At 35.8% G+C, this 144,179-nt stretch overlaps 3 protein-coding genes across 6 annotated transcripts in view; 2 read left to right on the top strand and 1 right to left on the bottom strand.

Moving 5' to 3' along the window:
• The window catches only part of LOC125646964 (Bardet-Biedl syndrome 2 protein homolog), a 42,546-nt gene extending 25,920 nt beyond the window's left edge, over window positions 1-16,626 (top strand). Inside the window, exons 17-22 of the mRNA XM_056141015.1 lie at window positions 509-635; window positions 2,006-2,134; window positions 3,424-3,561; window positions 5,446-5,558; window positions 7,928-8,076; window positions 15,227-16,626. Of these exons, the coding sequence (XP_055996990.1) occupies window positions 509-635; window positions 2,006-2,134; window positions 3,424-3,561; window positions 5,446-5,558; window positions 7,928-8,076; window positions 15,227-15,327 (757 nt within the window). The 3' untranslated portion in view covers window positions 15,328-16,626. The remainder of the gene's footprint in view (window positions 1-508; window positions 636-2,005; window positions 2,135-3,423; window positions 3,562-5,445; window positions 5,559-7,927; window positions 8,077-15,226) is intronic.
• A 14,113-nt stretch (window positions 16,627-30,739) lies between these two features.
• On the top strand, window positions 30,740-131,077 carry LOC125683912 (low-density lipoprotein receptor-related protein 4-like). 4 transcript variants are annotated; one of them, XM_056141012.1, is made up of 44 exons: window positions 30,740-31,051; window positions 38,891-39,043; window positions 42,734-42,847; window positions 44,862-44,984; window positions 46,607-46,726; window positions 48,483-48,608; window positions 50,191-50,313; window positions 52,028-52,144; window positions 56,599-56,724; window positions 60,197-60,391; window positions 64,608-64,800; window positions 66,476-66,726; window positions 68,394-68,534; window positions 71,149-71,259; window positions 75,746-75,871; window positions 76,563-76,820; window positions 79,430-79,660; window positions 80,453-80,612; window positions 84,057-84,274; window positions 85,438-85,614; window positions 90,433-90,558; window positions 92,601-92,818; window positions 95,184-95,371; window positions 97,663-97,864; window positions 100,773-100,962; window positions 104,345-104,476; window positions 107,274-107,411; window positions 111,326-111,584; window positions 114,450-114,612; window positions 117,523-117,745; window positions 117,866-118,000; window positions 119,989-120,166; window positions 120,788-120,873; window positions 121,186-121,212; window positions 123,750-123,855; window positions 123,957-124,051; window positions 124,739-124,887; window positions 125,684-125,828; window positions 126,553-126,666; window positions 126,833-126,887; window positions 126,975-127,042; window positions 127,309-127,405; window positions 127,498-127,657; window positions 129,592-131,077. In XM_056141012.1, exons 1-44 carry the CDS (start codon window positions 31,006-31,008, stop codon window positions 129,796-129,798), a joined length of 6,570 nt encoding a protein of 2,189 aa, XP_055996987.1. In that variant the 5' UTR covers window positions 30,740-31,005; the 3' UTR covers window positions 129,799-131,077. The 4 variants fall into 4 exon arrangements, with proteins under 4 accessions (XP_055996987.1, XP_055996988.1, XP_055996986.1 ...); XM_056141013.1 differs by lacking the exon at window positions 121,186-121,212 and having other exon boundaries at window positions 120,788-120,900; window positions 126,562-126,666; XM_056141011.1 differs by lacking the exon at window positions 121,186-121,212 and having other exon boundaries at window positions 120,788-120,900.
• A 5,538-nt stretch (window positions 131,078-136,615) lies between these two features.
• Window positions 136,616-142,150, bottom strand: LOC125646960 (N,N'-diacetylchitobiase-like). Its single transcript, XM_048873626.2, has 8 exons — window positions 141,706-142,150; window positions 141,190-141,608; window positions 138,531-139,265; window positions 138,207-138,450; window positions 137,428-137,707; window positions 137,216-137,317; window positions 136,937-136,985; window positions 136,616-136,838 (listed from the first exon to the last, which is right to left on the bottom strand). Exons 1-8 carry the CDS (start codon window positions 142,148-142,150, stop codon window positions 136,704-136,706), a joined length of 2,409 nt encoding a protein of 802 aa, XP_048729583.2. The 3' UTR covers window positions 136,616-136,703.
• Window positions 142,151-144,179: the final 2,029 nt, after the last annotated feature.

Here is a 144,179-nt window from a genome sequence, read left to right as displayed (position 1 = left end):
ACTGATTTATTTAACCATAAAAATTCTCCCAAGAAGTTACCCATTCTCATGTACCTGTATTAAATGACGGCCTGTCGGAAGTGTTCTAAGTTACCCATTCTCATGTACCTGTATTAAATGACGACCTGTCGGAAGTGTTCTAAGTTACCCATTCTCATGTACCTGTATTAAATGACGACCTGTCGGAAGTGTTCTAAGTTACCCATTCTCGTGTACCTGTATCAAATGACGACCTGTCGGAAGTGTTCAAGGAGCAGGATTTTTACCAAAAAAAGTTTTTGATTTCATGTAATTTTACCTTTATTTAATCATTGCACATTTTCGATGAACATGATTTCTTCAACGATGCTCTTCTGAAAGCTCTCATTCATAAATATAGAACAGTTGAAAATCAGTAAGATCATCCACAGAAGAAGTTAATGATGAGAACAGTAGAATCACTGCAAGAAATGTTAGATTCTTCTGATTATAATTACCATGAACAATTTTCCAACTATTACTTTTTCAGCATGCAATACCATGTATTTGAATTGACAAGACAACTACCAAGATTCTCTATGTATGCACCATGTCGAAAGGACTGTCCAGAACCCAAAAGTAGCTGCACGTTTCAAGTCAATGAAAGAATGCAAAGGGTATGCTTGTAAAATTCAGAGAAACTATAAATATCTGTAGGTTCACAAAGGGCCTTATTTAGCCCTTTTGAGTTTTCAAAAAATTGGCATGATTATGATTAAAATTTTATGATCATTTGAAATGGGATTTTCTCGCTGCATGGTTTCTGTTGGATATTTTAAAGTCATTAAGTACATAATAGCTCATTTTTCAGATTTTCATCAAAAATAGCCAAAAACGTTTGCCATTTTTAAATATTTTGAATAGAGCTCAAGTGATCTAGATAGTGTGGGTGGGGGTTGGACTTTATATGTGTATAATGTATCATGACTGTAGTTGTCTGGTGTTTAATACTTGTATGTGCATAATGTATCATGACTAGTTGTGTGGTGTTTAATACCGGAACCACTAGGTAATTGCATGTGAATAATTTAAGAATGATTTCATTTATTCATTCTTAATAGTCAGGGTTTATTTGGTTTCATCTTTCCATATTTGTATATACACGTAGATGGCCATTCACTTTGAAGATATATTTAATGTGAGCCATATAGATGGGAAGACGTCTTCTAGAGCTTCATTAATTCATATTGTCCTGTTTTACATTTCAGGAATTGCTCTGTTGATTTGTGTATATTTTATAATAAGCTGAGATGATATTCTTAAGCCTTTATCGTATATCTAATAATTACATGGTCGTGACCATCTGTGAAAACCGCCATTATTGATAAAGATGCTTCGTTGCTGTTGTCAAACGTGCAACCACTTATGTTGTTAAGGGAGTCGCTCCAATTCCCAACGTTTAAGCGACAGATCTCATCCGAGACGGACTTGTTTTAGCTGTCAGTAAGCTATCCTCCATATAAATCACTCTCAATCCCAGGGAGATTGTGAGTGTGGGAGATTGTCAGTTTGGGCTGAAGAATTTCCCATTTTGTCTTAAAATAGCACATTGTTTTCATCGTAAATATCATTTTTATGCTACTAAAATCGTAATAATATTTGATCAAAACTTATACCTTGTCTTATTTACTTGAAATTCACTTGCTACCAGAGTTTTATAACTAGATTCAATACCAGAATCGTATGCTACTCGCTACCATAGTCAGAGATTTGTTTACCTTGACGACCACATTAAAACTGGTCATTGGTAGAAATTTCATTGATTCTATACTTGACATACATGCTTTTGGATCATGAGGATGTTTATTCAAATTCTCTGTGATATAGATGTGTCATGTAGCATCTTGGAGTTAAGAAATGCTGGAAAGATTATTCACCAGGAAGTATGAAACCTTTTCTTTTTAATTTTGCTAGGCAACCGCTTACATTATTGACACAGCAATGTATGCCTAAATTGCACCCTTGGCATTTTGATGCTGTATTGCAGGTACTGTTGTGGATCAACCAAAGCTTTCTCCTGCAAGATGACATTGATGCTGATGGCAGTCTAAATGTGGCTTTTATGTCTCTGAGAGGATCTGGACCATTGTTTCTAAAAATGGAAGCTCAGGGATTGGTAAGACATTCTGAATATTTACTAACCATATCGATCTCATACATGCTACTACTGTATCAGACAGGGAGGGGATGAACTCTATTGGTAATCATGAAGACACAACAGAATGCAGACGCAGAGCAGACTTTGTGTCTGTTTTCTGCGTCTGCTGGACATGGAGTAGACACAAAAAGCAGAAGCAGCAGATTCACTCTGTTGTGTAATGCAAGAAGTGGGAAGCAGAATTAAATCAGTCTATATGGGCAGTGTTGACTTCACTCTGGGATGTTTCATAGGAAGATACTGCATCATATCCTATAGTAATTCTTTCTCTCTGGTCAGCTGCAAAAAATAGAGGAAAATAATCTATCCAATCAATTCTTCTTCTCCGAAAGTTGTAATCAGGATCAACCACAATGGTTTTCAACATAAATCTTTTATATTTTATACAAAAAAACCTATAGATTTTGGGGTCCATCAATCTTTGACTATGCAATGCTTTCATTGTGACTCGATAAGTTGAAAAGTTTTCAGCATATGCTTTTCATATTTTATACAAAGATAGTTGATTAAAGAAAGACATTTATGATTTTGTTGTAACAAGAGATCAAGGTCACTGCAGACCTTCCAATACAAGTTTGATACACCTTCATTGTGACGCATTATTTTGAAAAGTTTTCAACATACAGCATCATATTCCACATTGAGGTCGTGCTTTATTATAAGAAAATACCACTAGATTATGGGCTTCTGTCCATCTACCTATCTGTTTGTCAGTACTTTTGTAGTGACTCGATATCTTCAACAGATTTTAAATTTAATACCAAGGTAGTTGATCATCAAAGGAAGACACCTATATACTATTTGGTCATAAGGTCAAGGTTACAAAAGACCTTCTGACTTAATGTTTATTTTACTTAGAGCTTTCATGTACTTGATCCTGCAGTTGAATATGGAAATACCAAATTTGGAAAAGAACATAATTGCTCCTCTCTGTCATTGCCAACATTAAGGAATTCTGTGTCATTAACATGACTACTTGTAATTAAGACTCTTGGTTATGAGTTTCAAATTATTGGTGTTGTGAAATACTAACTTCCTTACCATAATAGACTCAAGTGATTGAATGTGGCATATGATAGGATATTCTTGTGATCTGGCTCCCTTAGATTAGGAACATTGCATTATGTGCACCTATTTTGTGGTGCCCTATTTTTGATAGGTTACAAGTTGCCACCATATTTTGGACAGAGCTCAAACATTCAAATTAGATCTTCCATCCTTAAATTCATGGTATGAATTAATTGCAGATGACAATAAAGACAGATGATATGGATTTGGCAGGTGACATCATTCAAGCACTTTGTCAGTTTTTGAATTTTGATGACTTACAAGTTGCAGCTGATTTCCCAGAGGAAATGGAGAAACTACGACAAATCCTGGTCAAAGTGAGTCCTTACTAGTTTTCAATTTGATTCATGTGCTGTTTATATTTGTTGACCTAATGCAATCTTCTTTTTAGCTCACCTGAGCTGAAAGCTCAAGTGAGCTTTTCTGACTGCCTGTTGTCCGTTGTCTATCCATCTGTAAACTTCTTACATTTTCGACTTCTCCAGAACCACCTTGCCAATTTCAATCAAACTTAGCTAAAAGCATCCTTGGATGAAGGGCTTTCAAGTTTGTTCAAATAAAGGGCCATGCCCCCTTCAAAGGAAATGATCACAAAAATGCATAAATAGGGTGGGGACATTTAAAAATCTTCTTCTCAAGAACCGCTGGGCCAGAAGAGTTTACATGAAAGCTTCCTGACATAGTGCAAATTCAAGTTTGTTAAAACCATGACCCCTGGGGCTAGGTTGGGACCACAATAGGGGATCCAAGTTTTGCATACAAATATTTTGGGAAAATCTTTAAAAATCTTCTTCTCAAGAACCACAGGGCCAGGAAAGTTCAAATTTACATGGAAGCTTCCAGACATAGTGCAGACTCAAGTTTGTAAAACGCATGGCCCTTGGCTGTAGGTTGGGGCCAAAATGTGGATCAAAGTAATACATGCAAATATAATGGGGAAATCTTTAAATATAGGCCAAGGTGACTGTGGTGAGTGATGTGGCCCATGAGCCTCTTGTTTCATTTGAACATATTGAATTTCTCAAATACTGCTGAGCTAATTTTTACCGAAATTGCCACATAGTCTCTATGGGATAAGAGGACCATTACTGTGTTGTTAGGTCACCTGAGTCGCCCAGGTGATGGTAGTGTTTCAGATGATCTGTTGGTATTAAACTCAGTTTACCTGTTGCAGTCTGTTTCTGTTTGTATACATGTTGGTGTGCATTATGCATTAACATTTTCAACTTTGCAGAAACTACTGGGTATTGTGTAAATTTTTACCACTATAGTACATTCCCTGAAATGTTCTTCTTTCCCACTTGAATGGTGAGTGAACGGTAAATGAATGCAGAGCAAACGGTGTGTGAATGCTGAACTTGGTGAACGATTGGTGAATGCTGAACAGTGAGCAAAAATCTTTAATTATATAGTTGCTCTCTCTAAAGGAATTATTGCTCTCTTCAAATGAATTAAAGATATCATTAATTCAATTGAAGAGAGCAATAATTGAATTAATGCGCGCATTAAATCAATTATTGCTCTCATCAAATGAATTAATGCACGCATCAATTCAATTATTGCTCTCATCAATGGATTTAATGCGCGCATTATATCAATTATTGCTCTCTTCCATTGAATTGTAGCGCACATCAATTCAGTTGTTGATATCATTAATTCATTTAAAGAGATCATTAATTCAATTAAAGCGCGCATCAATTCAGCTGAAGAATTAATGCTATCATTAATTCAATTAATGCGTGCAATAATTCAGAATTGAAGATATCATTAATTATTTGAAGATATCTTTAATTCAATTGTTGTGCGAATCAAATGAATTGATGATATCTTTAAATAATTGAAGATATCTTCAATTATTTGAGTTTATGTTAATTTGTTAATTTGGGGCTCCATAGTGGAAAGACGAAAAAGTAAAATTACACAAAAGAAATAGTGAGTGTATGTATACCCGTGCTAGTAGGGTATGGAATATATAGCAAGAAACAAACAGAATTAGCATTATAAATAAACTTTAGCCACGGAGTGGTCTCACAAGGCATAATATATATATGCACCAATGTACTTGACATTTCAAAAAATGTGAATGGGGACCAAATAACGAGACGTACCGATTGCCAACAGGGTTTGTTATATGTTAGAATGAAAAATATCAGTTAGGTCAAGGGTAGCTTATTTGAATGGCATTCAAATGTATTTATAAGGTTGACGAGTATCATGCAGTAAGGCAGAAACTAACAGCTGAAATGGCAGACCACTCCAATTTGATAAGAAGCATGGTTGTGAGGGCAGAAGATGCTAGACTTATGGGTGACATGTAAGTATGCTCGAACACCATCTTCTCATTGCCATGATTGCATGCTGAGCTTGGTAACATCGAACAGCAAATATCAAATTTCATTATCATTTTTATTTAAAACTGTCAATATACAGTTTTCAGTCAATTGTGGCCAGCATTTGTTTTTCACTTGTACATGTATATCAATTTTCTTCAACGTTGGATTGGTGCACATATTCATTGAATATTTATACTGCAGCGAAACTTCTTAATACCATCCTCCTTAACCCCCCCCCCCCCCCCCCAAAATAGTTCAATTCTTAAAATCTTGGAAAAAGCCTTCATAATGTATTATTTGTTTGGAAATTCTCGTGGTAAAGGCTTATGCACATCTTGAAACCTGACGGTGGCCATTTAAAAACATTCCTGTTAACAAATATCAGAATTACTCCCTCACAAAACAGTTGGTGATCATGGAAGAATAAGCCACACATTTAAACACCTATGAGTGGAGGTGTTAATTATTAACCATGAGGGCCTTGCTGCTGTTTGTTTATCACTTTCATGAAATGAATGAGGACAGGTATATTTAATATGTGTTGAAATCATTTTCTTACATGAATATTCATGATTCATAAATGCACATAGATCTTGAAAGTTTCAAAAAGAATTTCAATGCAACTGTCACTCTATAAGACTGGAAAATAGTGTCAGCATCATTCAACAACAGGCACCAGAGTATGAAAGGTATCTTATGCTGATAGGGTTTGTTATAGGTTTTGTAAAGATATAGCAAGGAGAATTTGAGCAACTTAGGATATAAAAGTAAAGTGTCTACCACATGTTTACAGTTTTATGTGTGCCGAGAAGATTGTCAAATAACCTCACCCTATTTTTGCATTTTTGTGATTATCTCCCATTTGAAGGGGGTATGGCCCTTCATTTGAATAAAGATTAATCTCCTTCACTTAAGGATGATTTGTATCAAGTTTGATTGAAATTGGTCTAGTGGTTCTGGAGAAGAAAATTTTCCTGTATGTCAGCATGTAAAACTTTAATCCTTAAATGTGGCCCCACCCTACCCTCGGGGTCCATGATCTGAACAAATTTGAATGTCATCAGCAATATTCAATATATATCAGCAGAGCGCCATCTAAGGTGTGTATGAGCATAAATACTCATTAAATTTTACCAAATACACATTGAAGTTGAAAATCAGGCATTCAATTACGTGTTAGCAGATGTAACAGGAAATATGTTTTACACTCCCAAAGCAATGCATACTTCTGATAAAATAATATAAGTATAAATTATCTATTCAGTTAGTTCAGCGCTTGATCTTGTATGAAATAATTACTGTGAAAAACGTTTAGATGACAATTTTGAATTTTGGAAGAAAAAATCTTGCTTGGACTTCTTCCATAGATTACTAAAATTCCTTATAGGAGTCATGATTCTGATCACTGTTCATTATCTTCACCTTTTCATAAAGAGATAGAATGCGGTTGAAAGCATAAAAAAATGTGTATTGTCAATCTTAGACGATCTTATCACAAGGGTGTTCTAGCTGCCAACATCCTGCAGGACTTCCACGCTTTCACATCACCACATTATTGTTTACTTTTGTACTTCATATTGGGACATCACATGATCATGAATAATTTGAAATGGGATGTTCACTATCCAACTCAGAGATTTATACATAATTAAATGGGAAATTCGCGTGATTACTTTTTAATCTGATCGAGTTAAATTGCAAAATTTACCTAAGGAGCATAACTTATTTAGCTTGATGTAAAACATGACTTATTTCCTTCTCTCCCTGTGGAGAAAAGGACCGTGAACAATTCCTCTCCAATCTGTCCTTCATGATATAAAACACTTTTGTTATTCATAGGGTATATACTATCCACTTTAAAAAAGAAATAATGTAGATCTTTGTACTAGAATGCAAAAAATTATATCCTCTTGCAATTTAAACTTCCAGATATTTTTTTCTTTAAAATTTTCAATTCATTTCAAGCATTTTGTATGCAGGTGACCAATAAGGCCTGTGGGCCTCTTGTTATATCTGTAAAATTTGTCTTGACTTTGTAAATATTTGGTGATTCATTAAAATTTATTCAACTTGTGTAAATATTTGTTCCAAGTTGTTTGTAAATATCACTCATTGAGAATTTATTAGCTCAAGAGAGCTTTTCTATCAAAAGTGGTCTGGCTTTTATTTTCTGTCTGTCTGGATCAAATGCAACCAATCTTACCACAAAGCTGTGAACCTTTGGTTATTGTGAAAACATCCATGAATAGTGTTGATTCCTAACTGTCATTCAGGTGAGCACTATGTGGCCCATGGGCCTCTTGTACTTTTGAATGATATAATATTGACCATAGAATATTTCTTTGAATAGGAAAAATATGAGGAAAGGTTACATGGAGCTGTATAACATGAACAGGGATCTAATTAATGGCTACAAAATCCGCTGTGGAAATCATCAGGAGTTATTAGCATGTCTTAAACAGCTTAATCAAGTGATCCAGAGGGCAGGCAGACTAAGAGGTAATGTGCAACAGTACACCTTAGACAGGTTCTCGGGTATTAAGGGAAGTTTTATAGCTGACAACACTGTTCTTCTGTACCACCAGGTTGGGCTATGTCTGTTACTAAGACTGTTACTGTTACAGTGGAACCCCGTTATTACGTTTTCCATTTTGTCACGATAAAATAACGTAATACCGGGGGCAACGTAATAAACGTTCCCAGTGAAATCCGTTAAAAATATCGTTTGGAAATTGTATATCGTCCGTTGGTACTCCGTGAAGGGGTGTGTGAATATATCTTTACTGTTTCTTTGTTTAAAAGACTATGATACTTTGTTTTATTTACATCTTATCTTTAATGTCCGTAATTTTTCATGTTCTTATCTCTTTTCTTTATTTCTGGTGTAGGATTCATAAGGATGTTTTGATAAACGTTGCTTTTCTGCATTCGTTTGGACCGCCATTTTGTTCAACTTTGAAACAATGCGTTCATGTAAATTTCTCTCAATAACTCGTTCCGGTTCGTATTCAACACTCGTATTAAAAAATAACAAAACATCGTTTTTATTAAGTTCGCTGATTACACAATACACAACGCAATAAAAAAAAAATCCCCATCCAAAAAACAAAACTATTGACACAAAACGCACACGATACCCAACACTTACACACTTTTCTCACCAACAATAAACACAGAGAACAATTGAAGAGCAATCCACATAAAAAAATATAATGATGCACGAAGATTTCATTTACAACGCTAAATGATGGCACTAAAATCACGTGCGCATCAAGGGATTTTAGAATATTCACAGAGGTAAATGCCGTGCACGAATCGGCCGATAACACAGGACAGTTTGATTTGTGTATGTATGGACGAGATTTACGAACAACCAAGCTGCATGTCCAAACAACGGACAATTTTTTAATTGAACACCTTTAGTCACCTATGTCCAAGAAGTTACCCAAGCGGTTTTAACATTGCTACCATAAATCTTGTCTTTCATGTTTGGTACCAAAGCTGTCCGTAAATAGAGTTTTAATAGCGAAGGTAATCACACTATGCTGAACACGCAGGTAGTTGAGAAATTATTTCTTTGATTATCAAAATATGAAAAATGAAGTTTATTTCATAGAGTACAATTTCTAAATAAACATTATTTAATTGTTTATCACTGGCTTCGATACGGGGTATTCACCTGTATTGATGTCGCTAGATCTATCGAAGCGTAATCAGTCAAGCGTCTCTAATCCCCAAACAGACCAGGAAATTTGCGTGGTGACTGCCTCAGGCAGTCAAGGTGTGAATGGCTTATTATTTTGAGAATCACTATTGAATAATTAGGGGTTTATTACGTTTTCGTGGGAATTTTTACAATGTAATACCGAGTCCCGGCATCTTAGGACAACGTAATAACGAGGTCTATTTTATATAGGTTTGTTAAGAAATGGTTTTGTGCTTTGAAATTCCAACGTAATATGCGGACTAACGTATTAAAGTGGGAACGTAATAACGGGGTTCCACTGTACTAGATTTTGATTTTCAGTAAATAGTTTCATTTCTACTCCTCTAGCACAGCTATAAACAATGACAAAGTTTTTCAGTGTTAAAGTGGTTGTAGACTGGGAGATCTACTGGCACCATGTGTTTTCAGCGTTAAAGTGGTTGTAGACTGGGAGATCTACTGGCACCATATGTTTTCAGTGTTAAAGTGGTTGTAGACTGGGAGATCTACTGGCACCATATGTTTTCCAACAGTTGATTAATTGGTTATTTTACCCAAGAAACATGTGGATATAAATTGGTGGAAGAGAAAGCAAACTAGAGAAGAATGCAGATGATTTTTTTATTAGGTCACCTGAGTTTACTCAGGTGACCTATTACAATTGGTTTTTGTCCGTCATCGTCTGTCGTGTGTCGTTAACAACTGAACATTTTTAACTTCTTCTTAATAACTACTAGTCCAATTCTTTTCAAATTTTGTATGAAACATCATTGGGACAAGGGGACATAAATTGTAAATTTCAGTACTCCAGCACCCCTGGGACCCTAGGGGTGGGGCAAAAACTGACCAAAATTGACCAATTTTCAAAAATCTTCTCAAGAACCACACACATGTAAGAAAAACTAAATGCATAGTGATGTAGAGCAGGAAGACCTCTACCAAAATTGTAAATTTCATGATCCTCGGGGTAGGGGTTCTGACCCCAGGGCGGGGCCAAACTTGTTATATAGTGTTTATGTGTAAAACACTTAAATTACATCTTCTTTAATGCTATTGATACTAAATTGAAAGTAAATAGATATTTAGGAAGAACGGGTAGTCCTTTACCAAAATTGTAAATTTGATTGTTCCAGGGGTAGGGGTTTTGGTATCGGTGGGGCCAAAATGGCCATTTATTAAATGTGTGAACAATAAACATTTTTAACTTCTTGACAACTTCTCAAATTTGGTATGAAACATATTTGGAACAAAGGGAACATAAATCGTAAATTTCAGGATTCCTGCACCCCTAGGGCCTATGAGGCAGGGCAAAAACTGCCCCAAAATGACAAATTTTCAAAAATCTTCTTCTCAATGACCACACACATGTAAGAAAAACTAAATGCATAGTGATTTAGAGCAGGAAGGCCACTACCAATATTGTAAATTTCATGATCCCCAGGGTAGAGGTTCTGACCCCAAGGCGGGGCCGAACTTGTTATATAGTGTTTATGTGTAAAATACTTAAATAACATTTTCTTTAGTGCTTTTGATACTAAATTGAAACTAAATGAATAGAGCAGGTAGTCTTTTACCAAAATTGTAAATTTGATTTTCCCCATAGTAAGGGCTTTGACCCCAGGGTGGGGCCAAACTTAGTATATATAGTATTTATGTGCAAGTTTGCTGATACTGTATAAAATCTAAGTGCATACTTAGAAATAGTAGAAAAGGATGTACAAAAAATGGTGAATTTCATAACCCAGGGTTATGACTTTAGGATGAGTCCAAATTAGTCATATATTTTGATGTTTTAATACACCTATTATTTAAAGCCTTTCATCAGTGTATGCACTTTTGAGGGCAGTGAAGTTTTTTAAGAACACATCTTGTTTTATACTGTTGCTGAGCATTAGAATTTATCTTAGATATTCAGAACAGGAATTTTTTCTAGATTTCATAGCCCATGGAAGTAGTGATACTTTTTCACTAGTATTCAGGTGACCGATAAGGCCTGTGGGCCTCTTGTTAATCTTATATAGAAATGGAAAAAATCATTTAAAAGGATTGAAATGGGCAAAATGGAAATGAAGAAGCATGACAACATTGATTGCTTACCATCTTCAATCTGAAAAATTAAATCATTTATCAAAGAAAAAGATGTGAAAAACTAAAAAAAAAAAAGTTTGTGAATGTAACAGATGACATATATTCTTGATATTAGAAATTTTTTTGATTAGAATAATTGGAATGGTCACACTAAATGGATGGAGAGAGAGAGATAATTTATTTGCAACCAAAAATGAAAACTTACTTTTAAAATTGTGTAAATAATGTACATACAATTAATTTCCTCTGGAGTAAATACTTAAGGTTAAAGGGGCATGGACATAATTTGAGCTGAAAATTTTTGAATTTTATTTTTCTATTTTTAATGTTTAGAATATTTAAATAAGGTAATTCTAATGGTCAGCAAAAAATTTGAATGTCAGTTGTCAAGGTACATGGGATATACAGAGCTCACAATTCTTTGTTATGTAAACAAGGCTTGTGCCATGTTTTTGTTTACATAGGTTAAATATAGTAGTAAAAGTTTCGTTTAAAGCTGATTTTTTTCAATCTACAAGTTAATTCTGAACACAATTAAATAGTTTCTAGTGTTTGGCACATCTCATTTTGTTTTAAACATGCTATTTTCTATCAAGCAATCTATATGTAAACAAAAACATGGCACAAGCCTTGTTTACATAACAAGGAATTGTGAGTGCTGTATTTATCTCACTTGTAACTCAACAACTGATATCGAAATTTGAGATGACCATTAAAAATGCTTTAGGTAAGCTTGTAAAAAAAAAAATTAAAAATAGTAAAATAAAATTTGAAAATGTTCAGCCCAAATCATGTCTACACCCCTTTAAATGTATATGGTTTATTATTGTACTTATATAATCAAGATTGTGATATATATTTATATAAATTACTTATGCATGCGTGAATAATGATTTTGAATACTTGTTTAATATGTTTAATGATGTAAATGGTGTGGAGGGTAGATCTACTATATCGTTTTGGTATTTCTTGTCATTCAGCTATTCAAATACATGTAGGTGATATGACCTCTTCCAATAAGTTATTGTGTATTTGAAATGATAAGTTGATATCACTTATCGAAGTACATGTAGGTGATATCACTTATCTAAATAACTTAGTGATATTACCTATTCGAATAGGTGATAACGCCTATTCGAAATGAATGGGTGATATCTACAATCAAAAGCTTATTCAGATAAGTGATATACATGTATGACTTTTATGAATATGTATGTAGGTATCAATATCACTTATTTGAAGAAATGAATAGGTGATATGCAAAATTAAAAGCTGAATAGGTGATGTCAGGATTAACTTCAAATGCTAATTTTTGTTAGCATTTTTCTTTCAGAAAACAGAGTGCAACTTTGGACAAACATAGTATTAGATGAAAAGTTTGTCCCAGTGTGTGCACGATGTTTTCTGAAATACAAACTAACTTGGAAGTCTAAAACAGTTTAGATATCAAAATTGTAAGAAAACATAATATTCTTTATGACATAATATTGCTCATTTTCATTAAATTCAGAATACAAACTGAATTGTTAAGATTCATGCACAGAACACATTAAGATTTGAAACAAATATACAAGTGCATACAAGTGTCAGTTTTGGTGAACAAATCATGATAATCATATAGTTCTTTGTGATTTAATTGTTACCATTCAACTATTCAAATAGGTGATATGTTCAAACATTCTTTTCAGATATATATTGAGTAATCTTTCCAATACCAGCAACTTAAAGTTTGTCCAAATAAAGATGACATACATGTACAAGCATTCTTAATAGTATGAACCGCTGTTACTCCAAACTTAATAGTATGAACCGCTGTTACTCCGAACTTAATAGTATGAACCGCTGTTACTCCGAGCTTAATAGTATGAACCGCTGTTACTCCGAGCTTAATAGTATGAACCGCTGTTACTCCGAGCTTAATAGTATGAACCGCTGTTACTCCGAGCTTAATAGTATGAACCGCTGTTACTCCGAACTTAATAGTATGAACCGGTTACTCCGAGCTTAATAGTATGAACCGCTGTTACTCCGAGCTTAATAGTATGAACCGCTGTTACTCCGAGCTTAATAGTATGAACCGCTGTTACTCCGAGCTTAATAGTATGAACCGCTGTTACTCCGAACTTAATAGTATGAACCGGTTACTCCGAGCTTAATAGTATGAACCGCTGTTACTCCGAGCTTAATAGTATGAACCGCTGTTACTCCGAGCTTAATAGTATGAACCGCTGTTACTCCGAGCTTAATAGTATGAACCGCTGTTACTCCGAACTTAATAGTATGAACCGCTGTTACTCCGAGCTTAATAGTATGAACCGCTGTTACTCCGAGCTTAATAGTATGAACCGCTGTTACTCCGAGCTTAATAGTATGAACCGCTGTTACTCCGAGCTTAATAGTATGAACCGCTGTTACTCCGAACTTAATAGTATGAACCGGTTACTCCGAGCTTAATAGTATGAACCGCTGTTACTCCGAGCTTAATAGTATGAACCGCTGTTACTCCGAGCTTAATAGTATGAACCGCTGTTACTCCGAGCTTAATAGTATGAACCGCTGTTACCTCTGTTATCGCAATTCACCTTTGAATTAGAACGCTTTACCCGATATAGTATTGCGTTGTGTGACGACACAATTGAAGGAGACGATTGAACAATTTGAATGACATGTTTGATGTAATACAATAAGAGTTTTCATTGGCTGATTACAGCCCGCCCACTTTCTCGAGCGGATTCAGTGTAGCTGGAGAACTGTACATACATAGCTCTCTCTAAAAAGATCCACCTCTTATAAAAACCTTCGATTTACGGGTCACAAAAAGCTGCGGACGGTTGAGGCCTGAAATCGGTGTATTTTTGTGTTGCTGTCTCATAAACTCAATATAAAAAAATCTTCACATATTTTCCTACTATATACTTGCGTCCAAACATACCTTCAAATATTCATTAAAGCCACACACCACCCGAAAACTCGCAGCTTCAAATTATTTCGTTTGTTGACGTAGCCATGTTAGGTAGCCGGTCAATTCGAACTCTTGCTATTGGTATCTATTCATAAAATCGGTTGTAAGTTATGTATTCGCTCTTCATTTATTATCAACACGAATAATTAATAGAAATTAAAACATTTTTGTACCAGTTTTTGTAATTAGGTAAAATAAGCTCTAGATGAACGAAAATGCTACATAAGCCCATTAGATGGAGATCGGCCAGCGCGGCCACTCATGACTAATGAAAGCCGCACTGCCGTGAGTTTAGCTTTTTGAATAATTATCATTTAATAGGACTGGGGTGGTATATTATTTAAACAATTTAGCTAAAATATTTGTGGGGAATTAGTACACATCTAGACGCTATTGTGCCAATATGGAAATGAACCGGGATTCGAAATGACTGGCTACCTAACATGGCTACGTCTACGAACGAAATCATCAAAAGCTGTGATCGAGTTTTTGGGTCGTATGGGGCTTTAATAAATATTTGAAGGTATGTTTGGACACAAGTATAGTAGGAAAATATGTTAGGAATTTTTTTATATTAAATTTATGAGACAACAACACAAGAATACAACTTTTTCTCTTTCTTTCTTTGAAGTTTTTTTCCATCTAGCATCTGGCCGTCATATGTTTTCAAATGCTGACTACTCCCGTATAAGACAATTTGGGCGGACTTATACATATGGACCAATGAGAGTTTCTGTTGCATTTCGCAATTGTATTACAAACAGATTCAATTGTGTCGTCACACAACGCAATACTATATCGGCCAAAGCGTTCTAATTCAAAGGTGAATTGCGATAAGCTTTGGTGATGCAGATGAGCATTGTAAGCTATTTTTGTTGTTTTACTCTTTTCAGTTGGGAAATTCAAAACGCAAGTTGTGTCAGCATGCAGAGCTGCAATCAAGACCAATAATGTCAGTGCTTTGTTTAAAATCATCAAGACAGGGGCATCATAGAGGTCATCATAGAGGTCATAGAGGTCAGTCAAAGCTGAAAGCCAAATCATCAAGACAGGGGCATCATAGAGGCCAATCACATTGGATAATGGACAAGGAATCAAAGCTGAAAGCCAAATGCAAAATTGTCAAACACTATCTGAACTACTTGCGCACAATTTTGATTACCGGGTAGATTAGATTTTAGTGATTGGTCCCTCTGTCATATTTTGTGTCCACTTAAGGAAAATACCCCAAGTAAGCCCCTCCATATATTGTAAGCAACAGATGTATAGCCTGTTCCTGAAAATATAAGGAAGCCATCTCTCTATGCTTATATTAGGATGGGACATATTTTGATTAAGTGATGTTTGAACTCTTATATGCTTTCTTACATGTACATGAATTGTAACTTGCTTTTACTTTTTTCATAGAAGACTACAGATCATAACAGGAACGTAGCATTGTTTTTTGAGGGTTTTTTTGGGGGGTGGGTGGGGGGGATCTATCATAACAGGAATGTAGCATCATTTTTCGAAGAAGTTTTCTTTTGGGGGGGGGGTGGGGGGCAGATGAATAAGAAGTTGTCTTCATATTCTCTGAAGATTCTTCACAAGGAAAAATTAAAAGGAAAGGATACAAAAATACCGAAATTGGATACTTCTGCCCAAACATCAAAATCCTAAAATGGGGAGCAGGTGTCCTTCCGTACACCGGTACATAGGTTCAATTGACTTCATTTCATTTGCTAGAGTTGTGTATTTTATGTGAGCATCTTTTTTATTTATAAATCTGCCAGTTATGGTACTGACTTTAAAACACTGTGTGCGATATAATCAACAATTTTAATGTACATATACATTCATTGTGTTAGTTATTGGTTCTTGTGTACAATAGGTATAGAACAGATATATGTTGCGTTACTGCTGCTGTTCAAAGTTATGAAGTGTTGGCAAGAAGAGGAAATATTTTAAAACAGCACAGTGAAGATAGGTGTTATAAACTCTGGTATGTTTCTCCTTTGATATGATAAACATTATTATCTTGCACCGAATCATGAACCGGAAGTGGTCATTTGACCAGTGACCGTCGTACAATGACTTGAACGGTTTCATTCCATTTGATCAATGAATGGTTGAATTTAAGGTCTCCAGAAATGGTTTCCAGTATTTTGCGCTGTTTATTACTTTTATTCTCAACGTTCTCTTGTCTGAATTTCGGTAACGCGAGTGTGTCCTTTGACCAAAATGAATTGATATACATCAATGAAATTGTCACCATATCAATAAGAAATGATTGAAGTAAAGGCTTCATGAAATATTTCTGCTTTTCTTGTTATTTTGTCATATTCACAGTAGCAAATCATGTGACTTTGACATGATCATTTGAAGAATTTTCTCGGAAACAAATCTATACTAAAATGGTAATTCTAGTACAATAAAATAAATATCATTTTAGTATAGATTTGCTCCTGGGAAAATTCTCTCTCTCATTTTCAATTTTTAATGCAGGAAGCCCAATACTTCTTTTTATAATACATGTACTCCCATTGAAGACGGGACGTATTATGGTATGGCGGCGTCTGTCTCTCCGGACCTTGTGGGTAGGGTACAGACCGAACCGTAAGCTCCAAGATTTTACAACTTGGTACATTTGATGATGAGATGGAGATGTTTATTATTTTTCAAGGTCAGGGTGTAGTGTCATATAATAGGTAAACCTTGTAGGCAGAATACAAATTGAATCATTGGGGTTAGGACTGTCAAGTTCAGTACACATACTCCTCATGTCAAAAGGAGGAAGACTTTTGTTTTTTGAATGTCAAGGTCATAGTATCACTTAGTAGGAAAACCTGGACGGCAGGATGCAAACCGAACCGTAAGATCCAGGATATTACAACTTGGTAAATTTGATCACCATGGTGAGATGGAGATGCTTATTATTTAACGTCAAGGTTGCAATATCACTTTGTAGGCAGTATACAGACCAAACTGTTGAGTTTAGGACCGTCAAATGTTGTACACATACACCTCATGCCAAATGTAGGATTCCTATTGTTTCTCAACATCGTAGAAGCAGGATACAGACTGAACCGACCATCAAACTTTGTACACATACATGTATACCTTATGCCAAGTGAAAATATGTTATAAAGAAAGTATGTCACACCCTCATAATTGCTGATGCGTGTATAATCTGAACAAGTGGATTAAGTCTATTGACCAGAGAGCGAAAGAGGAGAGAGAGAGCACCCCCATAGTGGATATTTTTTCAATGGGGCAACCAAGTGATATAGATGGGGAAAAAATGACGAGATAGAAGCCTGAGGATTATTGTGCAATAGGCTAGACTACCCTAGTAGTTTTCAAGCATATATAACCTCAAAACCTCCACATCCAAGAGGTATCGGTTTCTATAGTTTTAGTATCGTGCTGAACATGTTGAGTGTGGATTAACATCATTTACATGAAAGATACACATACATACCCACTCACAAACACAACGATTAAAAGGAATCTGCAAGACTTTCTGCACGTCTGTCACAAAATCTTGTGAAAGCTTCTCTCCCTATATGGCTTAGACTTGAAAGACTTGAAGTGTACAAAGCTTCATTGCCGTATGTAGGTGTGCGTATTGTCGGGACGGGAGGATCCAATTATTTTCCTAAAAGTTATAGTGGATCTAAGAGGGGTGGAGGATGTAAAATAGCTTGTGAACACTTCTCCTATATGACTTATATGATAGATTTGAAACTTTGTACAATGCTTCATTGTCATTTGTAGATGTGCATATTGTCAGGATAGGAGGATCCAATTATTTTCCTAAAAGTTATAGTGGATCTAAGAGGGGTGGGGGATGTAAAATAGCTTGTGAACACCTCTCTTCCTATAGAGCTTATCTGATAGATTTGAAACTTTTTACAATACTTCAATGCTATTTGCAGATACATGAAAAGGTAGATCCAATTGTAACCTTTAAAGTCTGACAGGCAGAGGGTGTAAAATAGTTTGCTTATTGGAGTTCATAATGTCCATGTTCCTGTTCATGCTTTCTCCTCCATAACATGCAGTACATTGAGGTGTGGAGGTTTCACTTGGAGCACTTCCAATTTGGGGAGACATTTGTTTTACATAAAAACAATCTCTGGCCTGTGTTACCTTCTGTTAGTAAAATCTTGTCTACAAAACAATGATTAAACCATACATAGCATAACATATTCGGAAAGCTTGAAACACATGCTACAATTTTTATTATGGTCGTATTTAGGTACAGGCAAGTGTCACAGGGCTATTTCTTCATGAAAGTAATGCATTTTACAAGTTGAAAACAAGCCTCCTCATGTATCTTTGCTCCCATCTTCACACTAGAGCTCCAGGCACTTCGGTCAAGAGCTAGGTCTTCCCATTTGTCAGGTTTGATGTGGAAGAGCTTGGTGGATACTTTCAGGGAGTCTTTGTACCGCCTTTTTCTGACCACCTTTGGAGCGTGAGCCATTTTCTAGCTCCCCGTACAAGAGCTATTTCAGGATGCGGGTGTCATCCATTCTTCGAACATGACCAGCCCAGTGGAGTTGGCCTGACCGCAGAATGGTGTCAATGCTGTACATGTTAGCACAACTTAGAACTTCAGTATCTGGGATCTTGTCCTGTAATCTGATGCCCAAAATTTTCTGTAGGCATACAGTGTGGAAGTGGTTGAGTTTCTTAGTGTGTCTCTGGTATAACGTCCAGGTCCGACTTGGTTTTCTGTAGAACTGCTCTGTACACGCTGAGCATTGTCGCTTATACTTGATGTAGATGTTCTGCTCAGTGTAAGGGCTGTTTGGTGCTGGTTGGAATATGACCTCAATTTTCTTAGAGCTTATCGTCAAACCAAATTTGTCACAAGCATCTGTAAACCTATTCAGGCTTTGTTGTATGTCAAGCTCTGTTGAGGCTTTAAGGACGCAATCATCTGCAAAGAGAAGGTCTTGAAGTGAACCTTGGTCTTGGCTTTCAGGAGCTGCAGGTTGAAGACTCCCCCATCCGTGCGGTACCTGATGTCAATGCCTGGGTCACTCTCAGAGAAGGCATCTGCCAGCATAGCAGTGAACATCATGCTGAACAGCGTTGGGGCTAAAATGCAACCTTGCTTGACACCATTTGTGACCTCAAAGGGTGAAGATTGATTGCCATCATCGAGAACATGGGCCTGCATGCATCATGGAATTGACATACCATCATAATGAACCTTTGGTGGACAGCCAAATTTCTCCATGATTAACCATAAACCAGTCATGTTGACGGTATCAAATGCTTTCGTGAGGTCTTCAAATGTTGTGTGGCATTTCGTTTGCAGTTGTTTGGCAACAAAAATGATGTCCACTTTTCCACGACCTTGGCGGAATCCACACTGACTTTCAGGTCGGAGACGAAAGTGGGGAAGGGGTCTGTTCAACCGTATACGTGCAAGGATCTTTCCAGCGATGGATAGGAGTGAAATTCTTATGTGGTTGTCGCAGGACTTTATGTTTCCTTTATGCTTGTAGAGGTGAACTATTGAAGCATCCTTTAGGTTCTGTGGTAAGGTTTCCTTTGCCCATACTGACTGGAAAAGTTCGACCAGTTTCTGAATCGTCAGTGGACCTGCGGATTTATAGATCTCGGCTGGAATGGCATTCACCCCAGGAGCTTTGCCAGTTGACATTTGCTTTATAGCCTTTTCTGTCTCTGTAGCAGTAGGAGGGTCATCAAGTATTGTGTCAGTTGGGGTCTGAGGTAGGTGAATGATTCTCTCACTGCTAATTGACGATGGCCTGTTTAGAACTGATTCGAAGTGCTATGCCCATCTATCAAGAATGCCAAACTTGTCTGTGATAAGTTTGGTTCCATCAGCAGAGAGCAGTGGTGATGTACCAGCAAGCTGAGGTCCATACAGTATTCTGATAGCTTGATAGAAGCGTTTAGAATTGTGGGTGTCGGCGTAGCCCTGGATTCATCGGCCTTTTGACTGAACCATCTGTCCTTCATATGCCTTGATTCAGTCTGGACAGTCTGGTTTACTTGGTGCAAACCAGCTGTGTTGGCTGGAGTGTTGTTTGAGAGGTTTAGTTTTAAGAGCCTGTTTTCTCTTCAAGCAGCTCGTCTATTGCCTCAATGTTTTCATCAAACCAGGCATGGTATGCGTACGTTTTATGACCTAGTATGTCACTGCATATCAAGTGTACAGTGTTCCCGAAATCCGCCCAGTCCTACTCAATGTTGCCAGAGTTCAAGGACAACGACCCATGTTTCCTATCCAACTCCATAGCGACTTGTTGCTTGACGTTGACATTATTCAGCTTGTCAATATTCAGACACTTAGGTGGTTTCTTCCCCCATAGTTATTTCGGATTTCAAACATTTCGGTTGAGCATCACTGAAGAGACATTATTTGTCGAAATGCACATCTGGTGCATCAAAATTGGTACCGTATAAGTTTTACATTATGACCCCTGGGTCGAGGCCTCTGCTGGTGGACTGTTAGTCCCCGAGGGTCTCTACAGCCCAGTAGCTAAGCACTTCGTTACTAGCTTGAAAATACGGATGTATATTTAATTACTGTTATAAAATTTAGAAATTCATTTCAAAATTAAGGATTATCTCCCTCATGCATAGCTCTTATCCTTGGACGAATTTGGCTCCACTTGTTTGGCACGCCGTTTTTGGATATATTTAGCTCTAAAACTTCATAGTTATTTCGGATTTCAAACATTTCGGTTGAGCATCACTGAAGAGACATTATTTGTCGAAATGCGCATCTGGTGCATCAAAATTGGTACCGTATAAGTTTTACACTGTGGACACTAGGTGGTTGAATATGAAAGTTGAGCTTGCATATGATGAGGCGGTAGTTCGTCCAGCAGTCTGCTCCACACATTGACTTCGTCACTCGCATATCATTGCGGTCTCTAGTTCTGGTCGATGAGGTGCCAGTGTTTTTAGCGAGGGTGCATCCAGATGGTTTTATTTCTGGTTGGCAGCTGGAAGAATGTGTTTGCGACATTACGGCGGTGCTGGGCAGACAATATGAGGAGGAGTAGACCATTGCTGTTACATGATCCAACACCGTCTTCCCAATAACCTCACCCCACGTTTCTACATCCGACCCGACCTGGGCATTAAAATCCCCGAAAACCATTAGTTTGTCTTGTTGGGGTGTGGAAGCAATGATAGTGTCGAGTTCCTCATAAAACTTGTCCTTAATGTCATCAGGGTTTGTCATGGTAGGGGCATAGCAACTAACAATGATAGCATTTCTCTTTCCCTTCAGTTGAAGATTAAGCATCATGAGGCGATCGTTGACCCGTTTGAGTAGGCTAGTTAGTTTGCCTATTAGGTCGTTTTTGATTGCGAAGCCAACTCCCGACTCGCGGCGGTCATCCTTCCCACGCCCAGTCCCATGGGGACTGGATTCATCTATAGCCGTCTCGACTACGTCCTGTCCCTAGGTCAAGGTGAATTCAGATGAGATTGAAGTTGGTGGCGTGCGACCCTTCTTCACTTAATCAAAGTCATCAGCGCAAGTCATATTTCATCTCGCACATAATCCATCACATCACCACAAACACTCAAAGTCCTGTGGCGATTGGCAAACGACCAAAACAGCAGGTGTGAATACACTGGAACCTGCAGTTGTGGCCATACACGCAAGCGGCTCAAGACACTGATCGTCGGCTCTTTGACCGAGACAGCAAAGGCCTCCGGCAACATCTAGAGTGACTGACGATACCAAATATAGATTATACAGAATATACGTGTATTACAATTTTTAAAATCATGTCAGAGAGAAAGTACGATTGTGTACGTTGCCGATGGTGATTCTCTGATCTAGTATATGTACTAAATAAAGTGCGCTTAAAATGTTACTGATCTGTAATCAACTAGCACTACGTGTGAAATCATGCTAGAAACTATACTATGTAAAAAGGGAATAGTATTTATATATTAATTACAGTACATGCTCGGTACAAAGGGACCTGCAGGATAACCACGCTACGACATGCAGGTATTTTGTAGAGGACTTTTGGAGAACCCATACCCAGGAGAACTCGTACCCAGAATTTTGGGAACGAATTCTCCAAGAGAACTCGTACCTCGTCTTCTGGAGAAAAACATTGCCATTTTATCATATGAATTTGGATACAAGTTTTCCTGGAAATAAAAACTGTCAATTTTATCATATAAATTTGGGTACGAGTTCTCCAGAAGAAAACCTTTGTCAATTTTAACATAAATTTGGGTACGAGTTCTCCAGAAGAAAACCTTTGTCAATTTTAACATAAATTTGGGTACGAGTTCTCCCGGAGAGAAAAAAAACTTTGTCATTTGACCAAATAGAAATATGGGTACATGTACGAGTTCTCTTGGAGAAAAACGTCAACTTCATTATAAAAATTTGGGTACGCGTTCTCCAGAAAAACTTTGTCATTTCTGTCATAAAAATCTGGGTACGAGTTCTCCAAGAGAAAAAATCTTTGTCACTTTTATCATTTGGGTACAAGTTTTCCTGGACATAAAAATCTGGGTACGAGTTCTCCTGGAGAAAAACGTTGCCATTCTATTTATCATATAACTTCATTTACGTGTTGTTCCGGAGAAAAAAACGTCATTTTACCAAATAGAAATGTGGATGCGAGTTCTCCTGGAGAAAAACGTTAATTTCAGTATAAAATTTTTGGTACGAGTTCTCCAGGAGAAAAACTTTGTCATTTCTGTCATAAAAATCTGGGTAAGAGTTCTCCCGCAGAAAAACGTTGCCATTTTATCATATAAATTTGAGTCAAACTTTTTCTGGAGATAAAAACTTCAAATGTAATTTCTGTCATAAAAATCTGGATACGAGCTCTCCCGATGAAAAAAAAACTTAGTCATTTTATCAAAAAGATTCTCCTGGATAAAAACTCTGTCATTATATACACTAGTAATCGAAATTTTGATACGAGTTCATCTCATTCAAAATTGTATCATTTTTAGGTATTGAATTCTGGGTACAATCTCTGCAATAGACCTAACACCCAAATTCATATGATAAAATGAAGACGTTTTTTTTTTTTAACAGGAGAACTCATATCCAGATTTTTATGATAAAAAATGACAGTTCTTATCTCCAGGAAAACTTATACCTAAATTTATATGTTAAAATGGAAAAATTTTCTCCTGGAGAACTCGTACCCAGAATTTTATACTGAAATAACGACGATGGAGAAGCTGAAATTATCCCGTTTGTCAAAAAGTTGAGTTGTTTGTCGATAATATCTACTTGTAATAAAATATCTAAGTATGAAACAGAAGTCGACGACTCTGTGGTGTCTTTTATTTCGAGTTCATGTGGATATATCAAATCGACATATGAATGAAAAACAGCATTTTTAATAGATGAAAGGTGAATTCAAAATAGATAGTTGGACAAACATGGACCTCTGGATACATCTGGGGTGGGAGCAGGTGCCTAGGAGGAGTGAGTATCCCCTGTCGACCGGTCACACCCGCCGTGAGCCCTATATCTTGATCAGGTAAACGGAATTATCCATAGTCAAAATCAGTATATCCCACGAACGGTCTAACAATCGGTAAACACGTCAGATTACATTTGACCCGTTGATAGGTTGTATTGGCAAACTAGATTGTTATAACGACCATAGAATTTGCGAAATGCTGATTTTAAACAAGACTGTTGAAACCCCTGTACAATCGACTTGTTTGTAAGTAGCTTGCCTCGATTTGAAAACTGACCATACGCAGAACAAGCTCTTGCGTATCGAATCAGTTCAGAGATATCAACACCATATGCTGGTGATTATGGAATATTGCTACATAGATATGGGAAGTTGACGATGGAGAAGCTGAAATAATTCCGTTTGTCATAAAGTTGGAGTTGTTAGTTTGCCGTTAATATCTACTTTCAATAAAATATCTATGAAGCCGAAGCGGACGACTATGTGGTGTCTTATATTTCGAGCTCGCAGGGATATATCGAATGAACATATGAATGAAAGTTCTTATTGTTAATAGATAAAACGTCGTCGATATATCTAATTGTCGAATTGAAGGCCACAGCAAGAAATTTTTTCTTCTCACATAGAAGTTTCTGAATAAATTCTGTTTCATATGAATATAAAACAGGTCAGCTAACAAAGGAGCACAATTCGTGCCCATGGGAATTCCAACAAACTGTTGGAAGACCTGATCACCAAAGACCACGAAGATTTTGTCAATGAGGAACTGTAACATATTTCTTATTTCAACTTTTTATGTTGTTGATCTGAGAAAAGTTTTGCGATTTCAAGTTTACTTTTTAAAGGTTCTTTAGAGTTTTTCAGAATCAACACTTGATTTACATCACTTCTAGTATATGTAGTCGCAAAGTACGTTTGAAGTTTCTCCTTCACAGCTGTTAATATTTTCATGAGGAGCAAAGAGTGGGGTTTGGTAGAGCACTTAATGGATCCATTGATGTATATTTGTTTTTAATAGTTTTTATGTGGTTTAGGATTCCAGTATAGGTACGGTAACTCATATTCATTCGACCCACCGACTGGGATACCAAATATGCCTAAAACTGAAGCATGGTTTTGAAGAATTTCGTCTTTTGAAAGGGCAGTTGTAGTATAGGTTCAATTACCAAAAGTGGAGTTAATGCCAAGTTCGTTTAAAATACATTTGTAATAATAAGCCTTACAAACAAAGACAATGTTGTTACAAGCTTTGTCAGCTGAAACCAAAACATATTCCACATCTAACCTATCTAATTCTTTTATCACTTCTGGTTTATTAAACACAGAAGGTTAGATGGTACGTACTGTTGTTTTGATATGTCTAATGCGGGATTTTGATATTCCTCTTATACTTTTAATCCATTCTGACAATGTATCAAGTTCTTCTTTTTCATATTTAGCCCATCGTCTGACATAATCCTCGACAGAATTCATAATAGAGATGAAGTTTTGTCGCCAATTGAAAGACCGATAATACGTCGTCGATATATCTAAATGTCGCATTGAAGGTCACAGCAAGAGAATTTTTTCTCACGTAGAAGTTTTTGAATAAATTCTGCTTCATATGAATATAAAAACAGGTCGTCTAACAAAGAAGCACAATTGGTGCCCATGGGAATTCTAACAGAATGTTGGAAGACCTGATCACCAAAGATCACGAAGATATTGTCAATGGGGAACTCCAACATATTTTTGATTTCAACTTCAGAGTACTTCTGCGTGGAATCAGAGTGGTGTTTAGCAAAGTAAGTTTTTGGATGACTAATCACTAGATATGAATATCTCCGTTTTCCATTTTTGTTGAAGAAGCAACTGTCTATGATGTCAAACAGTCTAGTTTTTTAATTTATCGTTAGGAATGGTCGTGTATAGTGTTCAAAAGGTCGTACGTTTTGATGTTGTTGATTTGAGGAAAGCTTTGCGATTTCAAGTTTACTAAACTTCTTTAGAATCTACATTTGATTTACACCACTTCTGACATATGTAGTGGCACAGTACGTTTGAAGTTTCTCCTTCATAGCTGTTGATATTTTCGTGAGGAGCAAAGATAGAGGCTTGGTAGAACACTTACTGGATCCAGCAAATCTAATGCAGCAAGTGGCCCATCAGCTATTCAATGTAGAGAAAAGTTCTCTCCGAAAAGAGCATATCGGAAATACATTTCTGACTGTAAAAAAAACCCCAGGAAACAGGAGACCCAAGCCGTTTCTTTATGAAAATGAGATAGAATTAATTTTGGAAGGAGACACAGCTTTCAAACCTTTATACCTTAGAAGTTCACTTGAATTAGATGTCAGCCATATCTCTGAAGAGGAGAGCAACTGGGAAAAAAGTTCAGATGGCAGTGCAAGTTCAACTGATAATACAAGTTCGGCAGCGACAGTGGGTTACGACACCAAGAATTCTACAAATTCAAGAAAGAAAAAAAAGGTGAACACTTAGAGCGGTATCACGTGACAAACAGTTTCTTGATACATTGAAGGAAATGCAAAATTAGAATAATGAGCTTCTGAAGCAGCTTATTGACCGCTTGGAATAATTTTGATACAGGTTATAGTTGGAACATGAGTACACTTTGAAGTTATGTACTAGATAAGTAAGGACTATGTTTGTACATTTATGTTCACAGGACCCCTTAACAGTAACTGATGGCAAGAAATAATCACTTGAAAAATATTTTATCTGTTGACAGCAGTATATGAATATGATAAAGTGACAGAAACTTCTTGTAATGTTTAATAAGTATTTCATTTCATTGATCAATTTGTTTTGGAAAAGCAGATAAGCACATAATTATTCATTACTTTTCAATTGATGGTTTAAGTGGTCATTGTAAACTAGTTTTGTTTCATAAGATTTTAAAAGTTTTGGTTCTTAAGTTCTACAGTTGATCCGTCATCTGCTACCTCAGCTGTATACTACGAATTTAGTGTCCATCTCGAGTGAATGTACCATCTTGACAAACTTCATTTTCATTCACATCTGTAACATCAAACGCATCCTTTTCTATCACACATAAATTATGCAAAACACATGCCGAGAGCACAGAATATACAAGCACATTCATATGACATGAATCAAAACGCAACTATCTTCTGAATCTGCATTTTAGCATTCTAAATGCACGTTCGATTACTTGTCTACGTTGGCTGTGGACACGATTGAAACGTCTCTTTTCTTTGTTTAGGTTTCCACAATCTCGGAATGGTGTTACATAAGCCATTCCAAAAGTGGAAAGGCAGAGTCCCCTAATAAGCAATAACCGTTAGGATTTTGTCATGGTTTTGAAACAGATCTGAAGACCTCAACACAGTTGCATCATGTGTACTTCCTGGATTTTCAGTCCATACATAGGTAAACTCCAGGTTTGCATTGCAGCATGCTAAAAGAACAATGGAATAGAACTTTTCCGATTGAAGTCAGCATGAGATTGTTCTTTTGGAGTTTTTATTTGTAATATTCTGAAATTTCGACTTCTCTCCAAAATGTTGCCATGTTTCATTTATTTCTATCAGAGTCTCTGGCCATTTCATCACCTCTGGTATAATTTCGAGCAGAGCTGAAGAAACCCGTTTGATACTAGCATGAAAGCTTCCCTTAGATTTTCCAAATCTATCGACCATTGAGCAACTTTCCAAGTTACCTATATACCAAAGGAACATGGGTACCTCTTTTTCTAGATTAGGTCGGGGGCAGTTGATCTAGAATATGCATCAACCTGTGAGAGTCTTACACATGTAGATTGTAAAGTTGTCCTAGTAAGGCGAAAATGCATCTTGAAGTCATCAACAGAGTACTGTAGAACATGCAATGATCTCATAGTAATGATGGATTCTTGTTATACAGTCTGAGCTTTGTCTCATTTGGTTTGTTATTAGAAATTACCTGGAAGAGCGCAGGTGATAAAATGACAAGTATACAGTGTTCATGAAACGTTTTGGTGATGCATGATTAATGCAGCAATACTAAACTGTCTATTGTCAGACATTTTAACAAATATATTGCCAGTGTTACCATTGTTACAATTGGTCTACCATCGGTAGATTTAATACCATTTGTATGCCAAAATCCGTTTAGGGTTTAAAAGTAACTGTTAATGTTTTTATGAACTAACGTTCAAAGATTTTTTAAATCAATGTACAAGAAATTGATATGAGAGTTGAACTTGTGAAAAATTGAAAGAAAAAGAAGATTCATCATATTGAAGCAATTCCGCTTTTATTGTGTGTACCTTTTCGGTCCATCGGTTCAAAGTATACTGTGTACAATGAAAACAACATACTTTATTCATTTACTTTGTACTTCATAAACTGTATTTATTTTTGGCAAAGAACCCTATGAAATTTAATGTATTCTGGAGACTCGGGCATGGTATGCAGTTAGTCTTAGCCTTTAACCTCTCTGATCATCATTAAGGGCTCAGGTAGTATTAGCATGTCAAAGGGGGAAAAAAAGAAGATCGCGATCACGATGCACATAAAAGGTGAAAAAACTTCGATTATATGATAATCGGTTTTTTGTTTGTTTTTTTTTTTTTTTTTTTTTTTTTTTATAACCTTTTAGCTACAAGTTGTCGAATGAAAAAGAAATATTATGTGGTGTTAAGATGTTAATCTACTAGTTTATAGGCAATACAAAATCCTTTTGTGGTTTTTACATGTTGGGCTGGGCAGATCAACTTTAAACAGCTGTACTGTTAAATTTTGTTACCTGAAAAGTTTAAAATTAAAGAAACCTAGACTTTCTATAACAACATAAGATTGTTATAAAGTTTTATAACAATAAATTTAGCAGTATGATTTAGCTCCCCCATCTTAGTACAGCTACAAAAGAAACCTGATTTTTAGGATATTTAATATAGTCACACATAAATACTCATGCCGAAAAAATGAAATGAAGAAGCATGATTAATGAATGCTGTATTTGTAATCAGAGTAAGTCAAATTATACGCAAGAATGAATATTGCCAATCTCTGTTAAGGTTTCCAAATCCACAGACCTTATATTTCAAACAATATTTATATAAGTATCAACATTGATTAAGATGTGATATATCAACAGTACTACATAGTAATACCTACTTAAAGTATATTTCACTTAGATTGTCTTTACTAGCCAAAGTATATTTAAGAACAAAAGACAACTTACTTTGAAATGTCATAAATGATGAAAATCCATTATATACATTGTAGAAATATTGAGTGTATTGATTGTATCTTGCTTAACGTCTCGCTCGAGAATTTTTCACTCATATGGAGACGTCACCAAGACCGGTGAAGGGCTTCAAATTTAGGCCTATGCTCCGCGCTTACGGCCATTGAGCAGTGAGGTTTCTTTAGCGTGCCACACCTACTGTGACACAGGTCATCCGTATTCAAGGTCATATTCGAGGACCCGTGACATTTACACCTGATGCCGAGCGTTTGGCGATGGAACTGTCACTACCTGTTTTTTACGACTTAGGTCTGTCGCGGCCGGGATTCGAATCCCGGCCTTCCGCATGCGGGGCGAACGCTCTAACCTCTCGATCACCGCGGCGGTTTCAGTGTAAAATAATATGGAATTTTAGAATCATTCACTAGCGCAACCCCCCCCCCCCCAACCCCCCAACTCCCCCCCCCCCCAAAAAAAAACCCCCAAACAAACAATACAAAAACTGTTGGCGGAATGTGGTTGCAAATATGAACTGAAGTCAATACTACAAAAAAGTGATTGTCAAGAGTTAGATAGTCCCAGAAATGATAAAAGGTGGGTTTTTTCTTACTCTCATGCATAACCTAAATTCTCCTTCACAACTTTTGGATCACTTGCAAAAGCGACGTCATTTTCATCGTATATTTGCTAAATAATACACAAATCAAAGTCCAAATTTTGCTGCAAAGGTCGCAAATATTGCGAACTAATGGTGCGCATTGACACTTATGTTTAAAATGAAATAAACACAAATTCCTGTCGGTAAATACGATTCTCTGGCAGCGTTTTCGCTCTACCGACCCTCGCTTCAGAATAAAAATCGTCGCTAATCGATCACCCTTGCATTTTATAAGAGTGTAAAGCAATAGAAAATAGAATTACTCATCGAATCACATTCTTACATTTTAATTAAAAACTCAACAATTGCTTGTATCGAGACATGTGAAATTTGGGTATCGATTGCATAACCGGAAATCGATCTCTTTTGATTTCTATAAATAATCTCTTGTTATGCAATTGATCGATTAGCAGGCGTGCCTTTGCCTTTACTTGCATACGTTCTAGAAACTCTACTGGTTAAGGTAACGAATAGCTGCAGAACTGTATGTCTCTGAGAAAATATTGAGACAGATCAAAGAGCTACAGATCCACCCCTTATAAAAACCGTCGATTTACGGCGCACAAAAAATGCGCATGGTTGAGGTGTCATATCGTTGTATTCTTGTATTGCCGTCACATGATATCCAAAAATTTCTTAACATATTTTCCTACTATACTTGTGTCCAAATATACCTTCAAATATTCATTAAAGACCCATATACCGTTACGACCCGAAAACCAACAACTTCAAATTATTTCGTTTGTTGACGTAACAATCAGGGCTTGAATTAAATGCAAAGTCTACATAATAATAGTAATAAATATAAAAATAATACATCCGCCACAACACAAATCGTGGATACATATTAAACCAATACACTGATTCGCTGTACATTTAAGAATTCATGTCAGCTTTAAGTTTAACGCCAAATACGACAAAATCAATGACTGTATGTCCTCTTTTTGTCTTGTCGTCTTTGTGTTATTATGGGGCGAAAAGTCGCTAATTATCGTTTTATCATCTTTTCATTTTGTCGTTTTTTCGCCTCAAAATAACGAAAAGACGACAAAATGTAAATTGGCACAAATTAGCCACCATTAAACTGATAACATTAAAAAAAAAATACATTTAAAGGTGTCCCTATACCCAAGACAGTACTTTTTTCGGCCGTTACAATAACGTATGTGTGTATTTTCTCAGGCATATTACATTGCAAGGAAATGTTTTGTCGGCATGAAAGAAAAGAAGAGATTCCGGAATTCTTCGAGTTTCTGTCGACTTCCATTTCGATTTTTCTTTTAATAGTTACAAATACGCGATTTAGTAAACAACAGCAAAGTTGGACGGAGTAGCTATTGAGGTAGAATGATGTGACTGACGAGGAATTAAAATGAAGATTTTGACCGCAGCGCTTGCCCTGTGTGTCTTTATCACTGGTAAGATGATGCATGAAACAAAAACAAAACTTTCCATTTAATATTAAACAGTATTAAACGTCACGGCGTACGGCGCGGCATCTCCACAATAGATAAGACGTAGAGTTTATCACTGTGTATGTGAATAGATAAAGGACAGAATATAGTGCTGTATTTGTCAGTTGGTCATTATAATATTAAAAACTTTTCATCGTAGACTAGCACCTACCACAGCAGAACGACCGTCTATTACAAAGAATGTTACGTTATTAGCTTAGCCTTATAGGTCTTGGGGGGCCCTTTAAATATTTTGCCTATGCCAGCTATAGTGGAATGAAGATGGATAAGGGGGTCCACCTTTTCCTCCATCCCCACCCATCCTCTTTTTCCTTCTTCCTATCCTTTCTCTCTTGCAATATCCCTCATTTCTTCCTCTTTGTAATGTAGTGTATGCTTCCCTTTTTGCCCCCCCCCCCTTTTTTTTTTACCTGTTTACTGCCACATAGCTCTAGATTTTGGCCTTAACTTAAAATAGACAGGAGTGAATTTGCAAGCAAAAATTACCCCTGTATTTTTATATTTATAAAATTGTCCTTTTTAAAAAATAGTTTTATAATAAAAAAAACTATGACCAACTATTGCAAATTGGGTGATTTTTTTTTTTAAAACTAAGCTGTAACTGACAATAAATGAATTGAAAAATAAAAGAACAAATCATGATAGCATATTTATTATTAAACATGTGAAAGTTCAAACCAATATGTTTATACATAATTATGCACTCCTTGTAAACATGACATGTTGACTTAGTACCAATGCACTTTGCATTACATTCAATCATATGTACTTGTACTACGTGCCTATTACTATTATTATGTGTCATTGCATATATTGTTATTATTTTCTTCCTGTGTGTATTTCTGACTGTTTTGCATTATGATACACGGTGGTACTTGCATATATTACATCAAGTAATGTCTCGTGTTATGTACATTGTCTAAGCTCATACTACTAGTATTACTGTATATTATGTGTGATCCATATGAAACCATATTGCACATATGCACTCATTATAAACATGACATGTTGCTCTAGTACCAATGCACCGTCCCGTGGTATCTTTTGCATTACAGTGGAGTTAATCAATGTACTTTACTACCTTTACTATTATTACATGTAGAGTTGTTATGTACATGTATATATATAGACATCTATCTATCTATCTATATATATATATATATATATATATATATATATATTTTCCCCTATGTGTATTTCTGACTGTTTTGCATTAGGATACACGGTGGTACTTACATATAATGCAAATAAGTATTATCATGTTCAAATGTCTCATGTATGAACATTGCTCATACTAATAGTGCATATTTTACTCTTGTTTTTCTTTTTATCGTCATTGCACATTGAAATGTTAACAATCATGTATGCTGTATGCCCGAGAGGGCCCTAATTTGGAAATAAATCATATTCTATTCTATTCTATTATTGAATATGAGCTGTTCCTAGCAAAAAGGGCCCTTAAGTATATTAGTTCTAAAGTGTGAACTATATAGATGACATGATCCTCAAAACATTAGAGCAATGTTGATTGTCGTTAAAATATATTACAGTAAATCAAAGATGACAACTAACTCATGATTGGTAATCATGACCTTTTTCTTTACAAGTATGCAAAAATGACGTCACATTTTTTCATTATGACGTTTTTTGAAAAACATTTTTGGATAAGATAAGGGTCCTTTTTGCTAGGAACGGTTCAATTATGATATATGATTTCATAGAATCAGAGTAAATCTGAAGCAATGAACCCATCAAATCAACAAAAAATATCGATTCATGAATCATTGTCATCCTGTCAGTATTCCTGCTCATAGTCTCTAATGTGCATTGACCTCGGAGGTCACCAGTTTGGAAAAATGTGAAAGAGAGGTGCACGTATCAGATTTGTAAACAATTTGATATGCCAGTGTATAGCAAATTCATTGATAAAATTTCATTTGAGTGGCAAATTTGCGTAATTTAATTACGTAATTTAATTACTTTCTTACACTTATAATTCTTAAAGTCATTTATGACACTATGTAATATTTCAAAACAAAGTGTGTAGTTACTCACATCAGTCTTCATCTTTGTATGACATCAGTCTCAGCAACCCGATTATGTTTGACAATCATCATCGTGCACATACGGTGCAATGATGGTTTATACGAAATGCTCATTGTAGGTATGCTCTCAAACAATATTCTCTTGTTTATTTTGCTGAATTTTTTGTTAGATCTTGGAAAGTTATACTGATACTAAGTGTCAATTGGTGCATAATTGTATAGTTGAAAAATACCGTCAGTTACAGCTTGTATTGCTTTAAAGATGTCATTACTTTTGAACCATAAATGAAAAAATGAATATCTCTTGTCATTTTAAAGTAATTCCACCCTCCTGTGATGTCATCAGATTTTGCAAAATCAATGATTTATTTAGATTTATGCACGATAGGAACATAAATTTTGTTGGAGTCTTTTCCGATAGTTATTGTAAAAATCCTTGTTAAAAATGAACTATTTCAAAAGTTTAAATTATAGATGAATAATCAATGATAAGTGTAAAAAATATTGAATCCAAGGGCAATAACTCTGTTTTCATTGATTTCTTTATCAAGTCTATTATGCGGTATATTTCCTTTATATTTTACAGACATTTTGTATATTTTTGTGAAGATACAGTTTCATGAAATTGTTATGAATGCATTGATATCGTTATAACCAGTTTTTACGAAATTTTGATAACGTTGTTTAAGGAAAATTGCAATTTTCTGACGGTGATATATGATTCTGTTTATGTATGTCTTGCATCTTAAAAAGTGTGATGACCTATATATTTTATTTGATAATTTGTTAGTTTTAAATCTAATTAATGGAAATAAATACACTTTTTAAACTTGTATCAGATAAAACTGCGAGTATGGAGTTACCTTAAACTTCATCGCCAGGCTGGTTAGCTCTGCAAGGGCATAGGAGAAGGGAGGCAGCTTTGGCATATGCCCCCCTTTACTTTTCAAAGTGGGTAGGGAAACATCTGTGTTTGTGCCCCCCTTTTCGAATACAAATGTGATATCAGACTTTATGCAATTATCATTAAAACTGAACTTAACGAAGGTCCATTTTGTTATCATTAAGTTGCTATTTTTAAGGTTTATAAATTTCCTTCATCTTATTTTCCACAATTAAGACTATGGATTAAGTGTTCTTTTTGAATGACTTTTCAGTGTATCTGGTTTTTCACAAACATACAACTGAGTGCAAAGACAAAAAAAAAATGATTTCTGTGTTTGACCGTTTACTGCAGCATTATTTTGGTCATTCAATTCAAGTACTACATTTTGAAATATGATAATTAAGTACGTATCAAACTATGTCATTGAATTGATATTGTATACTTTGGCCATCCCTATAGGTTTTACATTCCTTAAATACAATAGTATACCTGCTAGCTGCAGAACTGTAGCTCTCTGAGAAAATTGGGACAGATCTGTCCAAATATTTTCTCAGAGGAGCTACAGTTCTGCAGCTACATACTTGCTAGATTAGAAGTAGTTTCTTGACTTATGCCTCTTGATTCCATGGGGAACAAAGAGCCATAACAATGCCTGTCCCCCCCCCCCAACAGATTTGGTTTTGTGTAATCCTCTTCAGCTCGGCCCATGTTATGCCGGCAGACTCTGCCTCTGTTGATGCACTGGTTTTCTGAAGGCTCAGCTTGCATCTTAGGCTCTACTAGCGAGGATTCCTTGTTGTTATATGAAGATGTCGTTCTGGTTTCTGTAACAGGCTAATTTTTAAGTGAGTGGATCATTAGCCCACTTCACAAGCTCCAACCTGCAGGACCAGGGTGCATTGTTATACCCCCCGCAACAAAATTGGGGGTGGGTGGGGGTATACTGGAATCGGGTTGTCCGTCCATCCGTCCGTCTGTAGATGCAATGGTTTCCGGTCTCTAAAGCATTATCCTTTCCACCTTCAGTCACCATATCATACATATAGACTACCCATGGGACGGAGATGTTCCCTATTGAATTTGGGGTCAAAAGGTCAAGTGCACTGGACATGAAAGTGGTAGTACATGTAGTATAAGACAAGTGTCCTATATCTTATTAACCTGTTCACCTGCCATCCAAAGGGGTGTGTTACATATCCTTCAACAAAGGTCCTTCTTCAAAGCCAAGATCATAATAAAATGCACAATGAATTTCATCTCTTATCCATTTCTCCCTAGAGAAGAGACTACCCAAGGTTTTGTCATGTCCTTTCTTCTTTACACTCAGGAAAGAGGTAGTTTATACCTATTAACAATACCCTTTGGGAGATAGAAAACTAACTAAAGAAAGATCCCAATGTGGAGCTGTGCATATTGCTGTCCAATGTTTTTTAAAGGAGTTGTGGCCCTTGGACTTAATTTTTAGGTCACCTGAGTAAACTCAGGTGACCTATTGCAATTGGTTGTCGTCGATCGTGCGACATGCGTCATGCTTTAACAATTGAACAATTTTTAACTTCTTCTTGATAAGGTCAATTCAACTTTTTTAATTGATAGATTATCATCCCCGCCCTCCCCTCAAAAATTGGCCCGCCCTGATTGTTTTTCTTTTTCGAAACTTGCGATTTCTGGAATATTTTCATGTCCGACTACGGTATTTACACTTCTTGTTTACATTTCCGGTATAGCAACGTGAAAAGCCACGTGAAGAAAATAGATCTATATGGTTTTCTTAATTTCTCGCATTCTTACAGGTGTAAATCTTGAAGAAGTTAGGTTTATTTCTGTTTGAAATTAAAACTTAACCTGGAATTCGTCTGTGAAAATAGCATAGATTGATATCCACCTGGCATTAAATGATGCGCATCTGTTGAAAAAAAATCGTTTGTCTTTAATATTTTTCTCAGAAAATAAAAAATAAAATCCTCCCACCCGCCCCATACTTTTTGCTGACCCTGGATGATAATCTACTAATTAAGTTGAATTGGCCTATAACTACCAATCCAATTCTTTTCATATTTGACATGAAGCATCTTTGGGACAAGGGGTAAAATTGTAAATTTCAGGATTCCTGCACCCCTTGGGTTTGGGGGCGGGTAAAAACTTCCCAAAATTGACCAATTTTCAAAAATCTTCTTCTTTCCTACAACCGCACATTCGTAAGAAAAACTAAATGCCTAGTGATGTAGAGCAGGAAGGCCTCCACCAAAATTGTAAAGGACTAAGTTCGTTTGGTATCATATTTGGTCCCCTGGTTTATTAAAAAATAAAGTACATATTGAATCAAACTTCTACTTTGCAAAATACTGACGGAAATACACTGTCTCAAAATTAAAACAAAACTTTGAAAATGTGTCACATTTCCACTACATTGACTTAGTCAAAATACATACGGAACACAAGTTTCCGGAAAATTTCATAAAATTTAACGACTTTTGAAGATATTTGAATAGGTCCACATAATATCACCACTTTAAAATTTTCATACATAAAACATTTATGTGTAAGCATTTCACATACAAAAAATTACGATGGTGATATTGTGCGGACCATATCTAATTCTCCTTTAACGTTCATATTTAGGCGTTTTTACAGCATGCAAATACACGTCATGTTTATGGATGTTGTTATATATGTGTTGTTACATAAGTTAACCTATATTTTGTTTACAAAAGAAAATACTCACGTAACACCGCAGGGTAGGGGTTTTGACCTCGGGGCGAGGCCAGACTTACTATAAAGTGTTTATGTGTAAAACACTTAAATAACATCTTCTTTAGTGTTATTGATACTAAATTGAAACTAAATGGATATTAGAAAGAGCAGGTAGTCCTTTACCAAAAATTGTAAATTTGATGATTCCCGGGGTAGAGGTTCTGATCCCAGGATGGGGCCAAACTTACTATATAGTTTTTATATGTATAACATTTAGATAACATCTTCTTTAGTGTTATTGATACTAAACTGAAAGTAAATGGATATTTAGAAAGAGCAGGTAGTCCTTTACCAAAATTGTAAATTTGATGATCCCCGGGTTAGGGGTTCTGACCCCAGGGTGGGGCCAAACTTAGTATACAGTATTTATCTGTAAGTTTGCTGATACTGTATAGAATCTAAATGCATTCATAGGAATAGCAGAAAAGGATGTACAAAAAATGGTAATTTTACACATCTTGTTTTATACTGTACATGTTGCTGAACATTAGAATTTAGCTTAGATATTCATTCATTCATTCTTTCTTTATTTCCTCCCATGGGAGATTGCATAAGGCCTGTGGGCTTCTTGTTTCTATTCAAAATACTTTGTCTTTGCAACTTCTCCTATACTCTTTGGGGGAATTTGATGAAACTTGGTACAAAGAAAGATCACAATGTGGAGGTGTGCATACTGCAAAGGGAATGCTGTCCATTTTTTTTTTAAAAAGGAGTTAAAGCTATTGGACTTGGTTTTTTTTTTTTTTCTATTCAAAATACTTTGTCTTCACAACTCCTCCTAAATCCTTTGGGGGATTTTGATGAAATTTGGTACAAAGAAAGATCACAATGTGGAGATGTGCATATTACAGGGGGAATACTGTCCCACTATTTTTGAAGGAGTTACAACCCTTGGACTTAGATTTATATAATGCAAAATACATTGTTATTGCAACTCCGACAAAAATCCTTTCTTACTTGTTCAAATTGTGTGTGGGCGTATCATGTACGGGTTTAGCAGTGCCCTATTTTTAGTTATGTGATGGATGTTAGTCATGGGTAGATAATTTCAGCCAATGAAATTGCTTATGGTACAGTGTTCAATTGTGTGTCTCAGGTGGTAATTTTCTAACTGCATGCCTTTCGAGCAGTTAACAGAAGTTTTTCTTAAAGAATGAAAATCTACATAATTATAACTTAATCTCAATAATATATTATGCCCAGTTTTCAGATTTTTTTGGTTTCCAAAATTCGAGGGATTTCATCTGTTTTTCCACTGGGCTTGATATATTACCGGTCATGATATTTTAGTCAAATTTTTTTAGCTTTGTGAAGTAGAATTTTGTATAATGTAGGTACTATGAATTTTGTATAATGTAGGTACTATCATTGTTTGAAAGATATGCATTATAATTGAGTCTGATAATATTGATGAATAGTTAGTGTCAAATAACTATATATATATATATATATGTATATATATATATATATATATATATATATATATATATATATGAAAATCAAATGCCAGGGATTTATCTACATGTAGGTTCTTTTTACTACTAAAGGGTACCTTTCCCCCTTTGACAACAAAGGAATATTTCCCCTTGCACAGGTAAAAATGTCTCTTCAGTTGTAGAAACTACACAAAATTGTATGATTGTATGAGACTTAACAAAAACCTTTTTTATTATTCTAAGTCATTTTCTATAATTGTTAAAGTCTTACAACATAAATAATAATGAGTAACCAATCAATTTATATGCCTGTTTTAATTAAGATATTATAATCTGAGGATGTCCCCCCCACCCCACCCCATCCCCCTCCCTTGGAAGCTCACAACTGCATTCTCAAAGATTCAGCATAAATATGAAATGGGTTGTAGCATCTAACAGCTGGATAAAACCCTGAATACTCTGGGAGTTTTGGCAAGTAAACTGCACATGAATCATTGTAAACAAAACAATGACCTTCAATAGTTTTTGAGGTCAAAGATCACCAGGTTACATAGGTCTTTTGGTTGATAGTTTTTACTTTACAAGAATGATCTTTATTGACTATTTCTCATTTTTAAAAGCACAGACCAAATAAATTCATTGTCTGTGCTTGTTTTTCCAGATTGTTTCTTGTCACAGCCTCCCGGTGGTGATGCCGAGTCCTGCCGTTGCCCCGATTATCTGTTCTCCTGCAGTAACTGTGTATGTATTCCCCATCGATGGGTTTGTGACAAAGACAATGACTGTGGCAATAACAGGGACGAGGATTCGTGTGGTAAGAAGGGATAAATTGGAGTAAAGTCTTATATCCATGGTATCAATCTTAGATGATTAAGATATTGTTGTCAGACTGAGACACTATATACCAGATTTCATTACGTCACATTAGTGATTCAGGTGACACATTACTATCTCTGCCCATCCATTGTGCATTGTAAACTTTTTAACATTTTCAATTCCTTCTGATATAGTACCCTCTGTTTGTTGTCTGTCTGTCTGTCTGTAGACAGAACTTGTTTCAAAATGTATCTTCGATTTTCTTCAGATTATTCTTAAATTTTACAGAGAGAAAGACAACATTAAGATATATCAAAGTCTGACAACTGTATACCAATGCATATTTATGTTAAGTAGCATGCCACTTTCAAAAAGTGATCTTTAAGATCAAAGAATTGATTAAAAAGTGCATGGATTTCAACAAAGCATGCTAATGGTTCATTATATCCATTTATAACTAATTTTATTTGTTTAAAAAAAAAAATGAACAAATGGAAGAGATGCATATGTACGTCTTTCCCCATTATTATTAGGTTATTGTAGAAAAGAGAGTGAGTAGAAATGTATGTGGATTGTGTTCATCCAAATTATTTGAGAAATCTTTTCTGGTCTTGTAAGTACCAGGTACTACAAAAAATTAAATCAGTGGAATCAAGTATCCTCACTTATGATAAAATAAATGTTATGTGTACAATGAATAAAATGACTATTTTACAAATAGTAGTCATTGTTTTCTGATGGCGATGTTATAATGATTATTTCCCCCATCTTCTGTTTCCCATTTACCAATTGTATTTATACTTGTGAATGAACATATAATCATATATACCATGGGGCCATGGGGGAACTGGTGATGTAATTTCCCAAAATCATTTTCTAAATTTCTGCAGAATTTGTTAGTTTTTAGCTCATCTGAGCTGAAAGCTCAAATGAGCTTTTCTGATCACCTTTTGTCTGTCGTCTGTCTGCATGTCCGTAAACTTTTAACATTTTGGACTTCTTCTCCAGAACCACAGGATTAATTTCAGCCAAACTTGCCACAAAGCATGCTTGTCCAAGTTGGGTAAAGAGGATTCAAGATTCATTCAAATGAAGTGCCACACCTTTTTTGAAGTGGAGATAATTAAGAGTTAGTTAAAGAACCACTTGGCCAATTTCAAACAAACTTGGCACAAATCATTGTTAGATAAAGAGGATTCAAGTTTGTTCAAATGAAGGGCCAAGCTCTCTCCAAAGGGGAGATAATCAAGAAGATGCAAAAATAGGGTGGAGTCATTTTTAATATCTTCTCAAAAACAACAGGTCATGGCAAGTGGAAGTTTACATGAAAGCTTCCTGGCATAGTGCAGATTCAAGTTTGTTAAAATCATGGCCCCTGGGGTAGAGTAGGGCCACAATAGGGTTTCAAAGTACATATATATATTACATGCGAATACATGTGTAGGGAAAATTTTGAAAATGTTCTTCTCAAAGACGACTTTGCCAGAATAGTGGAAATTTATGTGAAAGTTTCCTGAGATACAGTAGGTCCAAGTTTGTGCAAATCATGGGGTAGGGTGGGGCACACTTAGGGATCAAAGTTTTGTATGCTGATGTTTAGGAAAAATCGTCAAAAATATCTCTTGAACTATTTAAGCTAGGGCTTAAATATTTTGTATATACACTCTTTACAGAAATACTTTATGTGATTCAATGGTGTGTGATTTTGTGACCTTGGCCTGGAAGTTTGACCTAATTCTAATAAAAATCTGATTTATATATCTCCTGAACTATTTAAGGAGGGCTTCCACATATTCCTTATAGAAAGAAATTTTATCTGTTGTCGTGATGTTTGACCTTGTGATCTTGACCTTAGTTTTAACCAAATTTCAAAACTATAAATGAAGCTTTTAACCTTATTCACATCTTTCATTTTTCTTGTATGCATTTCTTGTGACAAGACCTTCTTTTCATACCACTTTTCCCTTTGTAACCTTGCCCTTGGATTTTAACCTACTTTTAGGAAAAGTTAACCTAGGTAATATCTTCAGAACTTTATCATGTATATAAAGTAGAGTTTTCATATTTCTTATGGCAAGATCTGAGATTTCATAGCTTGATTTTTTACCTTAATTGTGGCATTGTATCATTGTTATGTTGTGACTTTGCAATTATTAACAACAATACCTTTAATATCATCATTTTGCTTGATGAAAATCGGTTAGCTGGGCTAACAAATTTGACAGATTTACTAAACCAAAATGTCATTATGAAAATTTTACTAGCCTGTAAAAATAACATAAACATTTAGGTATAATTCATCAGAATACAGTCTAAACACACACATATAGAGATACTTTTAAAAAGCATTCCACACACTCTATTGCAGATTTTCAAAATTCAGTAAAATAAATATTTCCCTAGCCAGACAGGCATAGTGTTTTCTCTTAACTCCCTTGATTTACATGTTTTAGTAGATCTCTGCTTCTTTTAAAATATTTTTTTATGTTTTGCTACATTCTTAACCAGACACATGTGATTGAAAGCTTAACCAACATATAAACAGTGAGATTAAAAGTTCCCCAGTTTGAAGAAATAACATTTTTTATGATATTCTGACAAAAAAAGATACTTATATGAATTGATCTACTGTACATTATTTATGTTTTTATATACACATACTTCATAAAAATTATGCATAAAATTGTAACCCCACTCCCCCTTCCTTCCCAAATCCACCAGTGCATTGTAAGTGGTGCTTTTTCCAATGAATTATAGAATAGCAACTTTGCCAGGGAAACGAAATGGCTAATTTCCATCTGGTGATACTTTACATCTGAGTACACTATAAAAGAAGTTGACTAGTATGTATGGTGGTGCAATAACAGCTAGAACTTTGCTTGTTGTTGAGCTACTAGTATAAATGTTACTGTAAGATCTCTGTACAAGCAAGGTGGCCATACTTGAGCAGTATTAACCCCTATGATTATTGGAATGTAAAGGTAAACTAAGATGTGCAGAAAATCTCTAAAGATTTAAAAGTCACAATTTTTTAATATCAAAGTCAAATTTTGGGCTTGACAACTATAAATATTAATAAAGATATTAAGTTATTGATAAAGAAAATTAGTGCTTGTAATAACTATCCAACTGGTGATAATGAAACATGAGGAAGAAATGAACATTACTTTAGATCTGAAATATTTTTAACAGAAATCCTCTCCGTACATATAATCAGCATGCAACACATCTGATTTAAAGTTTTTAGTTGTGATACTTAGGTAACTGTTCAGGCTGTTGGGCCTCTTTTTATGTATGGGTACCTTTCCGAGGGCATAAAACCGAGAAGAAATATATTACATCCTACATGCATGAGCCATTAAGTAACCCTGCATTCACAATTTTAAAACTTGTACCGTTTTGATTCATACTGATTTCTTGTGTAGGTTGTAGTGTTAACAGATTAGAAAGAGGAATAATATGATACAGTGTAGGAGTGAAGAATCAAACTGTTGAAGTTTACCATATGCTCTATAATACTACATTGTATATAGTTTAACATGTACAGGGCTGGAAATTGTTGCATTTGAACATTGCCACAAACCTGACAAGTATATTTTTAACATGTGGTTTTCAATTTGCAGTTCCCTGTTACAGAAGATGCTTAGATTTGTGCATCTGATTATATTTTAAGATTTCAAAATTTCAGGACCCTCATGCCCAGATGAGTATTTCACGTGCCAAAACCATCGATGCGTAAAGAGAGAGTGGTTATGTGATGGTGATAATGATTGCTCAGACAACAGTGATGAACTCAACTGTGGTGCGTGTTCTGCATATTATCAAGTTCAATCAGTATTTAGGTCACCTGAGTAATAAAGGGGACTTATTGCAATTGGTCTGCGTCCATAATTGTCGTGCGTCGTCCATCATGCGTTAATAATTTTTAAATTCTTTTTGATAACTGCTATTCCAATTCTTTTCAAATTTGGCATCAAGCATTTTTGGGATGAGGCTGCAGACATAATTTGTAAATTTCAGGACTCATGCACCCCTGGGGTCTTAGGGGCAGGACAAAACTGCCAAATAGTGACCAATTTTTACTTCTTTAGAACTGCACATGTATAAGAAAAACTAAATGCATAGTGATGTAGAGCAGGAATGCCTCTATCAAAATTGTAAATTTCATGATCTCAGGGGTAGAGGTTCTGACTTTAGGGTGGGGTGAAACATGTTACATGTGTATAGTATTTAATATGTGTAAAACATTTAAAAGACATTTTCTTTTATGCTATTGATGCTAAATTGAAACTAAATAGATAGATATTTAGAATTAGCAGTAGCCCTTTTCCAAAATTGTTAATTTCATGATCCTGACATAGTGGTTTTGATATCAGGATGAGGCCAAAATGGTCAATGATTAAATGTGTTAAGCATTGAACATTTTTAACTTGATAACTATAGTATAATTCCAATTCTTTTCAGATTTGGTATGAAGCATCTTCAGGACAAGGGGGGCATAAATTGTAAATTTCAGGACACCCCAGGGGTCTTAGGGGTGGGGCAATAACTGCCAAAAAGTGACCAATTTTCAAAAATCTTCTTCTCTACAAGTGCACATGTGTAAGAAAAACTATTAATAGTAAATGCATAGCAATGTAGAGCAGGAAGGCCTAGTACAATGTTAATTTCATGATCCCTGGTGTACAGGTTCTAACTCAAGAGTGGGGCCAAACTTGATATATATCTATAGTGTGTATGTGTAAAACATTTAAATGATATCTTATTTAATGCTATTGAAACTAAATAGTTATAAGAAGGAGTAAGTAATCCTTTACAAAATTTTAAATTTCATGATCCTAGTAAGGGTTTGGTTCCAGGGTGGAGCCAAAATTAAAATGGTGATTATTGTCTATATCATTTGAAAAACTTCTTTAAGTATGAAAACTAATTGCATATTAAGCAGAAAAGGATGTACCAAAATTGTGAATTTTACAACCCCAGGGTTTTGACACTAGGACAGGTCAAAATTATAGTCATTTTGCATAAATATTACGTATAGATGTAGTGTTGATTAAGCCTTTCATCATTATAGGCACTTTCGAGGGCATTAATAATTTAAGTTTTAGGAATATATCTTGTTTTATATGTGTACTTTTGCTGAATATTATAATTTAGCTTAGATATGCAGATTAATAACCCTTAAGACTGTGATACTTTTAACTGATACTCAGGTGACTGATAAGGCCCATGGACCTCTTGTTAGATCACCTGCAGATACAAGATTTACTAAACTTTTTATCTTATGAAAAAATTCTGACTTAAGAATTTTTAAGTCCTAACTTAAAGATACAATTGCTTTTGTTTTTAGCTCACCTAAGCTAAAAGCTCTTTTCTGATCACCTATTGTCCGTCGTCTGTCCATATGTCAGTCTGTCTGTTTGGGGTTTTCTGTTTCTATTTTCATGTCTCTGTTACATATCAAGCTGAAACTTGCTATGTAGCTTCTTTTTGGGCCACTCTAGATCATGATGCAAAATCTGATCCATTTCAACCTCTCTTGTGGGAGTTTTGCCCCTTTATTTGAAATTAATGTTATATGGAGGGTATAAAATTTGTCTGGCTAACTCCTCCCACAATTTTCAAGTGAGGACCCTCTCATTTTACAGAGTGTTTGTATGGGTATTGAAAATGTGCTTGTCGCAAGCTCGTATATTTTTACAGCCAACTCATGCCAATATTCACCAATATAAGTTCAATAACCCTATATTATTTCTATTAAAGTGTCCGTATCAGAGTGATAACCAAACGGATGATTTTTTTTCTTTTATGATCAGGTACACCTAGTCTCCAAAATTGTACAACCCAAGAGTTTCAGTGCAACAATGGCAAGTGCATTTCAAAGGAGTGGAAGTGTGATCATTTTGATGACTGTGGGGACAAGTCAGATGAAATCTGTGGTAAATATACATACAGTAGAACTCAAATTTAGCGAATTTCTAGTTAATTCGCTATTCGTTTGTAGCGCATTCGTATTTCAACTGATTTGTTTTACTTTTGTGTTGACTTGTACTTATATATATGTGTGTGTGTGTATTATATGTATGTATATGTGTGTGTATATATATATATATATATCCAATAATAAAAGTCAAGAAACACAAAACTTGAATAACATTTCACTGTTAGCGCTTTCGGCTTTAATGCCTCTTCAGACAGTTATAGGATGTATTTACTGTATCAAATACCGAATTCTTTATTTACAAACTATATATATATATTTATATATGATTTCCGTGCATTCATTGTGTATAGCAGTTAGCACCTAGGTAGACCCTGGCCACTCCAGGTAAGTAACGTGTCTTGATTGGGACTGTAACCGTACCAGGGACGGATCCAGGAATTCTGATTAGGGGGGCATGGAATTTTTTTCAGAGGCAGGGGGTCTTGGGGCTGCCTCAAGGCCCCCAGGGCAAAACCCTGGTGGGGGCCCAGGGGGTGAAGCCCCCGGAATCTCCTGAATTTCAGTGATTATATGGTTAAAATTTAACCATATAATTAGCCTTCATAGGTGAAGTTACATCCCCTCTAACAAACAGAAACACACCTTTATCAACACTACTCAAATGAGGCAAAATTTGTCACCTAGTTAAACTTATTTGCTTGTCATTGAGCTGTGATTTGAGTCCATCTATTTGTATTTCTTGGAATTGAATCCCCCTACACACAATTAATTCATGATTTTGGGGAGGGGAGAGGCTGCAAAAAATTAAACCAAGGTATATATAAACAATTCTCAAGAAACGCATACTAGTATTTCCATTGAAAAAAATATAATCAACTCGGAATCTCTATACAGTTATTCATTTATGTGTGTACAATATTAGAGCAAGATATAATGCTTATTTCTCCTACTTATGTAAAATATGGAGTTAGGGACTTAATGTATTTTGACATTAACCTTTTAGAATCAATTATTATAGATATGATTTATAGTACACACTGATTAGTAACCTAAACTTTGAAAATTTTAAGGGGGGGGGGTGTGCCCCCATCCCCCCCCCCCCCCTAAATCTGCCAGTGCGTACAGTCATGAGCATTACTGTCCAAGTATTGATCATTCTATAGCTCGATCTTCAAAAGCATCCAAAAATGAACAATTATAGAGTTTAAACTTCACAGCTTCACTGATGATAAATTGCCATTACATTTGCTGCTACAATAAACACAGATCGACATCACAAATTTCATAAATCTATCATCCCCCCCCCCCTCTCTCTGCAAAAGTACTGGGGAAATATGGCTTCTGTTCCAATGCCCTTGCCCCCACTTATTTATTGTATCAACGTGATAGGTTTCAAAACCACATTATATTGCGTTTGAGAACTAGAAATACTCCACATGTAGCATCTGCACCAGAAATATCGAGGGCTATCAAACTGCAGTGTGTAAATTCAGAATTAAATGCTGTTTCAGCAGTAATTTGAAACTCTCCTATTGCACAAGCACGAATGTCATTGGACTAAAAGAAATGTTGAATCCTATCCCAAGTCAGTCAAACAAGTACATTTTATATTAACAGACTTTTCAACAACCTGTGGACCCGACCAGTTTCGTTGTGGAGATGGGATGTGTATCCACATAGGCTGGCAGTGTGACAAAGACGTGGACTGTCCTTCAGGAGAGGACGAACAAGACTGTCGTAAGTTTCTGATTGCAGGAAATTTCTATTTTAATGTGTGTAGGGACTCACCTATACATGATAATTGTATATATGTATTGCTATTTAGTTCTCATAACTTAATTCTTCATGGAATTTCTGGTGAGTTTTGAGACATGGAAAGCTGTAAAATATGTCTCTAAACAGTCATCCATTGCTAAAATGCTACTCCTGCATATTGCCTAAAAGTTCATTGCCACATTTTCCTTGCCATTTAAATCCCTGGTGTTACACATACCACTATCTGCCAATGTAGCATAGGTACCATTGGTTCAGTTACAGCTGCAGTCGCACACACATGCGTGTGTGCATACACCTACATGTACGCATGCATACACATGATAATTATCACCTAGTAAATTAAATAGCCTTGAAGAGTTATTGAATTGATAATCATACAAATAATTTGAGTTCATATCTTTAACCTTAATTGTCATTGAATTAAAGCACGGTGAACTTGTGATCAAAATCGAATAAGCATGTGATCATAAACATAAAACTAAAATTGGAATTTATCAAATATCAGGAAGTTAATCCAAAGCTGTCCCAAAAAGAAATTGTAAATTAAATATTTTAGGAAACTTTGAAAAATTATTGTTAAAAGGAGGACCATCAAAGATATTTTACAGACTTGGAAATTGACGATGGTCTGTCTGGCTTCAGAAAATGATGCTGTTTGGCCCATCATGAAAATATGGAGAATATGGTTCTTAAAACCACAGAATGTGGAAATATTAATCAATGAAGTTTATGTGTATATAATGTAACACAGTCTAAATTTTGTATCTGGGAACACGATAGTCACATGACCTCAAGTAATCAAACTCTCTTTCACTAACATGTAACATAGTTATGCCCCCCTTGAAAGAAGAGAGGCATATTGCTTTGCACCTGTTGGTCGGTATGTCGATCGGTCGTTAGACCACATGTCGTCTGCTCAATATCTTGAGAACCATTCACTTGATCGTAATGATATTTCATATGTGGGTTGGTTATGAGTAGAAAAGGACCCCTACCTATTTTCAGGTCGAAAGGCCAAAGGTTAAGGGTCAATTCCCTCTGGACATAGGAAGATACTGTCCACTCAATATCTTGAGAAACCTGTCCTGGACAGACAATAAACTTGGTATACTAAAACATTGTAAGGAATAGATAACCCCTATTGATTTTGAGGTCAAAAGTCAAGGGTCAGACTAGACAGACGAACATACTGTCTGTTCAATATCTTGAGAACCCTTTGCTTGACAGACATCAAACTTGGTACACTGGTACATCTTCAGGGGTAGATGGCCCTTATAAAATTTGGTTTCCAAAGGTCAAGGGTTAAACTGGGCATAATAATATATTGTCTCCTATATTTTAAGAATCATTTGCTTGATTGACACCAAACTTGGTATACTGGTACAGCATAAGGAGTAAATGACCCCTATTTAGGTCACATGGTCAATCCACTCTGGACATAGGAAGATATTGTCTGCTCAATATCTTGAATTAGTTTGGCACTATTATCAATTAAATGATGCATGTGTACAACCCTTTTCAATTTTGCACCTGGGGGGGGGGGGGGGGGGGGGGGGCATATATATGTTTTACAAACTTTTCTTGTCATTTATCACTCGCAAGACAAAATATTCCAATTCTTAACATTTTTTGTAGGCAATTACATTTGAAATATGTCAGTCCCGACTTCACTGCTTTTTATATTTTCTGATTATTGATATCAAATATGTCTTTACAGATGAAGACCAGTTGTTTTGCAGCAGACATGAATTTCAGTGCTTACATTCCAAACAGTGTATTCCAATGAAGTTGCGGTGCGATTTGAAGAATGACTGTGGAAACTGGGAGGATGAGATAGACTGTGGTGAGACATTACTCCTGTCTATACTCAGGATGATAAAGGGTTTCATTTATCTATAGAAGATGTCACGGACTGTGATGAGGTATAAATCCTGTATGTACTCAGGATGATAAAGGGTTTCATTTATCTACAGAAGATGTCACGGACTGTGATGAGGTATAAATCCTGTATGTACTCAGTGAAACAAAGGGTTATATTTACCACAGACTGTGATGAGATATAAATCCTGTATGTACTCAGAAAGACAAAGGGTTATATTTACCATGGACTGTGATGAGATATAAATCCTGTATGTACTCAGTGAAACAAAGGGTTATATTTACCACGGACTGTGATGAGATATAAATTCTATATGTACTCACTAAGACAAAGGGTTATATTTACCACAGACTGTGATGAGATATAAATCCTGTATGTACTCAGAAAGACAAAGGGTTATATTTACCATGGACTGTGATGAGATATAAATCCTGTATGTACTCAGTGAAACAAAGGGTTATATTTACCATGGACTGTGATGAGGTATAAATCCTGTTTGTACTCACTAAGACAAAGGGTTATATTTACCACAGACTGTGATGAGATATAAATTCTATATGTACTCACTAAGACAAAGGGTTATATTTACCACAGACTGTGATGAGATATAAATTCTATATGTACTCACTAAGACAAAGGGTTATATTTACCACAGACTGTGATGAGATATAAATTCTATATGTACTCACTAAGACAAAGGGTTATATTTACCACAGACTGTGATGAAATATAAATCCTGTGTGTACTCACTAAGACAAAGGGTTATATTTACCACAGACTGTGATGAAATATAAATCCTGTGTGTACTCACTAAGACAAAGGGTTATATTTACCACAGACTGTGATGAAATATAAATCCTGTGTGTACTCACTAAGACAAAGGGTTATATTTACCACAGACTGTGATGAAATATAAATCCTGTGTGTACTCACTAAGACAAAGGGTTATATTTACCACAGACTGTGATGAAATATAAATCCTGTGTGTACTCACTAAGACAAAGGGTTATATTTACCACAGACTGTGATGAAATATAAATCCTGTGTGTACTCACTAAGACAAAGGGTTATATTTACCACAGACTGTGATGAAATATAAATCCTGTGTGTACTCACTAAGACAAAGGGTTATATTTACGACAGACTGTGATGAAATATAAATCCTGTGTGTACTCACTAAGACAAAGGGTTATATTTACCACAGACTGTGATGAAATATAAATCCTGTGTGTACTCACTAAGACAAAGGGTTATATTTACCACAGACTGTGATGAAATATAAATCCTGTGTGTACTCACTAAGACAAAGGGTTATATTTACCACAGACTGTGATGAGATATAAATCCTGTGTGTACTCACTAAGACAAAGGGTTGCATTTACCACAGACTGTGATGAGATATAAATCCTGTGTGTACTCACTAAGACAAAGGGTTGCATTAATCGCCGAGGAAGTCTCTATTTTAGAGATGTACATTGAATCTTTTAAAGAACTATTTTGTATCCACTTGGTTGAAAGTATATCTCAGCATTTTGTTTGATTTTAGATGATTTACAGCAACAGTGTGGCTCTAGTGAGGTGGCTTGTCAGAATGGCAGTTGTATTGACAAGGATTGGGTGTGCGATGGGGATATAGATTGTGAGGACAAATCAGATGAGAGTAACTGCAGTATGTATAAAAAATGTATTTCTTACGTAGATTTTGTAATAACTTTTTTTAGGATGGAAATTAATGTAATTAGATAAAAGCCAGTGTATTGAGAAAAGGAGTCTTTTGACAGTTGGTTCTATAATGATTATGATGGGGAGAAACTGCAGAATGAAATGATACCAAACATTACACCATATCCTTATTTCATTCTTGAAATAATGACACTTGTAAAGAGGGATGAAATACATACACAAGCAAGCGCACGGGCACCCACACACATACACAAACACGCGCACCCACACACATACGCAAACACGCGCACCCTCACACTTACATAAAATGTCAGAAAATGGGGATAGAAATAATTGTATTGTCAAACATGTCATCATGATGAAATATAATAATTTTCAGTGTAAAGCTTTGCATTTTGACTATACAAATCCATGTTGATATAATTTTCTTAAAGCTGTATGACCCGATGTCCATGTATTTTTTTGTACATAATTACTTTAAAGCAGATTAATTACTTTATAAAGTTATTAACTTTCCCTTAATTACATGCTTGAAAACATTTGCATGTAAAAGAAAACAGTGCGAATGTTATTTAGAAAGTAAATATAGTGGCTACATATATAATAGACGTCTATAAATAGACCCACGCGCGTCAGGGGAATCCCAACATGATGTATTAACTCATACGCAACTGTCTAGTTTTAAGGCTGAAAGAGCGTAAAACGAATTACTAAGAGGTATTTGATATTTTTATTTCTATTACACTTATGGTACAGTACTGTTATAACAAAATACACAGCTTTACACAGATAATACCATTGATGATCTGAAAGTTTGAACTGGTCACGTGACTGTCACTTGAAATGGCAGAGTGAGGCGGTTATTTGTAAACATCGATTTAAAATCAAATTATTTGGGTTAAAACAGGTGAAATAATTTATGATATGTCGTACAGTCTCATAACTACATACGTGCGATGATTTAATAGCGTTTTTACGAGATGGAAAAAAATATTGTAATTCGGACCATACAGCTTTAATACATGTACATGTATATACAGTAGTGTGCTATGCATTCACAAAATGGCCCCTTCCGTAAACATAAATAAAACATCATGAAAATTAAAAGGATGTAAAAATTCAAAGAAGATGAATTTGCTTAATATTTGATGATCTGTCCTTGGGAATGCAGTACATGTTGTATTCTCCTTGGAAGACTGTTATGAAAGGTAATGGCAGGTCACTCCAAATTTCAGTCACAATATGCTTCAGATCAGAGTTCCTTTTAATTTCATTTAAACATCGATTGATTGTGCATATTAAATCTGTCCACACGTTTTCTAAGATATTTAAGTGTGGGCTTTGTGCTGGTCACTGTAGGCTGTTATTTCTGCTCACTGCTGAAGTGCTCGTGCAAAAACACGACAAGATGCATAGTTCATTGATCTGTTATTAGAAATGTCTGATCAGTTTCTTGAAAGATCAAACTTAGTTTTGTCCATAACTAGTACATGTAGGTAACCCATGTTTTTGACTATCATTACAGATAGTGTAAATTTAAAGTTGATCCTTGCAATATTCCCACATGGGGTCGAGGGGCATATTGGTTTCTAAAACATTTCTTGTGTAACCTATGATTTTACAGAAGAAAATGTGTAATGTGTGTGACATGTTCTTAGATACAGGATGATAAATAAATTCTTGTATATTTTTTTTTCCAGCTCTACCATTATGCAACAGTAACCAATTCAAATGTGACACTGGGTCTTGTGTAACAAACACAATGGCATGTGATGGGAATTATGACTGTTCAGACAACAGTGATGAAAGAGGCTGCAGTACGTATATCACACCTGTCTTCAATGAGAATAATTCAATAACATGTCTGTTTTGAAATTCAGATAGTGACCTGGAATATAGTCTAGCTTGTATGGTCAAAAGTCTTCATGGGTCATAAGTAGTTCTGAAAGAATCATAGAATTATGTCTGGTGCTACATGTATCTTTACAGCACCTCTTTTAAGTATATTGTCACATGAATCAAATGTGTATATATAGGGTTAAACTTTTTATTGGTTTGGTCGTCAGTAAAGCTAATTGATCACTTGAACTCTTGGCTGATTGATCTCTTGAACTCTTGAAACCTCAAAGTTTTATATTTAGGCTTACTGCTGTATAATTTTCAAGAAATGTCTTCATTTTAAAAACATGAAAATAAATTTGATCATGTCTGTGCCCCTTAAGGTAACCCTGGTGTGACATTATTATAGGTTTAAAGTAGAAAAGCTGTATTAATTTCCACTCAGTAATTTAGTTTAATCAATCAATAACCAAAGAAAATGTATTTAATATGTTCTAATTCACCATTTCAAACAAACATGAATTATTTATAAACTCAAACACAAATATAGGGACAGCTTGCTTACACAAGTGCTACAGATTTATTGTACATATACATCTTTAGCTTCACTTCATTCAACATTCTAAAATAGAAAAACTTTATCAATAACATTAAATACATGTAATGCAAAAAGAAGGGTGGGTGGGAGTCTGTTGCATGATGGGCAGCACATTCTCGAATGACTACTACTTTAAACGTGACACAGGTAAACATTGATACACATCAATAACTTTTTACCACCAATCAAGGATTTGATGTAAATATAAACGTCAACATGAAAAACAAATTCTTATTGTTACCTGCAATGTTTATAGATATATATTTTGCCACCTTTTTAAAGATGTCAGACATACATAAACAAAAGTACGGGGTATATGTCAACATCAGAAAATCAGGAAACGGCATGAAAACTGGTTAAAATGACAAAATGTTATGTCTCATTCACATGAAAAATTTATTTCGCATTAAACGTAAGTTAATGTGCATTAAATCTGAACTGCGTGTGTGCACATGGAAATTTAATGCGCGTTGTTTTACCATTTTTAAAAAACCAGACTTATTAATATCTCCTAAACTAACTGTAGATTCATAAATAAATGTGAGGAATTTATTTTTGCGTACTTTCGTAAGAAGCACCACATGTGAAATAAAATTACTTGCTTTTGTTTTTATGTTGCTGAAGTACATGTTTAAGATTTATTTTGGCAAGACCTTGCATTTCATATCATGATCTGTGACCTTGACCTTCTCCCAGCAAGGTCATGTTTGTCATATTGGTGTTAAGGTGTTCCTATGTCGTGTGAATGAATTAATGTTCAGTTAATGTTGGGACCTTTTGAAATTTTTCATGGCAGCAAAGATTGAGAAAAAACAGATATAGAAAAGATTAGTGTTACCATTGTTGAATCATATTCTGATATCCATCCCTAACCCATCCATTGCTTATTGTATAGAATTCAAAAAGCTATTCTTCTCATGTGTATGGAATGGTTCAACTCGTAGAATAAAAAAGTATGTACTAGTAAAAACAATATGAGGATGGTATATCTTAAATCATTCAATGTCTCATTGTTTTGGAAAAGACATCTTATTTCTAGAAATAGGAGTGGAGCAATTGTATATCTTAATTCTAAACTAACTAAATATATAAAGACCCTGTTTAGGATTCAAGCTATATATAAAGACCTTGCTTAAGATTCAAGCTACATTGTATATATAAAGACCTTGTTTAGGATTCAAGCTATATATGAAGTTTTGCTTAGGATTCAAGCTATATATAAAGACTTGTTTAGGATTCAAGCTATATATAAAGACCTTGCGTAGGATTCAAGCTATATATAAAGATTTGCTTAGGATTCAAACTTTATACAAAGACTTGCTAAGGATTCAAGCTATATATAAAGATTTGCTTAGGATTCAAGCTATATATAAAGACTTGTTTAGGATTCAAGCTATATATAAAGACTTGTTTAGGATTCAAGCTATATATAAAGACTTGCTTAGGATTCAAGCTATACATAAAGACTTGTTTAGGATTCAAGCTATATATAAAGACTTGTTTAGGATTCAAGCTATATAGAAAGACTTGCTTAGGATTCAAGCTATATATAAAGACCTTGCTTAGGATTCAAGCTATATATAAAGACTTGCTAAGGATTCAAGCTATATATAAAGACCTTGCTAAGGATTCAAACTATATATAAAGACTTGCTTAGGATTCAAGCTATATATAAAGACTTGCTTAGGATTCAAGCTATATAGAAAGACTTGTTTAAGATTCAAGCTATATATAAAGACTTGTTTAGGATTCAAGCTATATATAAAGACTTGCTAAGGATTCAAGCTATATATAAAGACCTTGCTAAGGATTCAAGCTATATATAAAGACTTGTTTAGGAATCAAGCTATATATAAAGACTTGCTTAGGATTCAAGCTATATAGAAAGACTTGTTTAAGATTCAAGCTATATATAAAGACTTGTTTAGGATTCAAGCTATATATAAAGACTTGTTTAGGATTCAAGCTATATAGAAAGACTTGCTTAGGATTCAAGCTATATAGAAAGACTTGTTTAAGATTCAAGCTATATATAAAGACTTGTTTAGGATTCAAGCTATATATAAAGACTTGCTTTGGATTCAAGCTATATATAAAGACTTGGATTAAAAAGTAAGCTGCAAACAGTAACTTTAATTACCAAATCAACTTATCAGAACAAGTATTTACGATGTATTGAGGTGTAAAAATCCAAATTCTTTTATGACATTTTGAATAAAAACTCTTCAGTGACAACAGGTACAATGAATTGGAGTGAGCTTTTAGGTATAGATAATGGGGAATATCCACAAACTGCCTTTCAGAATAAGTAAAAATTGCAAACTCCAATGATTTCAACGTAGAATAATTAACAGAATTCTAGCAACAAATTCATTTTATTCAAAATTATAAATGTAAACTCTAAGATGTACATACTTATTGTCACAAAGAGGAAGAAACAATAGAACATATACTATGGGATTATGCTTATGTTCAATCATTCCTAGATGAGTTTGAATTTTACTTATAAAACAAACGCTCAATTAGTTTTTATACGCGCGTCGAAGACGGGACGTATTATGGTATGGCGTTGTCCATCTGTCTGTCTGTCCGTCTGTTTGTCCGTCTGTCCGGACCTTGTGGGCAGGATACAGACTGAACCATAAGCCCTAGGAGTTTACAACTTGTTACATTTGATCACCATGATGAGAGGAAGATGCCTATTGTTTTTCAAGGTCTAAGGTCAAGGTCACAGTATCACTTATTAGGAAAACCTTGTGGGCAGGATACAAACCGAACCATAAGCTCCAGGATATTATAACTCGGTATATTTGATCATCATGATGAGAGGAAGGTGCCTATTGTTTTTCAAGGTCAAAGGTCAAGGTCGTAGTATCACTTTTTAGGAAAACCTTGTGGGCAGGATACAAACCGAACCGTAAGCTCCAGGATATTATAACTTGGTATATTTGATCATCATGATGAGAGGAAGGTGCCTATTGTTTTTCAAGGTAAAAGGTCAAGGTTGTAGTATCACTTTTTAGGAAAACCTTGTGGGCAGGATACAAACCGAACCGTAAGCGCCAGGATATTATAACTTGGTATATTTGATCATCATGATGAGAGGAAGGTGTCTATTGTTTTTCAAGGTCAAAGGTCAAGGTCGTAGTATCACTTATTAGGAAAACCTTGTGGGCAGGATACAAACCGAACTGTTAGCATATTTATGAAGTAGCGCATTCTAAGGCTATCCCTCTTTATATCTTGATATCCATTTCTACAAGCATAATAATGAATTAGCTCACAGAGGACAGTGCTAACTTCACTAAAATATGAATCCCACTAAAATATGTTTTCCTTGAGCAAAATCTACGGGCGTATTATGCCACGTTGGCGTTGCTCTTGTTATTAAAGAATTAAGTATCCTTGATATAAATAAGACTAGTATATACAGAATGCCCTTTTCTTTTGGTTAAAGTACTATATTTATCCAGGAAGATGTACTAAGAAATCATTGAACATATGTTTCGCAATACCATACTTAAAACTCTTTTACAAAACACAAAAATTCATTTTTTACAAAAATGGTGATAACGACAAATTTGATACCCAGTGGAACAGATGGAACATAATCTTTTCATAACTTTCTCTCTCTTTCTGAACAAGAGCAGGGCCAAGGCAACTCAGGTGAGCGATGTGGCCCATGGGTCTGTTATTGTACCTAATGAATGAAATTCCTTTATGATATATATATTTCTATCATGCACAAAATTTGATTAATTAAAGGTTTTGCAAAAACCATTGATGTCACATTAGGATAGAACTATGTAACCTTTTGTTCCATTTTTTTTCTAGCTTATAATGACACCAAGTGTACGGGTCAGGCCTCCTATCAGTGCAAAAATGGCAAATGTATCAGCATACAGAAAGAGTGCAATAATGTGGACGACTGTGGCGATGGCTCAGACGAGACTGAGTGTGGTCAGTGAAATATACATACATACATTGACTAGAGTGTGGTCAGTGAAATATACATACATACAGACGAGACTGAGTGTGGTCAGTGAAATATACATACATACAGACGAGACTGAGTGTGGTCAGTGAAATATACATACATACAGTGACTGAGTGTGGTCAGTGAAATATACATACATACAGACGAGACTGAGTGTGGTCAGTGAAATATACATACATACAGACGAGACTGAGTGTGGTCAGTGAAATATACATACATACAGACGAGACTGAGTGTGGTCAGTGAAATTTACATACATACAGATGAGACTGAGTGTGGTCAGTGAAATATACATACATACAGTGACTGAGTGTGGTCAGTGAAATATACATACATACAGTGACTAGAGTGTGGTCAGTGAAATATACATACATACAGACGAGACTGAGTGTGGTCAGTGAAATATACATACATACAGACGAGACTGAGTGTGGTCAGTGAAATATACATACATACAGACGAGACTGAGTGTGGTCAGTGAAATATACATACATACAGATGAGACTGAGTGTGGTCAGTGAAATATACATACATACAGTGACTGAGTGTGGTCAGTGAAATATACATACATACAGATGAGACTGAGTGTGGTCAGTGAAATATACATACATACAGATGAGACTGAGTGTGGTCAGTGAAATATACATACATGTACATACAGTGGCTTTAGGATACAGAGATATTAGGAATTCTATATCCAACAACAAAACATCAAATTTTCTGTTTATCACACTTTCTTAGGTTTTATTTTAGTTCTCTCTTTATTGACGTTCAAAATGATATTGCATAGAAAATGTAGCACCTTAAGAAAGATGTAAAAGAAAATCAATACATTTGAACAATAAGACTACTTTAATTCAAATTTGTTTTGGTTATTCAAACATGAAACATGAAAAATTTAATTTAAGTAGCTCAGCAAGCTGTAATGATAATGCGTGTATGAGAGAGAATTCAAATTCCAAAGTATGGGCTACATTGTTTACGTGACTTATGCAAGACGTTGCTGTAACACATCCGCACAACTTGTACCAAGATTTTTCCATTGACTAGCGTTCAAGAATGGGGCAATTAAGCTTTTCCAACACACAGATAACATTTGGGAATTACACACTGTTAGATAAATGTGAATATCCAGATAACATTTAGGAATTACAACATTGTTAGATGAATGTGAATATCCAGATAATATTTGGATTACACACTGTTAGATGAATGTGAATATCCAGATAATATTTGGGAATGACAACACTGTTAGATAAATTTGAATATCCAGGTGACTTCAGGCTGCTACAGACCCTGAAACGTGCTACTACACCAGTTGCACGGTACGGTTCGGTACATTTTCTGAACGGTACGGTTCGTTTTCTGAACGGTACGGTTCGTTTCTTGAACGGTATGGTACGCTTCTTGAACGGTACGGTTCGCTTCTTGCACGGTACGGTTTGCTAAAAATAGCTGCACGCTTTGTGAACGGTTTGCACGTTTTATTAATGAGGTGGGCGTGACCTGAACGCTTTGACTTCGTATAAATTGTACGTTTCGATAGTTTGTTTTCACTCGATCGGTCTTATTTGGCTCTTTGATTATCGGCTGCAGGATTTGTGGTTGTGTTAGAATGTGCACATGGGGAAATGAGACGTTATTTTTGATTGCTTCGATGGAATAATTCCATATTGATAACGTACATAAAAGTTATGAATAAAAGTTTTTAGAATTTGCTTAAGTCTAAGTCTTAATGGTTGTTATTACGTTTCAATTTGTTTTTCATTTCTCATCAGACATTTATTAATTTACGATTTTATAAAAAGTTGTTACATGAACTGCTCCCCGACATGGGCGTGCGTAAGTGTAAAAACAAAGCGTATTAAGTTTCCGGATATAAATTACAGTGCCTAAATTGGAAAAGTTTTTAAGAAGAAGTGAATTTTGTTTTGAATACACTAAAGTCGCAAATGACACAATGATTATTTTCTGCACTTCACATTTATTGTGATTTATCATCGGCATTATGAAAGATCCAGGATATCTGCACGTGAAGTTTGTACGTCCTTTTTTGTCAGTTTTTGAGTAGTTTTGAAATCGTACTTTGTTTTAAGCATCTCGGTGATTTTCACAGTTGATAACCCAGCTTCGTGATGTTTGAGGATAATGCTTCGAATAGCCAGCGATAGTCTATGACCTCCTTTCCCATCGGGCGCCATTGTGAAAATAATATACTGTGGCTGAAAAAGTGGGTCACGTGACATAAATTGCACGCTTTCTGCACGGTACGGTACGCTTTCGGGCTTTTGGAGGCGGGGTTTGCTTAATATTATCCTGCACACTTTCTGCACGGTACGGTACGCTTTTTGAACGATGCGGTTCATTTCTTGAACGGGACGGTACGTTTCTTGAACGGTACGGTTCGTTTTTTGCACGGTACGGTACGTTTCTTGAACGGTACGGTTCGTTTCTTGCTCGGAACGGTTCGGTTCGTTTTTAAGGTGTAGTAGCACGTTTCAGGGTCTGTACAATCTGTGAAAATGCAAAATATTTCAATATCAACTTAACACTCTATTTCCACGGGAAAAACAAGCAATATGAAAATGGTATGCCAATTGTTTCATAATTCATTGATGAATAAATGTTGACTATATGTGTAGCAGCGATGTCGATACTTTTTTTCCCAGCCATGCATGATTGGACAAAAAAATGTAAACATCTTTGATATCAACTAAAAAATTACATTCGGATATAAGTGGATTATTTCAAATGAATAAACTTTTAAATTTCAGATAGATATTGTTTGACATCTCATACGCTTTTGTTGTTGATAACAGTAAACGTACATATGATGTCACAATGCACTGATTACATCAACTGCATTATAGTTCCCGTGTTAAATGAATAGGCAGATCATATAGTTACAAGATGATGTCTATACATGTTGGAATAGCTTCAGAGGTTTTTTATTCTACATGCCTGTTATGGATAAGTATATACACTGGTTGCACTTGTCCCAATGGTTGCACTGTAAACATATTATATAAAAATGTGATGATACTGTATAAATATTCTGGCAGTTCACTAGTTCTGGTTGTTATCTGCACACTGTGTAGATATCACTTTTATCATTTTCACAGAAATTACAACTGAAAATATAAATTTTCATTCAGTTGATAACTTACAGTATTTCTTTGTTGAAAATGTAATAAACATGTATCCCGCCTACAGTGACTGTATGATACAGAGATATTAGGAATCATTGGTAAAATTGCAGAATTCCATGTGGGATTTATCATTATCAGTTATCAGAAAAAGAAAATTAAAGAATAGAATGCTCAATATATATAATCAGTCAGTCTTTGTAATATGAATATGAGGTTGAACAGTGTTTGCAGTCACCAGTGTATGAGATTACTGCAAATAGAATAGAATGCTTTTTTTCTTGTGCAGTTGAAGATGAAGTGTTGGTTTTTGCTCGGAGACAGTCTCTCCAGGTGATGTCCCTTTCCAGCTTTGAATACCATACTATTCCTGTACAGGGCATTAAACACTCTATTGCGGTAGACTTTGATCCTGTAGAAAAACAGATATACTGGTCTGATAATGAACAAAGTGCCATCAGTCGAGCCTACCTTGATGGTTCAGGTAAAAGAGATTGACTTCATATTCATAAATTTTTTTTTTTCCAATTGACTCTTGGGTAGTTCATATGCAACTGCAGTTTGTTATTTTGTGTACCAACACTGACATCAAATAATAAGTGGAAGCCAATCTTAGTCTGTGCAAATTTTACAAAACAACTAATGCTGTGTTGTGTTTTAGGTCACCAGAGCTGAAAGCTCAAGTGAGTTTTTCTAATCACCTTTTGTCTGTCTGTCTGTTGTCTGTAAACATTTTACATTTTAATTTTCTTCTTTAGAACCACTGGCCCAATTTCAATTAAACTTGGCACAAATCATTCTTGGGTGAAGGGGAATCAAGTTTGTTCAAATGAAGGGTTCTGCCCCCACAAAGGGAGGGGGGGGGTCATTTAAAAACTTCTTCTCAGGAACCACTGTGCCAGAAAAGTTTACATTTACATTAAAGCTTCCTGACATAATGCAGATTCAAGTGTGATCAAATCATGGCCCTCGGGTGTAGGGTGGGGCCACAATATGGGAGCAAAGTTTGACATGCAGATGTATAGGAAACATATTTTAGAATCTTCTTCTCAAGAACCACTGGGCCAGAAAAGTTGAAATGTACATAAAAACTTCCTGGCATTGAGTAGATTCAAATTTGTTCAAATAATGATCCTTGGGGGTAGGATGGGGCCACAATAGGGGATCAAAGTTTTACTTGCAAATATGTAGGAAAAATATTTTAGAAAAGTCTTTTCAAGGACAACAGGACCATGATTAATCATTTTAATATCCCTAGGTAGTGCAGATTCAAATTTGCTCAAATTGTGGCCCCTTAAAGTGGGATGGGGCCATAATAGGGGATTAAAATTTTATATGAAACATTAGAAAAATATCTTTAAAAATCTTCATCTCAGGTCCATGATTATTCATATTAATATGCAACTAATGCAAGTATCTTCAGGTAGTTGAAATTCAAGTTTGTTCATTTCAGGAGCTCCGGGGATAGGATGGGGCCAGCATTGGAGATTAAAGTTTTATTTGAGAATATACAGGAAATTGATTTAGACAAATTCTTTTCAAGAGTAGCAGGGCCATACTAAATCATATCTAAATGCAAATGTTCCCAAATTGTGTGGATTCAAGGATTTTTTTTATACGTATAGTTGGGACGTATTGTCCTTGTTGTCAGTCTGTCTGAAACTTTAACCCTGCTCATAGCTTTTGAATGGTGAGTGCTGTCATATTTCACATGCACATTATTTGTGACAAGACCTTTTATTTGGTACTAAAGTTGGGATCTTCAGAAAGGATGATGGAATCTACAAACTACATGTAGTATCAAGAACAGTATATAAATATCAAATGTAGGTGAGGGTAACATTGAAAATTTTACCCCGAGAAAGCCATTGTCAACCAAGGCATAGCCTGTTGTACACCCTGGAGTGCGTGCTTTCTGTTCTCAGAGGGTAACATATGTTTTTTCAAATGCTTCTTGACCAATCAGATTCGAGGATTTTACTTGAAAGTATAATAAAAAAACTTGTACTTGATAGAGACATGGGATCTTCAGAAATGATAAGAGAAGACAAAGTAGTATCAAGGTCAAATGACTCCTGTGACCTTGAACTATGACCTTGATCATAAAAATCCATATAACAACAGAATCAGGACCAGTAGAGACATGGAATCTTCAGAAATCATAAAAGGATGTTGTGACCTACAAACTAGTAGCAAGGTCAAGTGACTCCAGTGATATTGACATCTTACTTTGAACATAAAAACTGATATAACTTCAGAACCAGGTCTGATAGGGACCTGCAATCTACAGAAATGATGGGAGGATGGTGGGACCTACAAACTAATATCACAACCAAGTGAGTCCAGTGACCTTGACCTTTTACCTTGATCTTAAAAACTTGTATGTATGACTATAGAATTGGGACTGATAGAGATAAGCATACATTTACATGTGATATGTATAGACTGTACACAAAGTCACTCTTTTTCAGCCCCATTCATGCTGTCACACTTATACATTAAAATTCTCACGAAATGAAAAAGTGGTGTTTTTTTTTTCAGGTCTATCCCTATAAAATGAGTCTAACAGCTGACACGCTCCAATTAATATCCATTGTTTTGATCGCATAAAATACAAGACTTTGACATGCTTGGCAGATTTCAAACAGAATTGTTGCACTATGGTCAGAAATAGGTCAAACAGGTGTTTTGTTTAAAAAAGACGAAAGCCATCATTGTCATTGCTAATTGATAGCTTTTGAATTTTATTTTATTTCAAATGAATAAAAAGGTAAACAAATTATTAGTAGTCTTTGATATATTTTGTATTACCGTAGGCTATAGACATCATAATTATGAGGATAAAAAAAGCATCTTTTATGACTTTGAAAATGTTTTTAAAATCTTGAATCTTATTTTGCAAATGTTATGTTGGAATAATTGATGAAAAATCTTTGATCACTTTAATTGTAATTGAATGTGTCTCCAAACCTGATCACCCAAATTTTCTCTGTTCTTGCAAATACATTGTACATGTATATATGATTATAAAATTAGAAATGATGAAATATTTAAGGTCTCAACAATCAAGTAGGTAACATTAGATGCTGTATTCATGAGATAATTCTGGGTTTTTTTACCACTTATGGAATTTGTGAAAATATCGCCCAGCACTGTACGCTTAAAGGTTTTTTTAATACACTGTAGGTGTGTAAAACAATTTTATGATTGCTATTCTGAACAGATTTTGTACCACTTTTTGCAAACTTGTGTATGGATTTTTCACTCAAAATCATGTTTTTTTTAAAGCCATTGTACAGATCTGTGGTTGATAAATTATCACATATATGGACATGGGATCTTCAGAAATGATAACTACAAACTAGTATCATGTTTAAATGACTTCAGTGACCTTGACCTTGATCATAAAAATTTGTATAACTTTAGAACCTGGACTGATAGAGACCTGGAATCTTCAGAAATGGTAAGAGGATGTTGGGACCTGCAAAATAGGATCAAGACCAATTGATGCCAATTTTACTAAAGGAGGTCTTTGTGATCAAAATTTCTTAAATGAAATCAAAATTGGCATGGATTTTGTGCAAGGGAGTTATTAATGTGGGGAAAAATAGTAGTACTCAGAAAAAGCCCACTTTTATACAGCCAATACTTTATTTGGTAGACTTTATATTTGGCAAATTATAATCATATCTTGTTTAATTTGACATAATTTTTGAATAGTGAATGATAGAACTCTATTATGTCATATACGCATTCTCTGTGACAAAACCTTTTATTTCATATTAAAGTTTTAACCTTGTGACCTAGACCCTGGGGTTTGATTTACTTTTAAGAAAAATAACCTATGAAATACCTCCTGAATTATTTAAGGTAGAGCTTTCATACTGTATTAGTGGTATTTTTAGAGAGACACAAATTTAGTGATTTTTCCATGAATTATGGGTATATATACATGTATATTTAGCAAGAACTAATTTTAGCGACTTTCTTATTTCCAAGTGAGATAGCCTCCAATATAGAATAAATTGTTAGTGATATTGAATTTTAGCGACCTAGTCACTCTCGCTAATAATGCCAAAATTAAATTCTCGCTAAAAATTCTACTTATACAGTATTTTGTATATAGAATAAGATTTCTTATGACAAGACCTTTCATTTCATACCATGATCTATGACCTTGTAACCTTGACCTTCTCCAGAACAGGAACGTCATGTCAGTCATATTGGTGTTAAGGCATCCTGATGTTGTGTGAATACATGTTCATTTATGTGATGACCCTTTAGGGCTAGGTTGGGACCACAATATGGGGTCAAAGTTTTTCATAATCACCAACAGAATGTGATGTACATGGTTGAAATAATCTACGGAAATGTTTGTGAAGTGAAAAATAACTGATTCAATGGATCGTAATCCTATTTTCAGGTCAGATTTGATGTAAATGATTTAAATTATTATTTGTTATTGGCCTTTTCATTCTGGTACGTATCTAAAAGATGTTCTGTTTTTTAAGGATAAAATTACAACTAAAATTAAGTTGCTTCCCTGATTGTTAAGTTAAAGACATAATCAACAGATTTGGGTTGATTTTTAACTTTGCATTTAAAGCTTGTTTTGAAATATATTCTTGATGATTTTTAAATTTCATCAAACTATTAAGTCTACATAAATGAGCAGTTGATTTTTTAATTAATCATTACAGGACAAAAAAGTGTAAGCACTGAAATTATGCACCCAGATGGAATAGCAGTGGACACCGTGAATCGTAAGCTGTACTGGACAGACACAGGGAAGGACTTGATAGAAATGTCGGAGTTAGATGGGACCCAGAGGAAAGCGATAGTCACAACCCATTTAGAGGAGCCCAGAGATATTGCTGTAGACCCTAAGAACAAGTACTGTGCAAGTTTTTATCTGGAGTTTATTGTTTCAATATAGGTTGTTAATGTGGTACCATATATTATATATTCTCTTATAAGAGTTCTGTTGAAAATATTTACCACAACCTCCAGGTTTTTTTTTATATACCACAACCTCCAGGGTTTTTTTTATATACCACAACCTCCAGGGTTCTGAAGATACCACAACCTCCAGGGCTCTTTACATACCACAACATCCAGGGTTCTGACATACCACAACCTTCAGGGTTCTCTACACACCACAACCTCCAGGGTTCTCTACACACCATAACCTCCAGGGTTCTGTATAAACCACAACATCCAGGGTTCTGTAGATACCACAACCTTCAGGGTTCTCTACATACCACAACCTTCAGGGTTCTCTACATACCACAACCTCCAGGGTTCTGACATACCACAAGTTCCAGGGTTCTCTACATACCACAACATCCAGGGTTCTGACATACCACAACCTCCAGGGTTCTCTACACACCACAACCTCCAGGGTTCTCTACACACCATAATCTCCAGGGTTCTGTATAAACCACAACATCCAGGGTTCTGTAGATACCACAACCTTCAGGGTTCTCTACATACCACAACCTCCAAGACTCTTTACATACCACAACATCCAGGGTTCTGACATACCACAAGGTCCAGGGATTTTTACACACAACAACCTCCAGGGTTTTGGTGGGGTTGCAAGATGGGTTTTTGATTTATCTTAGTTGTAAATAAGAAAATTCTTTAGAAATCTTCTTTTAAGAAATAACAAGGACTCAATTCGTCAAAACAATAACCATGACACTTCTGAATCAAATAAGTATTTGATTTTTCTGGGCCATGAGATGAACTTTGTCGTTTTGATACATGGGGATTAAATTGGATTGAAATGATACTTGATGGAGATGTTCAATGCCAAATGTCAATTTGTAAGGCAACTTTTTTTTTAACTTTTAACTTTGTAATTTTCATATAAATATGGAGATTTTTGTGGATGCAGTTTTTGCTATTGTTTAAATCAAATTGCCATGAAGTTTGACAGAAATGTTTATGGGTTTTGTAAGTATGGGGATTGTGGGGGTGGGAGATGTATCTTGGATACCAGCATTTTAAAAATCATCAAAGCAAAGTGTACAATTTGTGGAATTAATATGCATGCATCCTCAGGTAGCATACATTCAAATTTTTTGACAAGATTTGGTTACAATTCATTCTTAGAGTCTCAAGTACTTACTTCATTATAACCATAATTCACTGTATCCACATAATAAATTAATTCAACAATTTGTAACAAATGTGGTGTAAGAAGTCACTGATATTCTTGTTTAGAAATATAAACTAAATTTTAGTATTGAAATATCATATTGTTGACCCATTCGTTACTTTAAATGGAGCAGCCAATACACTTCTTGACCTTGATGACGCTCCATATTTGGTAATCATGATTAAGTGAACTGGTGGTTCAGAAAACCGGATTGAACTAGTTTGCAACAAACATTTTACTGTCAAGGATGAAAATAATGTCAATTTCAAAAGAAATATAAGAGAAAAGATTCATTGGATGGAAATATATGCGTTTTAATGGTATTTTTTCCCCAGCATATTCCTACTAACAAAAAGTTTACACTTTAATTTAAACATCAATATTTTCGTTTACCACTTTTTACAGGAAAATTTATTGGTCAGACTGGGGTAAAGTTGCTAAAATAGAAAAAGCCAACTTGGATGGCTCAGAAAGAGTGACCCTGGTGAACACTTCTCTTGGCTGGCCGAACGGAATAGCAGTAGATATAGAGAGTCAAAGGATTTACTGGGGGGACGCAGAGTTTAACCGGATCGAGACAGCCAATGTGGACGGTTCTAACAGAAGTATTTTGATGAGCACCGATGTGCCACACATATTTGGACTTAGTCTCCTAGGTAACTTATGTTTCTCATTATTTCCTGCAAATATCGGGGCAGGAAAAGAAACCCATTGTAGTTGTGCAGTAGTCATGAAGAATTGGAAAAAGTCTCACAGTCGATAATTAGTTGAAATTGTTGGAAGTAAATCAATTTTAGATTGAAATACTGACAATTGTAATTTGATAAAAGAATGGTTTACCATTCATCTTACTTTTGCATTTAATCAAAACATTGAAGTTTATTTGCATATAGCAGAACATGAAACTTAATAGTTCAGATTAAATGTAAGTCTGTCATCTGTAGACTTTTCACATGTTCAACTTCTCAAGAACCTCAGGACAAATTGTGAATAGAACTAGCTCTTATCATCCTTCATTTATAAGCGACATGCTACTACACTTTTTGTTCAACACTATCCTTATCTCCAGAGGGTTTTCAGGTGTCAAGCAATTGCTCGGAAAATTAATCTGCATGTAGTATGGTCTTGATATGGCCTATTGAAGAATCAAAAGATCTGTTCATGTTTCAAAAAACATCTGGAACAGAATAGTGAGTCTAGTGTTAATAGTTGTAAGACCTAGAACTTGTTTTGATGTTGTCAGCTATAAATAATTATGAAAATTCCAATTGATAATCAGAATTGAAAAGCTTCTAAGGAACCATGATGGCTATGACTGTTTCATCATTGCTGTGTTGACAGTTTCATCATGGCTGTGTTGACAGTTTCATCAATGCTGTGTTGACAGTTTCATCATTGCTGTGTTGACAGTTTCATCATTGCTGTGTTGACATTTTCATCATGGCTGTGTTGACTGTTTCATCATTGCTGTGTTGCCTGTTTCATCATTGCTGTGTTGACAGTTTCATCATTGTTGTGCTGACAGTTTCATCATTGCTGTGTTGACAGTTTCATCATTGCTGTGTTGACAAATTTCATATCATTGTTGTGTTGACAGTTTCATCATTGCTGTGTTGACAAATTTCATATCATTGCTGTGTTGACAGTTTCATCATTGCTGTGTTAACAGTTTCATCATTGTTGTGTTGACAGTTTCATCATGGTTGTGTTGACAGTTTCATCAATGCTGTGTCGACAGTTTCATCGTGGCTGTGTTGACAGTTTTATCATTGGTGTGTTGACAGTTTCATCATGGCTGTGTTGACAGTTTCATCATTGTTGTGTTGACAGTTTCATCATGGTTGTGTTGACAGTTTCATCATTGCTGTGTTGACAGTTTCATCATTGTTGTGTTGACAGTTTCATCATTGCTGTGTTGACAAATTTCATATCATGGCTGTGTTGACAGTTTCATCATGGCTGTGTTGACAGTTTCATCATTGTTGTGTTGACAGTTTCATCATTGCTGTGTTGACAAATTTCATATCATGGCTGTGTTGACTGTTTCATCATTGCTGTGTTTACAGTTTCATCATGGCTGTGTTGACAGTTTCATCATGGCTGTGTTGACAGTTTCATCATGGCTGTGTTGACAGTTTCATCAATGCTGTGTTGACTGTTTCATCATTGCTGTGCTGACAGTTTCATCATTGCTGTGTTGACAGTTTCATCATTGTTGTGTTGACTGTTTCATCATTGCTGTGTTTACTGTAATGATGTCATTCTAATTCCATCATGTCACAATTTCATCATAAGGTCACATTTAAAATCTTTCTTTATAAAGGGAATTACATATACTGGACTGATTGGCAGAAACGAATGATTGAGAGAGTCAACAAAAATTTCAAGTTTGATCGTGAGATCCTGCTGACCAGTATAGAAGACTTAATGGACCTCAAAGCATTCACAATAAAAAGGAAGAAACGTAAGTCACACCGGGCATAAACTGTGTCTAGTATAGATGATCATTATGCTTTTTGTTAGCTCCGGCTCATGCAGCATTGGTCAAATCCTGACTACTATTTCGACATAGTGCATGCAAATCATAACATTATTGTATAATTAGCAGTGTTGTTCTATCATCAATGATATTTTAAACCCTGCAACAGAGTTGTGTTTGTGAGTGTGTATTAGTATGTATGTATTATACATCTGGAAAAAGGTTAAGATGCCATAAAAAGAGTGCTATTTCATATATTGATCACAGATACTATAGCATGCTAATGGCACAGTTGAAACCTAAGAAGAAGTCAGATATTATATTGATTTTTGATCAAAAGGTCATCAATCATGGTCAAAGTCAGAATTTTGTAGACTCCATAAAAAGGGTATCATTTCAGGTATTGGTTTCATACTGAGCACAGAGATGAAAGGCAAGAAGAAAAAGATGTCTATTGATTTTAAGGTTAAATGGATAACTAAAGTTGATGAATGTGTTCAACCATCATAGACAGGTTTTGTTATGATAGGGTGCGGTGTTTTCAACCATCATAGACAGGTTTTGTTATGATAGGGTGCGGTGTTTTCAACCATCATAGACAGGTTTTGTTATGATAGGGTGCGGTGTTTTCAACCATCATAGACAGGTTTTGTTATGATAGGGTACGGTGTTTTCAACCATCATAGACAGGTTTTGTTATGATAGGGTGTGGTGTTTTCAACCATCATAGACAAGTTTTGTTATGATAGGGTGCGGTGTTTTCAACCATCATAGACAGGTTTTGTTATGATAGGGTGCGGTGTTTTCAACCATCATAGACAGGTTTTGTTATGATAGGGTGCGGTGTTTTCGTGCGTGGTTTGTCTATTCATCCATCGCAACCTAATTCTAAAGAATTAAACCTGGTACACCTATTCCCCATGAAGAAAGGAAGGTGTCGGTTATTTTTCAAGGTCATTCATTCATCTATAATCTTAATGGGGAAACGGTACTGATAACTAATAAAGGCTAAGATCATCAACATTGTGGATTGTCTTAGTCTGAAATATCTGACGTTTTCCTTGCTTTTTTTTATTCTTATATTTACCATGCCAGGAAAACGTCGGAACCGGCTCCATTATGTAAACTAGAAATTTCGTCGCCTGGAGGCGGCATTCTTGGGCCGATTTTGAATACTTGAGAGCCAAATTCAATGTTAAACTCATAACTATTAAATAAAACGATGCTTCTTGTACTTACTAATATCGATTAAAAGAAAATATCACTTCAAAATTTGATAACAGAAGCACACAATTGTAGTCAACTGAATTTTCGCTGTCATTTGAGCAAACAAGTCACATGACCCAAAACAAAGCTCGACAGTTTGTTAAAATGTTTTCAAGAGACTGTTTATGTGATGAAAGAACCCATAAAATCGATATTATAGTAACTATCACAGGGACCAAGTAAGATGCTTGCCCATATTATCATTTTTTATTATTATGATTCAAGATTTCAGTTATAAAATATGTTTCATTTTGTTCTGTTTTGTTAGATTTTGTTTTGTTTCCGTTTGATTTGATTTCATTTCGTTTAGTTTCGCATTTTATAGGCACCCAATTTTTGATAGGATCAGCATGAAAACTATGATCCTCCATCCAAACAAACGAGGACCACTATGTAGACTCCTGCTAGTTCCCGTCTGTTACTCTAGATCTAACGACGACTAGCAGGAGTCATGCATATATTGCTTTGTTTATAAAAGACCTGGCCCAATAATGTTGTTCCTTCTAAACTTCATCTTGATGTATTCACGAGGAAGATTGGTTGGTTAGTTGTTCGTTTTACGTCCTATCGAGACTTTTCCCTCATACTGAGACATCGTCAGATGTAGGTGAAGTACCACCTATGCTTAACACTTATGGCTGTAGCAGTGGGGGTTCTTTATTGTGCCAACGCTTTCCGCAACACGGAACCTCCTTTATAATTTCATATCCGAAAGACCTGTGATTCTCACTTCTCAATGCTGAGCGTTTGGTGAAGGAGCAATCACTATGTTTATGTCTAAGATATGATGGGGCCATGGCATGAGCAGAGAACTTCAACCATTGTTATAAAATTCTTATATTATTTTTATGCCTCTGTAATCAGACATTTGGGGGCATATAGTTTTTCTTCTGTCTGTCTGTTTGTCCACAAAAACTTTAACCTTTGCCGGAATGTTTGATGGATTTAAAATTTCACGTGTATTCCTTGTGATAAGACCTTTCTCAGGTACCAATTTTTTTTTTTTACTTTGTGACCTATACCTTGGGATTTGATAAACTTTAAAACCTTGGCTGTAACTTTTGAATGGTTGGTGACAGAGCTTTCATATTTCACAATGACAAGACGTTTATGTAGCAAAAATTTTGATTCCATGACCTTGACCGTGGTGTTTAACTTACTTTTGAAAAACTTTGACATTGAATGATTAGTGCTAGCACTTAAATACTTCACATGTGAATTCCTTGTGACAAAATTTTATTTCCATAACAAATATTTTTGCCTCATGACCTTGACCTTGAAGTTTGGCCATACTGGGTATCTGTTTCACAAATACATCTTGGGTTTTTTGCAGGACCATGTAAGTCGACCCAGTTTATGTGCCAATCTGGCCAGTGTATTGATAAGAACCAGCGATGTGATGGGGTGATGCAGTGTTTAGACTACACAGATGAGGCAGGCTGCAGTAAGTAGCTGAATTTTATTCTTGTTAACTGTCTGGAGAGGACCAAAAGAGGGATTTAAACCTTTACTCAGGAGTACAGTGGAGCCTCGTTAATCCGGACACTTTGGTTCCCAGCAAAATCGTCCGGATAAATGAAGCATCCGGATAATTGAATCGCACATTTTCTAGCTTTGCATAAGTAACCAATATGTGCCTACTTTATTGATGCATAGTGAATTAAACACATTCTATCATTGGATTTAACCATTTGCATTAGTAAATAAATGATGATAATGTTAACATTTACATGCATTTCAAAGCACTAAAATTGTATGTGTTCAGTGTATTTGCCTGTGCTTACATTGTACATACATGTACATATGATCCCTACAAATAAATATACAAAACTGTGTACCGTATGCACTAAAACAAATAATGAAGCACTTTATGTAACTATAGGTAAATAAATCATTAGTAACTAACATAATCATTTACACTTCAAACATTTCATCACACTTTTACTTCTTAAAGAGGCCGGTGATTTCCATCTGTCACGATTCACGGGTTCGGCGGTCTGTTAAAACAATCTTCATCGTCCAAAGTTGATATAAGAATTTCGTGATTATCATGTCAGTTGACAACAATCTTTAACCAAAATTCAATCTGCCAGAGTTTATATTTCTTATTTTATAATTATCCAAGACAATATTGGGAGAACAAAATAATTTAAGCTCGTAATATCAAGACCTACTACTGCTTTGATCTAGTCACGTGCACCTATTATTTTCATGATGCGATAATAACGGAACAAAACTCAAGTGAAACTAACATTACAGGTACATACAGAATTTAATTATCATTTTCCTTATAATGGTAATTTTCTCACTTCTACTCAGAGTTTAAAAATTCGAAAGCAATAAAGCTCTACAACATCGTAACAAGAATCAATCGTACACAAGTACATTCTACATGCGTGACATTCTAAACATTAAAAACTTACTGCAAATACATGTGCATGAACATACATGTATATTTCACGCCAATCAACAGTATAAAATCCAGAATCTAGAAGTATAATCTACACTCTTTAGATTTGAATAAGCCGATATCAATTTATGAATCAGTACAACTGATATGTGTAGCAGTTAAAAAAATATCATTACGGCATGATGTTTAATTTATTAATACTATTAGGGTATTGATCAAGACTATAAAATAATATGCTACAGATTTATTTACAAAATTCAACACTACACGCAATAAAGATCTTATGTGCGAAAATTGGCAATACAATGTCTCGATTGGCACGTGCTATCTACCGGACTTATCATCACACACCACCTAATTGGAGGGAGGTGTTGACAGGGTACAGGTAATCGCTTCAATTTGACAGTGGCTTGTTTTCTTTATAATTTACGCCTTGCTAAAATTGTCCGACACAGACCTTCCCTAAACAAAATTACCATCCGGATTAACGGTACAATTTTCAATGCATTATAACGTTTTGTAGTAAAAAGTGACCGTCCGGATCCGGAACGCAAATTTCCGGATTAATGATGCAAAATAATGTATAAAAATTCTGATCCCTAGAAAAATCGTCCTGAAGGTGAAGCATCCGGATTAATGGCGTCCGGATTACCGAGGCTCCACTGTATATTGTAAAATTCTTTGAAAAATCTCAAAAGTTGCAAGGTTCCAATATGTCAAATTGCAATGCAAGCAAACTCATTCTATACATGTATTCAATTATGTTCACATCACTCCTGGGGCCTGGACAGATGTGATGTTAGATATTTTGTTCACATCATCACTCCTAGGGCCAGGGCAGATGTGATATTGAATAACTTAGCAGGCCTAGTGTGGAGGCTGAAATAACTTAGCGGGCCTAGTGTGGAGGCTGAAATAAATTTTCTGCTTTATTGATGTAGCTTTGGTGTCCAGGGGTGTATTCTTAAAAGCACTATAAGCTTGATAGAATGGTGGAAAGAGTTTGCAAATTTCATGATATCATTCAGACTCTCATGGCCATCTCTATCATCATTGAAATGTAGCCAGGGGTTTGTATATTTGCATTAACAGACTACGTTCCAGTTTGTGTATGAAAACAATGGCATAGGAAGGCACCATTTTGGTTTCATAGCTAGGCCTCTAATCTATAGGTAGTGTTTACTGTTAGACATGAAGTTGTTGACATGTTCGTGAAGCTGAATGAGTGATTCAATAGAAGGGATTTGGATTACTCTGCCATTCCAAAATTCCTTACATGCCTTGATGTTTTTTGTCATATGGAAAACAGTTATAGCCAAGATTATTTATGAGGGTATGGTTTTGCAGGCCTTGTTTGGGAGGTTTACTGTGTTGTGTCTTTTATAATAAGTGGTTGAATTTAATGAGGTTATGAATTATTCACTATATCTCAGAGAAAATCAAGAATTGTTACAACTAAGAGCTTTCAAATTTATACACATTTACAAATGCTGGCAGCATCAATCTTTGGTCATATGTTAGGTTTCTTGACGGTATATAATTTTTAGGTTTTACTTGGGTGACCTATAGCAATTAGTCAGTGTGTCCGTCATCGTGCGTTGTATGTCTGTTAACAATTGTACATATTTAACTTCTTGATAACTGCCAGTCCAATTCTTTTCATAATTGGTATGAAGCATCTTTGGAACAAGGGTGACAGATATTGAAAAATTCAGGACTCGTGGGACCTTAAGGACAGGGCAAAAACAGAAAAAAAATTGACCAATTTTCAAAATGTTCTTCTCTACATCTGCACATGCATAAGAAAAACTACATGTATATGCATAGTGATGTAGAGTAGGGAGGCCTCTACCAAAATTATAAATTACTTGATCCCAGGGGTAGAGGTTCTGGTTGCACTGGACAGGGCCAAACTTGGCATATAGTGTATGTATGTGTCAAACATTTAGATAACATATTTAAATTTAGTGCTAAAATGAAACTAAATGGATATTTAAAAGTAGCAGGTAGACCTTTACCAAAAATTTCATGATCTCATGGGTAGAGGTTTTGGTATCAGGGTGGGGCCAAAATGATCAGTGCATATCTACAAATAAAGATTGCATCATAGGTACAGTTAAGATCAAGTGGTTTTGTGCTATTTAAGGTGGCTCATTACACCAAAATTTTATTTTAATGACTCATTGAAACACCTCTTTTGAAGTATGATTTCGCCATGGAAAGAGTGATAGAAGGTGCTGCTGTAGACAGTGCTACAAGGTGCTGCTGTAGACAGTGTTACAAGGTGCTGCTGTAGACAGTGCTGCTGTAGACAGTGCTACAAGGTGCTGCTGTAGACAGTGCTACAAGGTGTTGCTGTAGACAGTGCTACAAGGTGCTGCTGTAGACAGTGATACAAGGTGCTGCTGTAGACAGCGCTACAAGGTGCTGCTGTAGACAGCGCTACAAGGTGCTGCTGTAGACAGTGCTGCTGTAGACAGTGCTACAAGGTGCTGCTGTAGACAGTGCTACAAGGTGTTGCTGTAGACAGTGCTACAAGGTGCTGCTGTAGACAGTGCTGCTGTAGACAGTGCTACAAGGTGTTGCTGTAGACAGTGCTACAACGTGTTGCTGTAGACAGTGCTACAAGGTGCTGCTGTAGACAGTGCTGCTGTAGACAGTGCTACAAGGTGCTGCTGTAGACAGTGATACAAGGTGCTTTTGTAGACAGTGCTACAAGGTGATGCTGTAGACAGTGCTACAAGGTGTTGCTGTAGACAGTGCTACAAGGTGCTTTTGTAGACAGTGCTACAAGGTGATGCTGTAGACAGTGCTACAGGGTGCTGCTGTAGACAGTGCTACAAGGTGATGCTGTAGACAGTGTTGCTGTAGACAGTGCTACAAGGTGCTGCTGTAGACAGTGATACAAGGTGCTGCTGTAGACAGTGCTACAAGGTGCTGCTGTAGACAGTGCTACAAGGTGCTGCTGTAGACAGTGCTACAAGTTGTTGCTGTAGACAGTGCTACAAGGTGCTGCTGTAGACAGTGCTGCTGTAGACAGTGCTACAAGGTGCTGCTGTAGACAGTGATACAAGGTGCTTTTGTAGACAGTGCTACAAGGTGATGCTGTAGACAGTGCTACAAAGTGTTGCTGTAGACAGTGCTACAAGGTGCTTTTGTAGACAGTGCTACAAGGTGATGCTGTAGACAGTGCTACAGGGTGCTGCTGTAGACAGTGCTACAAGGTGATGCTGTAGACAGTGTTGCTGTAGACAGTGCTACAAGGTGCTGCTGTAGACAGTGATACAAGGTGCTGCTGTAGACAGTGTTGCTGTAGACAGTGCTACAAGGTGCTGCTGTAGACAGTGCTACAAGTTGTTGCTGTAGACAGTGCTACAAGGTGCTGCTGTAGACAGTGCTGCTGTAGACAGTGCTACAAGGTGCTGCTGTAGACAGTGTTGTTCTAGACAGTGCTACAAAGTGGTGCTTCAGCAGGATTTTGAGAGGATTTTGTTCACTCAATAAAGTGCATTTTATTTAGGGTACACTGAGGTCAATGTCTGTGGTGTCGATCAGTTCCAGTGCTCTAATGGCCGATGTATTGGAAACCAGAAGAAATGCAATGATGAGGATGACTGTGGAGACCAATCAGATGAGAAGAGATGTAGTATGTTAGCTGTATTCTTATCTACAATTACTTCATTTTATGGTCCAAAATTATATGTTACTCCCTGATATAGAGTTAATGGTATAGAGTTTCAGAGATACACTTATCTCATAATTCAATAAATATCTGTAATCAAGATAATATAGACTTTTTTTCATGTTCTTGCTATCACTTAAAGGGGCACGGACATGATTTGGGCTGAAAATTTTCAGATTTTATCATTCCATTTTTAATGTTTAGAATGGAATCAACATTCAGTAACAAGAATAGTAAACAATACTGACAATATATTTGCTAAACATATATAAAAGTATTCTTTTGCATCAACAACTCCTTTTGACAAAATACAAACAGAAATTTTGTAATAAGTGTGGATCCTATGACAAAGGAAAACAATTTTTAAATAAATCATGAGTTTCAACATGAAAAAAGAAAAACTTTGTTATTGATTTTTACATTCATTTCTAATTCAAGGGGAATGGGAATTTACTTTGTTATGTGTGTAAATTTGCTACATTTGTGTTCGTTATAGATGTACATTTTTATATAGACAATTTTTTTTTAATTATTGTACATTCAGATAAGGAGTTTGTCAGGAAAATCGGTTTCACTTCGTTATTACTGTAAATTCACTATATTCATGTTCGCTGTATTCGAGTTTTACTGTATATTATGATCTACCACTTTGTAGACATACTTGGAGAATCCTCCTGTAGCTTTGGAAATGGGGGGTGTGATCACATATGTGAGATTAAGCAGACAGCAGTTCACTGTTCATGTCATCATGGATACCGGTTGCTAGGAGATTGGAAAACATGTCAGGATATTGATGAGTGTCTGTGGGAGGGAACATGTAGTCAGCAGTGTACCAACACTCCGGGGTCATACAACTGTTCCTGTGTCCCAGGATACAAGTTAAAGTCGGACAGCAGGAGCTGCAAGGCTGAGGGTAGGTGCTGGAAGAACATAAGTACTTCACTGAAGTTAAATGCATGTTCATCTTATTCCATTTTGAAATAATTCAAAATGTTAAAATTCTTTTTGAGTAGAGGCTATTTTTTTGTCAGTTTAGGGATGTTCACAAAATCAGGTGACTGTTTAACTATTCAGTTGCAGTTTGTAAACTTATAGACTTAGGCCAAGAAAAAGTAACAGTTTCTCGGGCCAAAAATTTAAAATTTTGATTCAGCAGGCAGATATCTTTTTTTCTTTTTTACTTGGCTGTAGCATGAGTTATCTTTCCTTTTTTAGCTCACCTGAGCTGAGAGCTCAAGTGAGCTTTTCTGATCACCTGTTGGCATCATTGCGAGGGAAAGATATACATTTCATTAATTTTTGTTTTATTGTTGCCAGAAATGAATGTCTTGTAAAATAAATGTATCAATTTAGTAAGGAGTTATCCCAAAAGTAATTAAGAATGGATTTATGCCATTATAAGAATATGAAATATCATATAGAGCTCAAAATGATTAAACAAAACATGCATCATGCTAGTACAATGTTGTAAGAGGTCTTAGACTACTAAGAATTGTCTGTCTATGTCCACATATTGAAAGCATTGAAAAACAATCAATTACATTTACTCATCCTTCGGTGACAGTCTAGAATGATTACAGGAGACTTTTTGTAAAGACTAAAACCAGATCCAGACAATTTGGTTTTTCTTTTGTTACTCTGAATTGATCCTTTCATATGAAAAAGAATTCTAACCTTAAAAGGATTCGACTCAGCAATTTATTTGCAATGTAATGAATGCTACATGAACGCGAACCGTATCAGCTGCGTTCACTTATTACAACCTGAATCAGCTGGAGATGGCACCGGGAACAGATACATTGTGTGATAATGCTATCAAATTTTTATATCAGCTGCATTCACTTATTACAACCTGAATCAGCTGGAGATGGCACCGGGAACAGATACATTGTATGATAATGCTATCAAATTTTTATATCAGCTGCATTCACTTATTACAACCTGAATCAGCTGGAGATGGCACCGGGAACAGATACATTGTATGATAATGCTATCAAATTTTTATAAACCAAAAGCGCCATGAAAAACCATCACGTGGTTCTTCATGCAAACCAAGAACAACCACCTCCAACAATAATAGGAAGATGAGCGATGCAAATACATATTGCAGGACACCCATGATGCATTCTTCATTGTCCATTATAATCATTATGAATGATTATGGAGCAATGCCCAGCAGTCTATAACTCGGATTAAGGAATTTTAATGCTTATTTTGTTTTGAAAAATTTTCACCCTTATTGAGACATCACCACCTCATTTTTTTTAATGAAATGATTAGCATTAAGGATTTTATTTAATGATAAAAATGAATTTTTTGTATTGAATAGCAAGAACTTCAGTGCTTGAGCTGGGCTTCAACTATTTTCGCCAATGGCGAGGTTTTTTTTTTTTCAAACATGGTGAAAATAAGTGCAGAAGAAGCAAAAATTGTGTTTTCTTTTGTTACTTCTTTGTTTAATCATTCAGACTCTGTTAATTCAGTCAGTGCCTGTGACCAATATGCTCACGGTGATGTAGCCTGACAATGCCTGCTATTGATGTGAACATAGCAATTTTCTTTGAAGTTTCATGCACGCTGTTATATATTTGTTTTGTGATATATCTTTCTTTGATGAATGTACAAATGTTATTACAACTTGAATATTTTGTTTTAATTTCAATAAGTTTTTATGCCCCCGAGATCGAAGATCGAGGGGCATATTGTTTTTGTCCTGTATGTCATTCCATAATTCTGTCATTCTGTCTGAAACTTTAACCTTGCTAATAACTTTTAAACAGTAAGTGCTAGAGCTTTGACATTTCAGATGAGTATTCTTTATGACAAGACCTCTCTGTGGGTACCAAAAGATTTGACCCTTGACCTTGGAGTTTGACCTACTTTTTGAAAATTTTTACCTTGCAAATAACTTTTGAAGAGAAAGTGCCAGAGCTTTGATATTTCACATGAGTGTTTCTTGTGACAAGACCTTTCTGTGGGTACTAAACCTTTTGACTATGGCATTTGACCTACTTTTAAAAAATTTGACATTGGTCATAACTTCTAAATGGTAAATATTAGAGCTTTCATCTTGCACATGAGCATTTCTTGTGACAAGATCTTTCTACTGATACCAAGATATTTGTCCTTGTGACCTTGGCCATCTTTGGAATTGGCCATTATCGGGGCATTTGTGTTTCACAAACACACCTTGTTCAATATCAATTCAATGTATTTTAAAAAGTTGTATACTTTCCACACACTTTGTACATGAAATGGTTTCTACACAATTCTCACATGCTTTGTTTACAGTTCTCAAATGCTTTGTACATAAAATTATGTGTTCCTAATACAAAACAAAAGACTTTCCACTTGATACAATACATTTCTTACATGGAATGAAATGTTTCTCCCACAAAACGGACTGCTTCCTACATGGAAAAAATGCTTTTAAAATGATACGAAACTTGCAGGCTTTTTAGGTGTAGTAGTACATTTCCGGGTCTGTATGTAACATTTGAAAGTTTAATGCAATTGTTGCAGGTGGAAGAGCTTACCTGATATATGCCAACAGGGTGGACATTCGGAGAGTACTGACTGACAATGCTGAACATGACTCCATCCTTCAGGGTCTACAAAATGCTATCGCTCTGGATTTCCACCTCAGGGAGGGCTATGTGTACTGGTCTGATGTGGCTCTGGACAAAATTATGAGAGCTTTTCTGAATGGTACAAAGCCAGAAGCTGTTGTGGAATATGGTCTGGAAAGTCCAGGTAAAAATTAAAATCTGTGAAAAATTAGGTTGTTAATCATGATTACAGTACATGACAAATAGGCCTAGTACTGAAGAGTTTCACATGTAAGCCTTGTATGTATCAAAGATTGGAGATTGAAAGATATGCTTGTAGCTCAACTGAGTTGACAGCTCAGTGTACCATGTGTAAAACAACTGGATATTGTGACGATCATGCTCTGTGTAGTTAGTGACTGTAAAACTTTGTTACGTACGAGAAATTTGTCATGTACATGTACATCTATAATACTATTTTAACAAAGAACTACAAAAACTTTAAAAAATATTTTGATAAATGCAAGATAAAGTTCTGTGTTATTGAAATCAAGTCATTTACCTAAAATATGAAGGGCAATGTGTCAAAACAATGCCAAGATGTTGTAAATATGGAATCCAGTTATTCTAAAATTGTCTGACTTTTAATTTCCGGATTTGTCTCAACCATAAATCTCTTGAACTCTCGATCACTTGAAGTTTTATCAAGGTTCCATGAACTTCAAGTTATTTAGAGTCACCTGTAGTTTTACATCTGTTGTAGGGGGTTTAGCATTAGACTAGATCCACAACAAGCTGTTCCGGACTGATTCTGATACAATATATTTATCTCTGTTTGTAGGGGGTTTAGCATTAGACTAGATCCACAACAAGCTGTTCCGGACTGATTCTGATACAACATATTTATCTCTGTTTGTAGGGGGTTTAGCATTAGACTGGATCCACAACAAGCTGTTCCGGACTGATTCTGATACAATATATTTATCTCTGTTTGTAGGGGGTTTAGCATTAGACTGGATCCACAACAAGCTGTTTTGGACTGATTCTGGAATGTCTGTTATTGAAGTAATGGATTTGGGTACTGATAAGTACCGCAAAGTACTTATTTGGGATGACATACGAAAGCCCAGAGCCATTGTTGCTTATCCCAGGCTTGGGTAAGTTAGTAGTATGCAGTAGTAAAATAGTTTGGTTTTAGAAAAGACATCATCACAGTCAAATTCCCAGAAATTAGTTTGATAATTATATCCCCCGAACGAAGTTCTTGGGGGTATATAGGAATCACTCTGTCTGTCCGTCCGTCCGTCCGTCCATCCATCTGTCTGTCTGCAGATTCGTGTCCGGGCCATAACTTCTTTGTTCTTTGACTTGGGCATACCATATTTGGCACACAGGTAGATCACCATGAGACGATGTGTCGAGTACCTTCATGACCTCTATATGACCTTGAACCTTGACCTCAAGGTCAAAATTAAAGGTTTTTTTTTTATAATGGATTCGTGTCCGGGCCATAACTTCTTTGTTCTTTGACATAGGCATACCATATTTGACACATGAGTGTATCACCATGAGACGATGTGTCATGTACCTTCATGACCTCCATATGACCTTGACCTCAAGGTCAAAATTAAAGGTTTTTTCAATGGATTTGTGTCAGGGCCATGACCTCTTTGTTCTTTGACATAGGCATATCATATTTGACACATGAGTGTATCACCATGAAACGATGTGTGGAGTACCTTCATGATCTCTATATGACCTTGAACTTTGACCTCAAGGTCAAAATTGATTATAGGGTATTGACATAGTCATACCATAAGACATGGGTGTATCACCATGAGACAATGTGTCATGTACAATCATGACCTCTTTATGACCTTGACCTTTGATCTCAAGGTCAAAATTATAGGTTTATGCCATGGATTTGTGTTCAGACTATATCTTCCATTTTCTTCTACAAAGGCATACCATATTTTGACACTCAGGAAAGAGGTAATTTATACCTACACTGTATTAACAACACCCTTTGGGAGATTGGGGTAAGCGGGGGGGAGGGGGGGGGGTATTCTTAGTGAGCATTGCTCACAGTACATCTTGTTTGGATCATGGCTCCCAGGGGTAGGATGGAGCCACAATAGGGGGTCAAAGTTTTACATGTGAATATACATGGAAAATCGTTTAAAATCTTCTTCTCAAGAACCACTGGGCCATAATGGTGGAGATTTACCTGAAAGCTTCCTTACATAAAGTAGATTCAAGTTTGTTCAGATCATGTCCTCTGGGGTAGGATGGGGCACAATAGGGGACAAAAGTTTTACATATTATTATCCTTGGTTGAGGATGAAGGGGATTCAAGTTTATTCAAATGAAGGACCATTCCCACTTCAAAGGGGAGATAATGACAAAAATGAAAAATAGGTTGGGGTCATTTAAAAATCTTCTCAAGAACCACTGGGCCAGAAAAGCTTAAATTTACACGAAAACTTCCTGACAAAATGTTTTACATGCTGATATACATGTATAGGGAAAATCTTTGAAAAATTTCTCTCAAGAATCACTGGGCTAGAAAAGTGGAGACTTTGATGAAAGCTTCCTTGACATGGATTATATTGAAGTTTGTTCAAATCATGGTCCCTGGGGATAGGTTGAGGTCATCATAGGGAATCAAAGTTTTGCATGCTGATATATAGGAAAAATCTCTGAAAATCTTCTCAAGAACCACTTGGCCAGAAAGTTAAAATTTACATGAAAGCTTCCTGAGATAAAGTAGATTTATATAAGTTTGATCAAATCATTATTCCCGGAGGTAGGGTGGGGCCACAATAGGGTATCAAGGTTTTCCATATGCTGATATTTCGGAGAAATCGTTCAGAATATTTCTTGAACTATATAAGCTAGGGGTTTCATATTTTGTATATACATTCTTTACAGCAAGACCTTTCATGTGAAGCAATAGTGTGTGTGATCTAGTTGTTCAAATGAAAGGGTCATGCCCTTCTTCAAGTGGAGATGATAGCCAAAAAGTAAAAATGCATTGACGACTTTTAAAAATCTTCTTCTTCAGAACCTGTGGGCAAATTTCAACCAAACTTGGCACAAAGCATCCTTAGATGATTTTTTTTTTGAAATGAAGGGCCATACTCCTCTGCAAGGGCATATGATAATTAATGAATTTTTAGTCAAGTTTAATAATTAAGTTTGATAATTAATGAATTTTTAATCATTACTTTTGAAAAAAAAAATCTGAATCAAGCTGCTTGTACAATGATAGTTTTTCTCAATCTTGTTTATTGCTAGGAACTGCTGCTCAGGTGAAAGATGTGGCTCATGGGCCTCTTGTTTACTTTTCAATACTCCATTTCAATGTTTAGAACTGCCCATGATATTAGGAGACAAGAAAAACATTCTTGACACTTATTTTCCCAGCTGTGTGATATCAAGATAATTTGTTAACAAAAAACTTACACAGTCTACTATTGATAAATATTTTTAAAAGACATAGACTGTTTGTATGCCTTGAGCATATTTTGTTGACATCAGCATCTGGCCATGTACACATGTACGTACTTGTGTGATTGAAGCATATTTGGCAGCAATTTTATAATTCCATTAAATAATTCATCAAAATAAATTGAATGTATATGTTTCTTTTATAATGTATGAAAATATTTCTTCTTTAAGATAGAGACTTTAATTTCTCTTAGAGATAATATAAACACATGTATATCAAATGCACAATGAATTACACTTATAGCCAATTTTTATGGAATGTCCACAGAAATTTCCTATTGTAAACTGGGCTATTTTCGTCCTGTGTTATTTTCGCCTTTCTATACTTGTTAACAGTTTTAAATTCGCCCACACATAGTTTTGTTAAAACAGAGGTATGAGAAAAAACAGTTTCTCATACTCTTAAATTCACTCAGTGACGACAAAGGTGAAAGGGGCGAAAATAAAATGTGGGTGAATATTTCCCTGTGTACAGTATATCAGAGTTTTACTGTAATTACCATGTATATTTTATATACTAGGTTAGTTTAAAAATAGTTTTGTGCTTTGAAATTCCATCTCATTAAGGGTTAACTAATAAATGCTCATTGTGCATATGATAATGGATTCCGCTGTAATATGTTTTACATTGATTTGTACTAGATTTACAGACAAGTTATACATTTTGCTTTTGAACTTAATTGTATAAATTAGAAATGCTGAATTAAAATGCTATCTTCTGTTAGATGATATGCAAGCATCCTCCTGTGGAGCAAATTCAAATTTGATATTAAGTTTTTAAAAAGGTATCGGTCATATATCACATAAATAAGTAATAAGCAAATGGCTTACAGACAAAGGTCACTCAAGGTCATTTTGTAAAGGTCAAGGTCACTTAGGACATATACCTTATATATGAAAAAAGAAACCTTCATTACAACATTTCAACAGTTACAATGCATTAATAATTGTGCGTGTCATTCGTTATATGAAGTAGTCAGATGCAGTTCAGGGAGCATCCATCAGTTTCTGTTGTATGTGGCTGAAGAACAGGTACCATTCAAAGAAAAAATGAGTAGAATGAAATAAATGAATTTGAATATACTTGATAGAATGATATTTTGGACTGACTGGGGAAACTTACCAAAGATTGAGAGGAGTTACATGGATGGAAGTGGACGGTCAGTTATAGCAAATACCTCTCTGTTCTGGCCAAATGGACTGACTCTGGACTACACCACACAGAAGCTGTACTGGGCTGATGCCAAGCACCATGTCATAGAGTGTGCCAACTTAGACGGCTCTTCTAGAAGAACTGTGATAAACTCAGGTTAGAGATTTTAAATGCAGATAAGGGCATAGTAATGACAGATCTATTGTTACAGTAATGGCAGATCTATTGTTACAGTAATGACAGATCTATTGTTACAATGACAGATCTATTGTTACAGTAATGGCAGATCTATTGTTACAGTAATGACAGATCTATTGTTACAGTAATGGCAGATCTATTGTTACAGTAATGACAGATCTATTGTTACAGTAATGACAGATCTATTGTTACAGTAATGGCAGATCTATTGTTAGAGTAATGGCAGATCTATTGTTACAGTAATGACAGATCTATTGTTAGAGTAATGACAGATCTATTGTTACAATGACAGATCTATTGTTACAGTAATGACAGATCTATTGTTACAGTAATGGCAGATCTATTGTTAGAGTAATGACAGATCTATTGTTACAATGACAGATCTATTGTTACAGTAATGGCAGATCTATTGTTACAGTAATGACAGATCTATTGTTACAGTAATGACAGATCTATTGTTACAGTAATGGCAGATCTATTGTTACAGTAATGACAGATCTATTGTTACAATGACAGATCTATTGTTACAGTAATGACAGATCTATTGTTACAGTAATGGCAGATCTGTTGTTACAATGGCAGATCTATTGTTACAGTAATGACAGATCTATTGTTACAGTAATGACAGATCTGTTGTTACAGTAATGACAGATCTATTGTTACAGTAATGGCAGATCTATTGTTACAATGACAGATCTATTGTTACAGTAATGGCAAATCTATTGTTACAGTAATGACAGATCTATTGTTACAGTAATGGCAGATCTATTGTTACAATGGCAGATCTATTGTTACAGTAATGACAGATCTATTGTTACAGATGTTGCAGAGAAGTCACTTTAACGGATTATAATGCTTATTAACTGCTTCATGCTGTATTCTTAGAGGATTTGATTCGGTAAAATAAAGATTTACCGAACTTTTATGATGGGAGTGTTTATTAATCCTTTAATATGATAATAGAAACAAAAATGGTTATTGTACAATTTGTCAATTGATATGCAGGTGCATATGAGTGTACCATTGGAATTCAGAGTGCATCTAAGATATGACACATTGTGAGTGAGGCCCATGGAGATCTAGCTTGAAGTTGTCTTGACTTCCTGTATCTATATTTGTAGGCTTGCCCCACCCCTTTGCACTGACACTATTTGAGGATGAGCTGTATTGGACAGACTGGCACACCAAGAGCATAAACAAAGCTAACAAGTTCACAGGAAATGATGTCGAAATGGTCCGCAACAGACTTCATTTTCCCATGGACATACACAGCTTTCATCCTCAAAGACAACCAGATTGTAGGTTCATGATTCCTCAAAATTCATAGATTTAAGATTTTCTTTTTACAGAAATTGAAAATAAACAGCATTTACAGACATCTTGTGCATGTACAGCATAGTGCGATAAATGAGTCAACTTTCGTGTTTTATGCTATATATTTCATTGAACAATATTTTTTGTTTGAAAATAATTCTGAACTCATTTTTGCTCTGATTGTTGTGAAACCTAAAGTGTGTATTTTAAAACATCTGAACTTAAAATCAGCTGATGGTATTTAAACTTCTGACCAACAATTGGCAGAAATATGATTACATAACACCAACTTTTCGCACTCCATTTCCTTATACCTGTATAATCCATTGTAAGAGTAAAGCGAAAACTTTCAGTGTGATATTCATTCTTACAGTCATGTAACGTGTATGGCTGTTCAAGAAAAAATTAAGACACTGAGACCAGAAACTGCAGATATTTGTGTTAAGTTGTTAATGTGTGTAAAAGTTCCTGAAAATTGGCCCTTTCACTAAATAATTTTATGAAAATAATTCAATTAGAAAAGTAATTGTTTTAAATGAATTATATAGTAAATAAAAAATAGAAGTTGACTCATTTATGGCACTATACACTGTGTAATATAATCTTAAAAATAAGTTACAAAAGTAATCTGTTACAACTTCTCAAATTTAGTGTTGGAAAATTTGCAACAATAAAGTGAAGACAGGATGGATATCAATTAATTTTTGGCATGATGTAATTTTAATCCATCTGTATTTACATGAGTTCCACTTTTACACTGACACTATGGTTGAATTGAATCAAACCAAACTCATCAGAGAACCCCTCACCTCGTCCAAGTACAGCTGTACAGTGACAGCAGGTGATAAGATATCATTCCATAGCTCTGTCACACCAAGAACACAAAATGGACAGAGTAGAAAGTTGTACTCTTGGGGTGTTTGATTGGCCTGTTTTGACTCTACCTGTAATAAATCATACCGACCTTGAAGCGTGCTACTACACCAGTGGAACAGAGAACAAATGGTGAATGGTTTGGGAACAAACAGTTTTGTTTGGGGAACGAATGCTAAATGGTTTGAACAGAATGGTTCTCGGCAAAAATGGAAAGATTCTTATCATGAATTGAGTACTTTGAGATTGGGAACAAACGTTTCTCATCGAGAACGGAACTCTGGTCTAAGATGGGAACAAATGGTTTGGCTACGATTTCAAATTCTGCATTTAGGAGACTTTTGTTAGGAAAGAGAGAATTCAATCGTCGAAATAAAATTTCAATTTTATTAAAATTATGAATATTATAAAATGGAAGAAAGGGAATGGAAGTAAATTAATACATACATGTGCAGTACTGTTAAACGTGCCTTAAATTCCACAAGGGGATATTTACATGTATGTATTGTAATCAACAGAAAACAACTTCACACTTATAGTAAAAAAAAAAAAATCAAATTTTGTCACTTCAGGTCTGATTTCAATATTACAACATTGTCACCTTTAACTCAAAAATGTTAAGATTTTTTTTCAACTACTTGATGCACAGGCAATTTTAGAAAGGAATTCAGATTGTACATGTATTACGTGTATTTTTTTGTAAACTTTATTCAAGGGTTTATAGTTTCACAATAGCTCGTTAAATAATTTGGAATTTTCATCATATGCATATTTAGAATAAATGTATCCAAAATATATAGATCATTACTTGTACATGTAATATAATAATGAATAGTAATTAAGAATTTTGATTTGAAAAAAATTTAATTTTGTGTTTAAATCCGATAGGGGAATGTGGACATTGTTTCAATATAATGGTGACTTCTGTTGATTGATAGTTCATGTAATGGCACCCATTCAGTACACATACATTAAAAAAGACTTTGAAAACACCTGCCAAAATTTAAAGAGGGATATCAAGGAAGCCAATGTTACCTGAGACTGAGACCTACAGTGTGGACTCCGTGTCCACTCTCCCGTAGACTCTAGTACATGTACACCGTTACTCTAGCAACTCTTTGAGTCTCGATCACTTCATACTTTTTAGCTCACCTGAGCTGAAAGCTCAAGTGAGCTTTTCTGATCACCCGTATTCCGGTGTCCGTCCGTCTGTCCGTCTGTAAACTTTTCACATTTTCAACTTCTTCTCAACAACCACTGGGCCAATTTCAACCAAAGTTGGCACAAAGGATCCTTAGGTAAAGGGAATTCTAAATTGTTAAAATAAAGGGCCAGGACACCTTCCAAGGGGAGATAATCAAGAAAAGGTAAAAATAGGGTAGGGTCATTAAAAAATCTTCTTCTCAAGAACCACTGAGCCAGAAAAGCTGAGATTTATATGAAAGCTTCCTTATATAATGCAGATTCTAAATTGTTAAAATCCTGGCCCCCAGGGGTCGGATGGGGCCACAATAGGGGATCAAAGTTTTACATACAAATATATAGGGAAAATCTTTAAAAATCTTCTTCTCAAGAACCACTGAGCCAGAAAAGCTGAGATTTATATGAAAGCTTCCTTATATAATGCAGATTCTAAATTGTTAAAATCCTGGCCCCCAGGGGTCGGATGGGGCCACAATAGGGGATCAAAGTTTTACATACAAATATATAGGGAAAATCTTTAAAAATCTTCTTCTCAAGAACCACTGAGCCAGAAAAGCTGAGATTTATATGAAAGCTTCCTTATATAATGCAGATTCTACATTGTTAAAATCATGGCCCCCGGGGATCGGATGGGGCCACAATAGGAGGTCAAAGTTTTACATACAAATATATAGGGAAAATCTTTAAAAATCTTCTTCTCAAGAACCACTGAGCCAGAAAAGCTGAGATTTATATGAAAGCTTTCTTATATAATGCAGATTCTACATTGTTAAAATCCTGGCCCCCGGGGGTCGGATGGAGCCACAATAGGGGATCAAAGTTTTACATACAAATATATAGGGAAAATCTTTAAAAATCTTCTTCTCAAGAACCACTGAGCCAGAAAAGCTGAGATTTATATGAAAGCTTTCTTATATAATGCAGATTCTAAATTGTTAAAATCCTGGCCCCCGGGGGTTGGATGGGGCCACAATAGGGGATCAAAGTTTTACATACAAATATATAGGGAAAATCTTTAAAAATCTTCTTCTCAAGAACCACTGAGCCAGAAAAGCTGAGATTTATATGAAAGCTTTCTTATATAATGCAGATTCTAAATTGTTAAAATCCTGGCCCCCGGGGGTCGGATGGGGCCACAATAGGGGATCAAAGTTTTACATACAAATATATAGGGAAAATCTTTAAAAATCTTCTTCTCAAGAACCACTGAGCCAGAAAAGCTGAGATTTATATGAAAGCTTCCTGATATAGTGCAGATTCCAAATTGTTAAAATCATGGCCCCCGGGGATCGGATGGGGCCACAATAAGGGGTCAAAGTTTTTTTTTTTTGTTGTTTGGTTTTTTTTTCTGGTTTTTTTTTATTTTGATATAGTGCAGATTCAAGTTTGTTAAAATCATGGATCCCGGGGATTGGATGGGGCCTCAAGGGGAGCATCAAAGTTTTACATACAAATTTATAGGAAAAATCTTTTAAGATCTTCTTCTCAAGAACCACTGAGCCAGAAAAGCTGAGGTTTATATGAAAGCTTCCTGATATAGTGCAGATTATAAATTGTTAAGATCATGGCCCCCGGGGGTCGGATGGGGCCACAATAGGGAGTCAAAGTTTTACATACAAATATATAGGAAAAATCTTTAAAAATCTTCTTCCCAGAACCAATAAGCCAGAAAAGCTGAGATTTATATGAAAGCTTTCTGATATAGTGCAGATTCAGGTTTGTTAAAATCATGCCCCCCTGGGGTAGGATGGGGCCACACAATAGGGGATCAAAGTTTTACATACAAATATATAGGAAAAATCTTTAAAAATATTCTTCTCAAGAACCATTGGGCCAAAGAAGTTCACATTTACATGAAAGCTTTCTGACATAGTGTAGATTCAAGTTTGCAAAAACCATGGCCTCCTGGGAAAGGTTTGGGGCCACAATAGGGACTACGGTTTTACATACAAATAGATATGGAAAATCTTCTGATATGGACCAAGGTGACTCAGGTGAGCGATGTGGCCCATGGGCCTCTTGTTTTAGAAAGAGACACTTCACCAGTTGAAATTCTAACAAGTAATTTAATTTAATTTTCCAACACTTTCACCAAAACAGGTCATATTCATATTAGTCAAAGAGTTATACATATTCAAAGTAGATCTTATAATTTGGCATTTTTTTTTTTTTTTTTCAAAATCTGCATGTACTTCTTCTTTTCATCAACAATATCATCATTATTAATTCATTTCTTTAATTATTGATTTCAAAATGAATAATCCATTTTCACATATTATATTCTTTAGTAAGTTGATTTCCGTTCACAACCTTGGGGAAAATGAATTTGCCTTTTACCACAAAATGAAAATATGCTCTGTCGTGTCTTGATGGACTAGTAATTTATCTATTAACTTTAGATTTACGGATTTTAACTGCAGATCTGTCCACCCCTGTACAATTTTAAAATATTGTGTTGAATCAAGAGCTATAGTCTTTTCATCTTGACCAAGCGCCATGTTGACTTACAAAGACAGAATGACGCATAAGTTCCGAATGACAATGCAAGAACAAACGGTTTTAGATGGAAACAGAATGCTTTTTGCTGGAAACAGAATGCTGAACGGTTTGAACGGAACGGTTTGATGTGGGAATGGAACAGTTCTTATCGGGAACAGTAATGGAATGGTTCAAATGGTGTAGTAGTATGCTTCAGGGTCTGTAGCTAAACAATTTGTTTATTTCAGCTCCTAACAGATGTGGCCATAATAATGGTGGATGCAGTCACTTGTGTTTACCAAGTATTGTGGGTTTTACTTGTTCTTGTCCATCAGGTCAACACCTGTTAGCCAACAGACGCAACTGTACCAATGGTAAGATCTTTTGTGACGAGTTCTACACGTGTCCGGTGATAAGATATCCTACATGTGTCCGGTGATAAGATATCCTACATATGTACCTGTGATAAGATATCCTACATGTGTACCTGTGATATCCTACATTTGTACCTGTGATATCCAACATGTGTACCTGTGATAAGATATCCTACATGTGTACCTGTGATAAGATATCCTACATGTGTACCTGTGATATCCTACATTTGTACCTGTGATATCCTACATTTGTACCTGTGATAAGATATCCTACATGTGTACCTGTGATAAGATATCCTACATGTGTACCTGTGATAAGATATCCTACATGTGTACCTGTGATAAGATATCCTACATGTGTACCTGTGATAAGATATCCTACATGTGTCCTGTGATAAGATATCCTACATGTGAAATGACTTGTTCATGAGAATTAACTTTTTCTTGACACAATGTAAAGTCATTTGATAAATCGATGTCTTCTGATGTCAAGTGAGTGGTTATACATTATACAGCTATTGAGTTTTGATGAGGTCTGCTTGTGACTACACGGGCCTGGTCTGGAATCAGTTGACCACGGCCACAGTCAACCTATACTTGACCAGGTCTGTATAGTCACGAGTATAGACCTCATCAAAACTCGATAGCTGGTTTATCAAATGATCTGGCCCCAAGACCATTAACTGAGAATAGACTTGATGAGTTTTTATCTGTAATTTTGTCACCAAAAATTGAATTCAATGAAAATTGCTCTATAGTATATATTTCAGTAATAACACCAGTATATGATTATTCCAAACATTTTTTTTTAATTCAAAGTAGGCACATGAATGTGTAATTTTTGTGATTAAATAATTATTGGCTTGCAAACCAATAATTCTTCCCTTATTTCTTTACACTAAAAGCAGTTATCTAATGTAGTTTTTAGGTTTCTCTTGATTTTGTACAAAATAAAATGTTTTTATTAGACATTAATATATATTCCTAAGACATTGAGAGATTTTGAGAGAAAAAATATGGTTGTCAACACTTTCACAGCTAATACCCCTTAAAATCATTTTTTTAAAATTCATATCTTAAGATTTAACAAATGTTGAAAAAAGTGCTGGCCGGTTTATAAAAAAGAAAATTGAATGCAAACATATACTAAAAATTTATTTGTTAATGAAATTTTTAAAAAAGGTAGTTCGTTTTGAAATTAAGTCTTAATTCTATAAAGTCTAAACCTAAAAACCATAACAGTAATAAAATCTATACTTAATTCTCTGTAGTTGTTAGAGGTTTGACCATAACTAGTAATAAAATATATACTTAATTCTCTGTAGTTGTTAGAGGTTTGACCATAACTAGTAATAAAATATATACTTAATTCTCTGTAGTTGTTAGAGGTTTGACCATAACTAGTAATGTTTGGTAAAACTATTAACAGCATTGATTTTGATTTACCAATACATGCTGTCCATTTGATTGGTGGATAAAAATGTTAAAAAAATCTATGGTTGGTCAAGAGAGAAATCCTGAATGAACCCCTTGAAGTTAATATTGATGTGAACTCACTCTGAGGTTCACACCATACAAGATCTTCTGAACCAATCAGAGAGAATCAAAATTCATGATCATTTATTGATATATATGGTAACATATCCTACATATATGCTCATGTGATATATTTGTATTGAAATCCGTATATCGAGTAATTGTCGTGCTCTGGAAATATTGAGGTTTTTGGTTTGTTGTTTTTTTTTGGTGGATCAGGAAGATTTGCCAAAAATAAAAGCTCCAATATTTTTATTCGTTTAAATGATGCACTTATGAAATGAAATTGAACCAAAAAAATAAAGCACTAAGATTTCAAACATCAATTGTTTTTTGAAATATCCGCTAAATACCCAGTAATATCCCAGATGCTAAAATTAACAGATATATGGTATCCTAAACATTAACAACTGTTCATTATGCTTCCCAATATATTTATATAAGAGTTTGACACAGTAGCTATTTGAGGTGTTTTAACTCTGTGAATTGATTATCTCTATTCACAGACATGGCCACATTTTTACTGTTCTCTACATCCACGGAACTTCGCAGAATCAACATGGACCCTGCGATAGGGGTTGACCGCTCCGACTCTATTATTCCCTTGACAAACGTTGACCATGTGATTGGGCTGGACTTTGATTCTGAGGAAGACTTCGTTTACTTCACAGATACGAGTCGCAAGACCATCAGCCGTGCTAAATGGGATGGCACCGCAGAGAAAGTAATATTGCATGCTTTCATATCATAGATACATATATGCATGTTCTTTAATATGTACAATGTTCATCATGCAGGGTACATAGAAAGATTCCTATTAACAAAACATGATCATCAGTTATTTATTTTTTCTTGAAAAACAAAAATGTATAATTAGTAAACTCTTATAGTGATTATTGGGTATTTTACTGACCAGTTGAGGTATATTACACTAGTCAGAAAGCCTGCATTGATGAAGTCAATAAGTAGACATTAAGTTAGTGTATTACACTAGTCAGAAAGACTGCATTGATGAAGTCAATAAGTAGACATTAAGTTAGTATATTACACTAGTCAGAAAGCCTGCGTTGATGAAGTCAATAAGTAGACATTAAGTCAATTATAATTTTCAACCTTGCCAATCAGTTGGAAATGGTTCTCGAGTTTGGCTTTGCCATTTTTGCCAATGGGGTTTTTTTTTTTTTTTTTACAAAAATGGTGTAAAGGGATTAAAAAGTTGCAAAAATCATTTTATGCGATACACAAATGTCTTGTGATTTTTAATGGAGATTCGAAGACATACAGTTTTTGGTCTGCCTTTGCATGTCTGTTAATCTGTAAATTTTCTGTTTAGTATATGTTTGTTTGCCAAAACTTGAACTTTGCCCATAAATTTTGATTTGATGGTGATAGGGCTTTCATATTTCACTCGTGTATTTCTTGTGACAAGACCTTTTGTTTGGTACCTAAATTTTTGACCTTGTAACCTTCATCTTGGAGTTTGATCTACTTTATGAAAAACTTTAACCTTGGCGTTAACTTTTGATTTTGAAAACCTAATCTCAGCCATAACTTTTTAATGGTTGGTGATTGGGCTTTCATATTCCACGTGTGTATTTCTTGTGACAAGACCTTTCTTTTGGTAACAAAAATTTTGACCTCATGACCTTGTCCTTAAAGTTTGACCAACTTTTGAAAAAACTTTAACCAAGGCCTTAACTTTTGAATGGTTAGTGATGAAGCTTTCATATTTCACATGTGTATCCCTTTCTAAGTACCATAATTACTTTACTTCCGTATGGGGGCATCAGTGTTTCACAAACATATCTTGTTTAATTTATTGTTCTGATTCAATGGTATTTTACCCAAAATAATATTCACAGCATTAAAACCATGCAACTATAGTGAGGGTTGTTATGAGGCCAGGCTGCCAAAAATGTAAATTTTATGATCCCCAGAGTAGAGGTTCTGACTCCAGGGCGGGGCCAAACTTGGTATATAGTGTTTATGTGTAAAACATTTTTAAAAGATCTTCTTTAGTGTTATTGATGCTAGATTGAAACTAAATAGATTTTTAGAAAGAGCAAGTCAAATCCTTTACCAAAATTGTAAATTTGATGATCCCTGCAGGGTTAGGGGTTTTGGTTGTAGGGTAGAGCCAAAATCATTATAGCGATTATAGTATGTGTATTTATCATTTGAAAGACTTCTTTAAAGGGACATGGACATGATTTGGACTGAACATTTTCAAATTTTTAATGTTTACAATGCTTAATTTGGGTATTTCTAATGGTCAGCAAAAATTTGAATGTCAGTTGTTGAGTTTCAAATGAGATACAGCACTCACAATTCTTTGTTATGTAAACAAGGCTTGTTCCATGTTTTTAGCTCACCTGGACCGAAGGCTCAAGTGAGCTTTTCTGATCGAAATTTGTCCGTTGTCTATCGTTGGAGTCGTCGGCGTAAACTTTTCACATTTTCATCTTCTTCTCCAAAAACACTGGACCAATTTCAACCAAACTTGGCAAAAAAACATCTTTGGGTGAAGGGCTTTCCAGTTTGTTCAAATGAAGTGCCATCCCCCTTCCAAGGGGAGATAATCACAAAAATCAAATATTGGGTAGGGTCATTTAAAAATCTTCTTCTCAAGAACCACTGAGCGAGAAGAGCTGAAATTTACATGAAAGCTTCCTGACATTTTGTTAAAATCATGGCCCCTGGGAGTAGGATGGGGCCATAATAGGGAAAATCTTTAAAGATCTTCTCAAGAACCACTGGGTTAGGAAAGTACAAATTTACATGAAAGCTTCCTGACATAGTGCAGATTCAAGGTGTAAAAATCATGGTCCCTGGGGGTAGGATGGGCTACAATAGGGGATCAAAGATTCACATACAAATATATAGAGAAAATCTTTAAAAATCGTCTTCTCAAAAACCACTGGGCCAAAAATGAGCACGGAAGTCTCTAAGATTCTAATAGAAGAATATTGTAAAACTCAAGGCCCCTGGGTCAGGGTTTTAGGTCTTGGCTATATGGATCACATAGTAAAGAAGTGTTAAATCTTTTGGAATCAGTCTGATACAGTATATGATAATATTTTGTGTACTAGGTGTTGGTGGACACTCGGTTAATAGTCCCAGCAGGCATTGCTGTTGACTGGATGGGGAGGAAGCTCTATTGGACAGATGCTGAACTGGATGTAATTGAGGTGGCTAACTTGAATGGCAGTGTACGCACCATCCTGGTTTGGCAGGGAATGGACCAACCCAGGGACATCATTGTGGACCCAGAAACAGGGTACGAAATTGTTTTTAGCTCACCTGAGTTTGAACATGAAACAGGGTACTAAATTGTTTTTAGCTCACCTGAGTTTGGACATCATTGTGGACCCAGAAACAGGGTACGAAATTGTTTTTAGCTCACCTGAGTTGTTAGCTCACCTAAGCTTTTCTGATCAAATTTTGCACAGCATCTGTATATCCATGTCTGTCTGTCAGTCTGGTGCAAACTTTCCACACTATCATCTCCAGAACCACAGTGTCAACCAAACTTGACACTAATTGAAGTTTTTTTAAAAGGACTATGTTCTCTAGGAAGGGGAGATGATTAAGAAATGATCAAAGTAAGGTGGAAATTTTTAAAAATCTTCTTGAGAACTAGGAAAGCCATAAAGAGGAATAGTGCTTTTGCTGACGAAACGGCCGACTCAGAAATCTAAAGGGAAAACACTGGTTTCCAAAAATAGATTGGTGTGTTATTTTTAAATGTAAGGCCAACATTTTTGACGTTTCGTTAACCAAGATAAATCACTGCTTCAGTTTAGCATTACTGACATTTATATGAGTCGTTCTTTAATCAATAAACCATGTTCCTATGTGGAATGATGAACAGTACAATATTTTCATAGGTGCATTCATATGAACAACCCTTTTACAAATGGCATTACTTAGCTCACTGTATTTTTCTGACATGGCTACAGCACCTTTAATAGATTTCATCAGTTCATTTGCCTTTGGTTGATAATTCGAGTGTTTAGCTTTGCCTAAATATCATATGACAGTTGCTACATGAGTTTTTATGTTCCTATTGAGAAGTCAAACTGTATAACAGTTATTTTCCTTCCTTGACCTATTTTTATTAGATGCTGTGCATTTGTGCCCCTTTCCTTGTAGTATTTGTTTAGCTTTTCGTCAGCCGTAATACATTACGGTTTGAAAACCCTGTGCACACAGGAACAGGTTAGTGTAAACAAACGGAACTACAGTAATCTCGGTATAAATTACTTTTCTTTAAGTCGTAACTTACAAATATTGAAAGTTATGATGAAAATTACTAACATTTCTTAAAATATATGTATCACATTTATACCCTTAGGAATATATTTTGCACTCAATATCTTGAAAACCCTTAGAATGACAGATATCAAACTTGGTACACTGATACATCCTAAGGAGTAGATGATCCCTATTGATTTTAAGGTCATATGGTCAAAGGTCAAGGGTCAATCCATTCTGGATATCGGAAGATATTGTCTGCTCAATATCTTAAGAACCCTTTACTTGACAGACATCAAACTTGGTACACTGGTACATCTTAACGAGTAGGTGATCCCTATTGATTTTGAGGTCACATGGTTAAAGGTCAAGGGTCAAACTGGACTTAGGAATAAACTGTCTGCTCAATATTTTGAGAACCCTTTGCTTGACAGACATCAAACTTGGAATACTTGGAATACTTTTTCATCTTAAGGAATAGATGACCCCTATTGATTTTGAAGTCACATGGTCAAAGGTCAAACTGGGCATAGGAAAATACTGTCTGCTCAATATCTTGAGAACCCTTTACTTAACAGACATCAAACTTGGTACAATGTGTGATCGATAGAAATTTTTAATTTCTTCTTGATAACTACCGTTCCAATTCTTTTCAAATTTGGTATGAAGCATCTTTGGAACAAGGGGGACATAAATTTCAAGTTTCATGACTCCTGCATGCACCCCTGAGGCCTTAGGGGCAGGGCAAAAACTGCCAAAAATTGACCAATTTTTAAAAATCTTCTCTAGAACCGCATATGTGTAAGAAAAACTAAATGCATAACGATGTAGAGCAGGATGGCCTCTACCAAAATTGTAAATTTCATAATCCCCAGGGTAGGGGTTCTGACCCCAGGGCGGGGCCAAACTTAGTATTTATAGTGTTTTTGTGTAAAACCATTCCTATCTTGGTTCCCTAATTTTCCAGTTTTACCATAACCTATATAATGAACTTTGAATATTGTTGCGGTCCAGGACTTTTTTCAACCGGTAGGGGACTATGTATTGTTATGCAATGCTCTCAGAATGCTTGTTAACTTTATATTTGTGACTGTTCTTTCATTTTGAAATGGGATGAACATATGTTATCATTTGGGAATATCATAGGCCTTCCATGCACTTTCAACGACTCCCAATTTTAGACAATCAATAGCCAAAAAAATAAATTAAAGCTTCAATTTGTTATGGAGAAAACTGTTGGAAATAAGAAAAAAATATTTCAATTGCATAAAAGTTAAAACATATTACTGAAATCTGAGAGATTGTTATTTTTAGGTTGATGTTTTGGACTGACTGGGGTAAACATCCTAAGATTGAGAAAATAGGGATGGATGGAAAGGGAAGACGAGTGATAGTAAACTCGGATTTAAAGTGGCCCAATGGTTTAGCACTTGACATGGACACTGAGACACTGTACTGGACAGATGCTGGAACCAGTATGATAGAGTGCTCCAATGTAAACGGTGGAGACCGAAAGGTATTGTCCTCTAAATCTCCTCTTCATCTATTCTTCTGTCTTGACTCTCTGTTAAGAAATATACATTAACCATTATAAAAATTTCACAGGGATATGAAGCATCTTTAGGACAAAGGAGACATACATGTAAACTGTAAATTTCAGGACTTCTGCACCCCTGAGACCTTAAGGGAAGAACAAACCTGCCAAAAATTTACAATTTACAAATTTTTCAAAAATCTTCTCTACAACTGCACACCTGTAGGAAAAACTAAATACATAGTCATATAGAGCAGGGAAGCCTCTACCAAAATTGAAAATTTCATGATTCCCAGGGTAGAGGTTCTTGCTCCAGGGCAGGGTCAGATTTGGCATAATTATACATGTAGTGTTTATGTGATAAGATTTAAATATGAATTGAAACTAAATATATAGAAAGAGCAGGTAACCCTTTACCAAAACTGTAAATTTCATGATTCCGGGGGTAGGGGGTTTTGGTACCATGGTTGCACTAAAATGGACGTAGAGAAAAACTAAATGCATATGAAGGTATAGCAGAAAAGGATGTACCAAAATTGGAAATTTTGCAACCCCAGGGGTACAAGTTCCAAGTCAAGAGCAAGGTCAATATGGTCATATACTGTTCCTGTCTATTACATTCAATAAACTTTTACTGACTCTAAATAGATATAAAATGAATATTCAAGAGGAGCAGAAAAGCGTCCACCATCTGAATGCTTCATTATAATGTATTGAAAGCCATCTACATTGTAAAATTCATTGACTATCAGCCAGGGCAGGGCTGATAATGATATATAGTAAAATGTTCTGATTCTAATTACATGTATCTTTGAAAATCATTTCTATCCAATGTACTTTTTGAATGGGAGATAATTGCATTATGATTATAATGTACATAAATTTTTAATGTGTGAAATTTTTGTATTACAGTAAAACACGCTTATAGCAAAGTGCTGGGGATGAAAATTTTGATTTGTTATCAACATAATTTGTCATAACCAATAAATCCAAAATGTGTTTTAAAATGACAGGAAGTGAAAATCATCTGTAAACATGAATTCATTATAAGCTTGTTTACTGTGACCATGTTTTACTGTTTCTAAATTACATACACAGCAGCAATGATTTTACCATTGGCGGTATCATCCTACACATTTAAAAACTGTTTATGCATGAATGATCCTGTTATATGCATGATCAGGCAGGTTACATGAACAATTTTACACAATAACAACAATAACAAAGACACTGGCTGTCACTATAACATAGACACTGACTGTCACAATAACAACAATAACATAGACACTGACTGTCAGAATAACAACAATAACATAGACACTGACTGTCACAATAACAACAATAACATAGACACTGACTGTCACAATAACATAGACACTGACTGTCACAATAACATAGACACTGACTGTCACAATAACAACAATAACATATACACTGACTGTCACAATAACAACGAGCTATAACTGTGTTGGGATGCCAACACAAATGTCTCCGAACACCTCCCCATGTCAGAAATGCTTTTTGATGCCAGATATGCACTCAGGATCCTCAAAAAACCCTAGAAACTAAATTTGGTTGAAATCCGACGGACTTCATTTTTGGCCGCCATTTTCTTCAATGACGGCCATTTTGAAACATTTGAAAATTGATTGGAAGGAAATACTGATGCTAGAAATGAATTGTGGACCCTCAATTGACCCCAGAAGCCAAATGTTGTAGAGATTTTAACACTTTCAAATTTTTCGGTATATGGCGGCCATTTTGAAAATGGCGGCTCAAAAAAAAATTTTGATGGTGGAAATGGACTTGGGGTCACTGAATTACCCTAGAAATAGAATTTGGATGAAATCCGACAACCTTGAGTCTTTGACGTTTTTTGGCCGCCATCTTGAAACGGCGGCCATTTTGAAAATTTGAAAAGTTGAATGCACCCCTCCTAGTGACCCTTTATCAGCTCACAAAGTTTGAAAAGGATCTGTCGAAGCACTTTCACAAAATCGGTCGGACAAATTTCTCACTAAAGAAGAGGAATAATAAGAATAAGAAGAAAATAATAATAAGAAGAAGAAACGGAGCAAAAACAATATGTCTCCGACACTTTGTGTTCGGAGACATAACAATAACATAGACACTGACTGTCACAATAACATAGACACTGACTGTCACAATAACAACAATAACATAGACACTGACTGTCACAATAACAACAATAACATAGACACTGACTGTCACAATAACATAGACACTGACTGTCACAATAACATAGACACTGACTGTCACAATAACATAAACACTGGCTGTCACAATAACAACAATAACATAGACACTGGCTGTCACAATAACAACAATAACATAGACACTGACTGTCACAATAACATAAACACTGGCTGTCACAATAACAACAATAACATAGACACTGGCTGTCACAATAACAACAATAACATAGACACTGACTGTCACAATAACATAGACACTGACTGTCACAATAACAACAATAACATAGACACTGACTGTCACAATAACAACAATAACATAGACACTGACTGTCACAATAACATAGACACTGACTGTCACAATAACAACAATAACATAGACACTGACTGTCACAATAACATAGACACTGACTGTCACAATAACATAAACACTGACTGTCACAATAACAACAATAACATAGACACTGGTTATCATAATAACAATAACATAGACACTGACTGTCACAATAACAACAATAACATAGACACTGACTGTCACAATAACATAGACACTGGTTATCATAATAACATAGACACTGGCTGTCTCAATAACAACAATAACATAGACACTGGCTGTCATGCTGCTGATGTTTTGTGATGTATTTGAAACCTCTTTAAATCTAGATAATGTTTGACAGGTGATAATCTCAGTGGGTGTACAGCGACCCTTTGGACTAACTGTGTACAAGGACAAGTTGTACTGGACAGATCGTCAAGATAAAGGGCTCCACTCAGCACACAAAACTAATGGCTCACACATGGAGACACTGAAATCAAACTATGCTGATATCTGGGATGTAAGGATGTTCCATAGGAACAGACCACAAGGTACGACTCAAACCCTGCTATAAAGGGAAAGGAAAACCAGACAATATCAAGGTCAGACCCCAAGGTATGACTCAAACCCTGCTATAAAGGGAAAGGAAAACCAGACAATATCAAGGTCAGACCCCAAGGTACGACTCAAACCCTGCTATAAAGGGAAAGGAAAACCAGACAATATCAAGGTCAGACCACAAGGTACGACTCAAGCCCTGCTATAAAGGGAAAGGAAAACCAGACAATATCAAGGTCATACAATGATGGTTCTGACATTTTTATCTACAATTATATTTTCATATCCTCAATATGAAGAACTGTTGTATAATTTCTGAAATAGGTTTAAATTTTTTTGCACACATAATCGGAGATTCAGACGCATATAGTTTTATGTCTGTCCATCTGTCTGTTTTGCAAAAGCAGTAACCTAGCTTGGCCATAACTTTTGAGTGGGTGGTGATATGGCTTTCGTATTTCACGTGTATTCCTTGTGAAAGGCCCTTCTTTTGGTGATGAGATTTTTTAGTCGACTCGTGTAGCGAGCTATTCCTTGCCTCCGCCGACCATCCTACGGATTTACCTCCTCAATACCACCCTCATACACAACTGAATATAGTTTGACTGGCAGTGTATTACTGTTCGTTATCTTAACCTTTCATGTTGATTGATTTGTGAAATCACATAGAACTCTTTTTAATGTCATGGAACGTACACATTGTTTGTGAAAGAATGTGAAAATATTCTAGAATCAGGCATCGATAGCAGGTCTGCAACTGAATATACAGTTGGGAGAAGATGAAACTCTGGGGATATGAAAGCAGACACTTTCATTGAGTTTAACAGGTTGGGAACACTTCCCCTATAGCGAGATCTTCTCACTAAAATGCAATTATCCTTCTTTAGAGAGAAGTAAACATTACCATAAACATTTGTTTTCGGTGTCTTTATTGAAAATAATGGCAAATTCCATGCAATGCTGAATAAGTGCGACACACAATCAGCATGACACGAATTGTTTCTATAAAATTTACAACACAGTCAAGTAATTTCATATCAATGTTGCTGCATAAGAGTGAAGGAGGCTGAAACCCAATGCCCATCCTGAGTGTTTTTGTTTTGACTATAATGTATTTGCAGAAGTATCAGACATTTTTCACTTTTTCTTCTTTTCACGTGAAACACAAAGAGATGTACTCCGCAGGTGTTTTTCTCGGTTGTACAGGATATGTTTACTCTCACTATAAAGGGATAATCGCATTTTTGCGAGAATATCTCGCTATAAGGGAAGTGTTCCCAACCTGTTTAAGGTTGATGAAGTTATGTACTATAAATTAAAATTTTAGCCAAACAATAATGGTGAAAGACTTCTGCATCTATCGAAATAATATTTTTAATCGTACGTGAATATAAGGAAAGGGGGTGTAGATGAATAAGGGCTTCGTATTACTTTATACATTGCATTTAACTTTCCGTGAAAATAAATGATATGGTGATTCTTGAACTAATATTCTAACAGAATTCTGACAAAAATATATCTGAAATGAATTAATGAATTCCATATTTGTGTAAATAAATGAATAAACAACGAACGAGTTAACATCATTTACGTACTCGCATGGTACATTTTTGCAGGACTACTAATCATGGCCCCCAGGGATAAGCTGGGGTCACAATAGGGGATCAAAGTTTCACATGGGGATACATAGGAAAAATCTTCTCAAAAGCTACAGGACCATGATTACTCATATGAATATGCAAGCATCCCCAGGTTATGCAGATTGAAGTTTGTTCAAATTATGGTCCCTGGGGATAGGGTGGAGCCACAATAGGGAATCAAAAACTTTGGGTTCAATTTTATCTTTGATGTCTTTTGGGTTTTTTAAAAAGAGGGTTAGAGTTTTTTTTCACCAAAATTTTGACACCCCTTGGGAAAAAAATCCTGAATCCTGCATGAATATCTTTGATTATTTTGACACAGACTTCTGGACAATGTAAACCTTTGACACACGGTGTTATATGCTGCTGCACTGTCTGTAAGGCATTGAGTTCTGCATAGTTTAGACTGTCACTGCTTCGTTCATCATCAGAAATTTACTAGAAAGAAAATTTATTATTCATTGGGTGGAGAAATGGAAGATTATTTTATAATGAAGTAACTTTGGCTTAATCAGGCATTTTGACACATACACACACACACACCTGAAAAAATCCTGGATCCGCACATGGTCGGAAGATGACAATGATAGAGACGATGGTGAGAATATCAGGCACAGAGTGACAGAATTTTTGTTGAGCCATTTTTTTTTAATCACAACCAAGTCAGAATGATAAGAATGATAAGCGAATTAATGAGAACAAGATTTTCGTGAGTGGGTGGGGTTGTCAGAATGATGAGCGAATGAATGAGAACAAGATTTTTGTGAGTGGGTGTGGTTGTCAGAATGATGAGCGAATGAATGAGAACAAGATTTTTGTGAGTGGGTGTGGTTGTCAGAATGATGATGAGAATGATGAGCGAATTAATGAGAACAAGATTTTCGTGAGTGGGTGTGGTTGTCAGAATGATGAGCAAATTAATGACAAGATTTTTGTGAGTGGGTGTGGTTGCAGTGAAAACTGTTCTGATGATAATTCGTCTCATAGAGAGCATGCATGTCATCTTCTATTAAGGCTGCACGAGTTCACCATAAGTGAGAGAGACGTATTGTTATATGTTGAGAAGATATGGTAATAGGAAGTGTTAGGAAAATTCATGACATCACAATGAGATTTAAAATATCGAAGTTTTTCATAAGCATAAACAAGTCATTTTCAAAATGCTATATTTTTGTTTTTAATACAGATATCCTAGTGTCTCATTTTCAGTTTTGTTTTTAGCATTTTTTTGCAGTAATTATCTGAAATCATAAAAATCTGAAAATGTATAACTTTTGTCTATCTGACAAGGCTCAATTGGTGATGTAAAAAATTTGAATCCATGGTGTGCACAATATCCAACAAATGTTTGATGCCATAAGGATTATTTCACTTCTATGTGGAAGCGACTAAAATCATTAAAACTGATATTCCTAAAATATCTCTGGACCTTGGGGTAGTTTTCCATCAATCTTGACAATGAGGTAATTATTTCTTGTAAGAAAATCTTAAAACTAATCTACTGTATACAGGGTTATTTTTTGCCCCTTATTATTTTCGCCTTTTTACACTTGCTAACGGTTTCGCTCCATTTTAAATTTGCACGGAAACAGTTTTGTTAAAAGAGAATTAAAAGAAAATTTAAACAATTTCGCCCAGTCTTATATTCGCCCACTGACAACAGTATGCATGACGCCATGTTTTCCGAAAGTATATTGAGAGAATATTGTTTAGTGTGCATTGCTTTGAATTTCAGTTCACTCGGAATGTAATTCCAACAATGGTGGCTGTAGTCATTTGTGTCTGATGGCTCCATTACCCCGAGGACACTCCTGCGCTTGTCCCACTGGGATTCTGTTGAGGAAGGATAATAGAACGTGCAATACTGGTTTGTTCAAATTTTGGTTCTTCTCAAATTATTTGTAGAGTCGATGTCTTAATTTTAAATTATCCTTATTGCTAGAATTATTGTAATTCTAATGTCACTAATCTGATGTTTTTTAGCTCACCTGAACCGAAAGTTCAAGTGAGCTTTTCTGATCACATTTTGTCCGGCGTCCATCTGTCTGTAAACTTTTCACATTTTCATCTTCTCATGAACCACTGGGCCAATTTCAACCAAACAAATATATAGGGAAAAACTTTAAAAATCTTCTTTTCAAGAACCACTAAGTCAGAAAAGCTGAGATTTACATGAAAGCTTCCTGACATAATGCAGATTCAAGTTTGTTCAAATCATGGGCCCCTGGGGTTGGATGGGGCCACAATAGGGGATCAAAGTTTTACATACAAATATATAGGAAAAATCTTTAAAAATCTTCTTCTCAAGAACCACTGAGCCAGAAAAGCTGATTTTTACATGAAAACTTTGACATAGTGCAGATTCAAGTTTGTTCAAATCATGGCCCCCGGGGATAAGATGGGGCCCCAAGGGGGGGATCAAAGTTTTACACACAAATATATAGGGAAAAACTTTAAAAATCTTCTTCTCAAGAACCACTAAGCCAGAAAAGCTGAGATTTACATGAAAGCTTCCTGACATAATGCAGATTCAAGTTTGTTCAAATCATGGGCCCCGGGGGTTGGATGGGGCCACAATAGGGGATCAAAGTTTTAATACAAATATATAGGAAAAAACTTTAAAAATCTTCTTCTCAAGAACCACTAAGCCAGAAAAGCTGAGATTTACATGAAAGCTTCCTGATATAATGCAGATTCAAGTTTGTTCAAATCATGGGCTCCGGGGGTTGGATGGGGCCACAATAGGGGATCAAAGTTTTACATACAAAAATATAGGAAAAATCTTCTTCTCAAGAACCACTGAGCCAGAAAAGCTGATTTTTACATGAAAACTTTCTGACATAGTGCAGATTCAAGTTTGTTCAAATCATGGCCCCCGGGGGTAGGATGGGGCCACAAGGGGGATCAAAGTTTTACATACAAATATATAGTTAAAATCTTTTTCTCAATAACCACTGAGTCAGAAAAGCTGATATTTACAAGAAAACTTTCTGACATAGTGCAGATTCAAGTTTGTTCAAACCATGGCCCCCGGGGGGTAGGATGGGGCCACAAGTGGGGGGGGGGGTCAAAGTTTTACATACAAATATAGGAAAAAGCTTTAAAAATCTTCTTCTCAAGAACCATTGGGCCAAAGAAGTTGACATTTACATGAAAGCTTTCTGACATAGTGTAGATTCAAGTTTGCAAAGGGTAGTTTGGGCCATAATGGGGACTAAGGTTTTACATGCAAATATATATGGAAAGTCTTCAGATATGGGCCAAGGTGACTCAGGTGAGCGATGTGGCCCATGGGCCTCTTGTTTTATATACCCCCAGCAAACAGTAAGGGGGTGGGGGGTATTAAAATTATCATGTCAGTCGTGTCCATCCATAGACATTTTTTCGCCTCAAATATTCTTAGATGCTATTTTTCCCAAAATTTGTGGACCTGTTGTAATAAATGGAAACCTGATAATATGAATCTAGTATATTCAGATTGATTTTTTTATTTTTCTGTACCTTCTCTTAATTATCAGAATCATCAGATACATTGGATAAAGTCATTCTTTAACAAATATCTCACAAAATTGTGACCAGAATTTGATTGCTGTTCCAAACTTTTAGTCACTTTTGATAAAATTTGTAGTCAACAAAAAGTAATGAACTTTAACCATTTTTTACACAATAACTTAAAGTAATCTGACAAATGAAATAGTTATTTATTTATTTCAATAAACATTTAAAAATATATGACGTTTTAAAGCCTGATTTCAAGGAACAGATTTTTGTACCCCCTAATCATAAGGAGTTGTAATTAAGAGCAATTAATTAATTGACACTGGTATAAAAGTTAATAATCAATTACAGTACTAATGAATTCTACTTAGCATTAAAATGTCATCATTTGCAAACTTAAAGCTTTTCAGAATATGTGAGTTTAAAATGTAGATGGGAATCCAGACTTAACGTGCATATCTCTTATTTACTGACAATGTACTCAAAAGTTAAAAACTGCATTCATTGTTTTGAAAGTCCAACGCACTTGAAAGCCCTTTTGATTACTTCCGTTTCTGTGATATTTTGTTGTGGGTATCCATGACTTCTGTTTCTGTGATATTTTGTTGTGGGTATCCATGACTTCCGTTTCTGTGATATTTTGTTGTGGGTATCCATGACTTCCGTTTCTGTGATATTTTGTTGTGGGTATCCATGACTTTCGTTTCTGTGATATTTTGTTGTGGGTATCCATGACTTCCGTTTCTGTGATATTTTGTGGTGGGTATCCATGACTTCCGTTTCTGTGATATTTTGTGGTGGGTATCCATGACTTCCGTTTCTGTGATATTTTGTTGTGGGTATCTATGACCCAGTTCGCATGAATTGTCATAGTCGCAGTGCATGCAGTCATACAATTACGTAATAGGTGTGAACCATTTTTAATGTGATCACCATGCACAGAGGGTTTATCTCCCATTTCTACAAATCTAGTGGAAGTTGAATTGTCTACATTTATGTGCCTTACATTTTATGGAATGATGAAAATGAGTAATATAGAATTTCTTCTTTCAGAGTACAAATGCAGTACTCAATATTGGGAAGGTTTTTAAGCTTTGTAACAGTTTGTAAATCATTATTCATAAAAATGTTATGCTTAAATGTAAATAGATTATATTCTTCCACAGATATGACCAATTTCCTGATATTTGCACGTAGATCTGATATCAGAAAAGTCTCGCTTGATGTTGAATATTTTGCTGACGTAGTGATGCCTGTTCGACAGCTGAGGAATGTCATTGCTCTAGATGTGGATATTATCAGTAGTAAGTCCTGCAGTACATTGCTCTAGATGTGGATATTATCAGTAGTAAGTCCTGCAGTACATTGCTCTAGATGTGGATATTATCAGTAGTAACTCCTGCAGTACATTGCTCTAGATGTGGATATTATCAGTAGTGAGTCCTGCAGTACATCGCTCTAGATGTGGATAGTAAGTCCTGCAGTACATTGCTCTAGATGTGGATATTATCAATAGTAAGTCCTGCAGTACATTGCTCTAGATGTGGATATTATCAATAGTAAGTCCTGCAGTACATCGCTCTAGATGTGGATATTATTAATAGTAAGTCCTGCAGTACATTGCTCTAGATGTGGATATTATCAGTAGTAAGTCCTGCAGTACATTGCTCTAGATGTGGATATTATCAGTAGTAAGTCCTGCAGTACATCGCTCTAGATGTGGATATTATTAATAGTAAGTCCTGCAGTACATCGCTCTAGATGTGGATATTATTAATAGTAAGTCCTGCAGTACATTGCTCTAGATGTGGATATTATCAGTAGTAAGTCCTGCAGTACATCGCTCTAGATGTGGATATTATCAGTAGTAACTCCTGCAGTACATTGCTCTAGATGTGGATATTATTAATAGTAAGTCCTGCAGTACATCGCTCTAGATGTGGATATTATCAGTAGTAAGTCCTGCAGTACATCGCTCTAGATGTGGATATTATTAATAGTAAGTCCTGCAGTACATCGCTCTAGATGTGGATATTATCAGTAGTAAGTCCTGCAGTACATTGCTCTAGATGTGGATATTATTAATAGTAAGTCCTGCAGTACATCGCTCTAGATGTGGATATTATCAGTAGTAAGTCCTGCAGTACATCGCTCTAGATGTGGATATTATCAGTAGTAACTCCTGCAGTACATTGCTCTAGATGTGGATATTATCAGTAGTAAGTCCTGCAGTACATTGCTCTAGATGTGGATATTATCAGTAGTAAGTCCTGCAGTACATTGCTCTAGATGTGGATATTATCAGTAGTAAGTCCTGCAGTACATTGCTCTAGATGTGGATATTATTAATAGTAAGTCCTGCAGTACATTGCTCTAGATGTGGATATTATCAGTAGTAAGTCCTGCAGTACATTGCTCTAGATGTGGATATTATCAGTAGTAAGTCCTGCAGTACATCGCTCTAGATGTGGATATTATCAGTAGTAAGTCCTGCAGTACATCGCTCTAGATGTGGATATTATTAATAGTAAGTCCTGCAGTACATCGCTCTAGATGTGGATATTATTAGTAGTAAGTCCTGCAGTACATTGGTCTAGATTGGATATTATCAGTAGTAAGTCCTGCAGTACATTTTGCATATAGATCTTCACACACACTTCAGATTCAATTCCTAACTACTTAATTTGGAGTAAATATATTTTTTCAAAAGGATTGACATTAACAAAACTCAGGTTTGACCGTCTTGAATTAGAAATGTGTTATACATTAAGATTAATTGAACATTCCACGTCAAACCATCCCGGAGTCAGGTACGCCTGTACCTTATACCTGGTTTGTCCTGTAACCATGACAACAGTGACAACACAAAAGGTACTTTACTCATGTTTATTGAATCTACAAATAATACTTCACACAATAGAAAAAAACAATTAACACAAGGGTGAGTGGAATAAGAGTGACCGCATTGTATCAACCCAAGAGTGACCGCATTGTATCAACCCAAGAGTGGCCGCATTGTATCAACCCAAGAGTGGCAGCATTGTATCAACCCAAGAGTGGCCGCATTGTATCAACCCAAGGGTGGCCGCATTGTATCGACCCAAAAGTGGCCGCATTGTATCAACCCAAGGGTGGCCGCATTGTATCAATCCAAGTGTGGCCGCATTGTATCAACCCAAGTGTCCATGGGAATATCCGGCATACCAACTTAACCAGTATAACGGGCAAACCGGTGGCCTGGCATTGAGCGCCTGTACTGAAAATCCCAAACTATGACTTACCACCTATTTGGGATAGTAAGAGTTTTTAAGTCATCTATATACCCCATTTCCCAGAGATTGCACCTGGTTGTTAGTACATTTCCATGTACTCTTGGACTAAGTCTACCCTCCTGTGTGAAGAGGTGGAGTGGGCACCAAGGCTGAACGACTTGAATGACCCCAATCCAGAACAACATAATTTCCAGACATACGTGGAAACATACATAAAAATTTGCATCTATTTTAAGTCTGCTGAATGTGGAGTGTATTTCATATACAAAATAAATCAAGAAATAAACTGTGAAAATTACTTTATAAACAGTTGGTGAAATGAATGGTTTTAAGTGTCTACATTTTGGTCAAGTATGATACAAATTATAGCCATTGGATGATTATCATACCTGGACAATTCCTGTTTCACGCACAGGATTTTCTGTACCTGATTTTTATATGTGTTCAAAACAGGAACAAAACTCTGCAACAATTTACTTTGACACAAGGCAAGGTACAGTGAAACTTCTCCAAACCGGTCCCTCAGAAAACCGGTTCTCCCTGAATATCGGCCGATTTTCAAAGTCCCGGCAGAAACCTTAACATTTCCTTACAAAGAAAGTCTCACAAAACCGGCCACCCCTGAAAACCGGACATCGGCCACTTTTTAAAGTACAATTGTTAACAAACGTGTAATTTACCCTTATAATACCAGCCACAATTTGAATACTAGAAAATTTTGGCCAGAGTGGTGAGTAAGACTGGCCAGGTGTGAACAATGACTGACCTACTGGCCAGGTGGGAAATTATCCACCGGAGGTGTGAAAAACACAAGTGGCCTCAATAAGTTCTATAGTTTACCTGTGCTGTCCAGGGTGTTAATTGGTGCTTGGCTAATCCAAGTGACCCTTTCAAATTTCTGTATGAAATGTTATAAACAGATATGCACATATTGAATGAATACAATCAATACCCCATATTGTTGCACCATGGATATAAGCGGTAGTTAATTAACAACAAACCCATGACTGTTAATGATAATTTTCAATAGATAAATGATTTTTGGGGGGTTTCCATAGACTTAAAATTCCTAAGAAACATCAAAATTAAAATTATATATTTACTACTGTACTTTTCAAAAACGTCAAAACAAATTTGTTAACGATATAAGCAATGGACGTAAACAGAGTTTTTATAAGTAAGAGGAATTCCAATAATAGGCCTCTGTGTTTTCTTTATGTATCCTGTTATAGATTTTTAGTTAAAATTAGATGATTGCTTCAAGACTATTTCTTGTAATAATTACCTGTAGGTACAAGCGGACTAGTTTGATCTCCAGGGATAATTGATCATAGATCCCCCATATCAAAGTGAGCAGTACCTACTCTGTACCTACTCCATGTATTAATTGCAGCAATCAAATGGCTATGTGTTTGTTTTGTTTATTAAAACATATGCTGAAATTCTACATAAATGCTGCTAGTCTACAGATTTCTATACATATATATCAAATGCAGTTTTATTTAAACGGAATGTTTTCCATTATTTATGCATGTCAATGTAAAAATGTTTATTCATGTTTAATTAGTTTTAGTGCTATAAATTGAAAATAAACATGTTAGTAAATTATTTTGTTTTATTTCCAATAGTGAAATAATAATCCTTGAACACCATATTATATGGTTTGTGGTATGTCAATGAAATATCTAATAAAAATTGAGCTGAAATGTCTTTAAATGCTAAATTCTCGGTATACCGGCCACCCCTCTAAACCGGCCGTTTTTTTTTCGGTCCGACAGCTGGCCGGTTTAGAGAAGTTTCACTGTACATGTATTTCTAACAATTCAAAGAATATCAGCTAGAAACAAAATTCATGTGTATGTATTGATAGAGTCTGAAACACATCCAGTATACATGATTGTTTGAGATCTAGTACTGTTTTTTTAAGTCAAATATTGCTTTTGTAGGAAAGGTCTACTGGACAGACACAGTGTTAGATAAGATTATGAGATCTGACTTGGATGGATCCCAAGAAGAGGAAATCATTAGAAATGGCCTTGATACACCAGATGGACTGGCAGTTGATGCTGTGGGTCAGAAGATCTACTGGACAGACACTGGATTGAACCGTATTGAGGTGGCGAATGTGGACGGAAGCATGAGAAAAGTGTTGTTCTGGGAGAATCTGGACAAGCCCAGAGCTATTGTACTTGTGTATGAGTTGGGGTAAGAAACCTGCTGCTCTGACAATAGCTTATCAGAGTTATAATGAATTTTATTTCACTGCAAACTATAGGGAAGATCTTTAAACATCTCGTTCTCAAGAACCACCTGGCTATAGGAGTGGAGATTTAAGTGGAAGCTTTCTGGTATAGAGTAGATTCATATTTGTTCAGATCATGCCCCCCCCTCCCCCGAGGGTAGAGTGGGGCCACATTTGGGGATCAAAATTTTATATGCTTTTATTTTATAGGAATAACTTCTTCTCCAGAACCACGGGGCCAATTTCAATCAAACTTGATACAAATCATCTTTAGGGGAAGGGGATTCAAGGTTGGTCAAATGAAGGACCATCAAAAGGGAGATAATCACAAAAATGCAAAAAAAAAAATAGGGTGGGGTCGTTTAAAAATCTTTTCAAGAACCACTGGCCCAGAAAAGCTGAAATTTACATGAAAGCTTCAAGATAAAGTGGAAATATCAGTTTGTAAAAAGCATGACCCCTGGGGTTAGGGTGGGGCCACAATGGGGATCAAAGTTTTACATGTGAAGGAAACCAAACTAAATGGCACAAATTTGTTAATATGAAAGGCTATACCCGTCTACAAGGGCATATGATATTTAATGGATTTGTAGTCAAGTCTAATGATTAAGTTTGATAATTAAGGAATTTTTAGTCAGTACCTTTGAACAGTTTTTAGGTCACCTGAGTAAACTCAGCAGGTGACCTATTGCAATTGGTCTGCATCGATCGTCGTGCGACGTCCGTTAACAGCTTCTTCCCAGAATCTACTGGGCCAATCTTGACCAAATTTGGTATGTAGCATTTGTAGGAGAAGGAAACCGGGAATTATAAATTTCATGACCCCCCCCCCCACCCCCACTCTAAGGGGCCTTAATTTTGGGTTAAAAAACTGTAAAATTGATGTATTTCTTTGAAAATCTTTTTCTTTCCTCCTGGGAATGAGTATATAGTAATGATGAGCAAGGAAACTTCTACCAAAATTGTAAATTTCTTGATCCCCAGGGTAGGGGTTCTGACCCCAGGGCAGGGCCAGACTTACTATATAGTGTTTGTGTGTAAAACACTTAAATAACATCTCCAATAACTTCTTGATACTATCATTCCAATTCTTTTCATTATTAGTATGAAACATCTTTGGAACAAGGGGGACATAAATTGTAAATTTCAGGATTCTTTCATCCCTGGGGTCCTAAGGGTGGGGCAAAAACTGCCCAAAATTGACTAATTTTCAAAAATCTTTTCTCTACAACTACACATGTTTAAGAAAAACTAAATGCATAGTAATGTAGAACAGGAAGTCCTCTTCCAAAATTGTAAATTTGATGATCCTAGGGGTAGGGGTTTTGGTATTAAGGTGGGGCCAAACTTAGTATATAGTATTATATGTGTAAGTTTGCTGATACTGTATAAAATCTAAAAGCATATTTAGGAATAGCAGAAAAGGGTGTACAAAAAATGGTGCATTTCACAATCGAGGATTTAGACTGTAGGATGGGTCCAAATTAGTCATATCTTTTAATATTAATACACCTATTATCTTATGTAAAGCCTTTCATCAGTGTATGCACTTTTGAGGGCATTGAAGTTTTAAGAATACATCTTGTTTTATACTGTTGCTGAACATTAGAATTTAGCTTAAATATTCAGAACAGGATATTTTTTCTAGATTTTATAGCCCTTGGGAGTAGTGATACTTTTTCACTAGTACTCAGGTGACTGATAAGGCCTGTGGGCCTCTTGTTTCTGAACCAAGCTGCTTGTGTAATGATAGTTTTGCTCAAGCTTGTTTATTGCTAGGAACTGCTGCTCAGGTGAGTGATGTGGCCCATGAGCCTCGTTTAAGTATGTCTTGAATAGACAGTATCTATTTTTGTAATCAGCTCCTCTTATGCCATTTATTTGACATCCTTTAGATCTAATGTACGGCTGTTATGGAAGCATTGAGGATGTGCATGTGTCTTTTTGAAAGTGATCGGACAAGTTTCTTTCGAGATATCCAGGCCTGATCACCATGATGAGAAGAAGATGCCTATTGCTTTTTAAGGTCAAAGTTCAAGGTCATAGTATCAATTAATAGGAAAACCTTGTAGGCAGAATACAGACCAAACTATTGGGGCTAGGATCTTACAACTTGGTACATCTAATCACTATTATGAGAGGAAGATGCCTATTGTTTTTCAAGGTCAAGGTCATAGTATCAGTTAATAGGAAAACCTTGTAGGCAGCTAGAATACAGACTGAACTAATGAGATGATCATGAAATTGAATAATTGATGAATTTTCTTGAATAATTCATGAATAATATTCATGAAAATGCAATGAACTAAAAATTGGACATTTTTGGATTAATAAGACTAAGGACTGTCAATCTTGGTACATGTCATGTGGAGAATGCCCTTTGTTCTTCAAGATTAGAAGTCAAAGCCAAATTTGATACACATACATGTTCACCTTATGCCAAGCGGAGGATGCCTATTGTTTCTCAAGATCAAAGGTCTAGGTCATAGGATCACTTAGTAGAAAAGCCTTGTTTTTGTCTTCCAGATATTTTTACATTATGAATACAGGTATTTTGAAATTTTGTCACATTCCTCTCAGAGAAATACATGATCAATTCACATTTCAACTGGATTGGTGCACCATGACCTACTTTACTTTAGGACGAAAAGTAGGTCAAATAGTTTTCTGGAATTTTTCTCATCATGGATATAGACATTGCACAGAAGGTATAATGGGCATATTTTGTACCATTTGTGGTTCTTTTGTTGACAAATTTCAAAATAAGTTTGAACATACCATTTTGATAAGAAAGTTAAGCCCTAATATCTTACTCTGTTCATCATCAGGTACATATTTTTTACTGACTGGGGAAGGAACCCTCGAATTGAGAGGGCCTGGATGGATGGACAGAACAGAAAAGTTTTGATTGACCATGACTTGGGCTGGCCAAATGGACTTGTGATTGATATGCCTACGAATAGAATGATCTGGGCAGATGCCAGATTGGAGGTTAGTTTAATGATTATGAAATCAATCAAATATGTTTCCATGCGATACAGTCTGATTTAAATATGAAATCAGTTAAAAATGTCTCCATGCAAAAGTCTTGGATTCAAACCAGGAAATTGACCTCCAAAATGTTGTTTTGATGTTTTTATCAACATTTTTTGACATGAATGAATTAAAACAGCCATTTTGAATCCTGATTTTTAGCTCACCTGAGCTGAAAGCTCAAGTGAGCTTTTCTGATCACCCGTATTCCGGCGTCCGTCCGTCTGTCCGTCTGTAAACTTTTCACATTTTCAACTTCTTCTCAACAACCACTGGGCCAATTTCAACCAAAGTTGGCACAAAGCATCCTTAGGTAAAGGGAATTCTAAATTGTTAAAATAAAGGGCCAGGCCACCTTTCAAGGGGACATAATCAAGAAAAGGTAAAAATAGGGTAGGGTCATTAAAAAATCTTCTCAAGAACCACTGGGCCAGAAAAGATGAAATTTATAGATAAGCTTTATTAGGTAGTGCAAATTCTAATTGTTAAAATCATGGCCCCCAGGGGTCGGATGGGGCCACAATAGGGGATCAAAGTTTTACATACAAATATATAGGAAAAGTCTTTAAAAATCTTCTTCTCAAGAACCACTGAGCCAGAAAAGCTGAGATTTATATGAAAGCTTCCTTATATAATGCAGATTCTAAATTGTTAAAATCATGGCCCCCTGGGGTAGGATGGGGCCACAATAGGGGATCAAAGTTTTACATACAAATATATAGGAAAAATCTTTTAAAATCTTCTTCTCAAGAACCACTGAGCCAGAAAAGCTGAGATTTATATGAAAGCTTCCTGATATAGTGCAAATTCTAAATTGTTAAAATCATGGCCCCCGGGGGTCGGATGGGGCCACAATAGGGGATCAAAGTTTTACATACAAATATATAGGAAAAATCTTTAAAAATCTTCTTCCCAAGAACCACTAAGCCAGAAAAGCTGAGATTTATATGAAAGCTTTCTGATATAGTACAAATTCTAAATTGTTAAAATCATGGCCTCCGGGGGTCGGATGAGGCCACAATAGGGGATCAAAGTTTTACATATAAATATATAGGAAAAATCTTTAAAAATCTTCTTCCCAAGAACCACTAAGCCAGAAAAGCTGAGATTTATATGAAAGCTTCCTGATATAGTACAGATTCTAAATTGTTAAAATCATGGCCCACGGGGATCGGATGGGGCCACAATAGGGGGTCAAATTTTTTTTTTTTTTTGGGGGGGGGGGGGGTTTATATAGTGCAGATTCAAGTTATTTAAAATCATGGACCCCGGGGATTGGATGGGGCCTCAAGGGGGGCATCAAAGTTTTACATACAAATTTATAGGAAAAATCTTTTAAAATCTTCTTCTCAAGAACCACTGAGCCAGAAAAGCTGAGGATTATATGAAAGCTTCCTGATATAGTGCAGATTATAAATTGTTAAAATCCTGGCCCCCGGGGGTCGGATGGGGCCACAATAGGGGGTCAAAGTTTTACATACAAATATATAGGAAAAATCTTTGAAAATCTTCTTCCCAGAACCATTAAGCCAGAAAAGCTGAGATTTATATGAAAGCTTTCTGATATAGTGCAGATTCAGGTTTGTTAAAATCATGGCCCCCCTGGGGTAGGATGGGGCCACAATAGGGGATCAAAGTTTTACATACAAATATATAGGGAAAATCTTAAAAAATCTTCTTCTCAAGAACCATTGGGCCAAAGAAGTTCACATTTACATGAAAGCTTTCTGACATAGTGTAGATTCAAGTTTGCAAAAACCATGGCCTCCAGGGGTAGGTTGGGGCCATAATAGGGACTACGGATTTACATGCAAATATATATGGAAAGTCTTCTGATATGGACCAAGGTGACTCGGGTGAGCGATGTGGCCCATGGGCCTCTTGTTACTTTTAGGCAAGAAAAATTTCACTTTAAAGATTTATCTGTTTGGTGAAAGAGCAATCACTATTTATGTTTACTTCTCCGATTTAATGCAGCCATGGCACAAGTTGGGCTGAAACTCACGACTTCCTGGTCGTTAAGAAATGCTCTACCACTGAGCTACGCACCGCAAACAGTTAAGCAATGAATTATTATTTTTTGAAAGATGTAGTCTTATAACTGTAATGATGTGTGCATAAAAATTGAATAACGCACAGTGTGTTCTAAAAAAAAATTTGCACACACCATTACAGTTATATGATACTACAAAGTTTCATAGTCACACACAGAGCACAATGTCCAGTTTCTTTACGCAAAGCACACATTCTAATAAATAACAATGTTTCCTTGCCATATGTCTCAAAATTATATTCTCAAAATTACTGTCTGAATGTTAAGTCCAAACAAGTCGTAAATTTTGCTATAGGCGAATTATATACTGAAAACAAAGTGCAGGGGGGGGGGATAGATTGTCCAATTAAAACAATTAATTATCCATCCCACAAGGAAGCACTGGGACCATGTCACCTAAATAAACACCTAGTTAATGCTCCAGGCATTCACCATTATCCAGGTAAAGTTGAAATGGAAATAATTACACGCTTGAGTGTGTACATATGCTGCCATCACTTCGAGAGATCTAGAGTGCAAAACGATGAAATATGTTTTACGAGACCCAAATTTCACATAGAAAGACTAAACGTTAGAGAAATTGAGAGTAAATTTGCTTAGTTATATAGAGAAAAGCAAATGTGCCATAATTTCACTTGGAGAGATCAAGAACTTTGGGAGATCAAATCTCGAGTCATCTATACCATATTTCTATTGTTCTTGTTACTACAGTTTTTTGTATGGTTTGTAATACTCAGGTTACCATTAAGGCCCATGGGACTCCTGTTTTAAATTCAGTATTGCTTGATGAATTTCTTTTTGAAATTGTACTTCAGATGATAGGATGTGCAGACTTGGATGGCGGTAACAGAATGACATTGGTGGAGGGGGTCAAACATCCATATGGCTTGACTGTGTTTGGAAATGACATATACTGGACGGATTGGCAAAAAATGTCAATCCAAAGAGCAGACAAGTTCACTGGCAATAATATGGCCACGCTCCGATACAACTTGTCGGGGCTTATGGACATACATGCCATACAGCTAGACTTAAAAGGTTTGAAGACCATTGATTGGAAGACTTTAATACATTAGTATTACCCTTTTATATGTAGTTCAGTTGAAATTCACATATAGTATACATGTATTTATGACATGGTATTTCTTGTCTCATAAGGTTTAGAAAAACTGAACAAGTGTCAGAAGAGAAATGGTGGCTGTAGTCACCTGTGCCTTCCTAATCCTGGTGGTTATTCGTGTGTGTGTCCCACAGGTCTGAAACTATCAAAGGATAGCAAGCAGTGTCGCCAAGGTATCTTCTTTTCTGTGTGTTGTATGTGAATGTACACGTGAGTCATGAGCAGGATCTTCAGAGCAAGACAGAAATCATGTCATTTAGAGGTGTAGTGATATATTATTAAATATAGGATCTCCCATGGTTTGTGGTTTGATATGATTTATATTCAGCGAGTTGACATGTGTATTTTCTATCCCCAAGCCTTGGCGATTGACCAATGTTAAAAAATCTTCTCTACAACCGCCCATCTGTAAAATAAATCATAGATAAATGAATAAATGCATAGTCATGTAGAGCAAAAAGGCCTCTACCAAAATTGTAAATTCCATGATCCCCAGGGTAGACATTCTGATTTCATGCAGGGCAGGGCTGGGCCAAACTTGGTATATATTGTGTTAATATGTAAAACATTTAAATGATATCTTTTTTAATGCTATTGATACTAAATTGAAACTAAATAATTATATAGTTAGAACGAGCAGGTAAATATGCATTTCGTCAAATTGTACATGTGGGGGACGGGGTGTTACAGGCGTATTTGATGTTTATTTCTATCAAAGTTATAATGCAATTAATACTGAGAATTTCAGTAGTAATCTGTTTTAAAAACAACAGACATCTAGAATTAAAGGACAATGAAAGCATGTGATATAAACAGGCATATAGCATCATTTAAAAAGGGGGGGGGAGAGGAAGAAGTTGACTTCATAATATTGCCCGAGAATTCTTGACATGTAAATTTTTTTTTTTAAATCCAAAGCTCGAGAGGCAGCAAGGGTTGATCTTTCAGTTCCATTCATCAGTTAAATACTGGGTTGTTTTTTTTAACGGGGGGGGGGGGGGGGGGGGGGGGGGGGGGTCTTCCAACCTATCTTTAAATCAATCTCTGCAAGTACAAATATCCAACTTTGCATGTAATATATGGAGGGGGCAGACCTATTGTTTCTATGTGCCATATAATTGTTTTTATGCTTTTAATTGAGGTGCGAGAAGAGCTCTAAGTTTAATGAATTACACAAAATTTAACTTTCAAAAGATTGAATCACACGCGAAAAAAAATAATTCAACAGAAATATTATACTAGAGATATCAATTCGAGAAAATTAACACATTCTGTTTATTGATATATAATTAACACGTTCTGTTTATTGATATATAATTAACACATATAATTAACACGTTCTGTTTATTGATATATAATTAACACGTTCTGTTTATTGATATATAATTAACACGTTCTGTTTATTGATATATAATTAACACGTTCTGTTTATTGATATATAATTAACACATTCTGTTTATTGATATATAATTAACACATTCTGTTTATTGATATATAATTAACATGTTCTGTTTATTGATATATAATTAACACATTCTGTTATATAATTAACACATTCTGTTTATTGATATATAATTAACACATTCTGTTTATTGATATATAATTAACACATTCTGATATATAATTAACACATTCTGATATATAATTAACACGTTCTGTTTATTGATATATAATTAACACATTCTGTTTATTGATATATAATTAACACGTTCTGTTTATTGATATATAATTAACACATTCTGTTTATTGATATATAATTAACACATTCTGTTTATTGATATATAATTAACACGTTCTGTTTATTGATATATAATTAACACATTCTGATATATAATTAACACGTTCTGTTTATTGATATATAATTAACACGTTCTGTTTATTGATATATAATTAACACATTCTGTTTATTGATATATAATTAACACATTCTGTTTATTGACCCCTGGTGTACCGTAAGCAACAAGTAGTTCTGTAAAGTATGAAATAATAAGTTGATAATGTACATGTGTTTTAGGCATATCTTAATTATTGCATGTGTTTTGGTTGTTGAAAATATTGATAAAAATTAATAATGAAGGATTGCTGATGTACTAATGACATCCCGATTCTGATCTAAAGAAGTCGATGACTTACTGATTTGGATTCATGTGTTGACTTTCAGTTCCAGAGAAGTTTCTCTTGTTTGCCAGTAGAGGAAGTGTCCGTCGGATTTCTATGGATACAAATGATACAATCGATGTCTTCTTACCATTGAAAGATCTGCACAATGTCATTGCTTTAGATTATGATTACAAAGAGGAGAAGATCTACTACACAGATGTTCATCAAGATGTCATCAAGTATGTGGAATGAAATTAATGTTGGAATGCAGAAATTTTTAAGACTGTTATACTGGGTCAGAACAAGCCCTGTGAACAGCACCAATCAATCACAAATTAACAAGATTTATTTACATCTATTGAAAGAAAAATATGACAATGAATTACTTACTTATGATGGGTATACAATAATTCAGTGGCTGATGCCGGTTAAATGTCAAGCTAAATTCAAACACAAAATAGCTCTCAAATCCAATCAAAGTAATTCCCGTAGTCCCCAGATTTAAATTAATGAATCCTAATCTAATTCCAAATGCTTAATTACCAGTCTTAATATCACAGAATTTACAGTGTACATGTATTTATACTAAAAATGAACTTTCCAGAGCCTTCATCATGAAAGACAGTTATATAATCTTTACAACAAAACAGGTGTTACTGTAGGTCATTTTTATATTAAAGCATCAAACATCTAAAAAAAAAAAAAAAAAAAAAAAAAAAAATTAGTCACAGGTATCAATCAAGTATAAATGCACTACACAGCAAGACACACAGTCTAACAAGTGTTTTGTTCAGCAATTACTTGCAAAAGGGTATTTCACAGACTAAATAAAGTTGCAAGTCTCACCTATGTAACTTCAGACGGGCCAATTTCAATGGGAGCCAGTCCGAGGTGATTGTCGCCTCCAATCTGAAGACTACAGATGGTCTGGCTGTGGATTGGATAGGTAGAAATCTGTACTGGACTGACACAGGTATGTGGATAGGTAGAAATCTGTACTGGACTGACACAGGTATGTGGATAGGTAGAAATCTGTAGTGGACAGACACAGGTATGTGGATAGGTAGAAATCTGTAGTGGACTGACACAGGTATGTGGATAGGTAGAAATCTGTAGTGGACTGACACAGGTATGTGGATAGGTAGAAATCTGTAGTGGACTGACACAGGTATGTGGAAAGGTAGAAATCTGTAGTGGACAGACACAGGTATGTGGATAGGTAGAAATCTGTAGTGGACTGACACAGGTATGTGGATAGGTAGAAATCTGTACTGGACAGACACAGGTATGTGGATAGGTAGAAATCTGTACTGAACTGACACAGGTATGTGGATAGGTAGAAATCTGTAGTGGACTGACACAGGTATGTGGATAGGTAGAAATCTGTAGTGGACTGACACAGGTATGTGGAAAGGTAGAAATCTGTACTGGACTGACACAGGTATGTGGATAGGTAGAAATCTGTAGTGGACTGACACAGGTATGTGAATAGGTAGAAATCTGTACTGGACTGACACAGGTATGTGGATAGGTAGAAATCTGTAGTGGACAGACACAGGTATGTGGATAGGTAGAAATCTGTAGTGGACAGACACAGGTATGTGGGGATTACAACTGGACAGACACCTAGTATATAGATTAATGTGGGGGTAAGAACATATGCCATGTTCTGATGTTTTCTCTAAAATAATATCTCAATATGAGGGGTTCTTGTATGATTTCCGAAATAGGTTTAACTTTTATAATGTAGTAATTTTACAACACTTTGTATATCAGACTGGGTAACCTCGGCTGAGATTCGGCTTGGCTGAATATTTGGACTGACACCTTCACCGAATCTCGAAGCAGTCCTTCATAATGTCAGAAAATTCACTTTTAGCTTCGGACGGTTCTAGATAGTAATGTGTACTTAAGTGACACTGCTTGTTCGCTTCAAATAAGTTACTTGACTATTAAACCAAATCTGTATCACTATCAATGCTGCATTATTTACCATCTAAGTATGTAAATTCCATAAAATAAACTTTTACTAAATTTTCCATTCAAATGCTGACTTCCATGGCGTAATATTTTATCTCCTGAAATTGAAGAGTTCCACTGGTACATCCCAAGAGGTAGATGACCCTATTGATTTTGAGGTCACATGGTCAAATGTCAAGGGTTAAACTGGACATAGGAATATACTGTCCACTCAATATCTTGAGAACCTTTTGCTTGACAGACATCAAACTTGGTACACTGTATAGCTTCAGGAGAAGATGATCCCTATTGACTGTGAGGTCACATGGTCAAGGGTTGAACTGGACATAGTAATATACATGTATTGTCTCCTATATTTTAAGAATTATTTGCTTTAGTGACACCAAACTTGGTACACTGGTACAGCATAAGGAGTAGATGACCCCTATTGATTTTAGGTCACATGGTCAATCCACCCCAGACATAGGAAGATATTGACTGCTTAATATCTTGAATTGGTTTGGCACTACTATCGATTAAATGATACATGTGTATAACCATTTTCAACTTTACACCATGGGGGGAGGGGGGGGTATATGTGTTTTACAAACATCTCTTGTTTAAATTAGCGATATACAAGACGGTATGTGGAGATACAATGTATCAGTAACTAGATAATACAGACTATAAGAACTCTTCAATTTCAGGAGATTAAATATTGTGCCATGGAAGTCATCATTTGAATGGAAAATTTATTGACTCTTCATTTTAGGATTTCCATACCTAGACAGTAAGCAATGCAAAATTAATAGTGATAGTTAGTTGAACAGTCAAATCACTTATATGAAGCGAACAGCTGTGTCACCAAAGTGCACATTAATTGCTAAAACTGGCCGAAGCTGAAAGTAAATTTCCAGACATGAATTTTGAAGGACTGCTCCGAGATTCAGTGAAGGTGTCAGTCCAAATATTCAACCAAGCCGAATCTCAGCTGAGATTATAGACTGGGTAGCTCAGTGGTACCCGATTGTCCCAAAGATTTTGCACTCCTTTGCTACAGTAATGTTAATTTATACAACTTAATATAATACATGAGAGCAATCTAATCAAAATCAGATCTTCTCTAACCGTTACACTGGAGAAGGATCTGACAGCATTGCATTTGAGGTCATGGTATTGACCCCAGTCTCATGAATAATTCAAGAAATATTTGACCCATAACAATAGCCTGACAAATCAGGAATCATTTTACCAAAAAATGGCATTGATCGATGTTGAGTTTAAACAAATTCCAAATATCAGCATTAAAAGAAGAGCAAAGGAAGATCTTAGATATTATACATCCTCTGTCGTTAGATTATATTTTCTGTGGTGTTCTTACATTGCTCATGGCTGCTGCCATCTTCTTTGATTATTCTCCCTTGCTTCTCGGTAATTATTAACGTGTATGATTTCCGATATAACAGCAAGACTTTCATGTTAGGGAAAGTCGTCATTTGATTGGTCAAGTTTGAAAGATGAAATAACATGACATCAAGTGCAATGCTGTCAGAACCTTCTCCAGTGTAATGGTTAAAGAACATCTGATTTTAATTAGATTTAAATGTACCCCAAGATAGAAACGAGATAGAATGTACAATGCAAGTGAATCATACATGAAATATTACATAAAATTATATATTATTGAGAAATGTTGCTTATGTCCATAAGGATATGTAAAATACAGAAGTTTTAACAATGGTATATAGGAATTAATTAATACATGGAAAATTAAAGCAGTTTGTTTCAATTTAGCATTACATTAAAATGAAAGGAAAATATACAGCAATCAACATTTTGTTAGAGTTGTTATTCAATGTGCAGGTCATGATAAGATAGAAGTTGCCTGGCTGGATGGTAGAAACAGAAAAACACTCGTAAATGAAAATCTGGATGAACCACGAGCAATAACTCTGCATCCTAACAAAGGGTAAACTATAAGACAGATGAGTGAGTGGAATGATTGTTTTGCTGATTTTATCTACAATCTAGGAAATGAGTCAAGTAATCATATTACTTTCTACAATGTAGGTGGATGTTCTGGACAGACTGGGGAAACAAACCAAAGATCGAGAAAGCCTTTATGGATGGTACTAATCGAAATGTCATAGTTGATACTGGTCTAGGTAAGTAAATATCTTAATCTAGAGAAAAATAATAATCGAATCAAAGTCTTGAAATACAAGCTTTTGAAAAGTTGGCGTGTTTTGATAATTAGAGGGTTTCTTGATCTGAAATTGTATGCCTCTGACATCAATCACTAGTGTAACAATCTACAAGAGCAGATCAAAGGATTCAATTTTAATCATAGTGCATAATAAATTCATATTTACCTAACAACCTGTGAGTACATGAAGGGTCAGCAAACACCTAGCACATGTTAATTATGACCAATTATTAATTATGCTCCTCCCTGTCCAAAAAAACCCTGACACAAGGAGACAGGTAAATTCACACATCCTGATACACAGGTGCAGCAATGGCTTACATATACATGTAATGTCCTGATTTCTGATTGGCTAGCCACAAAGAACTGGTGTGGGATTTTAAATTCAGGTTTGAAATCAGAGTTTGTTGTTGGAAATGGGAAAATTTTTACGAAATTCTGAGGATTTTTAGGAATGGCTTCCGCCAATCCTTAAAATTGGGAGAGTGCCACCTAAATTGGTAAAGTAGGCTTGTATGCTTGTGTTGGCAATCCTTGGGTGCAAGTCGTCCTGGTAATTTCACCACTACAAGTTCATTAACTCTAAATTATTTTCACAATACAGGGTTGTATCTAATTGTAATAGTATCATGACATTTTTTTGCAGGATTTCCCAATGGCCTCTCCATTGATTATGACATGCAGAGATTATACTGGGTGGATGCCAAATTAGATAGAATCGAGACTTCTGATTTTAATGGTGACCACAGGGTTGTGTTAATCAATGATGTCATTCATCCTTTTGGATTAGCTGTGGTAAGTTTCAAAATTCTTCTAGTCCTAGTTGATGCTAGTAGTAGTTGTAATGATAGGTATTACAATTCTGAGGTTTTCATCATCTCACAAAATAATCACCCTACTGACCGCGAGTCATTATCTCACAAAACAATCACTCTACTGACCGCGAGTCATCATCTCACGAAACAATCTCCCTACTGACCGCGAGTCATCATCTCACACTCACAAAACAATCACTCTACTGACCATGAGTCATCATCTCACAAAACAATCACCCTACTGACCATGAGTCATCATCTCACACTCACAAAACAATCACTCTACTGACCACGAGTCATCATCTCACCAAACAATCACCCTACTGACCGCGAGTCATCATCTCACACTCACAAAACAATCACTCTACTAACCGAGTCATCATCTCACAAAACAATCACTCTACTGGCCGCGAGTCATCATCTCGCAAAACAACCACTCTACTGACTCAGCCATCATCAAACTTGCAAGACAATGTCACTCTGCTGACCGAGACATCGGCTCACATTTACAATTAAGACACACAGTTACTACTAACCAAGTAAATTGAGTGTTCTAACAAACATACCATTCAAAAGATAAATGAAGGACATTTTTGTAATCTCAGGACTATATCTTAAAAATTGTTTAAGCAGTATATATCAATGAACTTGGAAGAAAATAGAATTGCCAAGAAAAGATTTTGGGATGGGGGTGGGGTATTAGAAATGCTATCAAATGATTCAAGAATAATTTCGTCAAAATCATGCTTGACTGCAAAGGAAAAAACTTATTTCAGTATGACACGTACATCTATTGGACGGACTGGCAGACAGAGCAGATAGAAAGAGCCAGTAAAAGGACTGGGTTAGACAGGACAGTCATCTTAAAGAACTTGGTTGGACTGATGGACATAGAATTTGTGGCCCCTGACAGACAGAATGGTGGGTATACCTTTTGGAGAAGATGATCAAAGGAGAAAAATGTTTAAAATCAGAGTCCAGACCAGTTCTTTGTAATAAAACAGCATCAGATGCTCATATTTGACACAAAGCTTTCTTGAGATATTAAGTTGTGTCTTGACCCTGACCAAATGTTTTCATTCAGAGAGATATTAAACTCCAGGGTATAGTGTTAAACTTGTGATGCATGTGATGATGTCATATGCTGTAGTGACTCTTTGTTACTTGTGATGCATGTGATGATGTCATATGCTGTAGTGACTCTTTGAAAAGACCCAAAAGTTTCAATTGTATGTGGTATATGGTCCATCCCTATGTAAAGCAGAAACTGTCAATGTGTGGATGCATGCTGAATTTCACATACTGTTTACTGGGAAACATTTTTAGCCTACTGCTTTGTCAGATGATTTTGTCTCAATTTGAATTTGAGCAGAGCTAGCTTGCTATAAAAATTATAAAACTTTTATCAAATTCACCCAAGTTGTGTAATTGGACCACAAAGGATTTAGGTGAAATGTGGGAATGTCAGTTTTCCTGGTGTGCTTCAGTTTGAATGATCCCATAATAACCAGCAGTCCCACTGAGACAGTTTGTAGATAGCATATATTGTGTACTCCATGTGTCAGACTCATTTAAGATACACATTCTGTACCGTGATGAACACTGCTATGACATGTGACATCTGTTGTTTATTGGAACTCTCTAGTTATTTTAGGTAACAGCGGATGTGGTGGTTGTTCTCACTTGTGTTTGACCACACCAAATGGATTTCAGTGTGCTTGTCCTGACAAAGCTGACCATAAAAGACCATGTGTCTCGGGTAAGTCACTGGCCAAAGTCTGCAATATCGGGATACACATCTTATAGTGCACATTATCAGTCAGTTTGAATTGTTTCACTTCATACATATAGACCAGTAGGCCTTGAGACAGTATAAACCCCATTATGGACTTTGTATTCACTTTAAAGGTGTTTTTTTTTTATAGCGCACAATAAAGAGGTGTCCTCTGACAAGAATTCCGGTTTTGTTAATTCGGAAGGGTAAGTAGTTATACTAATTTCAATAATGAAGAAGTTTCTTCAGACAGTATGCCTTTACTTTAACATTGTGCATTTGTTGTTTAATAGCTGCAGTGCTGAGGACTCTGCACGTGGTTTGTGTGGCACCCCCTCTCCTGTTTTTCCTAACACTGAAGGTAGGTTGGAATGGTAAAAGTAGGTTCATGTAGAAATAGATAGCTTTATTACATTTTCAACAGTGAAATACTATAATTTATCCATTGAATAAAAATGATATTTTCCCTTCAGTGAAAATGACAACTGATTGTGACGTTATGGTGTGCATTATTATGTTAAAAAAAATCCTGTTGTACTCGTGAAATGAATTCCACATCCAACTCCAAAGCATTGAATATCCTCTATTTATTTGATCCTTCATATCGTGTTTTCTGTGTTATTTCAGAACATGCAGACATCAAAAGAGCAATGATAGCTTTGGGAATAGGAATTCTGGTTCTTGTCATATTGATTATCATTGTAGTCTTCAGATTTAAACACAGGTATACAAACAATCAAAATTGGTTTGAAAATATCTACTTGAATTCTGAATGAAGACGAAATCATGTTATATTGCTTCAAATGTATTTTTCAGGAGAAAAAGACAAACATACAGAGTTGAGAATGATGAATTGTCGTCCTTGACCTTTGCAAATCCCACTTACCAGAAAACTAGTACAGAGACTATCAACTTGGATAAGAACTCATTATCTGGGTCACAGGAATGGAAAATATTTAAATTCAACAAAAAGAAGGTCAGAATCATACCCGGAGAAGAGACATTTGTTTTAGCTCACCTGATCTTTCAAAGTGCTCGAGCTTTTCTGATCAAAATTTCTTTGTCAACTGTTTTTGTCTATCTAAGTTAAAAGTGTTACGTTTGATGTGGTGCCGGGATCAACAATTGAACCTTTGGGTTGACCTGGTTGTGAGGTAAGTGCCCAGGCTAGGTTTTGTTAGCTCTTCTGAGCCGAAGGCTCAAAGAGCTAATCATATGGCCATATGTCTGGCGTGCGGTGTGCATCAACTTTTTGTAAAAAGGGCTATATCTCAAGAACCCCTTGGCCAATTTTTGTCAATTTTTTTACAGGGTATCCTTGGCCGAAGGGCTTTCATTTGTACTAAAACTAGGGTTGTGACCCTTTAACAATGGGAGATAATTAGGAAAATGCAAACAAAAGTAGTGGTTGCTAAAAAATCTTCTTCTCAAGAACCACTGGGCAAATTATCACCAAACTTATGCATAAGGATGAGGATAGGTTGTAGATAAAAAAAAATGTTCAAGGCATCATCCTGGGGCAAAGGGTGTGGTCTCAAGGTCACTTCAAAGTTGACCTTAAATTTTGTTTTGTTAAAACTTTGATATTTTGCTTAGTATAAGGACTAGGATCATCAAATTCTGTCAGTTGATGCATCTTAGGACCTAATATCATGTTGTCTCAAAAGTAGGTCATGGTGACCTACTTTTTGAATTTCACAGGTAATTATTATTAAATGGATTTTGATGCATATCTTGGACACTATTGAGCCTATGATCATCAAAAGTTGTCAGTTGATGGATCATGGGACCTTGAAGTGCGTCATGTGAAAAGTATGTCACCATGACCTACTTTCTGAATTTTTTGGCTAATCATTTATGAATACATTTTAGGTTGTTATTTCAGATACCGAGATGTTTAAAATCATCAAACCTTGTAAGTTGATGCGTCTAGAGGCCTCAAAACATATTTATAAAAAAAAAAAAAGTGGGTCACAGTGACCTACTTTTCGAATTTTTCAGACATTCAAATTTCACATTTTCAATTTTAGATGCATATTTTGGACAATATGAAAGCTAGGATCATCAAACTTTGTCAGTTGATGCATTTTGAGTTTTCATAGTTTGTTGACCAAAAAGTAGGTCACCATGACCTACTTTTGGAATTTGATGGCTCTATTTGAATATTTCAGATACTATTTGACTTCTAATCATCAAACTTTGTCAGTTGATGCATCTTGAGTCTTCATAGTTTGTTGACCAAAAAGTAGGTCACCGTGACCTACTTTTGGAATTTGATGGCTCTATTTTAATATTTCAGATACGATTTGACTTGCAATTATCAAACTTTGTCAATTGATGCATGTTGAGTCTTCAGAGTGTGTTGACTAAAAAGTAGGTCATCGTGACCTATTTTTCAATTTTGACAGCTATATTTGAATATTCCAGATACTATTTTGACTTCCAATCATCAAACTTTGTCAGTTGATGGGTCTTGAGTCTTCAGAGTGTGTCGACCAAAAAGTAGGTCACTGTGACCTTCTTTTGGAATTTGTCCAATATATTTGAATACTATTTGACTTGTCAGTTGATGCATTTTGAGTCTTCAGTGAGTCGACCAAAAGTAGGTCACTGTGACCTATTTTTGGACAGTTACATTTAAATTTTCAGGTACTATTTGACTTAACATCATCAAACTTTGTTAATTGATAAATCTTGGTTAGTGAGAATTTTTGCCTGTTCTACAATGTATCAGAAGAGCGATTTTAGGCCCATGGGCCTCTTGTATAGTCTTCAATCTTGTTAAAATTTCACATGCATTCTTCATTGACATTTGAGTTGTATTTTGATATACAGATATACTGGTAAACTCGGCTTCCTTGCAGTAGTTCACAGTAGGAAACATAGTTCATTGTCGGAATTTATTTTCAGGAGAAAGTGTCCTTCCTGTTGCCAACAAGAGACAAAGCTGTGAATAACTCCGAGAGAGCAATCTTAGTCACTCAGGCTGACACCCACGCAGTATGTCATTCGCAACACTGTTCTGACAGAGTTGTGAACAAAAACATTTTTAAACCAAAGAATTCTAAAGATCTGAACTCCAGACACTCTGTGCCCTACAAACAGGTGGATACATAGCACTTGTATTCCATGTTTACGTGTAAACTGCCATTGTGTTTATATCATGAACAAATCAAGTCTTTTTTGGCATCATAGAGCATCATAATTATAAACTCCAGCCTAACTGAACAGGCACTGCCAGATGCATGGTCACTAGGTGTGATTCACATGTTAACAGGCACTGCCAGATGCATGGTCACTAGATGTGATTCACATGTTAACACACAGTTGTTCCCAGACATCGTTTCACACATCGTTTCACTTCATGACACTGTCCATTTATCCAGTGACGAAAGTCCCACTGTGAGTTTATGTCTGACCGGCTACAGTCCACATTAACTGACCCGTCACTGGGAAATGTGCAAGTATAGTTATATTCTTTTGTGATCCATATTTGGTGCTATATACATATATATATTGAACTAGTGTACATGTTGACAGTGTAAATTTCTTGGATATTCAATGCTGTGTTGTTAGATGTAGAAAATGATTTTATGAGTGAGAAGGATTTTTTTTTTTACAAGTGTGAAGCATTAGTAAAAATATCTCAAAGATCCTTTCTCACAAGTGAAATAAATTCTACAACATCAATTTTTCTGTTTATCACATTTTCTTTGGTTTTTCCTTTACCACATTTAGCTGTCTCTGATAAATACATTGATGTTCAAAATTATATGGTGTAGAAATTATAACACTTTAAGAAAGATGTAAAAGATATAGAAATTAATACATTTGAACAATAGTCAATATGACAACTTAAATTCAATATTATTTTGGTTATTGAAACATGAAAAATTTGATTTGAACATATTTTATTGACAAATTTAATTTTTATATCAAAAATTAATGTGATCATTTATATTGCAAATGAATATTCATTCTAGCAGTTCGCTAGTTGTGGTTGTTTTCTTCAGACTGTGAAGTTATTGCTTTTGTTGTTTTTACAGGGTAAAAATATCAATTTTTAATTAATAGATAAATAACAGTATCTTGCTGTTGAAAAAATATAATAAATGTACATATACCCACAAGGCATTATATTGAAAGTATTTCGTGACCTTTTTGTGTTAGGTTCAGTTTTGTTTTTATATACAAGCAGCTTTTATACATGTACATGATAATTTACAGCTCTAACTTTTATGCATATTTTGATACATAAATGTTTGGTTTTTTTTATAACACTAACAATGTCAGTGAGTTGTGTACTTGTACAGACTCTCATTTACCTTGTTACATATTACAATACTGTAGATTTACATTTTCTCCTTTTTTAATAAAATACATATAATCAATTCAATGTATTTGTATCTACTTGTCTTTAGATGGGACGTATGATGTAACAGCAATATCTGTTCTTTGGAAAACTACAAAACATTGTCAACTTTTCTGACAGTTTGCCCCTCATTCATTCCTAATTCACAATATGTTCTATATGAGAGTTGATATCCGATGATTCGATTAAACTTATAGAGCTTCTGAAACACCTGCGCATTGATCAAATTACCATGCAGTAATGTAAATGTTTATTTTATAAACACCAGTATTTTGTTTTAAGGCTGAGGACCAGATATGTATTACATGTACAGTACCTGGCCATAAGTGAGTCTTCATTTCACTTTTTCACCATATATTTAATTGAAAAAACAATTTTTATAAAAATTAATTGTGAGATCAATTTAGTCTCAATTTTTATGATTTTTTTCACTTATGCAAAATTGTTCAAATTTTGTTTTCCAATGATGCTAAGCAAATTGTGATACCATTATCATTGAGAAGAGTTTATGAAATCATCAAGGCAAAGATATAAACCTCAAAATACTATAATTTCTTAACAAATTTGTGCTGTAGAATTTGAATTTTGCATTTAACATGTGATTTCACTGCAACACCTACAGATAAAATTATTTTGAAATCCTGTGAAGAAACTACAAACAATTCTTTATTTTTTTTATAGTGAGCTTCAAGTAACCGTGCAATAACAAAGACATATATACATGTAGTGAAAAAATAAGATGATGACTCATTTATGACCAGGTACTGTACGTGATACCATGTCCTTCCAATTACTTGTCTCAAAACTTTCTGTCTTCCGAATTTCTCAATGATTGTATGTGGTTTGGGGAGCTGATGGAATTATGGGGGCGCATCCCCCTACATTACTATCGGAGATTTGCACTGGTCGAGTCCAGCTAGAAAACCACTCGGGTGTTTACACTCACATTTGGGGTATGTACGGGTAGAGTAAGATGGGGTATATCTGAAAGAAATATGGCGGATAACATGAGGAATGTGAACGTATTTATGAATTCATGTCAGCTTTAAAGTATCCGATCCATAAAACTCTCAATTTATTGTTACGTAATACAAAACTTAGTATCAAATGAAAGATAATAAACATGCACAATGATTCACCAAACGAATTTTTAAAACTGACATGACACAAGAAATATCTGAGAAAAACACATTTCTGACATATAAAGTCAATTACAATATAATTTCTAAAGAAAGTTCATGGTGAAAAGATCCCTGTTACCGTGGTCTTTCAAAATATGCAAAGAAAAGTAAAGGTTACCATACAAATTATGAAAATATTTTTTTAAAATTCTACATTGGGATCCGGGCTAGAAAAGGTCCTCAGTACCCCTTGCTTATCGTAAGAGACGACTAAAACTACAAAAACCGAGGTCCCGTGTCACAGCAGGTGTGGGAGATCAAGATCCCCCCCCCCCCCCCCCCCCCCCCCCCCCGCTCAAAGGCATGGGTCATAGGTGTCCAATAAACCCTATATTTCCTATAAAAATTGATCATGTCATATAAAGTCCTATAGATGGGATTTTTGTCCTATAATACCTAAAAACTGATTGGCTATTATGTAATATATATATATATACGAGGGTCATTCAAAAATACGTTGACAATGTCTCTTTCTTGAAAGGTGAAGATAACGAACAGTGATCAATCTCATAACTACTATAAGCAATACAAAATAGATAGTTGTGCAAACACGGACCCCTGGACACACCAGAGATGGGATCAGGTGCCTAGGAGGAGTAAGCATCCCCTGTCGACCGGTCACACCCGCCGTGAGCCCTATATCCTGATCAGGTAAACAGAGTTATCTGTAGTCAAAATCAGTGTGCCAAGAACGGCCTAACAATCGGTATGAAACACGTCAGACAGCATTTGTCCCAATGATAAGTTGTATTCACGAACTAGATCGTTATAACGACCATAGAATTTGCGAAATGCTGACTTCAATCGAGACTGTTGAAACCCTTGTACCATCAACTTGTTTTCAGTAGTTTGCCTCGATTTAAAAACTGACCATACGCAGAACAAGCTCTTGCGTATCGAATCAGTTGAGAGATATAAACACCATATGCAGGTGATAATGGAATATTGCTACATAAATATGGGAAGTTGACGATGGAGAAGCTGAAATCATCCCGTTTGTCACATACATATAGTTGAGTTGTCAGTTTGCCGTTAATGTCTACTTTCAATAAAATATCTAAGTATGAAGCAGAAGTGGACGACTCTGTGGTGTCTTTTATTTCGAGCTCATAGGGATTATGAATGAAAGTTATTATTTTTAATAGACAAAACGTCGTCGATATATCGAAATGTCGAATTGAAGGCCAAAACAAGAGATTTTTTTTCTCACATAGAAGTTTTTGAATAAATTCTGCTTCATATAAATATAGAAACAGGTCAGCTAACAAAGGAGCACAATTTGTGCCCATGGGAATTCCAACAGACTGTTGGAAGACCTGATCACCAAAGACCACGAAGATATTGTCAATGAGGAACTCTAGCATATTTTTATTTCAACTTCAGAGTACTTGTGCGTGGAATCAGAGTGGTGTTTAACAAAGTAATCTTTTGGATGACTGATCATTAGATAGGAATATTTCCGTTTTCCATTTTTGTTGAAGAAGCAAATGTCTCTGATGTCAAAAAGTCTAGTCTTTAATTTATCGTGAGGAATGGTCGTGTAAAGTGTTGAAACGTCATAGGTTTTGATATTGATTTGGGAAAAGTTTTGCGTACATATATATTTTTTAAAAAAATAAATAAAATTCAACACATTTTTGGATTTGAAATCATTTATTTTTATCGACCTGGAGCGTTTCATTCTATTTGATCAAATAACATCCGTGATATATAACTTTAAAAACAGTATGTTCTTTCGCTACGGAGCATCGTTACGTCACAGTTTCTCAAAATGTTCTCTTCTACATTTCACACACAGCCCGTGGCGCTTTCTAACTTTATCGTCTAGATATCTAGCGAGCTGCAACTCTTCTCATTTCCAAATGTTCAGAAGAGCTAACATCAAAGATATCTGGTAATTCCGCGACAGTGACCCAGCCATCATTTTCCATAGCGTTACTTATTCTTTCGACAAGTTCTTTACAAATGATTCGTCTTCTACCAGGACGTTCATCTTCCAATATAGAGCCTCTAACACAAGAAAATCGCTTATGCAATTTATACACTAAAGCAAGACTCAACGTTTGACATATTATCCGCTTCTTCCAGCATTTTAACAGTTTCTATTGGAGATTCCCAGAGTGCGACACAAAATTTTATGGCCATTCGCTTCTACGTGATTTCCCGCGACGTCATGATTTTTACCTTCACGAAAGAGAACTACATGTATCTGCCTTCTTTACACCTCTACTAACGTGTTCGGAACATAGTCAGTAGAGCATAAAATCAGGGACTACCGAGTGAAATGTAATCTGGCAGCTCTCGAGACTCAAACGCGAGCTACCCAAGACCCGGCGAAATTTCCACCGGATATGGATGTGCTTAAGGAATTCCAGTATTCATGTAAGTATTAATTAGAAATTATGGCATATTGCGCTTTATTCCTTTTTGCAATATATAGATCTACGTATCCGTCTGTCTGTCCGTCCGTCAGTCCTGCAAATCAGTTTTCCGCAATTTTTCCCTATTCTTGCAGATATTTATCTCATATTTGGTACATTGCTTTGTCATAACAAGTTAAAGATCAAGTTCGAATTTGGTTTTGGTCTGTTGATTTTTCACTAAGTTATAGTCCTTGGGCTTAGAAAAATAGCATGATTTGCCAGTTTTCCGAACTTTTTTTTTGTGCTTGCAGATAACCATTTGATGTTTGGTACTTTGCATTGTCCTCACAAGCTACAGATCGAGTTCGAATTTGGTTTCGGTCCATTGATATTTCATTAAGTTATGGCCCTTGGACTCAGAAAAACCGCATAAATTATCAGTTTTCTGGAGTTTTTTCTATCTCGCTCTCTCTGTTTTTGCAGATATTCATTTGGTACATTGCTTTGCCATAACAAGTTACAAATCGAGTTCGAATTTGGTTTCGGTTCATTGATTTTTCACTGAGTTATTGCCCTTGGACTTAGAAAAATATTGTGAATTATCAGATTCCTGACCTTTTAGTTCCCTACCCACGAAGTCAAAGGGGACTTTAGGTTTGCAGTCCATCAGTCTGGTAAATCAGTTTTCCACGCTTTTTTTCTCTGTGCTTGCAGATGGTTTTTTTTTTATATTAGTACATTGATTTGCCATAACAAGTTATATATCGAGTGCGAATTTCGTTTCGATCCGTGGATTTTTCACTAAATTATGACCCTTGGACTTATAAAAATAGCATGAATTGTCAGTTTTCCGGACTTTTTTGGTTGTGCTTGCAGATATTCATATGGTAATTAGTACATCATGATGCTTGCTTTGCCATAACAAGTTACAGATCAATTTTTAAGTTTTCCTGATCTAGTCTTTGCACCTGAATAGTAGTTCATTTCCAACCATTCCTATCCTTGTTCCCCAATTTTCCCCTTTACCATAACCTACATAATGAATTTCGAATATTGTTGCGGTCCAATAAATGTTTCCTCCGGTAGGGGCCTATTTATCGCTATACAATACTCACAGAATGCTTGTTCGATATGTGTTGTGCCTCCCTCTCCCCCACGCTTTAAATTTTCTAATAAATAATACACACAACACTTGTACATAATGCAATACATGTATACACATTCATTGCCAAAAAATGAAGGAGCCTTGATTATGGTGAAGTTTAACACACATGTACATATATAAAGGAAGTTTAAAAAATATTTTCAAGAAACACATATTTACCAAAAAAAAACGTCTTTAAAGCCACAACCATACAATTTGACAAAAATTGATATACAAGGATATAGTCAAATAATATGCCAGCAGCCTTATGTGATGTATAGGTTCAATTTGTCCATACCATCACCTCTCAAGTCTGGTGGATACAGCAAGAGGAGTTTGAAAGTTTTACATACAAGGGATGTTTGGGTATTTTTATTTCAAAATAGGGGTGCAATATATCAAATTAATATGCAAGCATCTTCTGCATATGGACATCTTGTTGGATCAAGTGAGTTGTTCTGATTTAAGTTTTTCTGATTAAACTTTTGCACACACAGGGCCAATTTCAACCGGCACATGCATCTTTGCATTTAGCTACAATGTAAATATTCTTATGTAGTTTAAATTCAATTTTGTTCAAACTATGACTCCTAGGGTCAAGCGGGGCCAAGTATTAAATATTTGAAATGTAGAGGAAAATTCTTTGAAAATCTTCTCACATTTGTACTTGGTATCTATGTATAATCATGGAAGGCCAAGACTGCACATGTAGTTAACAAACACCAATACACGCAAATACATAACATTGTAAATTCATTGTTATCCCATGTAACGACAAAAGTTTGAGGTGACGGAACTCCTTAAGGAGTCATTTGTTTAACAAATGTACTATCATTCAAATGTCCACCAAGGAAGCTGATTAATTAACAGTTCGATTATCGCACAGTTTAATATCACGAAACATCCATTATGAAGTATACATTCGTAGAAATGACACAAATAGGCATAGTTCAATGCAGTTGTCAAGTTTTGACAGCGCTTGTTGTGGAAAGGTCTATTGGAGGAACAGTTGTCTCAAATACAGGAGGTATTCCAATTCCGGGAGGGGGCGCTATCAGACCAGCCTCCACAAGCCTTTCTAGCACATTTCGGGGTCTCTAAAGAGAACAAACAACAACAATCATTATAGTTATAAAGAATCAGCTACTGTGTGAGAATATATAAATCATCTCAAAAATTCAGCTTGGATACCAACCTCCAAGACATAGTTGTCTGTTTTACTGTATCTGCTGTTGGCAGCGTTCCTGAAATCCAAGCAGATAGGATATTATTATAATTGTTCCAATATTGTAGGATCTCTTAACGGTTTCTATCCATTTAGTGGTGAAAATCACAGTAAAGCATTTACCTTGATCTGTAGGTCAGTACTTTCATTTAGTGGTGAACATCACAGTAAAGCATTTACCTTGTTCGGTAGGTCAGTACTTTCATTTTGAGGTTTGTGATGTCCGTGGCTGGCTTAATGTCGGCCCACTGGTTCTGTCCTCCTTGTACCTGGGGTTGCAGGCCTGGGTATGCCACGTCAGTGTGTAACACATGTTTAATGGTATTGTTTGTATCCTTGTATGTCATATTTCTAATTGATAAAAATTAAACTACACTTATTTACAACAATTATTCAAAATTATGTTATTTTTATTGTCTTCTAAGTATGCAAACATTGCAACAAAATGCCCAATATGATACCTTGCCCCTGGAGGTGGAATTCTGGGATTGACACCATATGCCTCAAGTCGCTTAAGCTCACGATGGCCGATCATACTAGCCACACGTGCCCAGTCAGCATCACGTGCTGCGAAGTCCGGTACAGGAAAGTCCTCGTTGACATTTGTGCGGACCTTGTAAGAAGCCTCCCAGGGTGCTCGGTGCCATGCCCTTTCAGCGAAGGCTATTAATCGTGGAAACATTAATCCGAACAACTGGTCCTCCGTTCTGATTCGTGATGTCCAAATCTGGGCCTGGATTCCTATCAAAGCAATAAGGGATATTGTATTGTGACTTCTGTCCCTATCAAAGCAATGAAGGATCAATTGTTTCTGATGTTCCTATTAAAGCAAAGCAATGAGGGATATTGTATTGTGACTTCTGTCCCTATCAAAGCAATGAGGGATCAATTGTTTCTGATGTTCCTATCAAAGCAATGAGGGATATTGCATTGTGTATTGAGAAAGTATTAGTTTCATATCAAAATTTGCGGATTTGGGGACCTTTTGTTCAACTTAGAATTTTTGCAATCAAACTTGCAAAAGAAATCTTTTTTCTTAGTCCTGCAAATGCTTAACAATAATCCCAGTAACAAGCTGACAAGAGGCTTCAATTTACATGTTTTGACTCGAAAATATAATGGGCCAATACTTCTACAGCGAGTGTTGTATCTTTAAATGAAATGGGAATGAGATACCTTGCACTTCCGGCATCCCATTTGATTTAACGATATGAAACGTCTTTCTTTTGTTATATAGTACCTGTAACATTCTTTGGATGCTTTGCCTCTAAACAGTTGCTATTATCGATACATCCGTATGGTGCAAATGGCATTTTACCAAATGTGAATTCGTCAGGAATAAGGTTACAACAGCGGTGTTCAGGAAGGAAAGAGAACACCCGAAGAGGGTCAATGAACCGAACGGCCCAATAATCTCCGGGGCTGTCTGGGTCCGCTTCAGGAGCGTGGTCAAAGCTTAGGAAGTCAGACTGAGACAAAATGACCTTGAAAAAAGACGCAAACATTTATTCCCGTTTTAAACATTTTGTATAGTCATTATTTCAATAGTTAAAACAAAATTTACCTTGTAACCATTATTACTGAGTCCAGTGGCTCTCTGAATAAAGACATCGTTTTGAGAATTCCTTGTTTGTACGAATATTTCCAAATTTTTAGGATATCGAGTGACATCAAAAGGCACCAGAGGTCCGCCTCGAGGATCTGTAGTGGGCCAGGCCATAAAGAATTCCTCAAATCCAGAGAGGTGGACGCCACTATCGGCTGCAATTTTAGCAATCTGCGTCGTGTAATTCACTTTGATGCGCATGAATGGATCTGGACCATTATAATTCAAGTTCTTACAGAAGGACGAATTGAGCCACGCAGTAGCCGGCGAGTCATCTCCTCCTATGTTAATACGTTTCAATGGCACCTTGGCCTCAGTGTGATAAGATTTAATTTCTTTCAAGACCGTTTCAAAAAATTTGTAGGTAGATGGCATGCATGGATTGATAGCAGAATCATCGAACAACGTGTCTGTAAGGTAAACATGTTCAGTTTGTTCATCGTGTAGATTATAGTCGCTGGTGTTCGTTCTATTGGAATATCCGTTCATAGCAATGATTGCAGCACGAGCACGTCCGGCTATGTTGATACTAGGAATAATCTCAATATTCCGGTCATTAGCTGCTTTTAGAATATCTTGATAATCTTTCTTGGTAAAATACCCCGATCCAAGTCCGCTCCCATTTGGGTTGGAGCCCAATTGAGAAAACAAACAGGTTTTTTCTTCAATGTCGTGGCAACGTTTTCCTCCTATCTGCAAAGAATAAAAATCATATTTTGGTAATTTCTTATTTTAAAATAGAGGATTCCAAAATGAATTAGGATTGATTGATTGTATCTTGTTTAAAATGTCCCTTTCGAGAATTTTTCACTCATATGGAGACGTCACTAAGACCGGTGAAGGGCTTCAATTAGGCCTATGCTCGGCGCTTACGGCCATTGAGCAGTGAGGGTTCTTTAGCGTGCCACACCTACTGTGACACGGGTCATCCGTTATTAAGGTCATCTTCGAGGACCCGTGACATTCACATCTGATGCCGAGCGTTTGGCAATGGAACTTTCACTACCAGTTTTAACGACTTAGGTCTGTCGCGACCGGGACTTGAAACTATACCTTCCGCTTGCGGGGCGAAAGCTCTACCTTTAGACCACCGCGGCGGTCAAAATGAATTAGCAGGTTCCATGAATACAAATAATGGTCGAATAGGTGAAGACAACGAGCGCATTGTTTACATATGCATCTTTTCAGAGGGCTTTCTGAACGAAAATGTAAACATCAGAAGTTTCTAAATTAAAAGTATGCATTTGAAAATTTAGCAGCATTCAAAAAGGTAACAAAGCCTGTTGAATTTGGAGTGTGCATTCCCCTGGAACAGTTAATGCGTGTTATATCCTATTGCTGCCGAGGTCTTATTTGGGATGCAACGTCTTACATAGAAAAAGTTGTTTATAAGAAATTATATGAAAAAAGCAGTAAGAAAACAGTATATAGTTGACTTGTAACCCCGTGGTTGAGATGAAAGCACACTAGGGCTGCACGAGCTTATAAAAGGAATATACTATAGGAAGTAATGCTTTAAAAATAGCGACTGAGCTAAATTTTGACTGGCCAATTCATGGCCATTCTAATGATTTTTAAAACGAACCCCCCCCCCCCCCCCGAATTAGGTTAGATTACATGCAAATACCCTCTTGTATTGTAAATCAAATTTTGTTCAAACCTTGACCCCTGAAGCCAGGGCGGGACCACAATTGAGGTACAATGCTTTTTTCTTAATAGAAATCTTAAATATGAAAATCTTGTATCTGTTACATAGGTATGTTCACAGGTTCTGCAGATGGTAACAATTGATGTTGTTATCGACCACTGGTACACCATCTAACCAAGTGTGATATTTAGCGGCCTCTTTCAATATGGCATTAGGTCAAAGGTTACATGAATCTTGACATTGGTTAAAAACAGTTAAAAGTTCCAAAGCTACCAATGTTAATCTGGCAAACAATTGTGAATGCACCCCAAGTAATGGTCCAAGGAAGAAATCTATAACTTCTGATTATTATTCAAAGACACACACACTCTCTCTCTCTGTTGTAAAGATGTTTCACAGACCCAATACGTGATATAAACACAATGAGAGAGGTAGAAAGAGGGACAGCGAGAAAGGATGTCGGACAGAATGGCAAACAGACAGACAGGCAGGGTTATTTCTATATACCCCCAACACGTTATTGCAGGACATATATCAGGCACTACGAATATTGATAAATATTACAGTAATTATCAAAATTGTTAAACATGTTGGCTCAAAGACATCAATTAATTAATCAAATCAAACAAACTGCTTTTTGGAACCACTAAATGCGGCAATCGATTAAATATAATATACATGCGATATAAATAGATAAAAACAGCAGCGCAAAACTGTATCATGGGATTTGCCAACTACTATTTTCAATTTTAGGATGATCTCTTGAAAGCAGGTATTGATACTGTATGGTCACTTTGAAATCGCCACAGTTACATTGAATTTTATAGCATTTGAGGGGGTATTGAACCTATTTTTGGAAACCATTGGATAGTTCAATCTTGATTTTGAAATTTATTTTGTATTACATAATATTAGACATAATTAGATTAACCAATTTCAGGGGTGCGCTTAAGTTTACATATATATTACCTTGGCCAACTCCGGAAATGTCTCAATGTCCAAACGCCATCCTTCATCATCAGCCAGATTTAGCTGAAGTTTATTTAGTTTGAAAAGAGCCATCACTTCCAACAACTTTATTATTGATGATTTGGGGAAGAAATTCCTGGCAACATCTAATAACAGACCCCGGTAATTAAACCGAGGCTGATCTGTAATAGTCATTGTGGGAATGGTACCTCCGAATGCCAACAAACTAAATAAGGACTGGATGCCGTTAAACACCCCGCCAACCGAGCTCCCTATAATTTCTACCCTGTCTGGATTTGCAGTAATTTCTAAGGTGTATGCTTCCGGGTTCTCTTTCATGGAGCTTTTTTTAATTCCAAGCTGTATGACTTTGTTTGCTGTTGATTTCAGATTTCTGATTTTTGTTCCCTTTATAGACTCTACAAAAGACAATCATACAGTAACAGATGTATTGACATAATATGTACCTAACCCAATGCTTCTAATTATCAATGCCAATATAACCAAAACACTTACTTTGCAAATACTTGGCGACTCCAGAGAGAATTCTGAAGCGATCTCTGTCTATCCTCCAGTTTTTGTCAATGGTAACAGTTTCATTTCCAAGAGTTTGTTTCAACGGGGTTGGCAGTATTGAAGTTTTGATAGATTCAAGATCACTGAAGTTGTATCCTCTGTAACGTTCAAAGGGAGACGGGGGTATTCCCGTTACATCATTCGGTATACCTCTCATGAATTCAACAAAAGTTGTGTGAGGGGATACGAACGTCACATCTGGACTTCTCGTGTTTTCAATAGTTTGCTGATGAGTACCATTTGACAGGTACCAGTTTGGAAAAACGTCATATTTTGTGATAGCCCAATTGGAAGCGAGGAAAGAAATATTTCGTAGATCCCCAGGTTGCAACGGTAAATTTCGGAACGCCTTATTGTCGCCAATATAAGGGTCAAACTTAAACATACACCCCTTCACATGCGTCAGTGTTATGTTCCCCGATAGAATCAGACCTCCTCCAATGTACTGGTTTATTGTGGCGTTATAGTACACAGGTTGAATGAGTGTGTGATGGCAGAAGTAAATGCTCCAGCCTTCTGCAGGAACTATCTGGCTGCCGATGTTCTCTAGAGTGACATTAGCAAAGTAAGTGACGGTTGCGTAAGGCGTCAGGACCCCATTACGTACAACGTCGTAAGTGATTTGGAGATCTTTGGCAATCCTGTCTATGTCTACACACCAAACATCACCTGAAAGTTGATATAGTTATGGTAAGATTCATATACGACTGATGGTATCGGTATGCCGTTTGCTTCGTTTTGCTATCTGGTCATCTTCGCAAGCCAATGGTTTACGATCCACCTCTTGGCTAGCGAAGCTGTTATTTGGTTTGCCTTAGGTCTCATCCGTTGGAGAACACTTTTAGAATAACTGACCCTTACACTTGTAGGATGATCCGTATGCTTTTGAACTCAACAATATGTGAGCGGATCTAATGGTTCACTTACAACCCTACACTATATACCAGTACAACTGTTTTACTTCCTGGCGCCTCACTTTATACTTCATACTATACTAGACATAGAGATTTATGTAGTACTACAGAACCCTTCAATAAGGTGGCTTAATACACATTGAAAAGGTTTATCTAATCAACGCGAAATGATTTAATCATGAAAGATATGTAAAATGTACCCATGTCAAAAAGGCAAAATTAAGCAATTTATGAAAGAAAAACATGATTTTCAAACATTTATTTCAATAAATAACAGAAAAGACGCTTGCGGATTTGAACTTGGGATCTGCGGTCAGTAACCCGATACCTTATTCACTGAGATACGTAGATATACAAACAGATCAGTAACCTGATACCTTATCCACTGAGATACGTAGATATACACGCAAAATGATCGATACAACATCTGAATCGCTATCTTGTGACGTAGTGTCATAAAATGTATGTCCTGATGTAGTGAGCTACCTTAAGACCCAATGGTTACTTCAGAATGGTGTAAACCTAATGGTTTAAATCAGAATTCTTCATGTAGACAAAATTACTCACTTTCAGACTCGATGTTTTAAATCTTACGTTTACTCCAAAACCCTACGTTGAAAACCTAGTGATGTACTGAACCCTACATTATAAACTTAATGCTTTATTGCTACATTGTAGATCTAATGGTACTGAACCCTACATTGTAGATCTAATGGTACTGAACCCTACATTATAGATCTGATGGTACTGAACCCTACATTGTAGACATAACAGTACTGAACCCTACATTGTAGATCTAATGGTACTGAACCCTACATTGTAGATCTAATGGTACTGAACCCTACATTGTAGATCTAATGGTACTGAACCCTACATTGTAGATCTAATGGTACAGAACCCTACATTGTAGATCTAATGGTACTGAACCTTGCGTTGTAGATCTAGGCCTAATGGTTTACTTCAGAACTTGGCGTCGAAGAAGCTACTGCTGTACTTCTGTACTACCTTATGCTAGTAATGGTTTATTTCTGAAAGGTATGCTGTATACATAATGATTCAATTCTGACTTCTTTGATGTAGACCTAATAGTTTACTTCTGAATACTGCGCCGTGAACCTAATAGTTTAATTCTGAATACTGCGCCGTGGACCTAATAGTTTAATTCTGAATACTGCGCCGTGAACCTAATAGTTTACTTCTGAATACTGCGCCGTGGACCTAATAGTTTACTTCTGAATACTGCGCCGTGGACCTAATAGTTTACTTCTGAATACTGCGCCGTGGACCTAATAGTTTACGTTTGAGTATTACGCCGTGGACCTAATAGTTTACGTTTGAGTATTACGCCGTGGACCTAATACCGGTAGTTTACTTCTGAATGCAATGTTGTAATCCTAGTGGTACATCTCGAAATACTACACGGTACGTTTAATGGTTTATCTCGAAATACAACACTGGACACCTAATGATTTATCTCCAAATACAACACTGGACACCTAA

The sequence above is a fragment of the Ostrea edulis genome, chromosome 6 (genome assembly GCF_947568905.1).
Source record: "Ostrea edulis chromosome 6, xbOstEdul1.1, whole genome shotgun sequence".
Taxonomy (NCBI): domain Eukaryota; kingdom Metazoa; phylum Mollusca; class Bivalvia; order Ostreida; family Ostreidae; genus Ostrea; species Ostrea edulis.
This window is presented reverse-complemented; position numbering and strand designations above follow the sequence as displayed.

Bases quoted from the DNA above. Each gene is read 5' to 3' on its own strand.
- LOC125683912 (XM_056141012.1), top strand. From the start codon at position 31,006: ATGAAGATTTTGACCGCAGCGCTTGCCCTGTGTGTCTTTATCACTG. The intron at 117,746-117,865 runs GTTTGAAGACCA...TTGTCTCATAAG, and splicing joins CATACAGCTAGACTTAAAAG to GTTTAGAAAAACTGAACAAG. The intron at 120,874-121,185 runs GTAGAAATCTGT...GTATGTGGATAG, and splicing joins TCTGGCTGTGGATTGGATAG to GTAGAAATCTGTACTGGACA.
- LOC125646960 (XM_048873626.2), bottom strand. From the start codon at position 142,150: ATGTTTAAGTTTGACCCTTATATTGGCGACAATAAGGCGTTCCGAAAT. The intron at 137,318-137,427 runs GTATCATATTGG...TTTATCAATTAG, and splicing joins ATTCCACCTCCAGGGGCAAG to AAATATGACATACAAGGATA. The intron at 136,986-137,215 runs GTGGGCCGACAT...CTTGGATTTCAG, and splicing joins GTACAAGGAGGACAGAACCA to GAACGCTGCCAACAGCAGAT.